The following is a 140,313-nucleotide window of genomic DNA, read 5'->3' as shown; positions in this document are numbered from 1 at the left end:
GGAAATTGTGAGGATTGAGTGATTTTGGTAGCTAAATGAATGAAAAATGGTTGGTAAGTGTTCATTATGGATTTTTGGTTGTTTTGAGTATGTTTAAGTTGGTATGATTTTGAAGTTTTGGGTAAATTAGAGAACTTGTAAAGTTTTGTAAAACCTTATTTTTAATGAATATTGGCGAGGTATAACTTGGCTTCCAAACTCTCGTTTTAGATGAAACTTGATTTAAATGAAAATTGGGTCCAAGAGCTTTAAGATGTTTGAAGAACGGATGAAAAATATTTTAAAACAAAAAAGTTATGCCCGTTTGAAGTTTGGTGTAAAAATATGAAATTCTGCAGCTTTAAAAAATTTCTAAGTTTGATAAGGCATGCGTACGCAGGCACTAGCATGCGTACGCGAGTATGTATTTTGAGGCATGCGTACGCGAAATTTTAACACTCGACGCGGGGATTCCCTTCGGGTTGGGACTTCGCGTACGCGAGGCAGGTGTCGCGTACGCGACCACCCATTTTTGCACCCTTGCGTACGCAGAAGGGGGCTTGCGTACGCGAGACTCCTATTTTGCTGAAAATTTGTTTTCTTTCCATTTCAACCGGTTCTCTAGCTTTCTACACTTTTTTAATCGTTGTTTAAGACTTATAACTAGTAATTAGATTTTGAGGCTAATACGGAAGAGTTAGGAGACTTAAGATTATATTTTTTGTTAGAGAATTTAGAAGAAGGAGGTTTAGATTTCTGAAGTACTGTGGATGGACTAGTTGGGTAAATTGGTGGAGTACTATATTGGTTACGAACTTGAGAATTTGGAAATTGATGATGGTTGAGATGAACTTGGAACTTGGATATAAATGCTTAAGATTGTTGGAGGTTGATGAACTAGGTATCAAAGAATTTGTGCTATGAGCAGTGATCATTGAGACTGAATTTTATGATATTTATGTATTGAGGTTGATCAGTAGCTATGCGCAGTGGTGAGTCCCACTTGTCGAGGTCGCGGCGTCGGTGTAAGGACGGTGGTTAATCTCGCTTACGTTGAGATGTGAAGGTTGGGGTTATATCCCGCTCGCATAACCTTCTATGCTGTAAGAGTGCGTCAAGCACTATATCCTTGGAATGAGCATGCAAGTACGCCAGACACTATATCCTTGGAGCGATAGTGCGCCAGACACTATATTCTCGGAACGATAGTGCGCGGAAAACTATATCTCTGACGTGACAGAAAGACTACATCTGAAAGGATGTGTCGGGTTCGCAGTTATGAACCAACAAGTGATATCACGAGCCAATAGGATAGGCATTAATCATGTGCATATTCTATCTGTTTGCTTGCTTTGTTTAACTTTTATTGTGCCTAAATGCATCACATGCCTACTTGCTATTTGTTCTATACTTGCTTTATATGTATATTACTTGTACGTTACTTGTATGCATTACCTGTATTTGCTGTTGGGATTGAGGAGGCTCGGTAGACGGTGGCGATAGGATCGCATGGAGGTTAGGCCGACGAAGGCTGTAGGACAACGGTGTTATGTTAGTTAGAAATCTCCTAAGTTAGAATACCCTATTTATGACTTACATTTTTATATTTCGTTAATCTTAAATATCTGTATCGATGTGAAGATCTAGAATTGCCTTTGGCGTCCCTAAATCTTATATCTTATATATTGGACATTGTTACCATACTGAGAACCTCCGGTTCTCATACCATATGTTGTTATTGTTTTTCAGATGCAGGTCGCAACCGACCTATGTGAGTTGCATGATTGGTGACAGAGCGGAGGATAGCTTTACTTTATTTTGTTTCTGTTTTACTTCTGTTGTAGTTATTCTCTCATCTTTTGTATAAGTATAACTTTATTGCCTTAGAGATTTTTTATTTAAAACTTCAAGAGATAGGAATAAGTCTTTTATAAAACTCTGTTGTATTTTTTGACTAGTCGGTTTAAACTCCACAGGCTATGACTAATTTCTTTTGTATATCATATATATTTTACTTTGTTTATTTATTAACTACTACCTTGTATTTTGGGGTTTTAATGCAAGCTTATATATTTATATGTTCTGTTCTTATCTTGTCTACGCATTTAGTTATTGTGTGTATGTGAACACTTCGCTTTTTATAATTTCGCTTTATGTAACTTTAAACTTTATTCCTTTATCGGACTTCTAGTATTATTATTCCCTTCTATATATATTATTGTTAGAACTGTCGTGACGTTTTGTTATCCTTTACTTTACGGCATGAGGTAAAATTTAGGGTAATAAAGTGTATGTTACACAACCCAAACAAATTTTTATATTCTTAGGCAATAATCACGACTGGCTCATCATCACAATCAAAAAACAAGAATAAGAGTTCAAAATTTTCTAACATATCCCTAAACAAGTACGAGAACAAAAATCTTGGAGCAAATCATGAGCAGCGAACGTTAGTGGGTTATGGTGTTATGGATTTGTAGGAATCTGATGATGAGAAAGAAAGTGATGGAACGGAATCTAATTAAGGTCAGATGCATGTGCAATTATATAAGATAGAACCAATCTCTGTCTCGGATTGTGTCTTCTGTCTGTTGAGTTTTCAAATCAAACCAATAACCAAATGCTATGATACATATATATTACATATGCCGCGTTTCAATTCTCTGTGTTACGTTGTAAATAATGATATTATTAGTCATATAGTTAGGTATACATTTGTGGTATGGGACTCGTACCTAGCTACTAGCCTACTACTACTGCCTTCTTACGATGTTTGGAAGAACCAAATAAATTAAAGTTCAAACGAAAAAAATAGATTGCTTTTAAAAGAAATTTACTTTTAATTTAAAAAACCAACTACTTTCGATATAATTAATTATATTCGTTAACATTGATCATGATGCAATGTTTTTAATTATAAGTAATTACTTATATGAAGTTTTTTTTATATAAAAATAATAGTTAAAAATTATTATATTTTTAAATAAATTATTATCTAACGATTTTTAATTTTTATTTTTATACAATGAAAATTTTGTGAGTGATCACCAATATTTTTTATTTGCTAATACATGTTGATATAAAATACACACACACACATATATATATATATATATATATATATACCGTTTTAGGGATTGGCGACTTACCCATTCAATTACTTTTGCACCGGACGTTCCTCAAATGGGTACTCTCGGGTCGGGTAAATTCCATAATAGACGCCTGTTGGCATTCCAACCTTCCTTCTCTTTTCAGGGCTATCCGAAAAGAAAGAGAATTCAGTACTTCTTGGTCGTGAATATCTGAATAGGACAAACCGCCCCGTGAATATCTTTGCTTCGGAACAAAACAATTAGAATTAGGCTCGGTCAACTGGAATGTGTATTATCAATATGTGTGGTCTTGGACTATAAATAATGATCTTTCTTTAGAATTTGGTTACTTGATCGATTCACTTACCCTTATTATGTTAATATTAATCACTACTGTTGGCATTTTGGTTCTTATTTATAGTGATAATTATATGTTTCACGATCAAGGATATTTGAGATTTTTTGCTTATATGAGTTTTTTTAATGCTTCAATGTTGGGATTAGTTACTAGTTCGAATTTGATCCAAATTTATATCTTTTGGGAATTAGTTGGAATGTGTTCTTATCTATTAATAGGTTTTTGGTTTACACGTCCTATTGCAGCAAATGCTTATCAAAAGGCATTTGTAACTAATCGTGTAGGGGATTTTGGTTTATTATTAGGTATTTTAGGTCTTTATTGGATAACGGGTAGTTTGGAATTTCGGGATTTGTTTCAAAAAACCTAATAACATTAACCAGGGGGAAAATATGGAATGAGCGTGAGGTAATAATTCCATATTAATTCGAACCAATCCATATGCGCCCATTTTTAATAAGATTCCGGCTAAAAGCATACAAGTGCTGTAATGTGCCTCTTCGTGGGTGTCCGGTAACCATGTATGTAAGGGTATAATCGACAATTTTACAGCAAAAGTAAAAAGAAATCCCATATAAAATATTATTTCGAGCACCCCAGGATACGATTGATTAGTTAATGTTTCAAAATTTAATGTCGGTTCATTAGAACTATATAAACCGATACCTAGAATTCCCAAGCCATAAAAACATAATTAGTTGTAAAGGCTTGGTTATTACTAAAGTATATATGAATTATATGATAATTTTTAAAAATATTATTTATATTAAAATTAATCATTAAAATTAGTTATTAATATAAAATATATATTAGAATACGAAATACATATTTGTAAATAATTAATTTTGGAAAAAGTCTAGAGGCCAGCAATTTTTGTGTTTTGTGGCCAACACTTAACCATCAAGAGAAAAGTGAATGATCTCCTACCATTGGATGTAATCTCACACCATTAAAAAGACTATTGATGGCCAATTGATGGTTACAAAACACAAAAATTACTAGCCCTAACACTCCTCTTAATTTTGATATACACTAGTATGATTATATATTATTTCTTCTTCGAAAAATTGAAACTATTCAATAGAAGTGTACAAATCACTTTACTATATCTTTTTTTAGTTGGGAGAGTAGCATTATTTGGTGTTTGACGCTCCCACAGTCCAACTCGGCCCCTTAACACAATAATGAAGTAAACAAAGGCTAATTAATTAATTAAGGAGTAAGAAGGCAAATGCTAAAGTTAGGTCCCACAAATTTCTGATGATGTTCTTTTTTGATATGTATTTCTCATGCACGTGCATGGCTACCTTTGTGGTTTGTGTACCACTACCTCTTTCTAATTAATCTCTTCAATCCTCATTGAATTGTATAGTAGATAGTTTTGTGTGGAAATGGCAGAGAGGACAAGTGAAGGCAGTGGTTAAGGCTGCAATGGTGGTGGCTTTCCAACCATAGTTTCGTAAAATGAAAGTGTTTTTGTAAGCTTTTTCGCATGAAAATGAGCAAAAAAGCACTAACATGTATACAACAGATAAGGAATTAGATTCCAACACCACCAACTTCATTCTCTGCCTTCCTTTAATTTAACCGTTATAAATAAAGTTATTACAATCAACACCACCAACTTCACGTTTAACATAACCAACATTAATAATTCTTTACATATATATGGGATATATGATATGTATGTACAAACATTAAAATTCAAAATAATACGTACGCCATATTTAAACTAGCTAGCCAGCTAGGCACATGGAGGATTCGGTTCATAGCAATTTAAATTACATACAGTAATACTAGAGAGGAAAAAAAAGGACTAAATTTGTTTTATTTAATATTTATTAATTATAATAATAATTAATAAATATTAAATAAAATAAATTTAGATTTTTTTTATTAATTTTTTTGTTATTAAACAATTTCGTTTAAATTATTCTGTTTAAGCTAATTAATAATAAGCGATGGAATTAAATATTTAGCGAATAAATTAAATAATTTTACTTGAAATGTGGCGAATTATGATTTTATTTTCCCATGAAACTAATACGAATTATATAAGGTCAATCCCATTTCGTCACCTTCAAATGAAAATGAGTATATTGTAAGAAAATAGGATTTGAGCGTGACAATTTATGTTCTTGGTATAGTATGTATATGTATATAGTGTGTAAATATATAAAGTAGGAATATACATATATATGTATGTGTTGAATTCCCGACCGAGAGCATCTGATGAGAAAATGATTGATGATTAATGTCGATTGGGTGATGCATGTGTGTGTGTGTGTGTGAGGATCATATTTATTAACATTCATGCTATCATGCATAGTCCTTCATGACCCTACCACCCTCCATTCCCATGCACAATGGCCGGGCTAAACCTAACCTAGCTACCTATAATATCTTCTTCAACTTCACTCCTTATTAGGACTATTTCCTCTCCATCCCTAAAGTTTTTTAAACATACATAAACTAATTAATAATAATCAAGTGTCATATAGTAGCATAAATAATGACGCTGAACCTATAGTTTCTAACTATTTTTTTTTCAGTTAATTTAAAGATACATACATGCATGCAACCTAATTATCAAAAATTGGTTATTTTTTAATGCTCTCTAGAATCTACTTAAGTAGTTAATCCATTCGCATATATACATATATATAGATTTTTTAAATTATTGTTAAATAGATGGAAATTATAACGTACGGGAAAAAAGGACACTTTTTAATTTGAATATGGAAGCAAATTAAAAGTAGTGTTGAACTCGGATATGAGGAATACAGGTGCTTGCTTCACAGCCATGTAGTGTTAGTAGAACAGAACTCGGACCATGCGAGTTTTCTATCAGTAAACGAACAGTCCGAATTGCGTTTTATATCCCATTTCATACAAAAATTGACAACAACAAACAACTTGGAGGATCCGTTTTCTAACTTCCGAAATTTATATTTGCCCAACCACTTCGATTTCTTAAGCAAAATTTAAAAATCAAATGGTCCGATTTGTGTACTTTGAGTTTTTTCAATTTTTTTAACACAAATCGGACCCTCCGAATTTTGTACTCTGAATTTTTTCAACTTTTTAAACACAAATCTCCGATTTGTGCACTCCCACAATTTAAAAAAACACAAAAAATTACCATGTTAAAGTATATTACTTATTTTACTTTCATATCAAAATTTTTTAGCCAAAAAAGGAATCAAGAGCGAAAAAGGAAACAAAATTATAATATATAGCCAACACAAACACTTTAATTAATTTGTGTTCATAAAATTGAAGTTTTCATTACTAAAGTATTAAAGTTTAGAGGGTACTGGAAGATTTTGTCTAGTTACTTAAAAGATATAGTGATTAATAAAGTAGCTAGCAGGATAAACTTAACATTTTATGCAGTGATGTCACAAGTGTTGGTGCTGCCCAAAAGGGATCTGAACACAACTTTTAAGCCACTAATTCACTGCTTACATACTTACATTAGCAACTAATAAAGTCATTAACTCTTGAATAAAGAGACAGAGAATATAGCTAACAGCACCAATTATATATATTCCCATATTTATTCTTTCTTTGATTTTACTTTTGAACTGCACAAACCTTAAAAATAATTGAAGCAAATTAAGAAAAAAAGGAAATGAATGATTTCAGGCTTCATATGTCTAAAGCTTTCAAGATAATAACAAGGTCTCAATAATTGAAAGACTTGCCAATTTGTATATGAAGTATATATACACATGATTAATAGCAAGACAGTGTAATTTAAAAAGGCTGTATGTATGACTAGACATACTTTAGATTTGTTAAATAACTTTTATATGCTTTTGATGGCATGCATCATGATATATATGTATTAATCGTTAAGGCTGCATAAATGTTTAATGAAGAATTATTTAGAGAAGGAGGAGTTAAAAAGAAGGTTATAAGTTAAGATATAGTGGCTGGGTATGTAGCTCCAATTAAAACCCTAAAAATACAATAAAACAAAAAGAGAAGAGATGAAAGGGAGCTTCATCATCATCATAATCTCTCTCTCTATCTTTTTCCTTTTCTCTCTCAGCTGCTATTCAATTCATTCCCCTTCATAATACTAGTACTAGTGATATATATTCTACTCACCCATCAAACTTTATATAAAAAGATAAAGAAAAAGAAAAAGGAATTCATCAACATACATACACCATGGTTTTCCCTTCAATCCCAGTGTATTTAGATCCTCCCAATTGGATTCACCAGGTAAGGGTTTTTACTTTTTATTAGTAGTTATTGATATGCCTTAATTGCATCATCTTCTTGAATATTCCTATTCTTTGTTCAACTTGCAGCAGCAGCAGCAGGTAAATGGCAATGGCAATGAGAGTTCAACTCAGGTGGTTCCGAGATCGGGATCAGAGGGAGGACTCAAGTGTCCTCGGTGTGAATCCAGCAACACAAAGTTCTGCTACTTCAACAACTACAGCCTGTCTCAGCCGCGACACTTCTGCAAGACGTGTAGGCGTTACTGGACAAGAGGCGGTGCTCTTAGGAACGTTCCGGTTGGTGGTGGTTTCCGGAGAAACAAGAAGACCAAGAGGAGTACTAGTAGCAGTAGCCGCCCAGGAGGAAACACTGAAAAGCAGTTAACATCAACATCATCACTTCCGTCAGGTTTTAACCCAGGTTTCATGGCTTCTCTTGAGAACATGACCCTCTATGGAGGAGGATTGCATCAGCATCAGCAGCAGTTTCCTAATTTCTTGAGTGGTTTTGATCCAACTACCACTTCTTCTTCGTTCCCTTTCCTGTTTGGAGAATCTAGGGTTAAATTGGAATCTGGAAACGGAGGGCTATTAAGTACTAGTTTGCCAGAGAACTATTCATGGACTGATCTTGCAGCTGCATCTTCTTCCGCTGCTCATCATCTCTTGTGACTTGCATGCAATGTTTTGTGGTTTGAGTGCATTTTTTTTCTTTATCTATTGTTGGTTGTGGTTCTTACCTTCCTTTAATTTTAATTTATTTTGTTTTGTTTTGTATAACATGAGTGCATTGCATGTTGTTTGGTGACTCCAACTAAGTTTCTTCTTCCATAACAGAAAGAGAGTGTTTTGAGGACTAGTCAAGATTATTTTGATTTCGAATGAAATGTCATATAGAGTGTTCTCTGTGACCTGACAACTGACACAACCCTCTATCTCTATAACCTTATTAATTCTAAGTCATTCAATTCAATTCTTTTTTCCTTCTTTTTTATCAAATTAGATTGATTCAATAAGATGGGACGTACATGCATGTTTGTTGGATTTTGGGACATTTTCTCAGAAGACGCCAAATCCCCACTCAAAATCATGCAATCTCTTATACTTCACCAAACTAGAACTTGTTCCGATGTCATAATTAATGCAAAAAATCCCTCCTTCCCTGGCACACTAATTAGTGTAACCTTTTTCTGCTTGTTATGTAATTATAACATTAGTCAAAATAATTAATGTTATAGGTATGATTACTCAATATTAATGAAACATACAGAAATGTGGCAGAGTTATTATTAATGAAAGTAAGTAAATATTGATGAGGGTAAGAAAAAGAGAAAAAGGAAAAGCAAGGGGGAGGAAGATAACTTTTGAAAGAACCAATGCTGAGGGGAATAAAGGAAGGGAGAGGAGCAGAGAGTCTTGGGACGTAGCAAACATGTCGGTGCTCTGGTGGGTCTCTATTCTCAAACGAGAAGGAGCCCAGGCTCAGAAATTCATGCAATCCAGGAACACTGCTTTAATTTCATTTGCATCTTTTCACATACATACATGCACACACCATCCATCATCATTTTACACAGTAAGCGGGATGCATGATAAGGGAATCCACACACACATATATATAGTTCATGTAACTAAATTCTAAGCAAACCAAATTAAATTGGACCTTTACAAAAGAAAAAAAAAAAAGATAAAGCATAGGGCAAAGAGATTTTTGACTTCTGTTTACTCCACAAAAATACGAGAATACGTGTCAACTACCAAAGATAAGGGTAAGAAACTAAGAATACCAAGTTTAAAATGAACATGATGAAACTTTATTCACATCTTTATACATTGATTAATGGTGTAGATTTTTCATTTTCAATGAGAGAGAATCCTTAAAAGATAGAGTAGTAAGATAACGTGATGCGTTTAAGTGTGTACCTACACTTGCACTGTTGCACAACAGCTAATAATGTAATTGGTAGTCTCCACTATTCTATTTGTGACCATGTACATGGAGGAATTTCAAGTCACATGCTTTGATGGGAATATATAAATAAGAACATCTCTCCATTAAAACCTGAGGATGATTACAAAAGTACATCATGTTACAATTACATTTTCCATGTCAGAACCCCATTCCTCTCCTTTCTTCTGCATTGCACCTTTCGTATAAATAATATCACACACAAAAAATTGAACAACTTAACGGAGTGACCAGGTGATCTTCCACCATTTTCCCTCCAAACAGTCGCTTCTTTTCAACAATTGGGAAAAAAAACAGAAAGAAACAAAAGTTAACATAAAATATCTCAGCTATCATCAAGGTTAGTAGTAGTAGTATTAATAGAAGGCAATAGTTCAGTTTGTGTTTGAAATTCCTCATCCTCATGTTGCTGCTCAAGGAACCTGCTCATACGCTCTAACAATTGTGCTGCCTTTCTTTTCCCTCTGTCTGTGCCATGTTGAGCCAATTCCAACAATGGACCCATCACACCTAACTCCTGTGCCTGAGCTATGTATTGTTGATCTCCATTGCAAAGGTGCACCAATACAGCAGCTGCATTCTCTTTGTTCCTTGGGGATCCATTCCCAATAACCTCAACCAATACAGGCACCGCCTCGGCAGCGCCAATGGCGGCCTTTCCGTCAGGATGGCTAGCTAATATTGCCAAAATGGCTAATGCTTCGTCCACCATTCCCCCGCCACGTTCTGTCAGCAGTCGCATAAGAGTGGGAACGACTCCAGCCCTTACTGCCTTTCCCTTGTTCCCTTGGTAAATGCACAAATTGAAGAGTGCTGTTGCAGCATCTTTCTTACCCCTTTGGGTACCCTCACTCAGCAGTGTAACTAATGGTGGAATGGCCCCTGAAGAACCGATTGTAACCTTATTTTCATCAATAACTGAAAGGCTGAAAAGTGTGGCTGCAGCGTTTTCCCGAGCTTCCATGCTTCCCTTCTTGAGCACATGAACTATCCCCGGTACTGCCCCTGAAGACACAATACTTCCTTTGTTGTTTTCACATATGGAAAGATTCAGAAGTGCAGTAACAGCATGCTCTTGAATGCGGGAATCAGGTGTACAGAGAAGACCAACAAGAAGAGGTATTGCACCAGCTTCCGCAATGGCCACGCGATTATCTGCATTGCGCTTTGCAAGAAGGCGAATCTCGCCAGCAGCCGATCTCTGGTCTTCAGGATTGCCAGATGTGAGCTTCCTAAGAAGATTTTCAATCTTGCTCCGCTCGGCCGGTGAGCAGGCAGAGGCTGATTTATCAGTTCGAGAACTGCTAGGTCTCTTTGGTGGCTCTACGCCATTGGCTTCACACCATTGTGCTATGAGGCTCCTTAAGACATAGTTTGGTGTGAGAACAGTACTAGATAAGGTCTGCTGTGTTTTCGGGCATGTACCATGTCCTGCTTCCAACCATTTCTCTATACAGGAACGCTCATAAGTCTGCAGCAATTAGACAAAATGATTTGTTTTCAGTGTATTCAACTTCAATGCGAGTTTACATCCAAGTAGTTAGATTCAGAAACATACCTGTCCTGTTGATACTATGACAGGATCCTGCATCAATTCGAGAGAAATTGGGCATCGAAAATCATCAGGGATTACAGGGGGCTGATGATTCTTTTCATTTGTCCCTTGTTTGCAGCAACTTGAAGAAAGGCTGTTTCCTCCTACATTATCATCCTTGTCTAGATTCTCTGTTAGTACAAAATCCTTTATTCTCTTCAGCAACATTGACATCTTCTCAATGCTTGCCCCTGGATCCCCATCACTCGCGATCACCATCTCGTGCAAAGCTAGCGACTCTTGTGTGAGATCAGCTATTCCAATCAGTTGCAATTTTTCGGCTAATCTCCGTAGAACAGCTTGATCTGTAGCTGCATCATTGCTCTTGTTGTAAAGGGACAAGAGATCCTCATGCAACTCGGCATCAGCTGGATCAACCCTTCCTTTGGCTCTTCTAAATTGTGCAAGAACAAGCTCAACCTGAAATGATGGAGAGAATTAACAAGAATTAGTCCATAGTGGAGATACAAAGAAGTTCCACACTGATGCAGAAAACGTGATCCTTAGTCAATCACTAAAATGATACAGATGGAGCTTACAATCAAAATAAGTTTATACCTGTTCCGTAACTTCATCTGAAATGTCAAGCTTATCATAGGAAATTCCAGCCAATGCTTGTTCCAACTGAGTAGTCACCTCGTGGAATTTATTAATAATTTGGTCCCTCTCAATGACCTGCAAACAGGAGTTAAAATAACGGAATCAACACGGAGGGTTGCAATTTCCATCTAATCAAAAACCACTTTCGTAATTTGCTAACCATACATACTATTCAATTTCAAAACAAGCATAATAACTTTAGAACAGAAACTGTAAGTAAACTAAGGTTCCCATATAGAAACATGACAGGAACATCCAAACTACCAAAACACTAAACCATCTCAGGATTCTGTTCACTGTGTGTTCGTCTTTGTGTGTTTGTACCTTTTTGCGATTTCCGGAAAAACAAAGAAATATAAATCAAATGGATCGAAAGGACCATCATTGACAAGCCACACCTGCAAGATACACCAAATAGGAAAGGAACACAAGATATTCTATGTAGCTTGAAGACCAAAATAAGAGAATAGAAATTTTGGTGGATTGACAAGACACACCACTTCAATTTGCATCCACTTTTTTTATCTCGATGTCAAACAGAGACTCACTAGCAGATTCCAAATTTCAATTATAACTTATATTAAGGAAAAAAAAGAGATACTTTGAATCACACAGCACTCTAGACCAGCAATTTCCAACTTTAATCATATAAAGGGGGCAAAAACAAAAAAGGACCATATCCTTAGCCCGCGCGTAATCTATTCACCATTGATCTATAGTAGCAGCCACAACTTCGGAAGATTTTTTTTTTCTTTTTTCTTTTCGGCTTGAAACACACACGCTAGCTTCCCCAATCATATATTCTATCAAAGGAATAATGCAATGCGCGTTGCAAGAAAATTAAAATGATAAAATAAAAATCTTATTGGAATTAATTAAAAACTAAAAATGTTTGCTGGATGAGCCTAAAAAATTGTCCCCAGAACAAGAGCAGATACATGAACAGGTCAATTAATTTATATTACTGCAGCTGGAAAATCGTTTTGCCACCAAAAAACGAAAAAATGAAAAAAAATAAATAAATAATGGTTTGTACGATTCCCCAATAGTTAATTGGCAAAGAAATAGCATAAACGAAAGTTAAGCATATCGTCATGAATCACTTTGAGTAGCAGTTGAATGGCATAGTCAATACTACACAATACCGAAAAGCAAACACTTGATGACGAAATCAATCAATCTATCAATCTGTCCTGAAAACACGGAGTTGCAGAGAATAAAAAGTAAGAAACAGAGAAATATATATTATACCATGTAAATCTTGCTGCCTTCACTACCGAATCTGAGGAGGTCCATGGCGGATTCCATGGCTTCCTTAAGCTGAAGCAAAGCATTTGAAGTTTGTTGAGGGAGAGGGTCCTTACTGTCCCTAATCTCTTCGAACAATGGTGTGAGGAGCTTGAGCCTCCTGGCCAAGTTGCAGTACTCCTTCTTGACCGTTGGCCTGTAATCGGAGATGGAAGATATTTGATTGACCAAATCGATGAGGCTCTCAGCTGTTCCCGCCTTATTGTCGTCCTCCATGGAATTCAGCAGATCTCGGCGAAAACGCAGCGTTTTGTTGAGCAGAGGGCGGAGAGAGAGAAAGAGAGAAGACGCGGAGCGGAGTGAGTAGTGGTTTTGTTTTGTGGCGCGGCTCCTAACTAACCATGGTTGAAAAGTAACCGCGGGTGTAGGTATGGGGCAGTATTATAATTGGTAGCTTAGCTGTGAGTGTGAGTTACACAGCGGAGTGGGGTTGGCGCCGCCTTGGAGCGTGGCTCCCACTCTCGGCTTTCGGGGTGAGAGACTGAGAGTTGGTTAATAATTCAGTTAAACAAACTGCTCCTGCTGCTACTATTACTAACTGCGGTAACTACTTAGTAACAGCGGCGTCTGTGTTGTGTTCAACAGACCACCAATCTCACTCACTCAATTTCTGACTTCTGACTTCTGAGTTCTGACTCTCCTTTCAATGATGTTTAGATAAAATTATATAATATAAAAATATTTTTTGTTTATTTATTATATTAAATATATTTTTTAAAAGTAAAATAAATGAGAATTATAATTATTTTTAGTTTTTTAATATTTTTTATTTTTATTTAAAAATTTTGTCAAATATACTAAATTTAAAAAATATTAAGCAAAATAAAATTTTTTTTTATTTTTTAATTGCATTTAAATATATACTAATAAAAATTTTAGGAAATAATTTTTCCCTCAATCATTGCTCATTTATTACCTTATAATTGATTGAAAGATATTAGTTTTCTAAGTTTAGTAAAGCCATATTTAAGAATATGCATTGACCAAACTCTTATTTTATTAAGGTTAATTGCTTTTTTTTTTCTTCTATGATTGGAATATGAAAAGGTTGAATATTTTTAATGAAAGATGTGAAAATAATTAGATTATTTGTGTATTATTAAAAGGTGAATTATATGGTAAAGATATAAATTTATAGATCTTTTTTTTTATGTGATGAAAGAGAGATTGAAAATACTAGGACCCACATTTTAAACATTAATAAAAGAGTGAATACCTCATCTGGCCCCTGATAATTACTTCAAAAAGACAACGAGGTTTCCAAGAAAAAAAACACCAAATTCAGTCCCTAATCTTTTTTTTTGGACTGATTAGTCTCTGTGCAAAAAAAAATAACATTGACTTTTTTTTTGCACAGGAGCCTCGTTGTCCTTTCGAGGTAACTGTCAGAGGCCGGATTGAATTTTTTTTTTGTCAAGAGCTTCGTTGTCTTTCGAGATAATTGTTAGGGGCTATTTTGCGTTTTTCTCTTAATTAAAATAATAAAAAATAACTATAAAAAGAATTTAATTCTCTCTCTATACAACCTCAATCTGTATAGTAAAGTGTCCCTTATTAAAATGATATATATTATATGATCTCTTATTAATGATAGGTGATCTGCTATACAATAAGAATTATAATTCCATTTTATTCACTTTAATGTCATTTTTTAATCTTAGTTTGTAACTAACGATCTTATTGATCATTAAATTAATGATTAATTAACAATCACAACATCAATGTCAATTACTACAATACAACTCATCAATCTATGACTATATAAGTTATCATATACCTTTTAACGTAACAAAAAACAAATCTCATCTCTAGTAACTTTACATGCTCTATAACTTGCATAATATCTCACATTACTGAGAATCTTTTATTAGTGTACACAATTTAACACTTATTAACTTGAGTGTAAAAATATTTTTTTTCTAAGACATTCCACTCTATTCTCAATTCAACTCTAACCCTAACTATGAAAAAGTTTTTGATAAAGAATTCACTAGTCAAAGTATATTATACTTAGAGTCATCATTTATACCCTGACTCAGAGTTCTTTGAAATTCAAAAAGTGATCATTTACAAAAAAGAAATCATGACACATACATTATGACAAATTTTACTGAGGTTTGAGTTTGATATATATTAAGAAAAAAAAAAACATAATGTTAAATTTTTTTTATCCTGGTCATAAACTAATAAATCAAAATAAAACTGACTATTTAAATGTTATAATTAATCAGACTAAGGCAATGTCATGTAATGTAAAAAAAAAAAAAAAAAAAAAAAAAGATCAGGCTAGGCCAATTTGAGAGACAATGTGGGACCAAAGTGTTGTCCTAACTCCTAACCCGCTAACCTTATGTTATGTCACAAAGAAGTCAAATTAGATGGCTCGAGCTTGCACGTGCTGGATAAATCGTAGCCGTACATTCACTTCAGTCATGGATCTACCTATCCGTTAGATAGGCCACAGGCTGGCTGAACCAGAAAGAAAGAGTGCCTGCTGAGTGTTGAGTGGAGAGGTGCCTTACCAATTCTTAGAATTAGTTAGTTATAAAGTGACACATTTTTTAATAAGTCAAAATTTTATCTGTATCTTAGTATCTAAGAAATTTGAGTGTCATGGTAGAATTCCTAATTAGATATTTTCTTTTTCTTTGTTGTGAACTTAATTAGATATTTTTATTACCACGTCCATCGGCTCATCATTAGCTTAAGGAAACTTAACATCTCAAAAGTCAAAACACCACTTAAAGGTTTGTAACTTTAGCTATTTTATTTTGTTTCTTTTATAATAAGAAGGTTTACATTTTTTCATATATAAACAGAATTTTTGGATTATTCTGAAATCTGAACAAATTTTTGCATGTTTTTTGGGGAAGAAAAAGAAATAAAAGCTAGTGAAAGATAGATTAATTTTATAGTTGATTAAAAAAGGAAAAAGAAAGGAGGAGTGGCATTTGGTACGCATATAAATGTAGGATCAGAAAAGTGTGGTGCACATGGTGGAGGTGCAGGGCAATGATGGGTATGGAGGGTGGTAAACCACCGCCACTAGCCCATCTTCCATTGGGCTCATTCACCATCCATCAAGCGGGTCCCATTCCTTCAGCTACTTGCAAGTTGCAACAATGTCGGATATACATGTTCATGTCTACATACGGGATCATATTAAATATTAGATTTTAATTTTAATATATTATCAGCTTAAAATAATTTGATAAATATATTTAATTATATAATATTATATAAATAAAAATAATTATTTTTATATTAGCGTGAATAATTATTTAAAAGAATAGATATTATTACAAAAAAATTAAAATTAAACTCTAAATATTAACCTAAAATATGATTTGGATCCAACTGGAATTTCGCGGCAAATCGGCTCTTAAACCCCCGAAATATGACCCGCCGGAACAGCACCAGCCGCTAATGCCATTTTGGTTTTCTGCAAGCAATTCTTCTATTTTATTTGTTACATACAATGTAGATCCATTTATGTGATTTTTACATTTCATAACAAAATTATTAATTTATTTTTTTTAATACAACGAGTCTCGCGCTATAGATTTCTTATATATGTCGGTGCCCATTACTTTATTCATAAGAATTTCATAGCATATATGTACTTGTAGTAGAATGTTGAGAGACACATCTTACTTTGTATGATTTAAATCAATGATATAGTTAGGGGTGTATATAAAATTTATATATTACTTAAGATTTATTTGATAAAATTTTTATTTTTAAAAATAATTTGTAAAATTTAATTATTAAAAAATAGTTTTTTAAAAATTGTATCATCTATATTTAATAAATTAAATTAAAAATAATTTTTAATAATCAAGTAATAATAATTGTGTTTACTAAGTTTTTAAAATTTTAAAATATTATAATTGATATAAATATAAAATTAAAAAAATTTAATTAATCTATAAAATTATATTAAATTTTTTAGTTTTGTTAAGCACATATAAACTTTAAAAAATTTTACCTTAAGCACTTTTAAAAAATACTCCCTATCTTTTAAAAACTACAAATATATAATTTTTTTAATTTACCAAATATAAAATAAAAAATTTGTACTTTTTGAAAAATACAAATATCTTTTTAAATATTTTTGGTCAGGAAATTTTTAAAAAATTTTACCTAACCAAATTACAGTATAAACGGATCAATTTGGTATTAAATCTAGGCCTAGACCCATACCCTTCTATATTTATTTTGTTGTGTTTTGCATTTTTATTTTTAACTATTGGGCCTCGCATTCATTGATGTCTTGCTTAGTAAAGCAAATCCTTGGGGTACATAATACTAAATTGAATAACCATGACATGGTTTTTTTTTTTAGACATATCATGAAATGGGTTTGAACTACTAGGTCAGCTTCTGTGTACCTGTCCATTGGGCTCTGAAACGTATACAAAACTTGGATTTGGTATCGCAAAAGGACAATGGCCCGAAACCATCCCGAATCATTCCAAGTCAATCACAAGGTCATTTAGAAAAGTATTTTTGAACACGTCCAAAAAAAAAAAAAAAAAGAAAAGTATTTTTGACTTTACGTCGTTGGTTTTGGGCATACCAAAGACTAAAGTTGCAATACTATCGAAAAAAAAAAGGACTAAAGTTGCAATGACAAAAAGAAAAAAGAAAGGAAAAACATCAGTTGCCTTCATTCCCTTAACTTGTTTTAGGTGCAGATATTTGTCATTTGGATTTAGTTTGCTTAAACAGTTTAATTAATTTTTTTTAAAAAAATTTAAACAATAAATACTTATATTAAAAATAATTTATAAATAAATTATTTTGTATTTAATTTTTAATCATAAAAGTATTTATTTTTAAAAAATAATAAAAAATTTTTTATTATAAAAAATCATTTTTTTACTTTTTTTATAAGTATTTAAATAGTTTTTAAAAAAATTATAATTTAATTTTAAAAATTACACCAAACATTATTGCTATAATTTTTTGTAAATTAAAAAAATTACTTATTTGGCCTTTAATCTTTAGAAATATTGTTGTTTCTAAGTCTAACAAGTAACTAAGTAAGAAAACTATGATGCATGGATACTGACACGGACACGGGACACACCAATACGCGAATTTTAAAATCTTATAAAACACGAGGACACGTATACATATAAAATATAAAGTATTTGTTTAGATAAATCGTAATGATATTTTGAAATTTTATTAATATTAAAATATAAATTAATTTTTTAATTATTTTTAATGTCTTATTTTAATTATATCAAATATTTAAAATATTTTTTTAATAAATAATAATATATACTATATTTAAATTTATTTTAAGAATATATGTTAAGAATAAGACTGAACATACTGACACGTGATGGTATTTAGGTATGTCCAAGTGTGTCTAGAAAATAATTTTTTATTTTTTATTAAGACACAGTTAGATACAACAGACATGTATATCATAGGAGTGTCGGTGAGTGTCATGTCCAAAATGTGTCCAACACACGGACACGACAAGACAACTCAGTGAAGTATCCGTAATTCATAGCAAAAAAATATTGAAGTCAAGAAAAAAAAATACATACAAGGCCGTGAGCACAAACTCAAGACCATGCAGCTCGAAAGAGTTGAGATTTTTCCTTTATTTGCCACCACACTTGAATCGAATATGGTGGCTAAGTCTACACTCGAGTTTGACCAATGGCCATCAATTTGAGTGTAGACTAGGAAATTATTAATCAATGATGTCAATTAATTAGTTTTTACTGTCTTTTATTTTCTTTTCTTTTTGTATTTGTGTGAATTATTTATTAGTTTTTCAATTTGTTAATGCACAACTATTTATTACTAGATTCTATTTTATCAATATTGATACTTGTTCTCCTTATCCTCCTAAAACTTTTTTTTTTCAACTCATTTTATTAATTTTAAAGCATTCTCCTTAATCTTAGCAAGAAAAAAAAGAGAGGAGAATTTACTGGGTCCAAAAGGGGGTGGTGCGTGCATTACCATTATTATATTTATTCCCGCTCCTACTAGTGGTCCAGCAGTAATTAGTGACAGTGACCAATGGTATATGATATTGGATCGTGATGAAGCACCCAAACAGAGTGAGCGTGACTCAATTTATTTTCTCCCCCTATTTTTTATCTTTGCTAGAGAGTGTCCGTATAAATATTAAATAGCTATAGATATATATATTCCTATTCCTATTCCTATGGTACAACAGTTCTGATTCTTTGGCCAAACCTATGTTATTGTAAAAATTCGAAGAAGCTTGGTGATCACAACAGAAACATGCGTAGATCTATCAGATATGCATATACAATATATGCGTATGAAACGATATTTATGTTATGAAAAAGTATAGGTAACAAACAATATTTTTGAACAATGTATGAATAATGTGAATTAATAAGGTTAAAAGAGTAAATTAATTTTAAATTTAATTAGTAGCATTAAATTAGGATGTAGTGTATTTTTATTTAATTGATGGTTATTCATGTTGTTCAAGATGATTATTGTTTACCTAGCACTCCCCGTTATGTTATTTGACTTCAAACTGAAGTACTGAACATCATAATTATTACAACACATTTTGTAAATCCTTGCTTGACTTATGATTTGCAACTTTAATTTGTTTTGTGATTTTTCTCATAAGAGAAAAGTGTATATAATCTTTTGATGACAACGTAGACATTTTTCATTTTCAGTAATTTTTTCCTCCTTAATCAACCAAACAAATTGATTGAAACGGTGTGAGTTTGGAGATTACTTGTCAAAGCTTGTTCCTTGATGAGGATATTTGGTTTCAACGGGGCTAATTCTTGAAGCAACTGCTTTCCTGTAATAGAAGAAAGGCCTAAACGAATAAAGTTAAAAGTTCATCCAAAGGTGAAAAAAATGTTAGTACCTATATATGTGCCAGTTTAATTATCATTAGACTCTAAGCAACCACAATTTCATCTTTTAAAGGCCTTTCAACTTAGCTTTACGCTTCGGAGCCAATGTAATATAAACAAAAACAAGATTAACAAGATTTGATGCCATTGCCATATGGGAATTTAAAATAAGCGTGCAGATATGGTTTTGTTAAAAAAATTAGTAATTAACTAATTATACTTAGAATATATGCTTGCTAAGACTAAGAGTATCAGCAGCTTTTGGAGAAACCTATTTTTATTATATATATATATATATAGCTCGCAGAATGACATGACCTTAAACACCTCTTAAGCTAAGACCAAGTCAGTCTAACCCTCAATATTTAGTAAGAAATCTAAGAATACAAGAGAAAGGAAATTTTGGTGAAAATAATATTTTATTACTCAAATGTTTGTTACAAATAACTCATACATACTCAAATTCTAACTCTCACCTCCTATAACCTCCTTAATAGATAGTTAGGATTAAATCTAATCAACGTTCCAGATTAATCATCCAGAACCTTCATTACAAATATTTATCCTACCACAACTTTTTATCTACTTCTAGATTATTCTATACTATCATTCATACTTCTATATATATTAAGACTCTTCTAAAATACTCTCTGATCTTTCAAAGTCTTCTAAAACATTTTAAGGTCTTTCGAGACCTTCTAAAATATTCTAAAACTATATAAAACATTTTCAAACATTCCAAAAAATTATAATCTAACTTTCTAAAATTTACCATAATACTCAACTTGAACTTTTATTTGAAAAACGGGGTAAGAAAATCAAACTTTTTCTAATAACCAGGCAACTTATATGTTATATCCCATCCATTTTTCGGTATTTCATGGGAGTCTAATATGTTGACTATGATAATATATTCATATATATTATGGCACACGACACCTTAACATGTTTCTATAGGAATGCAAATGCAAAGTATGTAAGAGGACCAATCAGGGCGATCCAAATTGGGAACACGTAGAAACTGACTTGGAAACTTAAATTTTAGTCATTGTGATCCTTTTTTACATGCTTACTCGTTAATAAAATATAATTACAGTCTATGATGTAGTATAATATGTAATTATATAATAGCACGGACTTTAGAACTAAATAAATGGATGACACACAGTTTAGCGTGTCTAAATAATGTAATCCACTTGAGAGACAGCACCTTAAATTAAATAATTAAGAAAAACACACATCATTTGTATTCACATGTAGGATTTATAACAATACAGTTTGAAAATGAAACATCAACAATGGCACCCAGAGCAGCATGCCGTATCAATTATTGGCAAGATTTATATGATTTTGTGACATAAACTAGATCGGATTCGGATGGCATGAGTTAACGTAGCAGCAACATTTAACTTGTTATTAGTCAAATCTAAGTTAGGCCGCATTCTCACTTTGAAGAGTTTTCGTTCCTCATTATATGGGGGGTGTATCAGTCTACCATACTATAACAACGTTTATCCGTACTAATTGACCTGTTTAACCATAAATGGTATGTTGCTACCCTTGGGTTAAGGTATATTGCCATTATTTATTTGACACATTATATCATTATTATTTTATTGTTTTTCTAATATTATTATTATTAAGTTTTTATAATATAATTAGATACAGATGAAAATTGGAACATAGGGTAACTCTCTTTCTTCCTATAGTTTTTTTATGAATGCTACGATGCTTTTGAAATTATGCCTAACTTACTAAAAAAGGCAAATAAATAATATTTAATAAATTTTAAATATTTTATTTTTTATTTTTAAAAATAAATTAGACAATTTAGGCACCATAATAAAAGGTACCATAGAACTCACATAATTTTTTTACTAACTAATTTTTGTTATATTATAAAATATTAAAATAAGAATAAAATGACAAATAAATTCTACAAATACCGACAAACTACTTTTAAATTAGTCCTTATAATTACTGTAAAAAAATTTAATTTGAATTAACTTGTTTAAGTTTATTATTTTAAAAAATTTTACTAGTAATTTTGTTAGAGAACAATTTATGAGAGAGTTTAAAAATAAAAAAGTGTTGTAGGGGATGAAAATTGGAAAGGTTTTGATTTGAGAGTAGTGTTGGATAGGTGTAACTGTTAAGTTGTGGAAGAGGAGGTAGATTGATTTGATTGGATTGGAGAGAGCGGTGAATATCGAATCTGATATTTGGTTGCAAGTGTCTTATAAAGGCAGGGGCAGGGGGTGTGCAGGGCAGCCTGGCTCTGGCTCTGGCTCAGCCTCAGCACACCATGGGTCAAGGCCTCAGCTGCAGAGCAGGCAACCACGAGCATGGCCTCTTCACTGCCGTCCACCACGGTCACCTTCTCACCGTCACCTCCCTCTTAGACCACGACCCTTCTCTCCTCCACCACACCACTGTATACGATCGCCACTCTCCTCTTCATATTGCCGCTGCCAAAGGCCACATCCACATTCTTTCCAACCTTCTCGATCGATCTCTTAATCCTGATCTTCTCAATCGCCAGAAGCAGACCCCGCTCATGCTCGCAGCAATGCACGGCAAGATCGACTGTGTCCAGAAGCTTCTTCAAGCTGGAGCTAATGTCTGTGAATCAATCTTTCCATTTTCAACTCTCCTCTGTTTCTATTTCTATTTCTATTTCTCACTCTTGCAATAATCTTCAGGTTTTGATGTTCGATTCTATTTACGGAAGAACATGCTTGCATTATTCAGCTTATTACGGCCATTCTTCTTGCCTTAAGGCAATTCTTTCTGCTGCTCAATCTAGTCCTGTCGCTGCTTCTTGGTTAGTTACTCCTCTTTCTCTTTCTCTTTCTCTTTCTCCTTCAAAATTAATTGGTCAATTTTGTTGCAGGGGATTTTCTCGGTTTGTAAATATCAGAGATGGCAAAGGTGCAACGCCATTACACTTGGCAGCTCGGCAAAGAAGGCCGGACTGCGTGCGTGTTCTGTTAGACAGTGGAGCTCTTGTTTGTGCTTCAACAGGTGGATATGGGTAACGAAAACTAATCTCTTCTCTTCTGTTCTGTTCTGTTCTGTTCTGTTCTGTTCTGTTCTGTTCTGTTTGATATTGTTATTTAGATAAATGAATGAACGAGTTGGTGGTGTATGTTTTCACTTTAATTCGCAGATGTCCAGGGAGCACTCCCCTACATGTTGCGGCCAGAGGTGGATCTCTGGATTGCATTCGCGAGCTCTTAGCTTGGGGCGCCGATCGTCTTCAGCGCGACGCATCCGGGTATTGTCTTGTTCTGTTTCAGTGCATTGAACCATTCACATATCCATGGATTTATGTTGATTGTTTATGCGTGCAGGAGAATACCGTATGTGGTAGCTATGAAGCACAAGCATGGGGCATGTGCATCACTGCTGAATCCCTCGTCTGCAGAGCCCCTTGTGTGGCCCTCTCCATTGAAGTTCATCAGCGAACTTAATCAAGAAGCCAAGGCCTTATTAGAGCAGGCCTTGAAGGATGCAAACAGAGAGAGGGAGAAAAATATATTATTGAAGCCAACCACCTACTCTCTCCCATCTCCATCTCATTCTGATGATGATAATATCTCTCAGGTTATTCAATTCAATTCAATTCAATTCAATTCGATTCGATTCCACCCACTCTGCATCTATCTCTCAAATTGGATTTAACAAGATATTATTTGTTTCAGGTTAGCGAGTCAGCATTATGCTGCATTTGCTTTGAGCAAGAATGCACAATTGAAGTCCAGAACTGTGGGCACCAGATGTGTGCACAATGCACATTAGCCCTATGTTGCCACAACAAACCAAACCCTGCCACGGCTGCCCTTACGCCGCCGGTTTGTCCCTTCTGTCGAAGCGCGATAGCCAGGCTGGTGGCCGTGAAGGTGGAAGCTCAGGAGGAAGTGGATCAAGACACCAATAATGGTTCCAAACTAAGCAAGTCATCAAGAAAAACAAGAAACACAAATGAGGGCGGCAGTAGCAGCTTCAAAGGCCTATCATTCGCCAAGTTGGGTAGCCGCAGCTCTGGAAGGATTGCTGCTGATGATGAATGGATTCACAAAGACTGAATGCAATGCTTCCATAATTGGCAACAAGAAAAGGTTACTAGCTATATATATGTGCTTCACCAGCAAGGCATGATCAAAGAATATTATGTAATTTTGGGAAATAAGCAAAGTCAGTGGAAGTAAGTGCAAGTGAAGTGAAGTTTGCGGTAGGTACCAAAAACAAGACCAGCATGTCATGTTGTTCTACTAGCTAGCTACGATTGTTGTTATAATTATTGTTACTTGAGATTGAAGAAGCATCACTTGGGTCGATGATTTTGAGAGTATAGTCCTCATTCAATCAAATTTTATTATACATTAAACAGGTAAAGTGGACGGGAATTGGATTTCTCTTCCAATAATAAATATTTTATTATGAAAACTGTGTATTTGGTATTTCTTTGTAACCATGTGAAATGAGCAATAAAATATGAATACGAAAGTGAAGTACTTACTCATCAGAGTGTCATGTGATCATGTCTCTACGTTCACATAATTTGTGCACTTATTAGATGATGTTACATAGTGTTGACACGTGGATTTTGGAATTGTATGTGATATAATAATGGTTGATAACTTGATATCATTGATTCAGAATGAGATAGAAGGACAGCAGGGACAAACAGGAACGATGATTGATTGATGAAATGCCAAGAGTTACAGTGTAGGTGTCACTTACTCAATTACGCCACACTGATGCAAACGCTGTGTTTGACTTGATGATGAACTTCCAACTTCCAAGTTCCAATCTCCAATCATAGTGAATAATATAAATAAAAAATAATAACGGTCCATCTTAATATTTTGTGGTTACACTTACAAAGTTTCAAAAGCAGAAGCAAGAAACTCATTAGAAAATAATGTGTATGCGTTGACATTATTATATGGTTTCTTTAATTCGTCATTTATATTTTTACAAGTTGAATTGCAGTAACTAATTTGCAAGATATGAGTATTATTGGTGTCTGCCGACAAGTTGGATGCAAAAATATCTGAAAGAATAGGTCATATTCAAGTACGTCACATGGGACTTAGTCCTTTTGTTTATACAAAATGGAAACAATTATGAAACTCGTAACCTTCGTTTTTGGATCCAGGCCAAGTGGCTGCAGATTCACATGAATCTGGATAACAACAATGACACATTTTTTAATTTTAATTTTTATATTCAGGACTCTATGCCACATATATAAACTTTTCTAATCGATTTGATTTCTAATGAGATGACTAATCGCAGACGTACCCTGTTTCACTTTTGTATTTTGTCCATTTTAGGTTGGGTTGGGCCAATAGATTATATATCCCAAGTTTTAAGTAATCACTAAGCATAATTAATTCAAGAATAAGAACCAGTGTAGGAAGAAAATGTCAACGGTTCTTACCTAACTTAATAATCTGATAGACATTACTATTATTATTATTATTATTATGATGAACAACGTAAGTGTAAAGTGTAAACTTGTAAACAAAAAATGGTAAATGTTAATTATTTAGTATTTACAACAAAAAAGTTTTCATCACGTAACAGAATCACGTGTAGAGAGAAACTTTCGTGATGAAATACTTAACTAACTGGGCAACAACCCAACAACCAATAAATAATTCCATGTCAATAATGTACATAAAAATGTGTAACCAAATTGGTATGTGGCAATGACCATTGACTCTTCACCACTAACGTACTGCATGTTTTAAGATATAATTCACTTTTGAGATATATTTTAAAAAAATTGTCAATCTAGAATATATATAACTGTAGATTGTTATTGACCCTCCAAGGTGTGTGATTTTCTCCCTAAGTAGGGGTCATTTTAGTTAATTAGTTGAACAATTCTGTCAAATATCTGTAGTGGTCCAATCCGGAGAAAACAACCAAGTGTCAATTATTTAAGTTCTACTTCATTATCCACTAACTCACCAAATAATTGATCCATGCTCAAGCTAGCCAAAATCGATTTTGCTTTCTTCTGATTCTTAATTGGTTCCTTTTTTGTTTCTTTCTGTGCAGATATGTATAAGAAATCAATGTTTAAATAAATTAATATCAGTTAAATTTGTTCTTCAATGTTAAAATTGCATTTTTAACTCTCATTTGTTTAAAAGCTTTAAAATCTAAGGTGTAAAACTTATTATTTAAGATTTATTTTTTTTTTTAAATTTGTTAAAAATTTTAAAAATATTCTTAAATTTTATTTTATTTTAATTTTGTCTCAGAAATTTTTTATTTGCATCAAATATAAGAATAATTCAGCAATAATGCATGACAACTATATTTACCTTGCTTTAATTGAAAGTTATTTTTGTGAAATTATTGTTGAATTGATCATAATTTTTTTTTTTAAATTTAGTCGTTAGGAATATATTTAATGAACTCAAAATTTTTTTAGACAAAATTAAAACTAAATAAAAATTAGAAATATTTTTTAAATTTTTACCAAAATATATTTTATCCATAAAAAAAATTGACCTAAATTAATCATTAAAAGTTAGTTTAATAGTTAGACTTATTAGACCTATATTCCTAAGATTTGACACGCACAATTATTTTATGATAAAAGAATTGAGGTAGTTAAAAGATAAGAGTTCTCGTTATTGAATTGAATTTTAATGCTTAATTAAGATTTGATCACCCATATATATAGGGTAAAAAAAATTAAAAAAAAAAACCTGCATATATTGGTTGATGGTAGAGTGAAGAGTTAGGCCAAGCTTGGGCCACAAACGCATGAAAAGAGCTCCAAAAGTGATGAACGAAGAAACCGTTTCTTCTTCTTCTTCTTCTTGTTATTGTTGGTCTGAGGTGGAGCAATAGTGCCATTAACAAATAATGAATTTGGCTCCGCAATATGAATGGTTTCAGCCAATGCAATCTCATCATCAGGTCCATAATAAATAATAGGCTTATTACTTGTTCTCTCCACAGCAAGATATTCACCAAGAGATGGACCATCATTATTTGAATTACTATTATTATTATTATTCTTAGTATTTCTTGTCCTTGATGATGAGCTTGGACACAATAACCGTGAGATCATGAAACTGAACCTGTTGTTGTTCTGCTTCTTGATCTTGTTCAAGCCTTGTTCTGTTTTATTATTATTAGGTGCTCTTCTAGAAAGCTCTGATATTGTGGACACACCCATAAGGCTCCCAAGTGTGGTACTATTGTCCACGTAAAACGACCCTGTTGACTGATTCATATATTTCAAGTTACATATTAAATTACTCTTCCACCTTAATCCATGATAATAATAAAAAAATCTCGTGATCCACAAATTCAGCTTAATAGAATACATAAATTCAATTACAATTTTAGTCTTTATTATCTTATCTTTAGTTGTTCTTATCTTATCTTTATTTGTTTTTATCTTTCATAGGACAATGCTCTCTATATATTTAGTTTTACCCTCATAATTTACAACACACTTCAGTTCAATTCAATCAATCAACAATCAATAAAAATTTTTTTCTTTACTTTTTCTATTCTATCACAATTTTATCAGTACACAAATTAAAATGCAAATTTAGTATTTGATATGCATTAATTAATTACTAAAAGTTGTATATAGGTAAAATATGAACGTATCATGGAGATTGCGCACCTAATTGGTACCTATAAGATCGTAGTTGATAAAGTTTCAATAGATCTGTGATATTGTAAGATCACCCAAACACAATCATTCACTAACTAATAAAGGAACAAAAAATAAAAATCTTACGTAGGAATGTCCAAATTTCATACAAAAGTGTAATAAACAACAGATGCTACAAATCAAAACTTAACAAACAATAAAACCCCTTTGGGAAAAAGAACAAGACTAATTAAGTGTACAAACGAACTGCGACAAATGAAATAACATGTAGTGTAGAGTGTAGTGTCCGAAGCTATACTCATGAATCGTAACAAACTTCCCAAATTAAGACTAAACCGGAAACTTGCATACCCATTTTCAAATTTCCATTTCTTTCACAAAAATACTTGGGAAAATTACTCTTAAAAGAATAATGGCGAGATTTAATTATTAAAAGAGATTCACTTTTATCAAAATTATTAAGAAGGATTAATTAATAAAATATTAAAAAACAAATTTTTTATTTAAAAACAAATATATTCTAAATTTTGTTATTTATTTCTCTCTTAAAAATTTATTTTTTTAATTGAATATTTTTTTTCATCCTCCTCATTCTTCTTTTTTAACTATGTCTTTATATGCATCAAATCAATTTTTGAGTCTTACTTTATTTTTTATTTAAATTTTATTATAAATAATTTTGTTATTTTACTTTATACCTTTATTTTAATACACTGTCAAATCCAACATGACAACAACACAATAAGAACTAAGAGAAGAAGAAAGAGAATATATATTTTTATTTTATTTTATTTTTAATATTTTTTATAAATTATGAAAAGAACTCAATTCAATTATAATACACTAATTTTGTAAAGTTTTTATATCGGTTGTCATTGTTAAATTTTATGATCAAATTCAATTTCATAAAGTTAATAATGAAGAGAAAATTCACATTATTTAACAACAATATTAAAATTAACTCCTTACAAAAAGAAACTACAAAATTAACTTGAAAATATGTATAAATAATTATAACAACGAAGAAAAAAAAAATAATAATAATAATAATAATAATAATAATAATAATAAAAAAGTGAGTTATGTTTACATATATGTGTTCTAAGTTTTTAAAAAATGAATAAAAACAAAAAATATTTTTTTCATTATTCTTATATTATTGCTATATTGGGTTTTGAGAGTGTAGTGAAATAATAAAGTTATTTACTAATAGTAAATTGGTAGATTACAGTAATAAATTTTTGTTATAAATAAAAGTGTATTAAATATTAATAAAGATTTGAATATAATAGATAATTAAAAAATATATTTATAAAAAAAATAAAAAACAATTTAAAGATATATTTATTTATTTTTTAAATTGATTTTTTTAAATATTATAAAAATTAATCTTCTTTAATAATTTTAATATTAAATTTTTTCCTTTGGAATTGTTAGAATAAATAAACCAAACCCAAGTAAATTAATTTGACTTGATTCTTCTTTGTTTTTGAAGTAACTCTCATCAACTAGCACTATTATGGTGTAAACTTTTAGGAGTGATTATTCATCAAGTTGCTCTCTGATCTAAAAAAATATACTTAATTTGTGCCTATTATCCTTATCTAAAAGATCTTGTTCTTTTGAACATAAAGAATAAATAAGCTATTACAAATGCCGAAAATACTAGGCCCACTAAAGGCACAAAAATGGAAGGTAAATTTATCATAGAATGGGTATCTCGATTTAATATTTGTACCTATTATATATAATTATTAATTATAGAATATTTAATTTATATATCGCATTTTTTTCTTATATTGTTATAAAGATAGTCTATAATCAATAGAATTTAAATATACTTAGTAGATATAATTATTAATTTTTCCAAAATACTTTTAGTAAATATCACCCCCTAGCAGTGCACTCGTGCTTCTTTTCTTAACTTGAACTCTATAAGTATAGACATTTCGGACTTATTTTTAAATACTTTTTATTTTTAATTGAATAGTTCTTAATTTTTTATTTATTGTATTATAAATCAATAATTTAAATTTAAAATTTATGATTTAGTGTTCTAAAATTTAAAGTTTAAAATTAACGTTTTTTTTGTTTTTCTTTTTTTAATAATAAATTATTTTTTAAAGTGTGTTTCACACTTTCACGCTTTACTTTTTCAAAGCGCATTACATCATCTACTTTTGCTGTTATCCATACTTTATTTTTTATATGACTATTATTTAAAAATTAAAAAGGAAGTTGTTAAAGAATATCTCTTAAAATGAAAAAAATATTGGTATATTTTTTAAAAATAAAATTATTTGGTGTAATTATAGATGAGTGAATTTTACAGGTAAAAAGTCATCACATAAAATATATATTGAACACGTGTCAATATTCTAGCTAACATACAAAATATATATTAAATATATTTTTTATACCTCTACAATATTATAATACACTTTAAATATTAATATTCGACTAAAATATTATCTTCATTTCTATATTAAAAATAATTTTTGCCAACTTGATTTAATTTGCTTATTTTCTAAGTTCTCAAGTTTTCCTCGAAGTTAGCCCTCCTCATCTCTTCGGTAATTAGGCACAGACATTTAAGTATGTAGCACAACTTTTTATTTGTCCAAAAAATGATGAATTTCAAGGCAATTCCAATTTCTACCATATAAAATAAGAGCAATGAGAGAAGCATGCAGGACAAATTAAAAGAAGACAAAAAATGGCACTATATTCTATTCTAGTCTCATCACTTTAGGCACATGCAGTAACTGAAACATGCTCATTGGAATTATCATCATTAACCCGAGATTAAAAATAAGATAAATTTGAGTGAGTAGTAGTGGTGACCTGAGTGTCCAAATCAGATGAAGAATTATTATCTGTAGAAGAAGAAGTGAGTAAAGTGTTGAATGATATTGACCCTGAATTGTTACCACTTCTTGCATTATTCAGTGGTTGCAATAACCCCAATGGCCACCCCTCAATATCCTACCATACAAACATCAAAATCAAATCAATTGTGTTCAGAGAAATAATTAATGTCCATTTTTGGTAGCAGACAATGGATAATGAAAACGAATCTCATCAATGCATATCAAATAAATAAATAAAATTGTAGACCCACATCCTCGGAAATCATTACAATATAATAGATAATGCATGAGGATAGTTCCAAAAACAAGAACAAGCTAATGGGTTATTAAATTTAAAATGTACCTGTTGATGAGCCATGTTTGCAGTGTTGTTGTTCAATATTTTGGGCGCAAAGGCCAAGCTCAGATGTTAGACAAGACTGAAGGATTCGTCATTGTTTCAGTTTGCTCTGTAACACTCTGATTATTTGAAATCTATAGCAAGAGGCAAGAGCTGTGAAAGAAAGAATGCTATGGTGAAATGAAATCTGTTTGATAAGAACAAGAGAGAGGCATAGCAACAAAGAAGAATAATGGGGTCAAAAAATGAGTGGCAGAATGTTGATCATTTGCAAGAACCCATTTTCTCTGCTTTTTCTTTTCCACTGTTGACCATAAATGGAACCATACTTATTGTGTCCGTATACTAAAGTGCACTTTTTAATCTAGATATGAAAAGTAGATATGAAAAGAAGAATGGTGTAGGACGCAGAGTGTATAGGTATTTTATGGATAAAAATTCAACCTTTCGATTTGTGTTTAAATAATTAAAAAAATTAGAATACAAAAATTGGACAGTCCGATTAGCTTAGCCAAAGTTCAAATTCTCCCTCTCACACAACTCGAATTGTCCGATTAGAGGATAAATTTTTTTTAACAAAGAATTCGGACTATCTAGTTTCTTTTTCCATTGTTTTAGAACAAATTGTCCTACATCCATATCTAGTATTCATGTTCTCCCACATCCATGTCTAGCACCTATATTCTTCACATCCATACACAACACACTCTCTCCTGCCATATCGAAAAAAATGAACCTACTAAAGTGTCCCTAGAATAAAGATAAAAATTAAAATTTTACTTCTAATCAAATTCTGAAAATTATTCTTTTATTATATATTCTTGCATGATAAATTTTAGACATTAAGAATAAGCTTTGTTACATATTTTATTCTATATTTGAATTAAACTCTGATAATTACCTTTATGTCATTGTTTCTACCCTTATAGAGTAGTATAAAGTTAGAGACATAATTTCATCATTTTAAAGTACATTTAATAGATGCTTTAAAAAGGTTATTTTTATCCTTATTTTATTAGAAATCAATAATTAATCCTAATCTTTTATACCATGATAAAAATTATTGAATACAAGTATATTTATTTATGAAAAATAATAATTTATCTCCATTTTTTATACTTAATAATAATAATAATTGAATATAAACAAATATCACACAGGTATTTTAATGAAATTGGAATTTATTTTGTATAAAATAACACCTATAGAAATGTTAATAGGACATGGAATTTATCCGGCTAAGTTAGCATCGAAACACACGCGAATCTTTCGCAATAACACATCACTCTGATCTTAGAAACACACAAGTTCAAGCTCAACTTAATGAGTCTTAGTCTTTTTTATTGCATTGACAATATCAATGTGACTATAAATTTTAGTTCTATCAGAAATTATTCCAACATTCTTAAATATGATTTGAATGTCTAAAACATATATAATAGATACAACTTTTTTAAAATATTCAGATTGATTAAATCTTTCAAGACTACACTGTCCATATTTTTTCCATTTGTCTATTCATAATTCCATATTCGATTCTACTCATATTAGACTTGACCAATAATGGTTTAATTCATCTTTCAATGTATCTATCTACGAGAATAAATCATAAAAATAATTAATAATTAATTTATTATATAACAAGATAGCTAAACATAAATAAAATCTAATTAATAGGACATGAAATATATCCGACTAAGTTAGCATCGAGACACACACGAATCTTCCGCAATAACACATCACTCTGATCTTGGAAGCACATAAGTTCGGGTTCAACTTAATGAGTCTTAGTCTTTTTTATTACATTGACAATGTCAATGCGACTATAAATTTTAGTTCTATCAGGAATTATTTTAACATTTTTGAATACGCTTTGAATCTCTAAAACATATGTAATAGATATAATCTTTCTAAAATATTCAAGTTGATTAAACCTTTTAAGACTACACGTTTTATGTTTTTTCCATTCGTCTATTCATAATTCTATATTTGTTTTTGTTTGTATTAAACTTGACCAATAATAGTTTAATTCATCTTTTAATGTATCTATCTACGAGAATAAATTATAAAAATAATTAACAATTAATTTATTATATAACAAGATAACTAAAAATAGATAAAGTATAATTAATTAACTCATCGAACTTGCCTTAAAATGATCCGCCGGCTTTTGAGCACAATATTTTTCTACCTTTAATCATTTTAAAGTACCCTCTATTTGATGTATAAGACTCTAATTATGCCAAATTAAAGGGGCCAAGGATGAAAAGGTCTATTAGCAATTATGAATGATGCAAATAGAGTGAGGAGTTGATGAGCAAGGATCATATAGAAGAAAGTGTTTGAGGCAAAAGGATAACATTATTTTGATTTTGTGTTAGAGGACAATCACAAGAATATAAATAAAAAAACATATCCATATAGAGGAGACACCTTTTTTTTTTAGAAAAAGCTTGGTTGATGGTCTCAAAGTCCGGTAGGTGTTTCACAAATCAATACACACTTTATTCAATTTGCAGAGAATCTTAATTATTTTCTCCAGTTTATCGAATTGCCTATTCAGCCAATATTACTCATAGTGTTCCCTTTTGCTTCCTTATGCATGTCAATATACATATTTATTCATATTTTTATTTATTTATTCAGACAAAAGTGCAAATAATAGTCAATTAGTTATCTTTCTTCGCTGGAAAATAATATTGTGGAGTCATGTCAATTAGATACTCCATCAAAGCACGTATATTTCAAAAGACAACCATGCAACAACAACTATGATTTTTCTCATTGTTAAGTATATTAGCTTTTTATTATTTATTTATTTATGAATTACTTTATTAATGATTGCATATTTTTACTTATCTTATAATTCAAAAACCATTATAATTATTTCAATATGAGTAAAAAAATGAAAGTAAATAAAGAATGAAAGAGCATTACATAAATTTACAAATATATATTTGGTACTAAAAAATTATTGCATAATTAAGTTTTGTGTGTGTATGCAGTGTGTGTGTATGTGTTATAAAGGCTTGGACAAAAATGAAGGCCCAAAATCCAAGTAGTTCATACCCAAACTTATTTATGGCCCAAACTTATTTATGGGCTTTGATCTTTCTTAATTTTTATTACAAATGCATGTTGTGCTTCGAGATAAGCCTCGATATTTTGGGTTCAAGATAACTTGATAAGCATGTATTCGCCCTCTTTTTTTGTTTAATTTCATGTGTGGTTATGAGCCTCATTTCCTCTTTGGTCATCACATAAGATTCAATTATACATATCTAGTTTCACAAGACAAAAAAAAAGAAACCTCCGACGTGTTGTGTATATACATATGATTCATGAATGTATGGCTTTGTTGATGCAAAGTAAAGTAATAAATGTGAGCATGCACAAAGTGAGAAAATAAGAGGGTTCAAATTGAGGGATATTACTTGAACCCATAAAATCAATTACTTACATGGTGTAATGAGTTATAAGATTTCGAAAGAATTATGATACCCATTGTGATGATATAGTTGAAACTCTTATAAATCTCTCTTTAATTTCAAGTGTTGACGTGGGATTCTTTTTAATATTGGGTTCCACCAACTCATAATATGACACTTCTTTAAGACAGTGTTTGGAAGAGAAATAGACACTGAGAGACAAAGATTGAAATAAGTCTCAGTATTGTGTTTGTTGAGAGATAAAGATTGAAATAGAATAAAATTCTAATTTAATTTGTATAAAGAGTAAAATTGAAATTAATTAAATAAAATTAAGGTATGTTAAGAATAAAATGTTATTAAAATTTTAGTTTTTGTCTCTAAAAATTTCAATCATTTGTGTCTCCCTGTTTTTGAAAATACTGAAATACTTAAATTTTAAAAATAGAGACTGAAATTTTAATATCAGTCTTTGAGCCAACAAACATGATACTAATTCTCAATCTTCTAATCTCTATTCCAGTATCTCAAAATAAACGCTGACTAAAACTAAATGTTTTAACGATTCTACTGTGGAGTATTTTTTTAGTGGCACTTATTCGATTTTCTGTCCGTTAGAGTTCTGTTTGATGAACTCTAATGAAAACACAAATTTAATGAATATAAAACCTTGAACAATCACTACCATAAAAACTAAAAACTAGCTATTATATGATAAGGGAATCCAAAATCTTACAAGACTTTAGGTGTTAGCTCCCAATGTAAAACTCTTTTTCAAGAATTAGTCCCACAAAACTCATGACCCACATGCTTCATGCGAATTAGAAGTGTTGTAGCGTAATCAAGTAACATGGTTCTTGGGCCTGGCTAGGACTTGTTTGTTACATTGCAATATTTTAAAGTATGGTAAATACCTATGTTCAGGACGCAGTGCACCCGGTTTTAAAATTTGACGAGGTCAATCAGTGAATGGAACTCTTAAGTGTTGTGTGTGTGAGTGTGGTAATTCATCTGAACAAAAAAAAGGAGAAAGTAGCAATGCAGATTGTGGCTGAATCGGATGCATGCGATTTTTCATCAACCATGCATGTAGAGAAGGAAGGAAGGAATTAATCCCATTCCATTTTCTATATTATTTCAACACATTATTCAGTTCACACTTTGAATTTCATATAAATACACATACATGCATCAAAGAAGCGTCAATAAATAGAATTACATAATTAATTAAGAAATGTTAGATGACGAATATTAATTAGTTATTGACTTATTGAGCGGTGCTTAATTTGAGTCTCTTGTTATCGGCAGCAGGGAACAAGGATTCCAAATGTCGGCATAGATGAGAGTGCGCCACTATTTTTTGCTCTTCATCTTCACTGCAACTTTTTCGTTTCTTGGCTTTCGCCTTCTTGGGTGCCCCGGGGCATTCCCGGTACCTTCTTCTCGGAGGAGGCGGAGGAGTCTTCACTTCTTCGCATTCCTCCGACAAGAAAGTGCTAGCTGGAGTATCATTACTCTGCTCTTCTTCTTCCTCTTTCTCTTCCTGCTTGTTCAATTCCATGGACAAGGACGGCCTTATCAATACTCCAACACTTTCTTTCTGATCCATCTTCCTCTTCTTCACATCCATATCTGCTTTCTCACACACAAACACTCCAGAAGAATTCGACGACGACGAGGAAGACATCATTTTTATTCTTAGATGAAAATGGACAGAAGGATACAAGAAACAGTAGTAGAAGATGGATAGGATAAGAACATAAATTAAACAAACGAATTCGTATATTATAGAAGATAGATCTTCCGAAACTTGCTTTGGAGAGAGAGAAGCTTTGAATCCGGTTGGATCGGCGAAGGATCCAATGCATACAACAACAAATATTACACACTCTCACAACTCTATCTTCTTCTCTTTCTCTTATATATATATATAACACTTTAAAGGATGGACTTTTTTTACTCGTTATATTATAAAAATAAAAAATGTTAGGGTAGCTAGCTAAGTAGCTTTTGTAATCCTGACTTTGATGCATCTAGGCACGTGGTGTTAACGTGCATTGCATGCTACTTTCCCCTACTAAATATTCTCACCACTCATTTCTCTAGATACCTTTGTTTTCACTTTTGACGTTACCTACATACATATATATAAGAGGAAAAGTTTCTAAGTGTACCGAAAATATGGGTATTTTAATTATTTTAGTGGTTGATTTTAATTAATATATATTATATATATTTTTTATAATTTAGATTAATGATTAAAATAATTGGAATATTAGTATTTTTTAAAAATATATAGTAGTGGTATATGTATATATTAATTAATTGATTTAATTTTGACCTCATCATATATATTAGAATTCAAAAAAATTATTATGTATATTTTATATTTTAATATATATTTATTTTATTCTAATAATTAATTTTAGTGTATTTTTAATACGATGGATTTAAATTTGGCAAAGCGTAACTAACAAATTAAACACAAATTCTGTTTGTTGCGTGCTGGAGGCAGAGGCAACACTCAGCAGGAGATCATTGATGTTTTTCAATCTATTTATTGATGAGTGGTATAGTATAAGTAACTGTCTGCCATGTTTTCAAAACAAAGTTCCATATATATCTCCAACAATATTATTGCACTTAGATTTGATTGTGTTTTGGACTAACTGATCACAGCTTAATTAATTAAATAATATCTTTAATTATTTTTACTTCTTTAAAATCTAACAATCATGGGCTAATAAATATGCATTATATATATCCTCATATTAGAAATAAAATATTAAATGACTAATATTATTTTAAATTATTTTATTTTGCACTTAATTCAATATTAATTATTAACCAACTATTTATTTTTTCACTAAAGCATTCACGGATAATAATATTAAGATTTTGCTAACCGGAGACAAAACTTTATAATGGAGTAAATTATGCAATTTTAATAAATTTATGGAAACCCGAATTTGTGAGCCTTTAAAATAGAGGCATTTCGGTACACATTCAAATGTAATATGAAAACAGTAATAATAAAAATATATTAATCCAAGATTATTTTATTTTATTTAATATTTATAATTTTATATATCTAACATCTATAATTATATATACACTTATTATTATATACAATATTATCTAATTATTTTAGTAGATATTAATAAATGCAAACTAATATAATTTTGAGCTAATTTTTTATTAGTTTTCAAATATTTTAATATGAAAAATCCATTTATAAAAATTTCATAAAATTTGTATACAATATATAGCTCTTTCGTGGCACTGCTGACATTACTAATTTAAATTGTAGAAAGCAAATATATCATAGTAGCATGGTGGTTGTTAAATTAAAAAAAAAGACTCAATGATAATCCACTTCCGAGCATTTCAAATGTAAGCATGCTTTGACTACTGTACATTGCAATTAAATTAACAGGTAGGATTAATTAATATTATGGTATAATGCCGGCCATCACTTCTCATGTTTCCGATAATTGGGAAGTGACTATGGCCTATGGACTATATGGAGAGTATATGATTAATCATAGACCTTTCTTGTTTGATGTGATGATGAGGTTCCCAAACTTTTATATTGAAATAAATCCAAAGGGATGTTAGAGATTAGGTCAGTTTTGTTTTAGGGTGGATTAATGCCCATAAATATCAAATAAATAGAGGGAGAAAAGAAGAGTTACTCCTACTACTTCCTAGTTCCGAATCCCATTGAATTGGAAATACTTCTTTCGTACTTTGTATTTTATTTATTTATTTATTTATATCCATGTTTATAGCATTAAAAAGGCATCTTCTTGGCCAAATGAAAATGAACGTGGAGAGAAGATGGAGAGGACCCCATAATAATATGCAAATTAGCTAGGGCACATACCTGCCACTTTATTTCTAGCATATATATATATATATATATATATATATATATATATATATATATAGTTTAGTTTTAATAGTTTAATTTTAATGCACTGACAAAATAAAACGTTTTATACAATTGTGTAATTATATCTATTTTTTAAATAATTATTTATATAATTAATATAAAAAATAATTATTTTTACTGATATGACATTATATAAGTAGTTTTATGTGTAAAATTATTGTGTTAAAATTAAATTTTATATATATACGAGTATTGTGAGACTATTAGACTAATACCTAAAAAAATTTTACAAAGCTTTTAAACATTTTTTACCATAATAATTTGTTTTTGTAGTGATGATTCTCCTAAACTAAAGAAAGACTACCTATAGAGAATTCTAACTAATAATGGAGGGTTCTAATTGCCACCAAAATTAACTAATTAAAGGTGGGATAAATAATTTAATTAAACTCTTTTAAAAAAATAGTTTAAAATATATGAATTTAAATTAAAAGTAGTTTATAAATAGGGATAAGTATTGTTTTTGTTCCTAATGTTTAGGGCTAGAATCAAAACCGTTCCTAACGTAATTTTTTATTTAGAATCAACATTAACGGTTTTTTCATATTAAAATTATTTTTTTAATAAATTTTTTTTGTTTTATTACTAAATTACTCCTATTCTAATAAAAAATTATAAAAAAAGGACGCGAGGGGGAGGGAAAAAAGGGAGAGGGGGAAGGGGGGAAGGGGGGAAGGGGAAGGGGGGAGCCCCGGCATCCCAGTGTCGTCGTCGTGAGTTCCAGTGTCGTCGCCGCCACCTTTGAGTCTTTTGCCACCGCACACGAGAGAGGAGATCCGAGAAAGAGAGAGAGAGCGCCGGTGGAGGGGAGGAGGCCGCTGCCGCCACTATCGCGACACTTGTGTCGTCGCCGGTCCACCCACAAGCCGCCGCCAGAACCGCGAACAGAGGAAGACGTCGCCGTTGTTAACAACAAGAGACACGCCGAATAGCTGCGATTTTTTTAGGGAAACCGCCACAAAACGAAATTCCAGTGGTTCCACAAGCGTCACCTGTTAGGGGGTGGAGATTTGATTTTGCGGCGGTTGCAAAACCGCCGCTATTTTGGTTAGTCGATTTAAAAAAATCTGCAGCAGTTTTACAACCGCCGCAATTTTATGTGGGTCTTTTAAAAAAATTGCGACGATTTTGAACCGCCGCAATTTCATGCATGAGCTTTAAAAAAACTGACCAACTACGATAGTTTATACCATTTTTCTTTACTATAACCTATTTTCTTTACATCATATTTATTAAACTTTAAATATTAACATAGAAAAACACAAAATAAACAATATCATGATTAATAAAGCGTAAGGTTAATCAATTTGAGAAGTGAAATAGCACAAAAAATTTTTAAGTAGAAAATCTTTGTTAACAGATGAGCATCAGCCAATTGCATGAGATGTTTTTGCAAGCAAGTAATTAACTAGACAAAAAGTTAAAAAAGAACATGTTGAGCCTTATCTTGCAACTGTACTGCACTCTACAGTGAAGGATACAGAGAACTATATATTAAAACCCAAAAAAAAATATTCATGTGATTCTGAATTTCCTCACATCACAACAAATTTCACTAAGATTTTTGCAGGGAGTACAATACCTTTTCATATCTCTTTGATGCTCTTTCATATTTGTCAGCCTTGAACAATACATTCCCTTCTTCCTTCTTCTTTCCAGTTGCCTCTATCTTCTCTAGTGTATTCAGATCCTACGATTTCTTTTCCTGCATTCCATTTTTATTAAATTAGTGTTGTTTTTAATATTGTCAGAACCATAAAACATTAGGAACATAAGACAATTCTCTCTCACCTTTACAAAGGAAACCAGCTCAACTTCATAGTACACGTTGGAGTTGGCAGGAACGGTGGCCAATTCCTGAGTTGACCCAGATGAGCCAAAAGCATACTCAGGATGTATGGTCACCAATGCAACTTCCCCTTTCTTCATGTTCATCACAGTTTTATCAAGTCCATCAATTACTTGCTCCTCGTCAATTTTAAACTCAAATGGCTGCTCATCATCATGACCCTTCTTCACGAAAACAGTCCCATCTTGCAGCTTACCAATATGTTTCACTGCAACAATAAAAATAACAAATTCAATAACAACAGCCAATGAAATAGTAAATGGAACAAAGAGAAGCATAATGCAGATCAAAAGCTTTACCTTGAACCACAGCTCCATCATTGGGACGTTCATACCCCTCTTCCTCCTTCAAGGTCTTCTTGAGAACCTTCTTATCCTTAGTTATGTCAGATACAACCTTTCAAGATATCAACTCAAGATCAATTTGGAGCGAAGCATTCAGAGGTACAGCACCTTCATCACCTGATGCAGCCTTCTATTCTCACCAAACGCATCTGCAAAACTATATATGTCAATGAACTTGCACATGATAATTCATTGGTGAGTATAAGCAGTGGTCACAATCAACTCCCAAGTTTCATATATTATATATATATGAAGGCCTCCACACTTTTTAGAAACCAAGCCATTGATTCTGGGGGAAATGCAGCTAGCTAGCTCTATTCATAATAATAATAGTAATAATAATCATAATATATTGAGCATAGAAATAAAGAGGAGATGCAAGAAACAAAGATAAACGATTTTTTAGGAGATGGTGTCACTCTCAGGCCAAGAGGAGACTAGTGAAGAACATAAATAAAAATTGTGGTAAAATTAAAGTACATGCTAACAACTTGAATACAAAATACAAGTTGCAAAACTAGTTTTATCCCATTAACTCTACCTACTTATTGGTACGATTTAGATGTGTTGAAGGTTAATATGTTCAAAAAATTTACTTAAAGGCAAAGCAAAGAACTAAGTCAAAACCGAGTACTTGGAAACTCATTAGAATAATTGAAGTAATTTTGTGTAAAAATAAATAAAAAAAATAAATATTACAAAGATAAAATATTTGTTAATACAGAGAATTGAGGATACAAATTCAATGCAGTTTGTAAATGCACGTGGACCTAAGGGGGAAGGGTTACCTTTATGCTAAGAAAATAGTGGGCAATTAAACAAGAAAACGAATTAGCATGTTTGACACCCACCTTAGATTGCTTTCTCAAAAGATCAAACCTATTTTGGAGATCTTCATGAGCCTTTTTTAAGTTCAGCATCTTCTATCTTGACATGTTTCTAAAATAACATGTCATATTTTTAGTAGTACGGATTAAAAGGTATAATAGAATACAGAGACAAAAATGATATCTACAGAAGGTTTAGAGATAATTAGCTGTGCAGAAATTAGAAGAAACCCTTGCAACTTCATCCAAAAAAAAAAAGAGAACAAGATGCAACCATGTGTACAAAACAGAATTGTAAGAAAATAAGTGTTTTAATTTACTAATAGAACACTTGTAGCAGGTTGCCTTTATAATATGTGATGCCTAATGCCTACTAAGCAAAAATTTTATTATCAAAGATGCCCCCATATAAATTCTGCATGAACATACCAGCAATGACAAAAGCTTCAAACTTAATGGTATACATTCTTCAACTAGGACAAAGGACTGGTCCATTTTCTCTTCGCTCCCATTTCGCTTTTATTTTCATTTTCTAATAGTGAAATTAATGTATGATAGAACTACTCAACCAAAATCTCAGATCAAGAAGAGATCATTTCAACCTGTAAACAATTTTCACAATAAAAGTTTGCAATAAATATTGTCACTCTCAATAGTTGTAGCTTTTAACACTCAGAAAGCAAAACTTTAAACATAATATCAAATCTAGCGTTTTCACAGTAAAAATATCATTAACTTATATGAACTCTAGATTGTTTTCTAGTAACCCTCACTATTAATTACAGGTTACATGATAAATGACAATTCACACCCTTGCTGTGAATTCGGCAGATAATTTTTTATTTTTTTTTACCAATATGTATGTTTTAATAAGATTTTGCTTTATTAAGATTTGTATATTAAGACAAAACTGTATCTTGGGTTGAGTCAAAAGTTTATATCCATGAGATATGTTTATAGGTATAAATTAAAATTTATCTAATGCACAAAATAATGGACAATGACTGAATGAGAAATTGAGGATTACTCAACACTCAAGTGCAAACACCTTATCTTTTATATTTAATTATGAAAAGTAGATTAATCAGAAGAAAAAAATTAAATACATATATATTTGGATAAGACAAGCATCCATAATTGATAGTTAAGCTGCAAAAGTTATGAACAATTTAGATTTTTACATAAATCCCAATAAGTATTTTCAAACAAGAACAGTAACAATTTAACATTAAATTATAATAACTTCAATTTATCACAAGACATAATAAACGTTAAAACAGATATTTACCAAGAGAAGCCAGTTGCTGTTTCTTCCCAGACCCTGTGGGGCGACCTCTACCCCGTTTCTGGCCTTATTGTGTCATGGTTCCTGGATGAGCAGTTGGTGTTGGAGTCAATGCCAGTGAAACGGTTCCATCCGACCCATACTTCCTAGGTCCATCCGAACATTAAATTTACACACATGTCTACATCAAGAAATGATTAATACAAATGTTCTATCTCTTTACTTAGGATTGCAAAGAAGTTAATTTTCAGAAGCTTAGACCATGCTGTTACATGGTAAATCTAAGCATTATCTTCAGTAGCCTAGTTTATTAGTTGCTAAAATTGTTATGAGTAATGCTAGGGACCAACCATTTTAAAATTAATTTTATCTTAAATTGTAAATCTTAAATCATAAACCCTTAACTCTAATTTCTGAATTATAAATTTAAATTCTAAAATTGGCTAATATTAACTAACTAAAACTTGGTTCTCTATACTTTCTCATAATGCAAATTGTGTTAACTATCATCGTTGTTGGATGCATGTGAAAGAGTAGTGCTACATGGTACCAATTAAGAGCCAAAACTTCAGGGATTCAATGCCTACGTTATCCTTGAGGATCGTTCGTCACATGCTTTTGACACCAAAAATTCACATGGAAAATATAGATTTCTGCTGAATGATAGTCAAAACTTTTAGTTTTTATAGTTTTGATAGGTTTCCTTGGGCAACTACAAGCTTCTTAAAATAGTTTATTCGGCTTGAATTTTGATTAAAGTCACCGGTGTTTCAACATCTGTTGATTTCGTTCATTAAAAATTATGATTGCTTCGGATTTTTATATGATTCTAAAAGCAATAACTAAGTAATTAAGACTCAGGGATTCAGAAATTGGGAAAAAATTAAATCAGAATGTTAAATTGGGAAAGGAAAATTTGGGCAAAGTAAATCGATCAACTTTATTCGAACCAAAATTCAGAAGGAACATAGATGAAATTGATGCAAAATTAATTTATCAACAGCCAGGTTATTTGCTGCGGGTTGGGACCGTAAACAGCAACCAAATCCGATCAATTGGAGCGGAGCTTGATTACGCAATAAGAATCGCACCAATTCAGTGGATTTACGGCGTTTTGAAAAAACGCCGGCAATTTTCTGGTGCTAAGTCCCATTTTTCTTGTAGTTGTTCATGCATGCTTTTGCCGCCGTGGAGTGCGTTGCAGGGAAGGAGAGCCCGACGCGAGGAGGGCGACGCGCGAAGGAGAGAGAGAGGGATCCGAGGTTGAGCTGGTTTCCTAACACCACCAATCTGCCCAGTCGCCGTCACACGAGTTTGGTCGCCGCTGCCGTTTAAGATGGCTGTCGGGGCTGCCGGATGCATCTGCTTCTTCTTCTGCTTCTGCGTGCGTCTGTGTCTGTTTTTGCTTCTGCTTTGTTTCTGCTTCTGATTCTTCTTCCGATTCTGATTTTGATTTATTATTTTTTGATTGATTTTGTTGTTGAATTTGATGTTGTTGTTTCTGAATTTGAATAATGTGTTATTGTTGGTATTTTTGAATTTGATTATTAGTATTTAATAGGAGTAAGGGAGGTGATAGTGGTGGAGTAAGGGAGGTGGTAGTGGTAGTAAAGGTGTTGGTGCTGGTGGAGAGTATTTTTGTCCTTAAAAAGTTAAAAAGACGATTTTAATACAAAAAAAAAACGTTAAGAATGATTCTAAATTAAAAATTACGTTAGAGACGGTTTCAATTATGATTTTAAACGTTAAGGACCAAAATAATATTTAATTATCTCTTATAAATAAATTATTTGTATTTAATTTTTTAGTCTTAAAAATATTTATTTTAAGAAAAAAATGATAAAAAAGATTTTATTATAAGAAAAATTATTTTTTGTAATTTTTTCATAAATACTTAAATAATTTTTTAAAAAATTACAAGTTAATTTTAAAAATTATATCAAATATTTAAAACTTTTCCTAAGTTAAAAATTATTTATAGATCTATTAAAGCTATCAGGACGCTACTCTTAAAAGAAAATGTTGAATTATGAGTCTTATGACACTATTTCTTCTTTGTTTTAATTTCATCGTCTTCGATGTCCATTTTTCTCAATCTGCTTCCATGAAACTTTCAGCATCCTTCGTGTTTCTTTAACAGGTTAATAACTTATAACAAGAGCAAATAAGATAAAAGGATACGAGAGCTTACACGTGGAGCCACTGTACGAAAAGCAAAATGAGTATATATAGTAGTACAATTATTTCTGTCTTGTTAAATTTGACAACTTGGGGAAATTATTGCTGAAAACATGGTGCATATCATTATATCAAAGCAGTGTAGTTTTAATTTAATCTATAAAGAATTAAAAACATATATATTAGTAATAGAACATAGCAATATAATCAAGAAAAAGAGAACGCATGATAATGTGGGGTACGAGTAGGGGTTTAATATTTTATAGGCATTAGTTTTAGAATTAATTTTGTATGTAGTATAAAATAATTTTATATATCTATTTAATTATATAATATTATATTTATAAAAATTATTTTTTTATATTAACAATATAAATGATCATCTAAAAAAATAAAAATAATTAAACAATTATATAAAATATTTATATTGTTGTCGTACATTAAAATTAAACTCTTAGTTATATATATTTTTTACATCTTTTATTTTAAATATTAAAAATAATTAATAAAAAATATTATTTTTTATAATATAAAAAATTGTATAATAGAGTTTATACAAAAGGTGATATCAACATTATTTTTTGAACATTAATAAAGAGAGCACAACTAATTTAACAATTAACAATTTAACACAGACTCTGATGGAGGGGGCATAATTGCATAATGCGTCCCATCTTCATGCTTAATCATTCTGCTTCTTCCCATCTCAATTATGGAAACATCTTTAAATGTGGGCCTAGAACAATTACATCGATTTCTGATGGGCCCTTTGATCTCATTTGTTTTAGCATTTGATTTTCCAAAACCTTGAATTTATCTAGACAAGTTGTTGCGATACCACACCTTCTTTCTTCTTTTGTCGTACCATTTGTTTTCATATACTGTAATTGAGATTGAAATACCATTCAGTATTATATTTGGTAGTTAGAATTTTGAGACGCACAATTTTATTTTTATTTAAAAAAAAATATTAAGAGTTATAGTTATCAATTAGTCATTATTAATATTTTTAATAGTATAAGATTATTCATTTTTTTTATGGTTAAGTACTAGTCAAATTTTAATAAAAATACTAATCTTCTAGACTTTCTTTTTGAGAAATAGGATCAAAAAGACTAAAATTGATGACTAAATTTTAATAATATTTTTTTAATAATTAAAAATATTTTAATAAATATTAATATTTTATATTTATATTTATCTTAAACTAAATAAAATATTAAAACAAATAAATAATCATGTACACTTTATATTAAATATATATAATACAAAAACTTAATTTAATACTAATTTTTTAATTTCAGCCTCTTAATCTATATCTATCTACCTCACACTCTCTTTCACATACAACATAATCAGCTTATGAATATAAATACCTTTTGTACGAAATCTTAACAATAATCCTCCAATAATCATCTAACTCAAAAGCAGCCTTTGAAATTGATTTAAGTGTTGGTTATTAATATTAATTAAACACATTTAGAAGAGTGATAATAAAAGTAACAAGCTTACAGTTATGGAGAACGAGGCTTGCTCATTTCTTTGCTTATGTTATTTTTATTTATAAAATACTGACATCCTTATTTATGCAATGGAACATATATATAAAGTTGTATAATGTGTAAAAAAATAGCTACTATTATCACTTAATTCATAAATCAATGTATATATTAAATATAAATGAATTAATATTTATCATTTTCAACTGCTCATTTGAATGCTTGATGGACAAATAAAGTTAGAAATTAAATGATCTCTATCTGCTTAGCTGCAAGTTGTGTATAACATCCCCAAATATAAATATAAATAAAAAAAATTTTGGTTGGCTATGTTATTACGAAGCTATATTATCTAATCCTAATTCTCACATTATGATGTAATATAATAATTGTGTGTATCTAAATTGGTGGCTCATTGATGACAATATCAAAAAAGAATGATTAATTTAAATGTATTTAGATGTTTAGGTGTGATAGTGATAATTTTAATTAATTTTATGCGATGTAGTAACAAACGAAAAATTTATCGACATGAGCGTTGAAATTTCTTACAAATACTTTTATTACTAATTTATTAGATTATCATCTAAAAGTTTACTATCTTTCTTCTCCTACCAAATAATCCAACTTAAAAATTTAAGTTAATATATATATACCAGTTATTCTAATATATCTATGTTATGGTGGTTTTGGTGATTATAATAGTTTAAAAAATAATACTAAAATTAAAATAATATTTTTTATTACTTAGCAATAATTTTTAAAAAATATCACTAAAAAAATATTACTAATATATATATATATATATATATATATATATATATATATATATATATATATATATATAAAGTAATTTTAATTTTAGTAACATTTCCCAGTTATTATAGCCACTATAAATATAAACATACTATAATTCAAATGTGTATATATTAAATGAAATGAAGTTGGTGTGAGGAGAAGAATTCAATGCACGATACTTGATGTTGTGAAGCCAGAATGCGGGTCACGTTTGAGTTTGAAGTAGAGAAACTGTGATTAGTTAGTAACTTTATGTTTTCCAAATTGTCAATTTTTTATGTGTAATTAGCTTTTCAATCTTGGAATTGTAAATGTTATGTATGTCAAAGCATGGCATTGTCAAGTCAACAAACTCAACATATCTATGGTCACACCAACTAGGACCAGTGCTCGTGTTGAACTTTGATTTTCCAATTCTTGTAATTGTTTATTGCTAGCAGAAATTTCACAGATAAAACAGTTCTACACTTCTAATTTCAACAATTAGAAATTTCACAAAATTTTTATTAATTCTTGAATTGGGTTCTTCAAAGCCTTTAATTAATATATGGGCTTTCTACTAGGCTCTCTCAATTACTTCTACATTGGGCCGATCATTTCTCTATTGGGCCTTCTTCGTCCCTTGATGGACCAATTCAAAGTTCGAATGGTTCATGACAAAAAAAAAAAAAAAACGTTCGAACGGTTGACGCGGTCAAATTGTGCCTTGTTCCCCACGGAATGCCCTATTTTTGAAGGTTGATTAAATCCACTTAAGCTTTGAATAAATATTATAGCCTTAGTAAATAACAAACAATAAATAACAAATACCAAGAGTCTATTTATATCATACGATTAATTAATATATGGAGGATTCATTTTCATGCCCTGCCATTGGACCAATCAAGTGGAAAACATTAAGTATACCAACTGCATTTCAGGGTATATTAGGGGTATAAATATGATATATAGTTGAATTATTCTCCATGGATTTATTGCTTATCCCTTTCACGGTGGTCACTATTCTGGGGGTTGTGAAACTCTCTTTCTTTTACACAACTTGTATAATATAATCATTAATAAGGATATATTTTTTTGGCATGACAAGTCTGAATTCTGAAATATAATTTATACTCAGCTTATCTATAAAACTTCATTTTTAAATATTGTTTGTCAACTTTCTTCTAGTTATGAAATTAATAACATTTTAGAAAGGATGGTAACTGTACTATATATTATGTATGGGATTGTGAAAACTTGGTTGAAAGAGTCACAACAAAGCAAGTAGTTAATTAGCGTATCTACTATGATTTGCCTTTACATAACAGAAACACACACTAATTGACTATTGACTACATCTTTGATTGTACATTCCCTAATTAATTATTATCAGTAAATAAATAAAAATACCCACACTGATCCGACACTGTATCGCTTGACACATCACACACATTACACACAGTGTATCGCAGTCTTAGGCTCTTAGCTTCAGTACTATGTTAGTACAAAATACACGCATGACGCAATCAGACTGTATTTACAGTTTACACGTTTTGATTTTGAATGAAAAAGAAGGAAAGGAAACAATAATTTGAAATATATTGTTAAGAGTTCTGCTAGGGAGTCAATGGTTTATTTATACAATAGATTATATGAGTTACAAAATAAACATCATTCATAATATTCAGAATAATCATTCGAGTAGTAAAAATAATAAACATCTCATGTCATAAAACCACTCATTCCAAAAATTTAAGCTGATTTTAGGATTCACCAAGGATCGAGAATATAGAATTTTAATACTATGTCAAATATCACTCATCCCAAAAATTTACACTGATAAAAAAAATAACACTAATAATTATATCTTTAATACTCCTTAAACCTCCATTTCCATTAGCTCCCATACTTTCTCTATTTTATAAGAGTCACATAATTGCTTATAAATGTGATATTAGTAGTCAAAAAATATTTAATGGATTATCATATGCACACAAATGAGTAGATAATAATCAAAACATGAATGGAAGATTATGATTGGTATTGATTAGTAGTAATATGTAGCATTATTAAATAAAGAAGAATCTCGTTTTACCTTGAATGTAATTTAGAGCTGCGATAAATTAATTTTTTATTTATCGGAATAAAAAGTACCCTAAAAAAAATCTATAAAATAAAATTGAGAATAGTAGTAAATTTTGGCGGTCGTTGCTTGAGTTTATTAGTTTGGTTGTCGTAATCACTGGTCAGAGAGAGAGAGAGAGAGAGAGAGAGAGAGAGATTCTTCATGTTCAGCTTCTTCAATTGGCGTCTGCTTTGTTTCTCTCTCTAAATCTAGAAGCTTGACTTGAAAGACTTTCCTTCCAATAAAAACCTCGTCTTTTTCCTCTCTCTGCCTCATCAACCGCTACTTCAATTCATTCAGGTTAGACTTCCATCTTTTTTTTTTTTTTTGCATTCAATTCTCTCTCAACTCCTATGCATGAACCTACCTTCTGTTTTTTTAATTACTTTTCTCCCGTTACCAATCTCTATATTAATCAATCAGCTGCATGTTTCTGTTAGTTTATTTCGATTGTTATGATCGCATCTATCTTCAGTTAGTCTCGTGTGGCTTTAATCTTTTTTCATATAATATATATAACAATAATAATATTATAATATAATATAATATATGAATACATGAATATTCGCTTACTGTTATTGAATTTTTTTTATAAGTCTAAGTTATAATTAATTTCCATTATATGGACGGTTTTTAAGTTTCTTGTTGTTACCATCCGTCTGTTGTTCACAGTTTTGGCAAACACCACACAGAAGATTTTTTAGCCAACCATACATCTATCTTTCTTTCAGACGAAGATTGAAGAAAATTAAAGGTTAGAGGACCTCTTCTCTTATATGAATGATTATTAAGAAAACTGGAAAAACAATCTAATAAACATGCATGCTCCAATTTCTGTTCAATTCTGCTCTCTTTTTCTTTTACATGTCCTTTTTTTCTTTATTATTTTATTTTTTTAATGTTTGATTGCGGTGGTTTTGCAGTTTTAGAGAATTGAGATAAAGCGTGTTAGATATGGTAAAGCAATTGGTTTCAACAGAGAATTCCAGCCTTGAATTTAATCAGGATAAGAATAATCAAGGTTGCATGTGGGGTTTCTTTCATATTCTGGATTATCATCATTGGCATGTGAGAAAGGTGTTTGCTAACAAAAGGAAAAGACATGCCAGATGTAAGCACTTTTGCAACTCATCAATGCCTATATTTTTTGGTTTTAGATTGAAATTGAAATCATTGCAGCTGCCTTTACAATATAGAATGAGCTTTCCAGCTGTATTTATCATGAAAGGAATAATCTTCAATCATCAAAAGGTCAACATCATATTAAAGAAATATATATAACTAGGCAATTCAGTTATGTGTTAAATACAAACTATGGGTTAATCTTGATTAAATAAAGCAAATGCTTGAAAAATGAAAGCACATATGAAGATTGGGATTTGCATTGGAAATTCTGGTTCTGCATATCACATGAGATTCTTTTAACCTCTTCAATCTTCATGACCATAATGTGTTGACCTATCTGCAGGTAAGAGGAACACCATTTTGCAAAACCAAGGTGAAGAATATGTCCCAGAAGCAGAAACACTCCTAGTAAGCTTAAAACCTCATGCTCATGTTTTATAGTTTGCAGAACAACTCAATTATCTCATTGTTAACATGGATATACATATTCAGGTTGTGAAAGGTGGCGAAAAAGGCAAAAGATACCACAAACATGAGAGAAAAGAACAAGACACAGAAAACAGGCTTAAAGAAGGAAACTACAAAGGTGAATATGCACTTCATGTGGAGAAAGATGGCAAGAAAACAAAAGCTTCCCTTAACCATGAGAGTATACAAAAAAGGGCAAACAAATCTGATACAGACACTGCCAATGTGTTTAAGAATCATAGAGATGTTTTGGGGGTAGTTAAAGTGGAGAAGGATTTACTGCTTAAATTTCTAAGAGAATTAGATGCTGAAGGGAAAAACCTTCATCAAGCTTCTGACACCAAAGCAAGATTGACAAAATCAGGGTCATTTCCTTTAAGCTCATCTTCACAAATGAGAAGCATTACTCCTACTAGTACCTTGCAACACAAGAAAACCGAAGTGTGGGCCACTCCCAAAGAAGAAAGGTTGCTTGATAGTACTCAAACAACAAAACCAGTGCCTTTAGTGAGTGATCATGGCGTGCTTAGTGCCGGAGAACAAAAAACAGGCAATTCTCTGCTGCCATCTCATGGATTGAATCATAAAGGTTGGAACCAAGTTGTCATTCATCGTTTCAGAGTTATAAAGCATAAGATAAAACATACTCTTTTGGAGTTCAGAAAAAATGGTCACCACAGAGATTCATCTCAATATAGCAGCATCACTAATGATGAGAAAGAGGTGCAAAGCTTAGATGAAGGTGTGGTTCGAGAGTACATAAGGAGCAAAAGCTTAAAGGAGACTAAATCTTCTGATTATGCTTCCAACAGACAGGAAGCACAACGAGTTGTAAGAAGAACATCGTCTCTGAACGAATCGATGGATAAATATACTCAGTTGTTTGAGAAAAGCTTCAACTCAGATGTCAAGTGGCACAGTTCAAAGTCCAAAAGCTTAAGATTGACAAATGAGGATAAGAATACAAGTGACCATGCTTCTAGATTTTCCAGAAGCAATTTTTCACTGCCTAATATTGAGGCTTTAGGCTTCATTGTACACGAGGCACTTCTTGATATGAATGATAAAACAGATACTGAGGAGCCTGATAATAATGCTGACAGAAAACTGGTGGGACTTCCTTCAAAGAAAGATAAATCAATTGATCATGTTGAAGAGACTGAAATCACAGAAACAGCTAAAGCTGGCAGTGGAGATATGAATCCAAGTCCCTTATCTAATGATCAGGTTGAAGACAAAATTGATGCAGCAGTTACCAGTGAGAAAGTGGAAGATAAATATGAACATGAGTCAGCTAGGGGAGATGGAATTTTTCCTCAAGAAAAAGAAGAAATAGGTATGGCTATCCATGAAACTAAAAGTGAAGCAGATGCAACCCACCATACAGAAGGTAATAAATTCATTTCAGCATGCATGAGATTAACATAGTATATCATCTGTTCAAATTAAACAACTTTCAATGTTGCATGCAATTTTGTTTCCTATCTTGATGCATGCCTTTTGCTTTCAAGTTTCAACTGCAACAATGATGACTGAGGCTTTTTTTTTCTTCTTCTTTTGGCCAAATATTTCCAGGTAAAGAATTGGATATTCAAGGATCTAGCATGGATGGATTGAAGACTGATGAGTTACCAATTAAAGAAAGTATATATTCTTCCCCGAGCTCGTTATCAAATGCAAATGATAATACAGAAAATGTCACAAACAAGAGCCCTGAGAAGATTTTCCTTGACACAGGCAATGATTCCAATTTCAGATACGTGAAGGCCATTCTCCAATTTTCAGGTTTAATGGAAAATGAACATAGTCTAACGAGGCATACTATAGACCAGCGACTAAAGCCTTCTTTGATCATGGAAATGGAATCCTCTGTAGAGGAGAATACCAAAGCCTATGATCAACAGCTTCTTTTCAACCTAGTTGATGAGGTACTTATTGATATATATGAGAGGTCATCGAATCACTTCCCAAGGCCCTTCGCCTTCAACTACCTCCTCCATCCTGTGCCGAAAGGAGACTATCTTCTTAATGAAGTATGGTCCAGTGTTAAATCATACCTGAGCTTGAGGCCAGAGCTAGATCAGACATTAGACGATGTTGTGAGACGTGACTTGGCAAGAAGAAGTAGCTGGATGAACCTCCAGCAAGAAGAGGAGCAAGTTGCAATTGAACTAGAGGACATGATTATGGATGATTTATTAGATGAACTCGTCTTCTCATGAAGTTTTCTTAGACTATAGAATATAGATAGATAGATACATTGTCAATTTTTACAAAAGTCATGCTGCTTGGTTAACTAGATCATGGTTTTGTCACTGTCACCAAGCTTGTTCCCTGATTTCTTCAAGCCTATAGGTAGACCAAGCACACATGCATGTAGTCATGCACTATTCTTATGGTTACCTTGTAGAGTCCTTTCATTCAGAATAGGACTCTATTCTTTCTTTCATATGTACATGAATTGGCTTTGTAAATAGGATTGCCTGCTAGATGTCATGTAGAGTTTGATGGCTGCATGCTGTGATTCATATTCTTGTACATGAGACTTATGGCTATAGTAAAGTGTAAAACACAATGTTATTAATGAAAACAGTGAACTATTAGTATCTTGCAAACAACTAATTGACATAAGTGATCAAAACACAGGTTTAGCAGAAATCCAAATGGGTCCATCAACATTACCATGTAAACCAATATAGATCCTAACAGTAAAAAACCAGTGAGATATACATTTTGGTTCATTCAGGTAAGGTAATTGATGAACTCTGCAGCAGTAGCAACTGCTGCACCCGTAATGGCATCCATGGCAACTCTATCTTTCTTATTGTTGTTGGCTGCGGAAACAATAGCCCCAGTTACTGCACCCCCAACCATTGCATTCTTCTGCATTGCATCCAAGTCCATCAAAAAAAGAAAAAAATTCAGATTCTCAATTGCTAAATAATATCTAATGAACCAACAAAATGCACATCCAAAGTATAAATCAAAACCAAACTAGTAACCACAACTTCAGTCTACAACAACCAACAGCATTATTCCACCATGTAGAATTGGCTATGTAAATAATTTGTACTTAGACTTTACACCATATATCATCTCTGAAACCAACACCCAAAAATGTGTAAAAAGTAATAACTATCATGGAAATGCTGATTGAAGAGAATTACCCAGTCTCTCTTGCCACGGATCCTCTCCACCCCATATTCTGTTCCAACGTATAATCCAGCTACAGTTCCTGTAAACACCAAAATTGAACCAATACAGTGCATTATTATTTGATAAATGTAACATATGTATAATGCAAGACCAGCATTAATTCTTACCCCAATATGCACCCTCTTTACACATCTTCTTCAGCTGCAATAAACCAAAAAGTCAAAAACCCTATCTCTCATGAGCAAGAGCAAGGAATGTGTATTGAACTCAATGAATAAGGCATGGACTCACTTACCATTTTCTCAAAATCTCGAGTTGAAATATTTCCTGGAACATCCATGTTCAAGATGATGTTGGTGTTAGTCTCTGACAAAGACAATTTACAAACGAAAACAGAAACAACAGATAACACTAACACCGACCATGTAAATATATTTTATCAGATTTAAGAATGCAACATAGCATAGCCACACAAATATATGAGCCCCTTATGAATTGAATGATGAAGTATCATGTCACATCAATAAGATTATAATAATAAGAAAGAGATAATGGATGGTGAGAAGTAATACCGACCCTTACCCTTTTGGAGGATATGATAGGTATCCTCAGCAGCTGCCCGGGTAGCTGCCACCTGAAAAAGAAGAACATCCTGGGATGAATTTGTTTAATTAAGGAAAGAAAATGATCGAAAGAAGAGAAGAGAAGAGAAGGAATCATATACGGCTCCGATCTTCAAGAAACCATCGACGGTAAGATTAAGGAATGGATTGCCCATGTCAATAACCACGTCGACCTTGGGCGAAGTTAGGGACCCTGAAAACCTGCTGTAAGGCATCTCTCTCTCTCTCTCTCTCGCTTCAGTTCCTTGGTTTGTTATGATTATGAATGTAGTTTCACTCACTCATTAACTCACTCACACAATCACATGACATGGGGAATGGGGAAAGTGAAGTGAAGAGATTGGGTTGGGTGTGGAGAAGATCCATGTGTCAGTTTATTGCTTCGTACGCTTGGATTTGTCTACATACTAATTTTGTCTCTAACGATTCTTATAACATTATTGCTGTTAAGATCCGAATTGAATGGACGTACCTTGTTAATTGTTATGTAAATGTATGAAGTACTGCTCAAGAAATGATACATACCTTGTATTTCGCAAAGGGGAGTGCTAGGTAAGCAATGATCATCTTGAACAATATGAACAACTACCAATCAAATAAAAATATACTACATCCTAATTTAATATTATTAATTAAATTTAAGATTAATTTATTTTTTTAACTCTATTAATTTAGGTTGTTCATACATTATTCAAAAATATTGTTAGTCAGCTATACTTTTCCTTTCTGAAAATTCTGAAATTCACACTATTATATTTATATCAGGGGATGGTGCCGTCTCTGGCGGCCCTTTATGGCCACTGGTTATGTTGGCTAAAAGCTAGAGATCAATCAAATCGTGACAGGTGGAAGATGGAATTACAGCTTACTAAGGATTTGATTTGGTTAAAGATAGGATAAATTTTCTAATGAAGTACGGTAAATGAGTTAGGGAAGAGTTAATTTTTTTTTTTGACAAGGGAGGAGTCAATTTTTTTTTTTTATATTATACGAGCTAAAGCCCCAAAAAAAAAAACTAAGAACATACTACACGGGGTAATTACCAACCGATCTTTTAATATTGTGTTTTTTTTGGAATAAATCAATCTGTCAGAAGGCCCAAAATCTACACTAAACTCAAAAAATTAAAACCCAAATAAAACTAATCTATTATCATATTCAGCCTCTTCCTCCAAAAAAATAAGTCAAGAAGGTTGGCATTTGGCACTGGCCACGAGAAGATTGGCTATGGAAGGTAACAAAGGAACAATACAATTACCTTTTTAGCCTTTGGTCATTCATAATTTTTTGTGGTGAAAATATTTTATTTACCTGCCTTGGATTAGTAATAATTTTTTATAATCAACGCGACAAAAAATTCAAAGACACTATGTTCTATGTAGAAACTATTCTAGAAAAGGAGATGTCCATGGCATCAGAAAGAAAATAAGATGAAATACAAGAAAGTAAATTATAAAAAAAATGACAACCAAATTTCAGAGAATGTTCATTAGATGCTAAACTATCGGCACATCAATTTGCTTCTCGAAATTTATGGTGAAACTCTCAACTTTAAAATTTGTTAAACCTGTTTTTAATAGTCACGATAAGCATACAATCTTCATAGAGATCGATAGTATCATTCAGACACAGCAAAACTGCAACTCTTTATCAACCTCAATAACAAAATTAGCAATACCCAAATAAATAGTTAATTTCGTACTAAGAAGTATACCTCACAATTCAGTCATAGTAACAGGACAAACACTTAGATTAACACTAAAACAAGTTAAGAATTGTCCTTCACAGGGACGGATCTATGCGTTTGGTTGTGGGGGCAACCGCCCCCACTGTAATTTGAAATTTTTTTGAGTAGTATATGATAATAATATTTATTTGCTCCAACTAAATTATTAAATTTGACTCCACAATAATTTTTTATTCAATTTTTGATATTTCATAATCAATTTAAAAATTTCATATTAGATATTATTAGAATGATCAATTATCAATTTAAATGAAATTTATGTTTTTTTTTTAGAAATCGACTTAAAAGAGTATTGATACGTTACCTGTATCCTCGGTCGCCCGAAATACTCGGCACACAAATATCTCAGGCTGACGTCACGTTAAATAAGCTCGGAACAAAAGCAGATAAGCTCGGCCTCACCCATTCAAATAAAAAGACACGTGCATCATAAAGCTCGGTCCCGTATCAGCCGTCCGAAAATCTCGGCACGTGATCAGGACCGAAACAGCATCACTCAACTGAAAATAGGAAACGTGCTCAACTAGTTTATAGCACCAAAACAGAATATCTCAACTAACCTATAAACTAGGACTTATCCACTAAACGGGCAAAAGACAACTTCTATAAAACCTGGCCAATATGCTTGGCTAGGTCTCAGGTTCTATCACTCTCATTCTTCTACTTTTTACTCTTAACTCACTAAGAATCATTACTGACTTGAGCGTCGGAGTATCTTGTGCAGGTATTCCCGCCGCGGTGTTTGACTTCCGGCCGACGTCAAGCTCTTCCTCCTCGGTGTCAACTCACTCGGAAGCGCTTAAGCTCGGCCTCCCTAGTGTTCGGACGAACCACTTGGCGCCCACCATGGGGCCGGAGTACATCTAACCCCACTGTTTCCTTCGTTTAGTCTTTTACCTTATTTTGCAGGATCCCCGATCCTCGGACATGGCTGACAAGGAAAATCCACAACTTTCACAGGATGACCTCCTGGCTCAGATCGCTGAGCTTCAGGCGGAGGTACGAAGGATAGCCGAGTTCTCAACACAAAATAATGGAGAGAACTCCAAAGGCTCGGCTCAAAGTACGGCGGACCCTTTAAACATCGTCCCGCCAAAGGAAAAGCTCACCCTCGACAACCCCTTCTCCGAGGAGATCACGAATTACCAGATGCCAAAAAACTTTACGCTGCCCACCGCGCTGGAGCCGTACAAGGGGTTCGGCGACCCCCGAGCCCATGTGAAGAAGTTCCAATCGATGATGTTCTTCAACGGCCCGAACAATGAGCCCGTCCTCTATCGAGCATTTCCCACCTACCTAGATGGTGCAGCGTTACTCTGGTTTTTTAAACTTTCTGCAGGTTCGATCTCCTCCTTTGAAGACCTCGCCAGATCATTTATTGATTACTTCGCTGCATCAAGAATATATGTACATGGCTCAGACTTTCTCGGCACCATCAAACAAGGTCAGCACGAGAGTCTGAAAGACTACATGACCAGATTCGCGGACGCCACTATGGAGATCCAAGACTTGGACCCGGCCGTTCACCTGCACGCCCTCAAGGCCGGCCTCAGACCTGGCAAATTTCGGGAAACCATTGCCATAACAAAACCAAAGACGCTAGAGGAATTCCGAGAAAGGGCGGCTGGGCAAATGGAGATCGAAGAACTCCGAGAAGCCCAGAAATCAGACAAACAGCCACATCAGAGAGATGAGGAAAGGACTTTCAGATCGCCAGGCAACAGGGACACAAAGAAACCTCCTAAGCCCGCGTCAAAGTACAACACATACACCAGATTTAACACCAGAAGAGAGAACATCATCAGAGAGATCCTCAACGCCAGAATCATAAAACCACCAGCCCGAGCAGGGAACTACCAGGATCAACGATTCGTGGACAAGACAAAACATTGTGCCTTCCACCGAAAGTTCGGTCATACCACAGATGACTGCATCGTCGCGAAGGACCTCCTGGAAAGACTAGCACACATAACAGCAGAAAAAGTGCGATCCTTTATATGGAAAAATATCATATGCAGATACGGTATCCCACGAGAGATAATCTCGGACAACGGGAGACAATTTACAGATCATAAGCTCGCCACTTTTCTGACAAATTTTAACATCAAACATCACTTCAGCTCAGTAGAGCACCCGCAAACTAACGGACAAGTTGAATCAGCTAACAGAATTATCTTGCAGGGATTAAAGAAAAAACTTGGCGAAGCTAAAGGGGAGTGGGCCGGCCTCATTCCAGAAATCCTATGGAGTTACAACACCAGCATCCAATCTGCCACAGGGGAAACTCCCTTCAAATTGGTATATGGCGCAGAAGCGCTCATTCCAGTAGAGGTCAGCGTCCCAACGTTAAGGACCGAGCTCTATAACCAACCAAACAATCAACAAGCTCGGTCAGCTGAACTGGACCTCGTAGAAGAAGACAGAGACATCTCCACCATAAAGCAGCAAGCCAGAAAACGATACCTAGAGCAAAGACACCACAAAAGAGTAGTCCACAGGTCTTTCAACAATGGAGACCTTGTACTCAGACGAACAGAGGATGCACGGAAACCACCAGCACATGGCAAATTAGCGGCAAATTGGGAAGGTCCCTTCCGAGTTCTCCAAAACCTCGGAAAGGGAGCTTACAAATTAGAGACCCTTAGAGGAGAGCAACTCTCGGGAACATGGAACATCTCCTCTCTAAGGGAATATCAATCGTGACATAGCCTGTGTAATAAGCGAATGATGGTACTCTTTTTCCCTCTGATGGTTTTCTCCCAAAACACAAGGGTTTTACTCGGAAAGGGTTTTAACGAGGCCGGACGCAACAAATCATTGTATCCATACAACTTAATGTTCTCATTTGGATAGTTAGCATACATTTCAGTTAGAAAACACTTCAAACTATCCGAGCATAAGCCTCGGAACCCTAAACATCACGAGCCGAGCATATTCCTCGGAAAATTACCAGCATAAGAATAAGTCAAAGTTTATCTAATTAAACTGATCCGAGCTTCATACTCGGAATACAACATGCGCATGCCGAGCATACTGCTCGGAGGAAGTACAAACAAACAACATCACCAAGTCACTTAAACAAAACCTAACGCGCTTCTATTCAAAAATACAAGTTCTACATTAGAACATCTACTCTCATTTCCAACAAGTTCACTTAAATAGAGAATGGCTTTGGCCATCTTCGATACATACGATTACTTCCAACACACAATCATGAGTTTATCCAAAAAATCAAATTTTATAAGATAAGTCATCACCAAGCCGAGCTATAGGCTCGGAAAACAAAAAGTATCACAACCAAGTTATACACTTGGTACCCAAAACATTACCGCCAAATATTCAAAAACAAAGTTCAAGATAGACAGCCACAAAGTTCAAAAGAGGCTACAAATGTACAAAATAATCAAATACTAAAGGCCTAGTCTGCCTTATCGCCAATACTAGACTCTCCGCTATGATCTGAAGCAGCAGCACCATCATCCACAAGCTGCCCGTTCACAACCACTTTAGTTGCATCAAGCATGTCCGCATCTGATCCAGGAAACAACACCCGCACTTGAGAAACAGCGCACTCAAAGCCTTGCGCATACGACTCATAAACCTCAGTCTGCAACTCCTTCACCCTTGACCCCAAGCGATCATTGTCAGCCTGAACAGTCTTCATCTCCTCTGCACAAGAGAGGTGAAGACGTTTTTCCTCAGCAAGCTCGGACTCTTTCAACTTTAATGAGGAGGACAATTCCGTAATAGCTTTCTCCTTCTTCTCCAAAGCTGAAGACAGCTCAACAACATCCAGAGCAGACTTGTGTTCTCTCTCAAAAACCAGCTCTTGAGCACGACCAACAGCTACCATACGTGCACCAATCACCTAGAAACAAAAACAAAGAACATCAAACACAATATAACAAACACACACCAAGACAAAATACAACCCTCACCTGCATAAAACGGCTCACCCTACATGGCCGACATCCTCGATCATCTTCATATCATCCGGGAAGCAACAAAGCTCATCAGCCATAACAGAAAAAGGATACAATTTTTCCCATAATGAACGACAATGAACATTTTCCGAATAGCCATGCAGTCTTTTTTGAGACTCATAAGCAGACTCCACTCGCTGAAGATCCACAGAAGACTCCCCTTCCTTCAGGAAAGCCTCAGCAATTTTTTCTTTTGCAAAACCCCTCTTTCGTTTAGACTTAAGAGCAGCCTCGGACTGAATCACAGGGCCTTTATCAGCATTAGTAGCCGAGCTCTCCTTCTCAGCCTTCTTCCGCTGATTGAAGAATGATTTCAAGCCAGCAGTAGTAATTGTAGGCACCTTCTCACCTGCACCAAAAAGCCAACAAGGTAAGAACAGACAAGGACAAAACAACAAACTAAGCAAAAAACAACTAATTTACCTAGATATCTCAGAACCGCCTCTCTATCAGAATCCCATTCTAACAATTCAGACACAGATAGCAACCCCTTTGGGCCCAACTCCTCAAACAGAAACTCCATCACAAGTTGATCATCAACCGACCTATCATCCACGTCTAAAGCTTGCACAGGCTCGGAACACCAAGACAAAGGGAACTTCTCAACAAGAAACTCAGTTAAATAAAAAGGAAACTCCTCGGGTACACTCCTCACTTTAACATACATGGTTTTAAAATCCTTAAAAGAAGACTTGTAGAGGCCAAAAATAGCGCGACGGGGGTAACTACTTAGATTAACCCAGAGACCTCGGTTAACCCCTTTAGCTTGAAACAAGGAGAAAAACAACCGAAGAGAGGGCGGCTGCTCAAGGAATTCCATCAACACCTCAAAAGCCCTAACGAACCCCCAGGAGTTTGGGTGAAGTTGACTCGGAGCACAATTCAACCAATAAAGCACGCCACATTCAAAATCAGTAAAAGGGACTCTAACTCCCAATTCAGTAAAAAGGCAGCTGTACATATAAAAGTAAGCCCAATCATCACGAGAATGAAAAACCCGGTCATCAACACCACAGGGAAGTATCTCTATCCTTATATCACTACCACTCCTAACCCAAACATTCGAACCCAGCATATCAACAGACTCTTTATCACTGAACTGAGACACATACTCCTTAACCCTAGAATCAACCCAACTATATAAACCCCCCTCACCCTCATTAGACATTTTAACTTCCATAAGAATAGGGAGCAGAAAATCAAAAGTAAGAGAAGAATAGAGAAGCAGCAAGAAGATGAATCAACACTCACCTTTCTTACTCATTTTCTCCGAAAACGCAGAAGCACCCAGCACAAAAAGGAAAAATATTAGGGAAGGGGAGCACGTTTATTACATAGTGGAAAGGAAGTTACATATGAAACGTTTCCCTCTGATCTACACCCTTAGAAAGCCCACGATCAACGCTCAGCAGATCAAACGGTCAGGGACTCCTCGAAACTTACAATGCAATCAAATCAATCATTCATTACCACACGAAGAACAACGCAGGCAATAAATGCCACAAACCATTTCAAAACACCAATGCGCCAAAACTAAGACAAGCTCGGGGGCTGTAAGGAGCACACATAATAAACCAAGCGACCGAGGATTTTGCCATCCGAAGTATACAAAGCTCGCCTTAGTCTTGTCCAAACCAAGGCAAGCTTGGGGGCTATGATACGTTACCTGTATCCTCGGTCGCCCGAAATACTCGGCACACAAATATCTCAGGCTGACGTCACGTTAAACAACCTCGGAACAAAAGCAGATAAGCTCGGCCTCACCCATTCAAATAAAAAGACACGTGCATCATAAAGCTCGGTCCCGTATCAGCCGTCCGAAAATCTCGGCACGTGATCAGGACCGAAACAGCATCACTCAACTGAAAATAGGAACGTGCTCAACTAGTTTATAGCACCAAAACAGAATATCTCAACTAACCTATAAACTAGGACTTATCCACTAAACGGGCAAAAGACAACTTCTATAAAACTTGGCCAATATGCTTGGCTAGGTCTCAGGTTCTATCACTCTCATTCTTCTACTTTTTACTCTTAACTCACTAAGAATCATTACTGACTTGAGCGTCGGAGTATCTTGTGCAGGTATTCCCGCCGCGGTGTTTGACTTCCGGCCGACGTCAAGCTCTTCCTCCTCGGTGTCAACTCACTCGGAAGCGCTTAAGCTCGGCCTCCCTAGTGTTCGGACGAACCAAGTATTATTTATCTTTTTTTATATTAGTTTTAATTTTTTTTTTTGTAACAACCGCACTAATTGAAAGAACTTTTTTAACTATGAATCTCAATAAGAGTTGGCTTCTAATTGTATGAGAAGTAAATTTCTAAATAAGCATATATATATATATATATATAAGAGTAATACTACACATTCAAATCTTTTTATGAACTACGTCTAATCAAGTTAAATAATAAGACTTAGAATAATGCTAGTCATAATTGATTTTTGTTATCTTAGATTAATTTGGTTGGACTTATTTAACAAAAAAATACTTGAATGTGTAGTATTATTTTATATAAAAAGAGAGATATTTCGATTGTATTGTTAAGAAAAAAATTGCTCAATTTTTTTAAAATATAAAACCTAAATAATAAAATTCTAAATTATGTGTTATTATTTAAATTATTATTTTAATATTTTAATTTATAAATTAAATATTTTAAAGATTAATCATATTATATGTAAATAGAAAATAAATACCTATATATATATATAGAAATAAAAAAATACATTAAAAATAAATTAAATAATACATATGTATTTATATATAAATATATAATGATTAATGAATATTTTGATAGTTGATTTTTATGTATATATAATATTTTTATTATAAAAATTATTATTATATTATATATATTTTGCCCTCATTGTCAAAATTTTCTGGATTCGTCACTGGTCCTTCATGATCCTGCAAAATGAAGATTAACTTCATAACTACAAACTTAATCACTTTTAAAATTTGACAAGTGTCATTTTATTATTGACAAGTTAATACCTAATTATCTTTAGGCACCACTAATCAAGCCATGAGAGACATTCATCACTATATATCATTCTTGTTATAAAATGATTATTAGGGATGTGATATTATAGAGTATTAGCATACGTAATAGAGTATGGAGCATTATTATATATAATTGAGTATAAAATATTATTAATTAATGAGATATAAATTTTCATAATATAATTTTATTAATTAATAAATGAGTTAGATAAATAATATCTTATTGTCTTTTTTTTTTTTACCAACTTTTTACTTTAATCGAATGTTTACATATTGCATTTTTTCCCCCATTAAACCAAACGGTTCAGTTAAAACTAGAGAACTTAAACCATGGGGCTGCCCAAGGATTTAAGCCCTTTGTTATTAGATGACAAACTAAAACAAGTAAAATTTTTTATTCTTTCATTACTTTTTTCTTCTCTGGAGTTTGCTGCACCATGGATTGTGGTTGTCGTTGATTAATTATGTGTCACAACTTTTGAGAGAGAGCTAAGATACTGTGATTTAATTTTCGTGCAAAATTGATAGTACAGTAGCTTTAATTTGGATCTTTTTTTTTTATATATATATCCATATCGTCAATATTAAAGTTTAGTGTTTTATGTGGTAGTAAGATACACATACATATTGATAAAAGTATCTATTTATGTGTTGGAGAAAATCGAAGCACTTGTCCACAATTATTATTTGGGTGGCCGTCCCAATAATTTGTGACACTGCTGTCAACTTTGCTCTTCATGTTATGCTGATTGTGATTTTATTAATGTTCATTTCTTTTTTTTTTTTTTTTTTGGAATAAAACAAACAGTTTGCAATGGCCACAAAGTTATTGGTAGGTGAATCTATGGATGCCGATGAACACGGATTGCTTATGTCTTTTGCACCTAGAAATACCCTATTTAACCACTGCAAAGCATTGAGATCGAGAAGCCAACCAAATAGAAGGTAGAAATAGGAAACGGGTGTGGCCATAATAATTCTATTGAAGTAAGCATCAAATTAAAAATTTTATTTACTTGCCTTTTAAATTTTAAGGAAAAGAAAAAACCACTTTAGTATGATCTATACATTCTTTTTCCTTTTTTGTTTACCCTTTCTCCAAATATATTCATCTCACTAATATTAATAAAGAGAAGTGTTAGAATCAGCAAAATTTGTGATGTGTAGTCATTAATTAGTCATCATCAATATTTTTAATGATATGAAATTATATCTAATAATATAGGATTATTCATTTTTCTTAAGTACTGACCCCTTAGACTTTCGTGTCTCTACACTATTAACATTTTTATTGATAATATTTACCATCTTAATCATTAAAAATGTAAGAAAAAAAAAGCTAATTTCAGGTGAAGTTTACCTATAATTTGAAATTATATACCATTTATTTTGGTGTCTTTGAAATTATATACAACGATTACTATGAAAATAATATGTACAGAAAACCATCCTTTATATTAGTTAATATTATTTAATTTTTTTAATTAATTTTTTTTTCAAATTTTCATCATGATTTAAAATTTAAAAGTATGATTTAAAATAAGAATAATATTACATATCTAAATTTTTTTATGAATTAAATTCAACTAAATTAAATAATAAAACTTAAAATAATATTAATTATAACTAATTTTTATTATATTAAACCTACTTAATTAGACTTAATTAATAAAAAAATTTTGATGTGTAACATAATAACATTATTCTTAACATAGGATACAATGTTAATAAGGGGTAGCTAACAGCAGTAGTAGTGGATGACCGGTGAGAAGACATAAAATTGAGGTGGTGTTAACGATAATGTTAAAAGAAAGAAAAAAAGAAAGTAAAAAAATTAGTTAAGATTACTAAAAAATTTTGGTTCCTTAATTAAATCTTTTGTTAAAAGTGTAAAATCATAAAAGGTAACTATTATATTGCTCCATAATTGGCAACTTTTGTACTTTTATTTATTTAAGAAGGTATTTATTTATTGGAAAAAATTGGAAAAAATGCGAAAAGCATATTCGGCTTATCTGCACTATAAAGTGTGATAAGGTAGTGAGTGTTAACGATACAGTCACTTGTGAGAGTTCTGGTTTTCTGATAGAATAAGGGTTTCTCGCTCTTTCACTTGCTCGTTACAATCGAAGCTAAAACCACACAACAACCCTAACACATGGCAAGAAAGTTCTTCGTCGGTGGCAACTGGAAATGCGTATGTTCCTCTCCTCCTCTTTCATTAATTTCACAGTTTCTCTTTCATTGGAATGATCTATTTGAATCTCTATGGATGGAATTTTCGATTGTGCTCTGAAACAATCATAACAACCCTAGATCGTTTTATGCTACTAGTTACTGGATCAGATTAGTTCATTTCTGTGTGAAATTATGTTCGATCATTTAACTTTTGATTCCCTTTTTATTTTCCTGATCTATTAATTGTGTCATGATAGTGCACTCTGTGAGTAAGATCCTTAAGGGCATGCACAACAAGGATGTGTTTTCTTTGGAATGTTTGTGATGATCTCGAGTAAAATGGATCATGTTGTGTTGATGTGATGCCATTTTTTATTTTTTATTTATTTTTTTTTAATTTTTTTTGTCATGGATCTGTTTTGTATTGCTTAGTAACTGATTATTTGAAGTGATTCTGATGCAGAATGGGACCACTGAAGAGGTCAAGAAGATAGTTACTACCTTGAACGAAGCTAAAGTCCCTGGCGAAGATGTTGTGGGTGAGTCTTAGCAAGAGCTACGATTTCACTATTAGGGTTGGTTTTAGGACTCAAGCCCTTGAGTTGTTATAACGATTTGAATTGAGTTGTTTATGCAACTGGACTTTTTAAACCAAAGAATAAATGTCATTTGATTATCGGTATAATATATGCATTATGTGTATTGCTTTTCAGTTTGACCTTTCTCAATTTAGTCCAACCAATTTTGATTATTATCCTTTATCATGTTGTTGTCATTGATGTTTTGCTAATAGATATGTCTCTTTCTAACAGAGGTTGTTGTGAGCCCTCCCTTTGTATTCCTTCCCGTTGTAAAAAGTTTGCTGCGGCCTGACTTCCATGTTGCAGCACAAAACTGCTGGGTTCGCAAAGGTGGTGCATATACGGGAGAGGTTAGGTATGTCATTTGTTGGTTCTTCGGTTTGTTTGCTTGGATTGATTTGCTATTTTATTCATGAAGTTAAAATTTCCATTTATGAATTTTGGATTTTTATGTTTCGATGTTCCAGTGAACCATGTAAAATTAATGTCTTTGCTTTCAATACACTACTGATTGTTTTGATTTATGTTGCATTAACAGTGCTGAAATGCTCGTCAATCTGTCAATTCCATGGGTCATTATTGGTCACTCTGAACGTAGGCAACTTTTAAATGAATCAAATGAGGTACATAGTGCTCCATATTGTCCTACATATTGGTTGTGTAATCAGTCTAACAGAATTACTTTTCGTTGGAAAAATTTCAGCATTTTACTATCTCTATTTGTGCACTTCTGCGCTGACTTGTGCTTTACAGTTTGTGGCAGATAAAGTTGCATATGCACTTTCACAAGGTCTGAAAGTTATTGCCTGCATTGGGGAGACTCTTGAACAGCGTGAAGCTGGTATCACAATGGCTGTTGTTGCTGATCAAACAAAAGCAATTGCAGGTACTTTTTTAATTTCCCTGGCAAATGACTTTCTTCTTCGTCATCATTTCCTGCTGTTGCTCACTTTAGTTCTATTTGCAGCTAAGATTCCAAGCTGGAATAATGTCGTTTTGGCCTACGAGCCAGTTTGGGCCATTGGAACTGGAAAGGTTGCTACTCCTGCTCAGGCTCAAGAGGTAGTTATTCCAATTCATTTTTTCGACGCTTTTTTTAACCTTGTTGCAGTTGTTTTTTGCTATTGTTCATAGCTCTCTTTAAAAAGTTATCTAATTCCCATTCTTGTAATCTGTTGAACTAGGTCCATGCTGATTTGCGGAAATGGATTCATAGCAATGTCAGTGCTGAAGTTGCTTCATCCGTAAGAATCATCTATGGAGGTACTCCCTGTTGCACCTTTAACCTGTTTTGTATTTACTTTTGCAACTGAAATGTAACAAATACATGTTCCGAGGTTTATTTAAATGCCACATGTAAACTGCAGGTTCTGTAAACGGTGGAAACTGCAAAGAATTAGCAGCACAGCCTGATGTTGATGGATTTTTGGTTGGTGGTGCTTCCTTGAAGGTAATTTTACACCCCATTATTTTGGTTGTGCTGGTTGGTTTATTCATTTCCTGCGTTGTATTTACGTCACTAACTTGTTTTAAACTTGTGTGTTACTAGCCCGAGTTCATTGACATCATCAACTCTGCCACTGTGAAGAACTGAGTTTCGTAGTTGAGGAACTGATATGCTGCCGTTCAAGCCTTTGCTTTGTAAACTGTTGAGTTTTGGTTTTTATGCTCTATGGGCCTATGCTTGAAACCTGTGTTTAATATTGAATAAATATAATTTCCTTTTAACTTACCACCACTCGTCAGTAAGAGTGATCAATTGGATTTTGTTTAAGTTTGGACATTTGCGGATAGTTATAAGTTGTAACTGCCATGACATTTGGTGGGTAAATAATGTTGAACACCCAGTTTTAGTTTACTACTCTATTTCTATGCCCATTTTCTGCACTTTTAATAATGTTTAGTTGTTACGCCTAATCAAGCGAGTATTTTAAGGAATGACCTAGAAATATTAGATTGTTTTTAATAGTAATGATAGTTGTAATATTTCTGTATTGTAGTATGTAGATTGGGTTGACTAATATCCCCATCACAGATGGTTTGATGCACGATGTAAAGCCTAATTTAGTTGGTATGAGATTATTCCTGTTGTCTGTGTAAGATGGACTACGTTAAGATAGACATGCCTACTTCAGTAATCTCCAACCTCGCGGATAGTAATGGAGTTTTTTTTTTTTTTTTTTTTCCAGAGGAGTTGGACACTTTATAACTTTAGGCATTAAAATGACACAAATTTGCTTATATCATAAACTTTCACTTAAGGGTTTCTAATCTACTATTTGGTCTCAATCAAGATTTGAATCCCAATGTGGTTCTATACGAGGCAAATAAATTGCAACTATGCCAAATTCTCCAGGATAATCTCTTAGTTTGTTTTTGTTTTTGGGCCTCTGGCCTCCTCGGTATCAAAAAAAGAAAATAGCCAAAATTAAGGCATTTTTCTCATGTTTCTTCAATTAGTCAAATCGATGGATATTGGAGAATGGATACTCTCTATTTTATCTTTAGAAGCAAATACTAATGCATTGCCAAAATTAAGGCAGTTTCCTCATGTTTTTTCAATTAGTCAAATCAAAACTTGTAGTAGGAATCTTATAGCGATAGATCATTAGACTAAAAGCAACTGACCCGTAAAACAAACATTAATCGGAACAATTAATGAGGAAAGAACAAAATAGAAAAATTCTTGTAGCCTGTGTTACAAGAATATGCATAATCAATTTTTTTTATTTATAATATTTAAATTATTACTTCATATTGAAAATTATTTTTCATTTAATTATGCACATAAAAAAAAATTAAAGAAACAAGTGCTATATTAAGTGTTTTGTACAAAATTTCTCTTATGAGATAATCTCTAATTATATAGTTTCTCTTATATGAAAAACAAATTAATTGCTGTTTATTTTTTTTAATAAATAATTGTTTTTAGATAATAAAACTTAGAGCTCGAAATTGGATAGTTATTTTTCAAGTCATACAAAAACCATAATATCATCGTTGTACCGTGTTAGATATACCTAAAAAAAACTAATTATTAAATTAATTATTTTATAAATTATATGTTAAAATATAAAATATATATTAAAAATAATTTTTAGCATGTACATAATATTATATATATATATATATATATATATATATATATATATATATATATATATATTACATCATTTACAACAGAAACAGAAAAAATTTTCTTGATTTAATAGGATTTTGGCCTTTCGGCGTCATTGAAAACAAAACATAGTTTCCAATCGTGCTGGCCTCTGGGCCCTTGGCTCGTCTCTGCTTAAATGGGTGTGATAATGGCTTGGTCCCATTCGTGTGGCCCCACTCACCCATTGGACCCCACTTTTTGACTTCCCTCCTTTCTACGGCTCCACATGTGACAGCTCTACAGCAGGCAGCAGCTAACATTCATTCACTCATTCACCCATTCAACTAAAAAAAAAAAAAGAAAAAGATATTTTATATATTTTAGTTAAAAATTGTCAATTTCTAAGAAGTTACATATGTATTTAAGTTTTTGTTTTCTATCCAAAAAAGATGAATTAAAGTTTTAATCAGCACATATCTTGTTGCTAATATTCATACATAACGATTATTAATTTCAATTCCGCTAAAAAATTAAAAGGATATAGAGCCCGTTTGGGAAGTAGCAGAAGCTACTTTTTTTTTATTTTTGGATTATGAAAAGTCATAATCTATGTGTTTGGCACTATTTTTAAAAAAGCTTCTAACTTCCCGAAAAGTTAATTTGGAACTTTTTGAAGAAGTAGAAATATATGACTTCTTGCTTCTCGAGAAGTCATTCTACCACTTACTTAAAAAAATTAATTTTAAAACAAAAAAATTTACTTTCCTTCTTGATTCTATGAAAAATACTGACTCTTCATCACCATTTTCACACAAGGTCTGCTAGAAGCACTGGCCTTCCACTATCATTCTCACGCAATGTTCCAAGTCTCACCATTTTTACATAATGAAACATCTGATGGAAGTATTGATCCTCCACCACATTTTCAGACAATATTACATCTGAACAACTTACTGCATATATTCCTTCTAAATATTTTTTTATTATTTTATCACTATTTTTTATTATTAAATTTGTATTCAAGTGTGGTATAAAATTTCAGTTTTAATTTTATTTTTTTCATATGTAATTTTATAGCTTATTATTATTTTCATAGTTAATTATAACAAGTTCTTGACCTCAATAAAGGAGAAGAGAGTTCTAATAGGAATAAAAATAAAAAATAAAAAACAGCAATAAAATATACATTGACACACATTTTATTTTTATTTTTTATTTTCACCTACCATATCATACACAATATTAGTGATTAGGTTATGTAAAATCAACATTCAATATTAAAAAGTATTTGTTATCATCGTTATTTTAATATTCATTCTCTTTTGTAAAAAAAATTTATCTTTTGAGTTATTTATCCAAACGCTACAACTTTAAAATAAGTACTTTTATAACTAAAAATCCAAACACAAAATAACTTATTTATAAGCTGCTATTAATAAAAGTCCTTATGTTTTAAGCTCCTTTTCCAAAAGAACTTATTTAAGTTATTTACCCAAACTGGGTCATAGCCAACAACAAGCTAATAAGCATATTTAAATTATATTTTATACTAATTAATTGTTATTAATTTTTTTTATTTTAATTTATTTTTTATTATTTATTATGTAAACCTTAATTTTTCTTTAAAAAAAACATTCAAATTTCAAAAAAATCAAAATATAAGATAACAAATTATCTAAATTCTAAAAAAAAAAAACATACAAAATATAGAAAAAAAAGTATCCAAAACTAAGAAAAAGAATCATTCGAAATTTAAGAAAAAGAAACATAAAAAACTAGTTAAAATGGTCATTTAAAACTAAATAGAAGAGGAGAAGAAGAAGAGTCCTAGGGTGACAGGTGATGACATCTTAAACGGTGTTGCATGTATGGTGGGAGACTCGTAGTGGCGCGTCGCGAGGAGGAAGCCACAGAGACTGCGCATCGCGAGTGGAAGAGTCGCCATGGAATTGCGCGTTGCAAATGGGAGACCGATGGTGGCTGGGTCGCAACGGATGGAGCCGTGGTGGTGCAGATGTATCGAAACGGTGGACAACGGCGTCAACAAAAAAAAGGGTGACAGAACGCATGGAAGAGGCCGCACAGCGCGACGAAAAGTGCGATGGTAGGCGACAACATCGAAAATGCGTGGAGACAGCAGATGTGAGGAGAGATTGATTTTACTGTTTCCAAATGAATAAAAAAAGATTAGATTTTTTATAAATTATTTTTATTGTGTATTATAAATATGATGGTAATAAATGTAAAAAAAATCTTTTTTAAATTTTAAATTTTAATTTTTAAATTATTATTTATTCATAAAATTTAAATTATAATAGAATTAACTTATTTTAGCTTGAAAGAAAGTTATTTCCTATACTTTTTTTTAATATTATCTTATTTTTCAATGTCATGCAGTAAATGATGGTTGGATCTAAGGAAGATTGGTCACGCAATAGCAACACAATGTCTCACTCTCACTCCCCACCTACTACTTCACCCATTTACACATCATTCCCATCTGCGCCTCTTCACTTTTACTTGTACTTTCTACTTACATCTCACTTTTTAATTTATCTTTTTTTTGGTAAATACTAAATACTATCATGAAAAATTTTATAATTATTAAATATGTATCTTTTTTTATTATTAAATAATGAATTAGAGAATTTAATTTGATATGTTATAATTTTTCTTTTTTAATGTAATCAAACAAACAAAACACATTTTTTACATAAAATTACTCTTTATAAAAAAATATTTTTAACATCTTCATTTAAATAGATATTTTTTCTTTTTTTTAAAAGCAGGCCGACAAGCTGAAATTTTTGGATAATTTCAAATTTCAACCACATATATTCAGCTAATTTTTGTAGATATTAACCAAATTTTAGTGTAATAATTAACTATTATATTTTATGATGTTTTTTAAAATTTTAGAAGTAAGACAATTCGCAGGAAGTGTATTGTCAATGCACGGAGCATATTATCCCGTTTCAGAATTTAAAAGAAAATTTCATAAAATCTAATAATTGTGTTACACTAAAGTTTGGTCACTATCTAACAAAATATATGTATATATTCATGCATGCATGCATATAATAAGTCAGAAACTATAATTACAAGTTGTTACTATATTCATGCACATATTACCCTCCTTTTTCATTCTTTACATCTCAATTACTTCTTTTGCCTTGATATCATAAAGGTATCATCATCATGTGAATGTTTGAAATAAATTAGCTAAAATTTGATAACAATTTAGGAAGGAGCAGAGGGTCAATTTCTGTCATAATTCGTCAAAAATGTTACTTTCATTGTTATTTTTGTGTGGCTAAAATTCTTACCGAGGATAATAATGTCACACAAAATTAGAGACTCACACAGATATTAAGTAATTTACCATAAAAGACCAAGGTTTTAGGGTCCTTGTATTGGTCCCACTAGTAGTGATGTTACTCATTGAATCCAAATTAAACACCAAACATGATTCATGAATCAATCCAACTTGTATCTTGTGGTTGGCTTTTCTTTATGAATGTGCACGTGATGAAATAATCTCGGGTTATTTATCATGATTATGAAAGCATGTATAATTGAATTATATTCAATCTGTTATTCCAGCTAGGTTGAACTTAGTCTTGCTTAAATATCTTCAAATATAAAATGATATATATATGCGAAATCATTATATAAAAGATCTAGCCCCTTATCAACAAGAAATGGGTTGGTGTGTTATGTGAATCATAGACAAGTTTATATAATAAGTAATAGAAGAATAGTAGGATTCAACCTAACTTTTTTATTTTTATTAAAAAGAAATCAATTTAGTCAAGAACCATTGCTCCCTTGATTACAACATGATCAAGAATCCATCTAAGTGACATGTATCTTATCATATCTCAAGGATTTAGCAGCACAATCTTTGAATTCTAATTTGGGAGATTATGACTTTAGGATTGGAAGAACTAAGAGGAAAACCTTGGCGACTGTTGTTCTTGTTATATCCAAAGTCCAAGTGGTAAAAGCATTAAGGGCCCTGACAAGACATGGAATAAGACATGCACCTTGCACCCCCCAAAAGTTAGGTTTTTTTTTTTATATTTAAAATAATAATAATATATTTTTTTTCTAAAATAAAAAAGAAGCAGATACAGAAGAGACAAGAATATTAATAGGGTGGCAGAAATGAATAAAATGGAAATGACATGGTAAGGAAGACAGTGACAGAATTGGAGTGCAGTGAGAAAAAAGAAGAACAAGGAAGATTGATATTATTTTCAAGATCTAAAGTTGAATGTAAATTGTACACTCAATAATCAATATGATTCAATAATGGAAACAATTGTTTAAATATTAAAGTAAGAAATTAAATAAAAAAAAGAAGTACCATAAGGTTGGTAGCTAGCCAGCTAATGAGTGAATAACAAGGCAAAGAAGCAAGCAAAGCAAAGCAAGACAAGTAAGCTTAGCAAAAGCATAAAACCTATGCATTTATTTATATTCATTTACTATGTATATGTGCACCTACAATTTTCTAAGCATAAGAAGAGAGTGATACAATACAAGAATTTGATGATGCTTGTAAATTGCAGTGGCATTGTAGCTTGTAGGCATTAATTAACATTGAAGGGAAGGGGGTCCATAAAGGTTGAAGTTAAAAGGAAAACAGAACTGGGTCCATTCCATGAATGAATGCACAGCTCATGTCCCTTTCAACTCTCTCCACCCTTACCCTCCATCACACACCCCACTCATATTCATATATAACCCTTCTCTCTCTCTCTCTCTCTCTAAATCTCACTTTGGACTTTGGAGTCAGGTTTTGTAGCTTCACTTCAAACTGTTTCACAGGTTCTTGGCCTTTTCCTTCTCTTCTCTTTTGGCCTCAGATCTTTTCTTGTTTCTTATTCTGTATTTAGTCCACCTTTCATGGTTGTTTGTTTGTTTGTTTGTTTGTTTATGCAGTTGTGCTGGACCTTAACTTGAGTTCTCAGCTTTTCTGATTGTAATCTTCACACAACAAACAAGGATTCAGTAATTGAGGAACCTGTTTCTAGCATGGGAGTTTGTCTGAGTGCCCAAGTTAAAGCTGAGAGCCCCTACAACACTGGTATTCCTTCCTTAATTCTCTTCTTCTTGGCTATGACCCTTTTAAGTGGAAATGCCTTTTACAATAATTGAGTTTGGATATTTGTGCTTGCATGTATATCATCCAGTTTGTCCCTTTCTTCTCTCTCAATGCTTTTGAAGGAACCAAGGCAGAATTTTGATTAGCTAAAAAAGATGGATTTAAGCATTCTTTTCTTCCTCTTTCACTTGTTTAATATATTTGATTTGTTAATTGAATTTACTCTCTCTTAAACTGGTTATGTCTTCTAATTTCTCAATTTAGTATACAAAATGTCTCTTTACACTATTTTGATGCTTATGAATCTCTTGCCAATAATTGGAGCTCCACTCAGAACCAAGTGATCCAATTTGATCTATGACATTGTAATTAGATATGAAGATCCAGTGTGATTGCTCAGAGAATTTTACATTGGATTAAGACATGATATTGGTGAAGGTTTAACTGTAATTGATATAGTAGTTCCATTTGGCAGGGGTGAACTCAAAGAATGTGAGCACAGATGGGAATGATCTCAGTAATATAAACAGTAAAGTTTCGTCTACCTCGATGCCACCGACTCCACGGAGTGAGGGAGAGATCTTGCAGTGTTCTAATTTAAAGAGCTTTAGTTTATCAGAACTTAAGACAGCCACGAGAAATTTCCGGCCGGACAGTGTGTTAGGAGAAGGTGGTTTTGGTTCTGTTTTTAAGGGTTGGATTGATGAGAATTATTTGGTGGCTTCCAAACCTGGCACTGGCATTGTTATTGCTGTGAAGAGACTTAATCAAGATGGCTTACAGGGTCACAGGGAGTGGTTGGTGAGTTTAAGTCCCTTGCTTATGTTAGTTCCAAGCATGGTGAATAATTCAAGAAGCAAGTCTCAAGTTGCATTATCTCATCCATGATCTTCTTCTAAGTTAAATTGAATCAGTTTGCATAACTAAGAGGAGTTTGTTTTCAATTTTTAGGCTGAAGTAAACTATCTTGGACAATTTTCTCATCCTCATCTAGTGAGATTGATTGGATATTGCCTTGAAGATGAACACCGCCTTCTCGTCTACGAGTTTATGCCTCGTGGCAGCTTGGAGAATCATTTGTTCAGGAGTTAGTGCTCTCTGCCCATCATTGCACACAATCTTAAAGTTTCAACTTAGGACTAATTTTAACATTTGGATGTGTTATTGTAACAGGAGGCTCATACTTTCAACCTCTATCATGGAGTCTCCGTTTAAAGGTTGCTCTTGATGCAGCCAAAGGGCTTGCATTCCTTCACAGTGCCGAAACACAAGTGATTTACCGTGACTTTAAGACTTCCAATGTCTTGCTTGACTCGGTATGTGACTATGTGTGCTTGCAATATATCATAGGTTCATGGCAGAGTTTGTTTTGGTAATTTGATTAAAAGCAGGGGACATTATTTGGATTTTGGACATCATAACTGAATATATTTCTTGATTTGATTACAGAATTACAATGCAAAACTTTCGGATTTCGGGCTAGCGAAAGATGGACCAACAGGTGACAAAAGTCATGTGTCAACAAGGGTGATTGGAACCTACGGATATGCAGCTCCTGAATATCTAGCTACTGGTATGGTTTGTTTCAAGTTGCTGAACAATTTTTGCTCCCAATTTATGTTAATTCATGATTAGTATCTTTTTGGTTAGCTGGCTTAACACAATGTTAGTGCAGGTCATCTTACTGCAAAGAGTGATGTCTATAGTTTTGGAGTAGTCCTACTTGAAATGTTATCCGGTAAGAGGTCGGTTGACAAGAATCGACCAACCGGACAACACAGTCTGGTGGAGTGGGCTAAACCATACCTGGCTAATAAACGCAAGGTCTTTCGAGTTTTGGACACGCGCCTCGAAGGACAGTATTCGGTTGAAGATGCCTATAAGGTAGCCACACTCACCTTGAGATGCATATCTAGAGAATCCAAGTTCAGGCCAAACATGGATGAAGTTGTTACATTACTGGAGCAGCTGCAGGCTCCTAATGCAGATGCAGGCAACCGAAATCCTTCTTGTAACGCGTCTCGCCCTCGTAGAAGAAGCGCTGATGATGTTAGCCATAGGAGGGCCACCCCTACAGCTTACCCTAGGCCCTCTGCTTCAACTCTATATACTTGAAATTGCAAACACACACAACCTTGAAACTTAAGAAATCCTAATAATATATTGCTCTGATGCAGGGGAAAAAACATGATGCATGAACTCAGGCACTTCTGTAACTAATAGATTGTACATATGATATAATTCAGCTAATGTTGCAATTATGTAGGTACTTCTTTTTAATATTAGGATATTTTTGGGGTGGTGTAGTTTCCTAGTTTTGTTATGTTAACACTTGATTGCAAACACAAGAGATATATTTAAATGCTGATACACTACGACCTACTTTTGTTCTCATACACAATGAATGTGATGGCTTTCTTGTGGATAATAAGGACATAGTTGTTTGTTTACTATTGTAGATTGCTAGTGAGGTAGGTGAAATCCTCCTCAATTATCTTGTTAGCAATTTCAAGAAATAAGTTCGTGTCATTTTAGGCAAAATCATTCTGGCTAGAACTAGAGTGGACCAAGAGCCAAGTATATGGACAAAACACTCATCAAGGACACAGTTCTTACTTGAATGCACATTGCTGCATGTTATAGTAAGTTCCACATATGGTTTCCAACCTGTATTTATCTATATAATTTAAGATTACAGCTCATAACTAACAACTAATAATGTTGAATACACAACTTTTCTGATAAATAGCATCACCAAACGGTTTTCTTGTCTTAATAACATTGATCATCATATAGAATATAGATTTCTGAGAAGTGATAAGTGATGTTGGATTGGATTGCACTGCAATATTACTTTCCCTTACTTATATTTGACAAGTATACTTACAAATATGTTTGGCTACAGTTAACTTAAAGAATGTGCGAGATTAAAACTGTCTCTTTCAACATTCATGGTCCTTGTCATATTTAAGTTATTTCATGTGTTAAAAATATGTAAAGTTTCCCATAAAAAAAATACCAAAGTAATTGTTTTTGGTTAATAGCGCGTGAGAGTGTCATATGTCATATGTCAAGGTTGATTGTATTTAATTACAAGATGAATAGATAATATATATTTTAAGAAACATTTCAAGTGCACCGGGGAATACCGGTGCACCAGTTGTTTTAACCGTTGATTTCAATTAATATATATTATATATATTTTTTATAATTCAGATTAACAGTTAAAATAATTGGAGCACCGGTACTCCTGGTGCACCTGAAATGTTTCCTATATTTTAAGCTGCAATTAAGGAAGATTAGAAGAATTAGGGTGAGAAGGGAGGGAGTGTAGAGGTAGATTGATTGCATTGTTAGGACGTGGCATTGCATTATCAAAGATTAAAGAATGGTGTGATTGTGTGAATGTGAATGTGAATGTAAATGTGAATTTGATGCACTCACTAGTCACCACTTTTATTTTCGTACACTGTCCTTCCAGATCCCCTCTCATTCTCATCTCTCTTTTTTTTTTTTTTTTTTTTTTAAACAAAGAGAAAATTGGGACCACTGAGTACCGGTGCTCTGCAGCCACACAGTAACCTCTTCTCTTTTGTTTGACCATATAACAGAATTCAGTTTTTTAAAGCCTAATGATAGAGAGACAAAAAATATAGATAGAAGTTGTCTTATTTAGCATTCATTAATTGTCGCAACAATTAATAAATGTTAAATAAGACAAGAACAATTAATGAATGTTAAATAAGACAAATTTTGACTGTTTTTGTCTAATTTTTTTTAGTTACAAAACATTTTCGAATAGAATATTAGTCTGGAAGAACAAATCATGACCATATTCATTAGAGCAAAGCTTCTAGAACCAAGACTTATTTCACGCGCAAAGAAATTGAGTTTATATATGTATCACTCATCAGCCATTAGTATGGATATTCACGTTCAATTCTACGATGATAGTGAAATAATAAGCTCGCTCATAGTGACTAAAAACATGAATAAAAGTAGCGAAAATATTTGGTAACAAAAGAAAATCAGCCAAAAATAGTCATAACTTATCTTATTTAGCATTCATTAATTGTTGCGACAATTAATGAATGCTAAATAAGATAAGTTCTGGTCGTTTTTTTTGTCTCCCTAGCATTGCCAAAAAATACTTGGTTACAATAACCAAACGCGTGAAAAAATTTACATTATTATTTATAAAAATGATTTTGTTTTACAAGAAAGCGAAAAATGAATGACTAAAAAAGAAATTGAAAGAGCAAAGTAGAGAAGGAATTAAATGATGTTTGTTAACCCTAGGTAGGTAGGTAGGTAGTAGGCTAGAGGAGCATCTATAAATGGTTGCAGTGGAGTGATACTTTTGTGAGTAGAGTTGTAGACCCAAGATGATAGTCTCTGATAGAAAGATATACAAGATAGTACAGAAGTACTCCTACGTGTCAGCCTTGGGACGTGGACTCATACCAGATTCTCCACTCTTTTCCATCAGCTTTAACACCTCTTCACACCTCATTCATAACCATACGCATGCATATGCCTAAGCCAGTAACTAAACCATTTCCTCGTTCATTTCCAACTAGAAAGCCTACGTCACTCCCTAAACCCTAACTAAATCTTTCACGTACTAGTTAATAAATCAACTCCATCATTTCATATTTCACACATATATAAAATAATAACAGCTATTTTTTGTACATAAATTCATCGCCTTCAAAGTCACTCGTTAAATCAAAGAAATGGTAACAATATAGAGTATTATAAGGAAGGGCAATTAAATATATTAATTAATTAATGATAATAACGGAGAAGATGAACATGATGATTACCAAGTGGGAAGTGCATATATTCCTTGTTTGGTTAATGAAAGTGCATGGGGGTTGACGTACTGAGAACTAAGCTTGTTGTTAACGTTGATGGTGTTGCGCAGTGGTGGGGTCACGAACCTGAAAGAAGGAACGGTTCTTGAGAACGATGTCGTACAAGTGGAAATTCTTCAACTTGGAGAACCTCTTGGGGAGTGAGATGAGGTGTGTGGATGAGTCAGATCGGTGGAACTGGATGAGCTCAGGGTTTTCCGAGTTAGGGTAGCGAGTCCAACCGAGTTCGGCGAGTCGCTCTTCCAGCTCATCGTAGGAACGAATCACCTGGTTGCTTGGCAGGTACACCAGCACTCTGGGTCTGGCACCGGGAGCGGTGGCTGTTCCCGCCGCATGCGGTGGATCCCTCTGCTCGAAGGATTCCCTTGTCGGGTTTGTTATGAGCCTCGTCACTCCGTTCTTGCCGAAAACCCAGACCCCAGACATTGCTGCACCTGCACGTGAATCGCTTTCGATGACCACTATTCTGTGAGTGGTGAGTGAAAATGGTCAATCCATTATCACACTTATATAGTTATATACCACGCTTCATCAATTTCGCTTATTATAACATTTATCTAATTTCATAAACCCTATTAATAACACATCTTTCTTCAGCCATATTTAACGTTAACATATATCACCAATGCGTCCAACTTAGTTTATACTGGTTATCCATAATTCTAGCTAGCTAGCTACAAAGATATAACATATAAGCCTTCAAGTAGACGTGAAATTATAAAAACTTTAGGAGCCCAAGGTAATATTATGGGATATAATCTTTGGGAATGGGTAAATTAAAATTTAACTTTTTTTTTTTTATCGAAGATAGGAAGAATAGAACTCGCGAACTCTTAAGTAAGTATAGAAAGATTATACTATTTGAGTTATAATTTATTAATAATTAAAATTTAACTTGTGTGAGAGATGCTTACACATTAGTATGCTATTTTTTGTTCTAATTATTCACGTAAAAAATATTAAAAATATAATATTCTTTTCAAAAAATATACCGTTAAAAATCTAATTAAATTTTTCATTGTAAATATCTTCTATTTGTAAAAAAAAATCATTAACTCTAACTTTTTATACTAGCACATTATAAAATTTGGTATAAAAAATTAATTACAAAAAATACAAAGATATAATTACAAATTTAATAAAATTATAGAGGTTAATAGAATAAAATTATTTTTTTTTCATGATCAAAATTCGTTGTCTAATATGGTGATCGAGTTTTTTTTTTTTCTAATTCATAAGTATTTCAATGGATATGATACAGTTTAATATTTTTATAAATAAAAATTGAATTCTCAACATTTAGTTAAAAGAAATTCATTCCGCTTAATTATACTTTTCTAGTTCTTTTTTAGTTTTTTTACACCAAAAGTATACTTAGTTTTTTAGGGTCATTAATATTTTGTTGTGGGTTTCAATGTGATTAAAGTTATTTCTTTTTTAACCATATGAGATGGGCCTTAGGCCCAAACAACGAGAAATTACCGCCCAAAAAAATAGCTTTTTACTCTTATGATGATGCCATGATTATGAATAATTGAATATATACATGTTTAACGTAAAAAGGAAATTAAAAAAAAAAAAAAAAAACCTTGATGTTTCCCCGCTACAACTAAAATTCTTCCTACAAGTTCGTTGATTATTGCTTGGGAACCCCCTCTCTAAGTTGCACTAGAATCAACACAATGATTGGTCTATAGGGATTTCATGGTGGTAATTCTTGTATCCACATCAAAAGGTCTTTATTTCAATTGTGAATTTATTATCATTTACCATTACGATTATAAGATAAGATGGGATCCTAAAAGAAGAAAGGTGTTTGAAAATTGCTAATATTTTCATTTTTTTCAACCAATGGAATTGCTGGAATTTTCACCAAAATTACTAGAAATTATCTTTTAACATAAAAATAGAATTATGGGGAAAAAAGAAAAAAAAGGGAAAACGGAAGGACGCATGACATGCACATTGCACCGAGTGCAACGAACCCGGTCTCTCACTCTCACTCTCACTCTCACTCTCTGAATTGAATGAAATTTCAAATTTGAAAAGAAACCCTTAAACCCAGCCTTCCAGCAAGCAGCCACCAGCGTCCACCGCACTCCAGCCGAACCATTCTCCTCGCCGTCGTCGCTTGTGGCGGGTTCTTCTCATCGTTCCTCTTCTCTCGACGTCAAGGTCGAGCTCAAAGCCTCAAACTCACCGCCGAAAGCCCGAAACCCTTCTCGCCGTCGCACGAAGGTCGAGCTCGTGCCATTGCCGTCGCCGTTAAGGCTTGCTGGTCGTCGTCTCTTCGAGATCTCTCTCTCTCTCTCTGCCGAGCTCAACGTTCCTGCTTCGAGCACTCTCTCTCTGTCGAGGTCAACAGCCCTGCTTGGAGCTCTCGCCGCCGGTAAGCTCTCTATCTTCAATTTATTTTTGCTTGTTTAATTCTGAGTTGGAGTCGGGTTCAATTGTGAGTTGCTGGGATTAACTCTGAGTTGTTGAGTTAATAGTACTGATTTTGTTGATGTACGTTTATTCTGAATTGTTGATTTTCTGAAATGATGATGATATTGTTGCTGATATGTTGTTGGCTTGTTGCTGATTTTCTGATGATTACTGATTAGGTGATGATTAGTGCCTTTGTTTAATTCCAAGTTGGAGTTGGGTTTAATTGTGAGTTGCTGGGTTTAATTCTGAGTTGCTGAGTTAATAATACTGATTTTGTTGATGTTTGCTCATTCTGAATTGCTGATTTTCTGAAATGATGATGATGATGATGTTGCTGGCTTGTTGCTGATTTTCTGATGATTACTGATTAGCGCCTTTGCTGCTCATTTAACAGTTGTTAATCCCCAATTTTAGAAACTGAGTTGCTTTCTTCTTGTTGAAACTTGTTTAAATTTCTGCTTTGGTTGGAAACTGCGGGTGAGTTAGTGAACGGATACAGACAAATGAAATTAAACGTTGTTCTTGATCTTGTATAGTATGCATGAGATGATTTGGCATAATATTTGAAAATCTGATTTCAGTTCACATTGGCAGATGTCCAAAGTGTCAGAACGTATGACTGAGTCTGAGTTGAAAGATTATGAGTATAGTTACTACAAGGACTTGAAGAAAGAGTCTATTGTAGTGAAAATATCCAGTTCAACGTATAGGTGCCCCTTTTGCCCTGGCAAACAGGATTGCAGTTTGAGTGAGCTTTCCAAGCATGCATCACGATATGCCTCCAGTTCGATGAGCAGGGGCCAAAAAGATAAAGCAAAGCACTCTGCTCTTGACAACTATATCGTTAGATATCTTGATGTTAAGAGGAGGAGGACATCAGAACCTGCAGAACCTGTTGAAAAGGATGATGTTAAGAGGAGGAGGACATCAGAACCTGCAGAACAGAGGAGGAGGACATCAGAACCTGCAGAACCTGTTGAAAAGGATGATGTTAAGAGGAGGAGGACATCAGAACCTGCAGAACAGAGTAGGAGGACATCAGAACCTGCAGAACCTGTTGAAAAGGATGATGTTAAGAGGAGGAGGACATCAGAACCTGCAGAATCTGTTGAAAAGGATCAGATGTTTGTCTGGCCTTGGATTGGTATCTTGGCAAACATTGCTAGGGAACTGAAGGGTGATAAGTACACGGCAGGAAGTGGCAGCAAACTGAGGGATGAGTTGACACGAGATGGATTTCGTCCCTTGAGAGTTACTCCGTTATGGAACTGGCGTGGGCATTCCGGTTTTGCTGTTGTTGAGTTCAACTCAGACTGGGAAGGTTTCATAGATTCAATGAACTTCGAGAGGAGCTTTGAATCTAAACGCTGTGGTAAGAAGGACTACTACAGTGTGAGAGACCGAGGTAATAAAATTTATGGATGGGTAGCCCGTGAAGATGACTACCACTTTAAGGGTATAGTCGGTGAACATCTCCGTAAAACTGGGGATTTGAAAACTGTTTCTGGAAAAGAAGCAGAGGACAAAAGGAAAACAACTAAGCTTGTTTCAGGGCTGGCTAATACTTTGAAAATGAAGAATATAGAATTGGAACAGGTGACAAGCAAATATGATGAAATTAATGTGTCTCTGAAGAGAGTGATGGAGCAGAAAGAGGAGATGATTAAATCATTTAATGATGGTATGTCAAATCTTTTAATGAATTCCTAATTGTTTATAGTTTAATAAATTGGTCTATTACTTTTATTCTTTACTTTTATGATAAGTTTGTTTTGTTTCTCCAAATGGGATGGTGAAATATATGGTTTTATATGGTTCTCTCTCTTTTTGTTTCTTATGGTAGCTTACAGGTTAAATTGGAAGATATAAATAGTTATGTACTTATGTTAATTCTGGAACGTTGCTTACTCCTTTCTTTATCTTCTATCATTAGAAATAAATAAGATGCAGCAGATTGATCGGGATTATCTGGAGAAAATTTGCAAGGATCATGAAAGAGACAGAGCACATTTAGAGAAACAGAAGAAAGAACTTGAGCTCATTGAGAGGGATCTGAAGAAGAGGGAGGTGCAGAATGAAAATGAGAGAAGGAAGCTATTTCTTAAGAAGAAAAATGTAATTTATTTTCCTGTTTGAGTTCAGAAAAACCATATCTTTTGTGTAAAATTTGGAGGACCACTCCCAATTGTTTTAATTGTTATTATACTGGCATTTGCAGAATGAAATGGCTATAATGGAGCAAAACAAAGCTGATGAGAAAATGATGCGTAAGGCTGAACAACAGAAGGTATAAATTCCCTTTCTCATTTTAGATACATTTGGATGTCTACTATTGTTAATCCAGTTACTTGTGTCCAAGTTATTCACTGTGCCATCTGGGGGGTTGAATATTACAGAGGGAAAAGGAAAAGCTGGATAGAAGAATTCATGAACTACAAAGACAACTTGATGAAAAACAAGCATTGGAGTTGGAAATTGTGCGTCTGAGAGGGGCTGTTGAAGTAATGAAACACATGGAGGAGGATGAAGGAGAGGAGAAGAAGAAACTGGAAGCAATCAAACTGGATCTGCAGGAAAAAGAGGAGGAAATGGAAGCAGTTGAAGGACTTCAGCAAACTCTTGTTATCAGGGAGCGTAAAACCAATGATGAGTTGCAGGATGCTCGCAAGGAATTAGTAAAAGTAAGTACGTTGTCCATGCATAAATGTTAATGTCAATAAGTCTTTTTTGCCTTTCAGCTCTTTCAGTGGTCTGAAAATTCAACTTCAGAAAGTCTTTGATTAATTGTTTCTAGCAATAATAAGCTTGCTTGCATTTTTAAACAAACTTAAAATTCACAGGAAACATGAGAAAAATTATAGGCATATTAATGTAGACAAAACAGCTTCCATTATCCATATTACTGCTGGCAGGATGCTTCATGTTTAGTAGTCTATACTAGATGATATTTTGATTTTCTTAAATTCAAAAAAAATGATAAAATCAGATTCAGGACAATGAGAAAGGTGATTTGCTGTGATAACATGTAGCTCTCTGTTTGGCCATGTATTTTGTGTGATATTATCCTGCTATTTGGGAATCAATGTGGTTGCTAACTTCTGCTTTGTCAGTTCGTTACAGAGTTATCAGGTGAGTCAGTTCTAAATTTCTAACTCAGCATGTTTATCATCTTAAATAAAAAATGGTAGAATCATGCTATGTCTGCAAAAGCCCAGATGTGGTTTATATTTTGCCATCTTGTACTAGTTTGTTGCATTTCGCGTGACCTGTGACTTAACCTTCTAGCTAAGTAATATCTATATTTTCAACTGGTTAGTTGTTGATAGCGTCACTTGGTTGGTTTTGTTGTTTCATTTTTGGTGAAGTAATCTGATATATATGTATTTTTTTTTTTCTTTAACACAGTTTATGAAAGAGAAGTCAGCTCGTGCTTTCATTCATGTGAAAAGAATGGGAGAACTAGATAGCAAACTGTTTGTGAATTTAGTTAAGAGAAAATTTGATGGTTTAGAAGACGATGAGGTGCAGATAAAAACAGTGGAGTTGTGCTCTCAATGGGAGGATTATCTTAGAGATGCAAATTGGCATCCTTTTAAAGTTGTAACAGATAAAGCAGGAAATGCCAAGGTACAATGACTTCAAGAATTGCATGCCTCTTAAAGTATATATATATATTCCCATGAACTGTTAATTTATCCATTTAATTGTGGACATTACCCCGTACCTTACTGGCTATACTAGTTAACAATCAAATAGACCAATGTATCATTTCATTATTGGCACCTTTTTCCTCTTACTCTTTCTTGTATGCAATGCAGCATGATGTAAACTATGTTGGTTATACTTTGTAGGAAATTTTAGATGAAAATGATGAAAAATTGCGGACTTTGAAGGATGAATTTGGTGAGGAGGTCTTTGAAGTGGTGACTAGAGCTTTGTTAGAGTTGCATGAGTACAATCCTAGTGGTAGATACCCAATACCAGAAGTCTGGAATTTCAAGGAAGGAAGAAAGGCATCTTTGGAGGAGGGTATTTTAGATCTGATTAAGCAATGGAAAGTGTCAAGGCGAAAGAGAAATTGACGCTTTTCTTTCGGTGGTTCTACTAGAATTGAGATAATTTTTTGGGTAAGCTGGAGGCCAAAAGCCCAAAGTTATCAGAATTGAGATTGATGTACAGAACTGACAAATGCTTTGATTCAGCAAAATTGGATTTACTTGTCTGGCCCCGCTGGGCTTTCTAAATCCTTTCAAGACGATTCAAACATGCATACAAAACAAATTTCAAACAAGAAATAAAACTACACTTAGTGTTTCGTGTTTATAATTAGCTTTCTTTTTCCATGGGAGGTGCTACTGGAAATTTTTTTTTTGCAGTATTCATTGCCCGAACAAAAATTAAAGTTGCTGATGTGGCTGTTACATCCCGCATTGCTCTCTTAATTACGCGGATACTATGATGTGATGTCACCTGATTGGATGTTAATTGTATTATTTTATTTTATCTAAAGATTAGCCTAACAACATTTGTTAAAAGAGATAATAAGAAACTTTTGTTCTTTTAGTATATTTTATCCACGAGACTTAAAATATTTATATTTCTAATAAACCTTTTTACCTGTATTATTTTGACAAATGTCCCAAGATATTTTACATCTAGTACCAAGTCCATGATTATTAAATTACATTGTAATGCGAATGAATGATGTACGAGTTCTGAGCTGTACAGTACTGTATTTCATAATTCATAGAGCTTTGTGTTTGTTTTCCTTGTTCTTACTCTCCCATGTGATTTTTGTTCTCCTGAGATGAATACCCGAAGTTGGGAGTTGCGCCTTCATTCATGGGTCATTTGTACAGGCGAATAAGTGTATTTGTCAAGAATAGTGGGTCACACATTTGAGTTTGACCACAAAACATTCAGTCCCAACGAATTGCATGTAACGTGGAAAACAGCAGATTGTTCAGTCAGCTTTGGAATATTACATGACTAGGTCCAAATCTTATTTGCCAACACCATATGCATTTATAAAATTTTGCTTTCTCATTGGCTCAAATAACTGGATGGGATTCGAACCTCGCCGCTTCAGATCTCTATAAACTTCTCTTTTACAGTCATTGGTGTAGTCTTATGAATTATTGTCAGGTATTATATTGATCAAATAACTTTAAGGACTTATATTAGCACTACACTAACAAATATTTAGTTATTTTAAAAAGTTAATGACTAAGTTTATGTCATATATCAAAATAAACATTACTTCAAAGATCATCTATCATTTGTGGGGTAGTAGTTTTGCACTAACTGCAATTTAAATCATTACACATCCCTACCAAAAGAAAACAACATAATTGCATGTAGTAGAATGAATGAAACACAAACCAACAAAATACATTTTTCTGATTCGAGCGTATACAAGTTAACCACAACACATGCCCTTAGATACATAATGACATAACAACATAACACCATCCCATTTCTAATTTTGCCGCGGGCTACTACTTTGCTTAGCCGCTTCAGCATTCCTTACTCCTCTTCCGTTCCCTCCTCTTCACTCTAAAATCTAACACACAAACTGATAAAAGAGTACAAACTCATGCACGCACCCCAAATTAAAATTATATAGCAATATCATATCAAACCCACCCACCCAAAAAGGACACAAAAGTCAACAAGTCACAACCTGCTGTCACTCACTCACTCCCCCTTTCACAGTCTCCAAAACATTCAGTCAAAAATAAAATCCAGCATTCTAATCGCTATCAAAATGGGCGCCAGAAGGGGGGTAAAAAAAATATAATAAAAAACTGACATTAGACAATTGGTTGGAAGCCAAAAAAAATAATAGCCTTGTCCATTTCATATAATCATGAGCATAATCATAATCATAGTGATAATGATGGGGTAAAAAAAATATAACACTATATAATTATGATTGGGTGTGAGTGATTAGCGACTTAATAAGGTTAAACCCGGAAATTCTTTCCGGTAAAAGTTTGACCGAACTGCCAGTTGGAGGGAGCAATGTTCCAAGAGGTGGAGGTGCGACGGTCACTGGCGGTGACACGGAAGGACAAGGCTTGACCCACTAAGACCGCGTTTGACTGCCAGTTCTGGCCCCAGTTCCTGCTCATTGGCATCCACCCGGTTCTTGAACCCTTCACGTACGTCCTCACTATATCCCCTGCACCCGCGACGTTGCTGATCAATACCAAATTGAAGTAACGGAATCCGTTAATTGTGAACCTGATCCCACCGTGCTTTCTACATGGCACCCTGCGCAATTACCAATTCATCACTATTACTAATCACGTTGGGGAAAAAATCATGTGCATTTGTTTTGACGTAAAATTGATAGTTGTGATTAACTTCAAATTTATCAAATTATATAAGTTTTCACCTACAGAAAATAAATAAAAAAAAAAGCAATAAATAGGGTCCACTTCACCCCCACCAAATCTGCTACTAAAAGTCAAAAAGACCTTACACACACAGTGCCGAGATTCCTCCTTTTTTTCATGAACACCCGGTCTCGTGCCTATGCTTTACTTTTATCTACTTTTATTAAGACCTACCTATGACTAGTGTTATTTTATTTTCGCTCATTTTAATTAGTAAAATGTTAATGTTGGAAAGGAAAATGCAGTAGCAAATAGCCTTTATCTTTCACTGCATAGTTTTAAAAAATGTGGAAGCTAAGCTTAACGTGAAGTTAATAGTTGAAAATCGTTAGTCAAAGCTATCAAATCATTTAACTGAGTCTAAATTATTAACTTTACCAGAAGTTATTTGCACATGAGGTTTCAGTTTTAAAGAAATATAGAAGTAATGGTACCGGCGATAGGCAACGGGGACGATGCCGGCACGGTACTCAGCGATCTTGAGGAACATTGGCATGGCAAGATCGAAGTGAGGTCTGGGAGGGTTGCACCAACCGCCATTGTCACTTGGGAGTGCGTAGTTTGGGGGGCAGAAGTTTGTTGCGGTTATGAATATGGAAGGGCTGCCGGAGTGGCACCACTGCCTGTCGTTGGCACACTTGATCTCAAAGCAGGCACCGCAGCTTAGACCGCTATTGAAGAGCGCCGTGCTCAGCGCCGCCGTGTTCACTCCATATCCTTGGCTATACAGGTTTCCGTACCCACATGCTCCCCCTACACACCCACACATACATACACTTATAAACTATCAAACTCAAAATTAAGTAGAGAATAATGTTACATACCCATGGCCAATAAGTAATAGCTCAAACGGCATAATCTCCCACTACTCAATTAAAAGGTTGCGGGTTCGAGTCTCCTATCTTTAATAAAAAAAAAAAGTTACATACCCATGGTTCCCGAAGCGTCAGATCCTCCGTAGAATGTGGCGTGAGCAGTTTGCCAAGCACCACCGGAGTACACTCCTGGGATTCTAGCCTCCACCATCCACATTAGAGAGATGATGAGAGATCCAATAATGTTGACCACATTGCTGGCCATACCCCCTATTTTTCTTGTTTACAATGTTATTAACTTATTATTATGTTTGATACCGAGAGGTGGATGGAGAAAAATGTGGGAGCAGTGTGTGAAATACTTATGGTAACGGATTGGGGGGTTTGGGGTTAGTTATAGTTACACACTTAAACACACTCTACAGTGATACAGGGGCACCATCTGGAATTTTCACATTACACTTTCCAATTGTGTTTCATTTCACACCCTACTCCGTTTCATTGTGGGCTCCACAAATATATTACATTTCTGATTTCTCTCTCTAATTATTTTGATTTTTGTCGTTGAGATAGTGAGGGACACCATTCTCCCATCAACTGAATACGTGGCCACAATAACAGATAATGTGAAAAGGACGTACAGTTTGCGACGAATTCAATTCAATATCCAATTAAGTCCATGGACATAAGAGCCCACAGAATCGAACTAATATAAATTACGAGGTTATAGTTACCGTAACCAAACCAAAGTACTATTATTAGCGTATATAACTTCAACTTGAGACTTTAGACACTATAATATTCACTAATGAGTAATTTGTCACACTAACTTTAGTTTATTATAAGTAGGCTCTTGGAATGCGAAATGTTGAAGTAGCTAGAAATTGTTATTGTTATTATAATTATAATTGTGAAGAACATATATGATTATAGTGTCAAAGGAGGCGAGATTAGGGTAAGACTTTAACTTGGCGTGATGTGCGGTGTGATTGGAATACAAGTAGCCAAGTAGAGAATGACTAATGAGAGTACTAAACACATAAGACGAAAAATTAAATTAAAACGGTGGGTCCTGCCCCTTAATCACCGTAATCTTCGTTCAATTATATTCCTGCTTCTCTTTCTCCAATTTCTCATCCATTCTTCAAGCTTCAAATCACACATTTCTATTTATAATTAGACAACTAATTAACTATTAGTAGTTGTAAGAGTCAATCAAAGACTATTGCATAAATAGTAAGCACTTTAGTCTTGTGTCATTTCTAAGAAATAAAACTATCCGCTAATTATTTGCGTTTAAATAAAAAAAAAATAGAGGTTAATAATAAGTTGGTAGCATTGGATGCCTTGGATTCAAAAGAGGACTGATGATTACTAGCTATGTTCCTGTTAATCTCTTAAATTTTGTTAGTTGTTCATCATTGGATTCCTCCTTTTGGAAAATTTCTCATTTTCATTTTTTAAACAAATCTCACTTGGAAGGGAGGGAATTTTCGCTATCATTTGAGTCGGTGCAAATTGCATTATTCCATGGGCGATTCATCATGCCCCCAACAAATAGCGTTATTAAATTCAATTTATTTCTGAAAATGTGAAACCAACAACACAAAATGAACCACATACAATTTATCATCCTGAAAAAATGTTAATTAATCATTCTAGAGTTATATCATTCACACATGGTAGATCGGATCGGTACACAAATAATCAATGCTTACCCAAAAACATGAAGGAATTTGAATGGTGGAAACGTTTTCTCCACAATCTTATTTTATTGTAACAAAATGTGAACCATATGCTTTATTAAGAACATATATATATATATATATATATATATATATATATATATATATATATTTATTTATTTATTTATTTATTGAATCCCAAACCTTTTTACATGGATTACATGAAGGAAAAAAACATATTAGGATCTGAATTGTTGTTTACTTTTCAAATTTTGTAGGTGCAGATAATAATCAGATTTAATTGTTCATGTGGAAATATGATTACGAGTTAATTAATTATGGGTGGGAAAAAGAAAAAGAAAAGGAAAAGGAAAACAGTGAGATTTGCGTGATGCTGACTAAGGTGGTGAGATTGTCTAACTTTGGCTCTCCAGTTAAAGTCCAAACCTTATAAAGTACTCCATATTAATACACACTCAATTTCAATAAATACAAATTTAATATAATCGTAATAATAATAGTTTAGATTTTGGGTATTTAAACCCTGTTGGCCAGTATAGGATTTGGTACATGTGGGACCAACCAGACAGTGATCTGTGCTTCATTCATCAACACTATCCAATGCATTCATTTTGTTGTGTTTTTACTTTTTAATTTTTATGAACCCTCCAAACAGCAAGCCCGAATATCCAACCCCACAATGAAATTGAAAGCCTAAACTTTTGCTGTAGTAACTTGTAAAATAAAAAGGGCAATACTCACATACAAAATAAATATATACATAGCATATAAAGTGTTGTTATATTTGATGATAAAATTATTATTTTAAGAAATGCTATTTGTACACCAAAATCAGCCACTAATATATTTGTGTATAAATACATGTGTGGTTTAATTTATTTTCAATGTGTATTTATATTTTAACATGTATTTTATACTGTTGGCTGACTTTAGTGGTTGATTTTAGTGTACACATAGCATAACCCTATTATTTTATATAATGAATGGTTTGATCTTATTTTCTCTTCTTTGATCTAAAACAGAACTCTTAGTCTTGTTTCCTGATTTTATAATTCTACTTTAGATTAAAAAAAACTAAAATAATAAAAAATAAAAAGTAGACAATGAGAATATTAAACAATCTGAACAATGGATATGTTAGATGTTTAATTTAATAGGTATGCATATGATTATGTTCATTATTTTTAATTAGATGATTATTTCTTTTGATTCAGTTTACTCATACACAATTAACAATAGGTGAATGTTCAACTCATTAAGTGTGCGGATGATTATCCTAATATTAAGATTTAAGAAATAATTTGAGAATAAAATATTTTTTTACTTTATTAGGCTCATTTTAGAACCCATTATTTATATTATTTACAAAAGTCATTATTTACCTGATAAAACCCAAAAGAAACTGGTGCACAGGTTAATGACTAATGACCACTCCAATGTAGTGTCCATATGAATCAAACAAATTAGTACTACATACATGCATCGACCATCGTTGACCTCATCGTTATTCCATTCTTTTTTGTTTGTATTAATTTTGTCAATATTATTACAACTCCATATGTATATATTTTAGTGATCAATGGGAACTGCTTTGCTTTGACTAAAATTAAATAGCTACGCTTCTCGAATGTTTCTTAATGGACGTTAGTACTATGAGTTGCTTTATCAATGTAAATTACTTTGATCCATGTCCATTTGTTTTTACTTGTTTTAACTTATGACTTCAACATGCATATAATTACGCAAGACTTCTTATTTTTAAAACATAAAGTTTGACCTAGCTTCGCTAATTCCTATCCTGCATGGAAACGCACACATATGAGGACAAAAACTTTTAAATACTTTTTTTTTTAAATTGCAAGACAATCTAATCTGCGTAGCATGGTAAAAGAACACACATTGACCAACACTAGAAGACAATATTATTAGTTAAACCATGTTGAAAAATGATTAAAGAAACATAGGCATCTAGCTAAACAGCATACCAATCTAAAAAGTTAACTCCAAATATCCTTAGTGTTATAGTATTAAACTATTAATAAATAAACAAGTATATCGAAGACTAAAATCAAATTGGATTACTATGTATCACTAGCATATATTTAAACCATATTGGATTAGTATGGTGATTAGTTCACTAATAATTTACTTAACTAAGTATTGGAAGTTTGAATTTCGTCTTTTGCATACAGCAACTTATTAGCCAGTAATAAATCTTTAAATAGAGCTTTGGTCCACGACAAATTAGTCTTAAAAAAGTATAGGTAAACAATGAAAATATTGTTACAATGTAAACAATAGATATATCGGATGTTCATTTTACTAGTGTACGGATGATTATTTTAATATTAAAATTTAGAATGTTAAATTGGAGGTGTAGTGTGTTTTTATTTTATTAGTGGTTGTTCATATTGTTCAACAAAGTCATTGTCCCCTTAACATTCCCCATTAGTCTTTGACCTATCAGATTCGGAAATACCGTGGAAAACTAAAAAATTATAGTCAATTTAGGTTGGTCTAGTAGTTAATTCACTAGTATGTTTAAGTGTTGAAATTTCAAATCTTATCTTGTGCATTCAGCAACTCATTAATCAATGACAAACCTTTAAATATAGGTCAGATCTTCGACGGATTAGTTTTTTACATGATGGGCTAGAGAATAATAAGATTAATTATTATTATTGTCGAAAAAGAATTAAGGGATTAATGAGGCGTTGATCACTTGAATGCGTGAGGGCTCTTCTTAACTGATAGGACGACTTATTAGTTAATTAGGTAGGACATTATTATTAATTATATGTTAGCAACTGTTATTCACTTCACTTTGATGAGACTTTGAATTAATGGGGGGTATTTTTCATATGTTTGGTGACTCTCTTTATCCTTCCACAACCACCATAATTCTCACACGGTACTATATACAATACGGGCAGAGACTTTAGAAAGACGAGTGTATTAAATTTGGTACCACATATTTAGCCTTGATTATTGGAAGACATATAATTAATAATATGAAGCCATTCAACCGTATGCTTTGATATATATAGAGTATGTAATCATTGATGACCAAATGCATATTCCAATTTCCACAATGGTGTGCTTTCCCTTTTTGTTGTTATATCAATTAAATCAAAGCTCTTTTGCCTATTTCAATCTCTCTAGCTAAAATAAAATGTGACTTAAAATATGTTAAAGTCACAACTCATAAATATTAATTTGGACCCTAAGGTCACGTAATTGAACTCCCTTTATTTCTCTGTCGATATAGTGTGAATGAGGCTCTATAGCACATGGTTCCTTTGTCAAAAATGAAAGACAATGTCAAGAGTCTAAAGATGGTAGAATCAGCAATGGCATGTGCCTCAGATTTCATACGTTGAATCCTTATCTATGATCGTTCTCTTTAATTTGATGAACAATAAAAACAAGGATATGATATGATGAATGAATGTGTCTCATTTGTCAAAATATGAGGCGGGGTTTATGACAAAGAATAATGTTACCATTTAGACAAAGAAAGAAAGAGATGGATTTTACATAAATAAAATCAATACTATACTATTAGATAGCGTTTGGTGGAGAGACAGAAATGGAAAGACTGAGATTGAGAGACAGAGACTAAGAGACAGGGATTGAAATAAATCTCAATATTCTATTTGGTGCAAAATGGGAGACAGGAATTGAAACAAAAATGAAATTTTAATTTAATTTGCACAAAGGGTAAAATTGGAATTAATTAATTGAAATGAAAGTATTTTAGGTATAAAATATTATTAAAATTTCAGTTTCTATCTCTAAAAATTTCAATCCCCTGTGTCCCTACTTTTTGGAGGTATTGAAATACTGAAATTTTAGAGACAGAGACAGAAATTTTAATACCAATCTCTGAACTAACAAACACTGAATAAAGATAAAATAGAAATTGGCTTTTTGGTTGGAGAGATGGCTGAGTGGTTGATAGCCCCGGTCTTGAAAACCGGTATAGTTCACAACACGAACTATCGAGGGTTCGAATCTACAACGCACTAGAACGACCTTGTTGACGATCCTTTACTCCGACAGCATCTAGGGTTCCCCGAACAATGTGATATCTCACACCGGGTGTCCCCTCCAGTCAAGAATTAGGGCCTCACAATGAATAGCCAATATGCTTTTATCTCATGCATTTCTTCGTTCATGGTTCGATATTCTGGTGTCCTAGGCGTAGAGAAACCACACCAATCTATCCCGAACTTGGTGGTTAAACTCTACTGCGATGACAATATTGTAGGAGAGTCCCATTGGCGTGCATCCAGTAGGAAATGAACCTACGAATTCGCCAATTATGAGTTGGGCGCTTTAACCATTCAGCCATGGATGCTTAGCGGGCATCGGCGCCTGACCCTGAGATGTGGATCATCCAAGGCACATTAGCATGGCGTACTTCTCCTGTTCGAACCGGGGTTTGAAACCAAACTTCTCCTCAGGAGGATAGATGGGGCGATTCAGGTGAGATCCAATGTAGATCTAACTTTCTATTCACTTGTGGGATCTGGACGGTCCGGGGGGACCATCTCCGATGTACTAGTATTAGCAATAGCAAGTGCATCTTTGATGCAGTCATCAATTCTCCCGAGAGGCTACATTTGCCGCGAGCAAACATATTAATGACGAGGAAGGCATTTTTGCTATGCTACAAATACTTTACTTGTTCTACTATTCTGCACAAGCCTGGCTGAGGAAGAATTACGAAGGGTAAAAATATGCGGATTAAAAGCTTCGTTTTCCCCCTTTTCTTGCTAGGATTGGAAATCCTGTATTTTACATATCCATACGATTGAGTCTCAGTCTCTCAGTCTCTATCTCAGTACCTCAAAACAAACGCTACCTTAGGGCTGGGTAGGGTAGGGTAGGGTAGGGTTTGGACTCTATCCTAACCCTACCCGCAGGTTGAAAATTTTATTAAAACTTTACCTTATCCGACTCGTGGGTTGAGAATCTCTCAACCCGAACCCTACCCGCACCATAAAGTTCTAAACCCTATCCTATCCTACCATACCCGCAGAAATATCAAATCTTTTCAAAGCAAATATAAAATTCAATCATTTCAAATTTTATACATATTAATAACATAAAAAAATAAAAAACTAATGCTCTAAATTACTAAATTAACTAACTAGTTTAGTATTTGTTCACTTATTGTAAATCATTATATACGAGAGGTTGTGGGTTTAACTCTCACTTCCTTCACTATATACCTATTTTTTAATAAAACATGTGTTATATATGAGGTGCGGATAGAATATGGTAGGGTACACCCTAAACCTGTACCCTACTCTACCCGCAGGCATACCCGAACCGTACCCTACCCTACCCGCAGCGGATTGGGTACCCGCGAGTAGGGTATGAATTGCCAGCCCTATATATATATTATTATTGGCCGAGTGGTTTTCCCAACAATTTCGATTAGGTAATGTCATATCATTAAAAATAACTACTTTTTACATTGGCCGCGTGAATGGTTATCCAAAAGAACAGATGTGCTTGTACGACTATGTAAAACGCTTTACACTGTCAGTGTATCAAAATTAAATTAAACTCTTAATAAAAAAGGGATAAGATTGCATTTAATAAGGATTTTGTTAAAGATAAGGGAAGGTTTGCGGTGTGGAATACAAGTATAGAACATTACATTATGGGTTTGTTTTGGCGTTGGGTGGCTAGACCCTACGTGAGAGACTAATATTCCTCTGAACTTTGGAAATGGATGAACACTTGAATTGGAATTCCGAGTAGGGGACAACCTTGTCAGTCAAATGGACAAGCTCATTCATCATGTTTATTTCAATTGTTGACCATTGTATTGAAGGTGGAAAACAATAATCATCATAATAAGGTTTAATGACTATGTTATTGTTAATTGTAAATATGAATACCAATTAGTGAGTTACATATACTCAGTCCCTTGTAACAGTTTGTGCCTAAAATAATCATAATGGTTTCAAGCATTATTACAGGACCATATTACTGTTATGAGCATGGCATGCCGACAAATCAAGAGACAACTTCATTGGAAGGGAAGCTATGTTTTATTTGTTAAGCAAGCAAACTATCATCATATCCTCAAACTCAAAGCATTCCTTTTTTTTTAAGCCACAGAATCAAACTGTCCCATGGCCATTTTTACCCTTTTCCCTTTTCCTCTGTGTCTTAATTGGGGTCCCTTGAAATTATGTAGCAAGCAACTAACTTCTTTATTAGTCTTTTCCATATTCCTAACTGCCAATAGGACCTATCAAGTATCAACAACTGCAACAACAGATTTAACTGCTTCTGTTGTTATACAACTAACACCAAAGAGGGGCCACGAGAATCTGAAATGTACAGCAAAAGAGTATTCATAACATTAGGAAATTCTTCTATGCTCCTAATAATAAAGCTCTTACCTTTACTATTGGTTTTTGTTAACTGAGCATAACCCTTTAATTAAATGGCCATTGGAGTTTCTAATTCAAATATTTTGTAGTCCAATTTTGATAGAAATTATAATTGAACTTAACTAGTAGCTGAATAACTAGGTTGCCATACTACATTGAAAAAATGTTTAAAGGAGCAAATGTTCAGATAATTCATGTTCAACAAATTGGATTACATGCAAGATTCTAAATAATGAACTTCAGGAGATATCTTAAATTTAATAATACAAAGTTAGATGCAAGTACTTATGTACATAATAAGTGGTGTTTAATAAGGAGCAACCCATAACAAGATATTTAAAACTCTACATCAATGCATTTTTATCTATCGCTATATATCCTTCAAGGAGCATTTACTTGCTGCTTTAAACAATTAAGACTCCCAGTGATTTCATCTGTTGTTACAAAAGACAGAATAATAATAGTACACCTAAGCGATGGAAACAACATTGATCAAGAATATATTCATAGCAGCAACCATGCTCTCCAATCCAGAAGTAAGAATTTCTATGCAGTTAGTTACTACAGTGAAAAATATGCACAAGAAGTTGAATACCATTGCATCATCTAGACATGTTGGAGGTGTGTCATCACTCATCACCGGCAAAGTTGGGAACATAACTCTAAAGGACTGGGAAAACCGACATTTGGCATATCAACAAGCTCACTTCTCCCATTGCTTAAGCATGTTATGTTGAGTCTGTTTCCTATTTGAGATGTCTGCATCATTCAGCCAAAAATTGTTAGTATCAAAACTTGGACAAGAGAATAACAATCTTGTTAAATGAACGAAATATGAAATTTTTTCAGGCAATAAATCATCCATAGATTTGGAAACTAAAATCTGTTCTAATTTTTTGCCGCTCTGTTGGCCACGAAAGAATTCAATAAGCTTCCAGTAATGGGTGGTTGCATAGAAGGAAAATACACAGGAAATAATACAGCATCACTCACCTCACAGTATACTTGTTTTGCATCGCATCTCCACAATGACGTAGGGACACAACTTAAATAACGACACCACGAGCAATGGTCATTCAAGTTAACACCTCGAAGGAGAAAAATCAAGCCTATAATGTACCTGCCAACATTTTACAACTTTCAGATTTTGGGGCCCTAGAGTGATAATGCAAAGCACCCAACCAAGGTAGAATGGGAAATGTGACAGCATACATCACATAACACATAAGTAATGCCTAACAAGCCTCAACACAATGAATATATCATTGTAGCTTTTAGGGCAGATTCACAAATCTTGCCATACAAAAGAAACGCAAGCAGTATAATATCCAGTGATGAAGGATAGACAAAGAACTAACAAAGAAAATCATTTGAGTACACTGCAAACTTTTGAATATATGTAAATAAAATAGAGCAGAATTAAGACAGAAAGAAAACACAGGCGAATTTCTCTAATCTTAAACCATGGAAAATGGTTTAGAAAATGTCAAATCTCTAATGTGAATAATCTCAAAGAAAGTAATATTAAGAAAAGAAAGCAATAAAACAAAGGAGATCTTACCCAGAAGTCAGTAGTAGGAAAGAGATGATCCACAGGATATATTGATAAGGTTTGTGCCTATTCTTCAAAGAAGAAGGTGCAGAAGGAGAATTTCTTTGGACAATCCACTTAAACTGGGGTCGAATAAGGAAAACGAAACCCAGGAAGAAACCCGAGAGAAATCCTCCAATATGAGCAAAATTGTCCACATGTGGAAGGATTCCAACAGCTAAATTGATTAGAGTGATAACTATAAGAGTCAGCAATGCAGCAACCTGCAAACGAAAGAAAATTAGAAATGAAATCATAAAAATGGCTGCGACGAAACGACAATGTGGATTATTTATTAGGAAGCAGTTTTTAATTCAATACACTATTGGTTTGGCTCACACACCTTATTGGCATATATGGTCCAATTCATTAAGATCTCTGATAGCATGCCTCCTAATAAGCCAAACAACGCCCCAGAAGCACCAACAGAGATACCTGATTGAATGAATAGAGCAGACAGCAAGCTCCCTCCAAAACCAGATATCACATACAGAAATCCAATTCGAACTGCAATAGCACATCGAAGGTAGAAATTATGATTCGAGACTACAAATCTATTGAATTTCTTCCAGAACAATCTAAATATGCAAGAATAATTACCAGAGCCATACCAAATCCAAATTCTTGCTCAAGCCGAATTCCAATAAAAACAAGACTCAGCATGTTGGCAAGTATATGGACAACTCCACCATGCAACCACATACAAGATAATAGGCGCCAAGCCTCGCCATGAATAACTCTATCTACTACTAGAGCACCCATCTTCTCTAATCTGAAGGAAACAAATAAAAAACATGTGAGTACTACATCAAGAGTAGCTATTGTATCTACCTCTAATATCCACAATCCAAAAACCTTCCATAGTATAAACATTGGTTAGTATACCTTCCACTAGCTATTGTATTGGAGCAACTTGGGATCAGTTTAAGTTTAAAGCTCACCAATTATACAGATTTCAGAAACATGTGAAAAAGAATATGAATTGTTTCAAAATATACATAATGTGAATCAAATCACTAATACATGATAAGAATCATCGGAAAATAGAACTCACGTGTATGAAGAAGGGCCAAGGAGAGGGTTTTCCTTAAGGGGCTGAAAAGAGAACCTGCCGAGAAAGCTTGCAACACACGAACCGCGAAACAAATGTTTCGGACAATCATTAACGTACATTGTGATGATGAACAAGACAACGTTAGCCACCACAAAGCACGGTACCAGCCACGGGATCCACCGCCTGAACAAACTAAACTCACGGTCGTCGCGGTTGCGCGGGGAAGCATTTGAGGATGAGGAGGAGAAACCCGCCGGCGAGGTTCTCTGGATGTGGCGCGGAGGAATTGGGGGGCTCGACCCCTGCCCATGATGGACGGCGGCGTCATCGCGGCTCGGATGAATCTTAACCTCAAGAGTGGCAGAAGATGGGTCCCTCCCCATGAAGAAATTTGACCAAAGATTTCAACTTTTTTTTTTCTTTCTTTCTCTCTTTTTTTTTTTCCTTTTGGTTTCTTCTAAGGCATAATTGGCGGATATGGAAAGAAAAATTTAAAAATTTTGGGGAATGTAGGTTACAGAATCCAACAAAGCCCAGAGAATTTAGGGTTTGTTGTTTGATAGTAACGTTATTGCAATGTTTCGTTTTGATTATTCATTTAGATTTGGATGAGAAATTAGCTCTACAGCAGCAATGTTTGTTAATGGTTCGGTAATTTGGTATGTAATTAGTGTTCTTCGCGATCGTTTGTTTGTTTCTGAGTTACGTGTTGTGTACTTTGCCGCTGGGATTTGAATATCGATAACATCATCTTCAAAATTAAGTTAAGATCATTTTCATATAACGAACAGGAAGTACCCGTGTTATTACTTGTAATTATTTATTTATGAGAAAAAATCTTAGACATCCTGACTATTATTTTAAAAGATAAAGAGGTTTTCAATAAAAAAAAATAGAGTAAAGGATAAATTCGTCTCTAACATTTTAAATCGTGGATTTTTAACTCTTTTAAGATTGAAAAATACAAAACGACCCCTCACAAATCAAAACGCCGTACAAACCGGTCTTTTCGTTCAATTTGGTGTCCAACACGTAACAGATTCTGTTTACCTGGCGCCTATGTGGCGTGGATATGCGCACGTGTCTTCAGGATGCTGGTAACGGGGCTGATGTGGTGCTAGTGGAGAAAGTAATGGGACATTGTAGTCCTTGGGCACTCGCACGACGTCGTTTCTGGTTAATGTTTTGCAGTGGTGAGTGTGACTTATGAAATATGCCAGTGCTGCCCATATCAGTGAGAAAGAATTACAAGCCGTCCTAGCACTACTAAACTTTTCCCTCCAAAAAATACAACGCTTCGTCTCCGCATTGTCGTCGTTGCAGTTCCGTGGAGGAGTTCCATATTGAAGCTCCGTGGTTATACCTGCGTCTGCCGTAGAGAGTGGTAAGTACATTGATGTTCAATCGTTCTGCTTATGGCCGTTATTTGCTATCAATGTTGTAGGATGAGACTAAGGGATTGTAACTCATTGTCATAGGTGATTAGTTGTGGGGTTAGTCATTTGCCATGTGTTGTTTAGAGAGATTTTGGAGATTTAGATAATAAGGGGTGGTTTTGTATTTTGTTGTGGATTGAAAAATTTTGCAGATGGTTGATGTCTTTGGTGTTCCCGTGTTCCATCATGGGGGTAACTTTTCACGGAGGGCTAGCGGTGAGTTGGTGTATCTTAATGGTCAAGTTGAAAAGTTTTCTCCGATGGACTTGGATTTTGTCAATTTCGGCGATCTGGTCATGATGTTCAAAGGACTGGGATATCAATCCTATAAGGAGGCTTACTAGTATGATCCAAAAAGTAAAGATATGGAGTCAGGGTTGCATGTACTGAGGGGGGACGCAGGGATCAACCAAATGCGACAGGCTAAGTTGAGGAACAAAGATACTGAAGAGTTTTACATTTTTTTGACTATCCTATTGACGAACATGAGATCGCAGATGATGATTTTGAGAAAAATGCTGAGGTTGAGGAAGAAGTCGATCCAAATGACTTGGAGAAGTCGGATGGCTCGTCTACCGACGATGATAGCACTTACAGTGATGAAGATGAGCCGTATAAACCACCACCAGCTGGTTATGAAAGTGGGAGTGATACTGGTGAAGATGATGAGGGCAGAAGGGTTAGAGCTGCCAAAGGAAAGAGGAAACATGTGTCTCCATCGTCGCGGAAAGGGGTTGATCCCAATGAGAAGCTAAAAAAACAAGCAACACATGAGTTTAAAAGGCAGAGATTTAAAGCAAGAAGGGTGGGCTCAGCTGGTGAAAGTTCCTCAAGGTCTACTGGGCCTGCTAAACAGCCCAGCACTAGTAGGCCTGGAAATCAGCCCAACATATCTAGGCTTGCTAGGGAGCCCAGCATGAGGCCAGCCGTTGCAGATTATGTCAGTGATGTAGACACTGATAATGAAGACATTGTGTTTGAGTACGAGTCTGAAGAGCTGCATACCCCTGTCTCATTAGAGGATGAAGGGAACAAACCACACTGGCATGAGTTTGATGAACACTATGACTTTGGAGAAGGCAGATTTGAGCTAGGCACAATATTTGCTACAATAAAGAGGTTCAAGGAAGTTGTGAAGGATTCGTTTATTGCTGAGGGGAGGGAGTTGGTCTGGATTAAAAATGATAAGGAAAGGGTTAGAGTTGGCTGCAAGAATGAGAATTGTCCCTGGATTGCTCATCTATCATACAATAAACAGCTGCAGTGTTTCCAAGTGAAAACCTATAGGAGTGAACATACATGCGCAAGAGATCTGGGAAGCAATGCGGCTGACCAACACTGGATCAGCAAAAAAGTGGAGAAAAGGATGACCACCCATCCCTATATGAACACACATGAGGCCATTGATTTTTTAAAAGAAGAGTTTGATCTAGTACTACACCCTAAAATGGTTTACAGAGCTGTGAGGGAAGCCAAAGACAGGATCATGGGAAACGAGGTAGAAGAGTATGGGAAGCTTAGAGACTATCTAATGGAGATACATAGAAGCAATCCAAGGTCTACTGCCTTGTTGGACGTTATTCCCCAGCCACAAGCACCCCCAACATTCGACAAAATGTATATATGTTTCGATGCCTGCAATAGGGGATTTAAGAGTGGATGCATGCCGTTGATTCACTTGGATGGAGCATTCCTCAAGACCTATCATGGGGGCCAATTGTTATCTGCTGTGGCACGGGACGCTAATAACCAGTTTTATGTCATTGCATTTGCTGTGGCAAGGTCTGAATCGAAAGAGTCATGGAAGTGGTTTCTGACCCTATTACAAGAGGACATTGGAGATGTGCAACAACATGGTTGGAATTTTATGTCTGACATGCAAAAGGTTAGTAAGTCAGTTTCTCTACTTAATTTAAGTACATATGATGCAAAATGATGAAAGTCCTTCCTGAACCATTCTGTTTCAGGGACTGATGACTGCATTGAAAGAGATAATGCTGAATGCACATGTGCGCAATTGTGTCATGCACATGTGGAAGAATTTCATCAACCGTTTCAAGGACTTATATATCATGAAAATTGTGTGGGACTGTGCAAAATGCACAACTGTGGCTGAGTTCAAGACAAGAATGGAGAGGCTAAAGGAAGTTAATCAGGATGCCTGGTCATACCTGATGAAATTTGAACCTGCAACATGGGTAAGGGCCTACTTCAGTCATGGTCCAAAAGTGGACAACCTGACTAACAATATGTGCGAGTCTTTCAACTCCAAGATCACAAAGTACAGATGCAAGCCTATACTCACAATGTGCGAAGAAGTGCGCTGCTACCTCATGAGGCGTATGGTTCAGCACAAGAGACTGATAGATTGCCATCATGGAAAGCTTGCACCGGTTCAGGAAAAAAGGCTGAAGAGGCTTGTTAAGCCAAGTAACAAATGGACTGCGGAGTTGATTGGTGATAACAAGCGCAAGCGATTTGAGGTCACATACAAGGGATCTAAGTTGGATGTGGACCTGATTAAACATACATGTACATGTAACAGATGGCAATTAATTGGTCAGTGTGTAATTTTATTTCTCTAAATGTTTCTTGTTGGATTTGCCTGCCTGCTGTTGCTGTAATTTTACTTATGACATTGTTTCTTGTTGGATTTGCCTGCCTGCTACTACTGTAATTATATTTCTGTAATTGTTTCTTGTTGGATTTGCCTGCGTGCTGCTGCTGTTTCCTTACTTGCATATGTCCAATTGTTATCCTTAATTTGTATATGTCTAATTGTTATCCTTAACTTGTTGGATTTGCTGGGAAAGGGATGCCGTGCACTCATGCAGTTGCAGCAATCAGAAAAAGACATGACAACATGGAAGATTATGTGCATCCATGGTTATGCATGGAATCACTGAAGAAGACTTACGAGCACTTCATTCAACATGTTACAAGTGAAGAGTTCTGGATACGGTCTGATCAGACTAGGCCTGCTGCACCTGTCATTAAGCGGCCAATTGGTCATCCAAAGGTACATAACAGGCAGAAGGACCCAGCAGAAACTGTTATCGAAGGTGAAAAACTGAGGAAAAGTTTCTATGTGACCTGCAGCAAGTGTGGTCAAATAGGGCACAACTATAAGACTTGCAAGGGTGCGCCATCCAACCCAAATTGAAAACCTAAGACCAGAAAACCAAAGAAGAAGACCCAAGACAACCTTTCTCTTGTGGTTATACCACTGTCACAATCAGCACCTGAGGCAGATGTACTTGACTGGACTAAGGATCTTTATGTCCCCCCGATAACATGTTTAAGAATTTAGTTGTCCATTTTAAAAGTGTTACAGGACTTGTTTGTATTTTTTGAATTTGCCTCATGGCTTTATTGCTTTCTTTATCTCAGGGTGAGGAGCATGACTCAGCTACTCTAACCAACCAGAACCATTCTACCACTTCCACAACTCTAGATGTGGCCCAGCAACAACCTGCTCCACAAGTTGCATCTGTGACCACTACTGCAACCCCTGCAAGACAAGGTCAGGTTCCATTCAAACTTCCAGCTAGAGTTCCAGCAAGGCCATCCAACAAAACATTCAGACTGAAACAACCAATTAGAAGGAAGGGTGATGGCAAACAACAGGTTCAGAAATCACAGCAGCCAAGTGTGGAAGCAGTTGAAGGACCATCTGATGAGACTCTGGTTGCAGCAAGCAGTGGAACTAAAAGGGTGTTTCAGTTCATCCCCATCCTAGGAGTCAACAATTCCAAAAAATGATGTTGATATTTTATGAGTATGATGTAAAATTTGGATCAAACTTATTTTCATTTGTTATACATTGTGGTATCTTTTTGGCAAAACTATGATGCTAAGGTTGTGAGCTGTTTCAGACTGCATATCATGTTTTGTTAGGATTGTAATCCTTCAAACTTAAACTTTGGTTCAATGTTAAATGATCCAAACTATTTAATGTCTTTTTCATTCTAATCCCATCAACATCATATTACATATACCCACCCAACTCCAACATGTTACAGCAACAGCATATCATCATTCATCAAAGTATAATTTAATATAACACTTGTGTTTCAAAGGCATAATTTAAACCGCTTTTCCACTTTTCAGCTAAGTTTGGCAACAACAGAACTCAAAATTACACTAACAACAACAACAATAAGCAAATACAAATTAACATTCTTCTTCCTCTCTAGATGCAACAGCTTCTTCTCCAAATCAGTGAGTCTCTGTTCCACTACCTTCTTCCCAAGATACAGTTTCAGATCATCAACCTCGTTCTCAGTCATAAACTTGTCTAAAACTCTTACTGTTGAAACATGGTCATCTAGCCATAAGAAGAACTTGCAATGACTGAGATTTTTCAGCTGCATGTTCATCATGGCAAAACAAAAAATCACCAACTTATAATAAAAATAACTTCTTCTTACGCTCGTATAATCAAAATCAATCAAATAAAACCACCAACTTACCTTTAAGAATTGGGGTTTGTCGTCGTCCTCGATTTGTACAATATGGCGTACACTCCACATCTACACCTCGGAGCAATGTCGTCTTTCTCCTCTGCAGCTTCTACGCATTTCACGGTCGACGGTAGTGGAACGCGTCTTGCGCTGGATGAAGCTCCATTGCTGGCCATTTACCACTCCGCAGTACCACCACCCCCAACCTCTCACACAAATCACAACGGCTATGGCGACAGGGTTCCATTTGAAGAAATAGGGCACACACCAAAAACGACGTCGTGCGAGTGCCCAAGGACTACAATGTTCTATTACTTTCTCCACTAGCACCACGTCAGTCCCGTTACTACCATCCTGAAGACACGTGCGCATATCCACGCCACATAGGCGTCAGGTAAAAAGAATCCGTTACGTGTTGGACACCAAATTGAATGGGAGGACCGGTTTGTATGGCGTTTTGATTTGTGAGGGGTCGTTTTGTATTTTCCAATCTTGAGGGAGTTAAAAGTCCACGATTTAAAAGGTCAAGGACGAATTTGTCCTTTACCCAAAAAAAATATTATTTTTGGTTATAGATTTTTAATTTTATGAAATTGATTAATTTTGTTATTAATATTTTTTTTGTACAGAATAAATTTATGTGACATATTAAACTATTGATTTATCCGTTAAAAGCTCATTAGGGTTCATAAATTTTTTTTAGGAGTTTGTTGTTTTTTGAGTAATTATTATGGTGGTTTAGTTTTTTTTATTTTTTTTGTTATTTCTTTAAAATATGTTGACTAAATTTGTTGTATAAAACTAAAAATATTAATAATTTTTAAATTATTTTTATTTATAAAAATTGAAGGAAGGATATATTAGGAATTAACATATTACATAAATATGTTTTAGAGAGATTATTAACAATGAGAGCGTCTTCTCTATCTCACCTTCCTTCATGTGCCTCTGATCTTGTTCTTCTTCACGATTTATTGCATATGAGAGAAGGGAGAAGTCCAACAACACAGAAGCGACAGCCGGTGGGAGAGGACTTAGAAAAGAAAGGAAAAAGACAGGGCATAAAATTCCAACGGTGAGAGAATTGTAGTGTCTATTCGATTAAGAGATTCTATGTTGAGAAATTGCTCCTGCTGCGAGTTAGCTATAAGAATTAGGAGAAGAAAAAAAGATTTCGTAAAAGATGGAGAAACATTAACACCAACACATTAAACCTTCTCAATATTTAAAAGGATGTCACTTTAATTGTATTTGGGGTCAGAAAAAAATGATGATATTTATAAATATAGAATTTTTGTCTAATTACGTAATTAATTTGTTGCCCAAAAATATTTTAAAGACGATCGTTCTTAAATTCAAGGATAAATTTAAAGCAATTTTAAGTTTAAAGACAAATTCAAAACTCAATTATAAGTTTATAGACGACTTTAAAATTTAATTCAAATTTTATCGAATATAAAACATATAAATGTGCTTTAGGATGAATTTTTTTTATACTCTTCTTATTTTTTTTATTCTGGGTGTGTGCATGCATTGATGCACGAGCACGAGAGCACTTGATAAGAGTAAACTTTTGAATATTTATGGTGTTCGATACAATAATAAATGTATACATTTTTTTAGAATAGTTTATCTATCATGTATTTTAATAGATACGATAAGATTATAAATAAAATTTTTTTTTATTGAAAATACACAAAATTTAAGTTATCAATGTATTTATTCTATATCTATTAAATATTTAAATGAAATAAGTTAAAACTTTTCATTAATAATAAACTTATTATATGTCTTAAAAACATATATTAATTAAATTCATAATTTATTTATGATAATCTTTTTATAATTTTATATATTTATTTATTTAATTATTATCGAGTTAATTAATTAAAATAGTAACTAAGTATTTTAATTAGGATTAATTACTTGTTTGGTTTTGATAATTATAAGTGTTAGGTTAAATTAGCCATATTAATATAAAAAAAATTGGTAAACTTAGCCTCCTGAATCCTAATTACAGTATCATTCTATCGTAGAAACAACTCCTCGAGCATTAGGGATGAGTTTTAGTCTTTTAGATATGCTAAATCTTTGTTTGTCAAGTAAAAACTCATTTACAATTTTTTCATATGTTGACAATTGCAGATCAATTTTTAACTTATAATTAATATCTTAAAAACTATCAAAAAGCGTTTGTAGTCCAACGGTTAGGATAATTGCCTTCCAAGCAATAGACCCGGGTTCGACTCCCGGCAAATGCATTTTTTTCCTTTACATCTTTCTTCTTTTCATTTCAATCAATGTTGTTTGACTTGTTTCTATCGAAAACGCGAGCACCAATGAGGGAGGTTAATTACTTAGTAGAGTAATCCGTATTCCGTGCCGCCACAAAACACATAATTAGGCGCCAAACCAAACAATCACTTAAATGAGGACGAAAACGAAATCAGGGGCAGTATCGTACATTCCCAACTACCCGCCGTGTCAGTTAGTTGTCCGTCACTCTTCCTATCCATTTTCGAAAGCGTAACAAAATTCATAACTGCAGCGGCGTCATGGCGGGCACCAGCACCTCCTTCGCCGCCAACGCCGTCCGATCCACCGCCGTGGAACTTTCCAGAACCACAAGGTGCAACAGCCGCCGTTCTCTGCTCTCCCTTGCTGGAATCTCCTCCTCCAAAAGCCGCGGCGGTTCCGTCTCCGCCATCACCTGCGACGAGCATCCCCGTGGACCTTACTGCATATACGTTGGCCCTATTGACACCGCCAGCAAAGAAACCCTCGAAGCTCTTTACTCCCAAGTACAGACTCAAAATCACTACTTGTATTCAAAATTTGAGCCTTTTTTTTTTTAAATATTAAATGTTGATTCTGGAATTGTACTTTTTTTTCCTGTTTGTTGTTATAGGCACGAGATGCATATTACAGTGGTGAGCCTTTGATTATTGATGACATGTTTGATAGAGTAGAGGTATGTTGTATTATACTATTCTGCTTCAGTTTTAGATTAATAGACACCATTTATGGACACTGAATTTGGTTTAGTTTATGGAAACAATGCAGTTGAAGCTTAGGTGGTATGGTTCCAAGTCAGTTGTCAAGTATCCTCGATGCAGTATCAGGAGGCAATCAACTTATTCTGATGCTGAGGTCATTTCATTCTTTTCTCCACAGAGTTCAGATTATTTCAAAGCACTTCCCAAATTATCTCATGCTCTTGATGTAGCTGAAAATGTTGATGTTTATGTCTGATATGATTCAGTATTTCTATTCAAATGTCTGTGGTGTTATACATGTTTGTTATCTCTCTTTTAGGGTTTTCTTCATTTGAATATAGAGTGATGTGGATGTATCATGTATGTAGGGCAGGAAGATCTGTCTATGGTTTTTGCATTGGCCTCAACATGGGCTCTGATCCTTGCATTTGGCTGCTCAGCATGTATCGGGTCAATATGGTACACGGTCAGCATGGCTTATCAAAGTGCATTCAATCCAGGATCATCCTATGGTAGCAAGGCATCAGGACTAGAGTTTCTCTTCACCTTGAATGGCTTTATCTTAATGGCACTGGGTTTTGCCATTGGATATCCTATTGCTTCAGCTTCAGGTATATTACTTTTGCTGTTGCTGCCTGAAAAAGGTCCTAGTTTTCGAACTTGTGCTCCAATCAATAGCTCAAGTGACAAGCCCTTTCATATGGTTTAATTCAACGAATTCCTTGATGGCTGAGCAAAGACCAACTCAAAATCTCACAGCTTTTATGTGTTTTAACGGATGCTTTCTCAGTTAAGGCGCTTCAGAGCCTGTGGAGGAATGGCTTGGTGGCACTAAAGGGTACTTGTCCAAATTGTGGAGAAGAGGTCAGTCATTCTGTATGTGTTCTATACTAAACATATTTAATGCTTTAATTTAATTGTGCTACCTGAGTTGGATTAATTTTCTTTCAGGTATTTGCCTTTGTGACAGTGGACAAGGCTAATGACTTACCCCATAGATCAAATTGCCATGTGTGTGAATGCTTGTTAGAATTTCTCACCAAAGTTGAGGTAATAAACTAGTAATAATTCTTTTGCCTTCTTTTTCCATTACTCCTTGCAAAGGGTGTTCATAATTCTAGACTGGTATTTTAAAGATTGGAAAGCAAGAGAAGCAGGTATCCGTATTATGCTCTTTGCATGACAGATGGTGGTATCATTTTGCAGAAATCAAGTTCAAGATTTGGTGGACAATGGGTTCATGGCCGCATCTACCTTGTTCGCAGATCACGACGCCGACGGGAACTATAAATTTTCTTCCGGTTATATATGAATGTGTATAGTTAAGGAAGGAATTGCCATGTTAATTATTGGGAACTTAATTTCATTAGATTTGGTTGTGTTAGTGTTAACATCTTTCTGGGTCTATCTAATATAGCTTGAGTCTTGATTTCTTTAATCATATCGCTGGTACAAATTGCTGTGAGGAAGTAAAGCTGCGACTTAAAATTTGAACGAGATTCTATACCCCAAAATAAATAAATTGAATCCTATTTTGATTTAGCAAACTTAACTACTAAGTGTGTGTTTGAATTGAAGTTTGTAAAGAGAAATGCTATATTGGTCACAAACATATTTCTCTAAGCATTACACGTCAAAAAGAGGATAACTTCATAGTATCCTTCCGAATTTGCCCTTGAATCATGTTTCTTTCATGGATGAATAAACATAATTTTGATGTTAAATTCTGCAATTCGTAATTTGTTACAACACTTCGAGGTGAATTGAAGCGTCTATTTAACATGGAGAGCAGAAGCAATTTGCTAATGCTCCGCAAAACCAGAACATTCTTTTACACAGAAGGTATAGCACAACTATGGTCCAACAATTTTTATCATTGGTTTCAAGCTAACTATGGTCCAACAAAGAATCAAGTAAAATCTAATAACATGTCACTGATGGTTGGACATATTATCGGAACTTACTATGCCCATCAAAACAGAACTCAAAAGTGTGCCAAACTGTAAACTAGAGTCCATGAAAGCTGCATAGATGGGGAAAAGAGAGATCAGATGAAAGGTTAGTTAAAGGCCTTAATTAATCTTGTCTTTCGGGAACAAAAAGGAAAAAACCTCACTTTCTGCAATACACAGTAAAGACCAAGATAGTATACTACCAGGAAGAGTGTTGTAGATGCAAAAAGCCCTTCCAAAAGGAGGGCTCCGTGGCCGCCAAACTCTTCTTCATCGACCTTCAATACTAATGAATAGTAACCATATATAATCCCGGAGGACATCGCTAAAAAACTGCAAGGTAAAAGGATAAATGAGGGCGTAAGAAACCATCGATATCATCATATCAAACTTCTAAAAAATGTTAATCTGAGTATTGGATTGTTCACATCATACTGAAGATGCCCTACAGGCTACAAGTGCAATGTGACCTTTAAATCAAGCCTTATAAATTACAATAAAGAAACTACCAGGAAAAGAAACACAGCGAAAGCCATGGGGAAATTTTATAGCTACTAAAGTCTCAGCAATCAAAATAATACATGATGGTGCAAAAGGGATCAATTTATGCAACACAAGTTCCCTTGATCAATGTAGCTTAACATCATGAATCGGTTCTGTCAATAGGTTCACTAGATATCTTCCCAAAAATGAAAAGAGAACATAAAACACAACTTGAATATGAAATTAAGGAATGGATCATAAAACAAATACTCACAGGATAAACCAAATTCCCCCAACCAATGGGAAGACACCCCAAAGTAATCCACATACAAGACCGAGCACTTGTCGAATCCAATGCAGCACCTCTCCCATTTGATCCTACTTGGATTGGGACAGAACACAGAATATTACAGATAAGCGAGGTTAGCATAATAGGAAAAAAATTCAGCTATTCCTCTTTCACAAAATATGTACATTGAAAGGATATATTCACTATGATTACTTCTTAGTTGCCGCATCATACAGCTGACAGCACTTAATCCAACACTATTAAGCACACTACCAACAATTTAACCTCTCTTTTTTTTTTATATCGAATCAATGGAGCAAAGGGCAATAATTGAACACAGTGAGCGTAAAGATAATGACTTAGACTATTAGCACGCTGAAAAGAGCTCGCATGGATGGGGAGGAGAAGAAAAATGTAACCTTGTCCCAGGAAGCTTCGGGGTCAAGCAATTTGGCGAATTTGGAAGGAGAGAGATGAGCGTTCTGGAGCAGCTGTTGGTGGTTGACTTTAGCAGATTTAGCTTCTTTCATTCTGAGAAGACGACGACGACGACGGAGGAATGTTGGAAAAGGAGCTAGAATGCAAAGTTGCAATTGAGAAGTGAGGGAATTAGGGTTCGGTTGGTTGAATTTCTTCTCTGTGTATAAGGAATCTGAAGAAAGAGGGAAGTAACAGTGAAGTGAATGAGTGAGGGAATTTTAAAATTTGCAGTATATAAGCAATGCAGAATTTAATTCTCTATCATTATAAACTGTTCTATTCTATTCTCCCAGCTTAGCAATGATATTATTAATAGAAATTAAATAATTTCACTTTATCCAAACTATATTAAAGGCTTGTTTGAGCGAATCTTTAAAAAAAAAAATTTTTGAGTTATCTTATTTTAAATATCTTATGAAAAAGTAAAAATAATTTTATATTTAAATATTTTATGTAAAAAATTTTTTTTATATATTAATTATGTTTGAATATAATAATATAAAAATATTTTTTTGTTTATTTATTATATAAAAAATATTTTTTTTTAAAAAAAAGATGTAGATAGTAATTTTTCAAAAAAATTATTTTTTTATTTTTCTAATACTTTTACTTTTATTACTAAAAGTTTATCAAACACGTTAAAAAATAAAAAAGATATTTTTTTATCAAAAAATATTTTTTTTATCAAAATAATGATGTCCAAATAAACACTAAACATTTCAAACTAAAAATTTCAGAGAATATTACACTTTTTACTATTATATTTTATAAAGTAAAATATGAATATACTCTCAATTAATATTTTCTTTTAAATTAAAGTAATTATTTTTTCAAACTTTTAAGTGAAATTATAATCATTCTACATATACAAAAAAACAGTTACTAAATTAATACAAAACAAAAATACGTGAAATAACAGATATTATATATATAATATTTTTGTGAAATTAAGAATATTTTTTTTCTAATGAAGTTTGATCCTATAAATAATATATAAAAATTTAGTTTTAACTAATCTTTATAATTATCTTTTAAAATTTAAAATAAAAATATTTTAATTTTTTATTTTTAATATTTTTAAAAAAATATATTTAAATTTTCTATTTAAATATTAAGAATATAATTAAAAGGTTACATAATTTAGTGTTGTGATAATTACTTAAATAATATTAGAGTACTTTTTGATATTCTAAAAACAGTAGGAAGCTATCTATATATCTGAATCTCATAAGCGAAAAAAGGAATGCTATGAAATGAGTTTGCCTTATGAGACCGTTTATGAGGCGAGATGACAAAAAGTCAAACACATGAAATGAAATGCTATAAAAGCGGGCGTAAAAATCGATCCATGCTCCATCACTCCTAAGCACTCGCGCCATAAACGTAGCGTGCTTGCGTGTCTCTCATTTCTTCCATTAACACTTCAATCTCATTCTCATTCTCATGGCTCTCTCCATTCCATTCACCCACATTTTCATTTCAACGCACATTACATTATTTCCAAAAGTTTCAAAATTTCACCCTCATCTTACCAATTAAGCTAAGCTAATTAGGGTAAGGTTGAATACAGAGATGAGTAACCTCCCGGTTACTGACCCGCCTGAGACCAAATCTACGGGCTTTTTCGCTTCCATGTCCTCCATGTTCGGCAGCGCCAGGTAATTGTTTTTTGTTCGAATATTCATAATCGTTTTATTGCATTTTCTCTTGTTACGATCATCATTGTCACTCAAATTGGTCGCAACTTTATAGCGTAGATATCACATTCTATTTCCTCTGATACTCAAACCTTGATTATAAAACAATTTCATAAATATTCAAATTATTATTATTATTGATTTGGATAATATAAATAATTGAATTTTGTAGGCGGGAATCGAGTAGATCGCACTCACCGGAACGCCTCAAGTAAGTGCTCTTCTCGCCCAAGTCAAAGCGTATTGTTTACTTTGTATTTGGGATAATTCCACTAATATATCGTTAGTTGAATAATTGATTTTGATTGACTACATTTATCACAATTATTGGTTTAAATGATTGCTTTTGTTGATTCTTATTCAAATCTCTATAACAATGATGAGTTAGGCGTAATCAATTGTATTATGGTAGCAGAGCATATCTTGCGTTTGTCGATTATGTATTACTTGAAGCTCGATATGATCATGACTCCTAATATTAGTTGGAAGGATGTGGTTTTAAGTGCAATGTAAGCTTATTATGTGTGTTTCTCCTATCATTCTAGTTTGGAAGGATTAGAAGTCATAAATCCCGAGGGAGGAAAAGATGATGCAGCAGAGGAAGCTAAAAAAGGAAGATTTAAACCGGAGGTGATTATTTCTTTCTTTATTTTTTCATTTTTCATTATAGCATTGTTTCTTATGACCTGCTCAAGCATTAAAAATATTCAACCCCACAGTACGATCTTCATAGTCCTTCGTCATTTAATCTTTATATTATTTTTATGTTGTGTTGTTTTCAGATTTTGTTGATTGTTGCATATTAGTGTGCTGCCTATTATAATTTCTTTTTTTGGTTTTATTTTATTTTCTTTTGTCTTTTCTTTAGAACATGCCTCATACATAGTAGGTTCGGATAGCATTTTTCTCTATTTTCCTTGACTTGGCTCTCTTTACACAGGAAAGAGATAGTTTCTTCAAAATGATGAAAAATTACATTGGGGCAGATGTGACATCACTGGTAACGCTACCAGTTACTATCTTTGAACCTATGACTATGCTTCAGAAAATGGCCGAGGTTTGTGAAGCTTCAATTTTTACCATCATTCAATTGCTTCTTTTTCTTTTTCTTTTCTTTTTTGCTGCTTGATTGAACTTCAAAGTGTTTGGACTAGTTGATGGAGTACTCCCACTTGCTTGATAAAGCAGATGAGTGTGAGGATCCATACATGCGGCTTGTGTATGCATGTGAGTGTTTTCTCTCCTTTTAATCCTTCTATACAAGAATTTTATTTTATTTGGAGATAGTGGAGGAATAGTTAAAGATTTAGGTGAATGAAATCAAGAACCTCTATGTAGCATTTTAACTAGTGTTGACATGTGATCAATCAACAATGTAAATCATTTGAGCTTAAACATTTTATTGATATGACTTATGCATGTGTTTTACGACTATTTCTTTACCTTTTGTAATTCATTAATCATCACAGCATCATGGGCTGTATCTGTGTACTATGCATACCAAAGAACATGGAAGCCTTTTAATCCAATCCTTGGAGAGACCTATGAAATGGTTAACCATGGTGGAATCACTTTTCTTTCAGAACAGGTATCTTTTCTAATTTCAATTATATGTTCTTCATGGGAGCCTCCACCTCCCCCCCCCCCCCCCCCCCAAAAAAAAAAAACTTTTCTCTATCCCCCTCACTTTCACTTTCAGATCAGATTTCTTTGTTATGTATGTTAGCATTTGGAAGAACTGCCTGTATTCTTCTCGCGGATGCTTTCTTTTTATTTCCTTTATATTGGATATCTTCAAACGATGCCTTTTTTCCCCTTTTAAATTTCAGGTTAGTCATCATCCCCCAATGAGTGCTGGGCATGCTGAGAATGAGCATTTCACATATGATATCACTTCGAAGTTGAAAACCAAATTCTTGGGAAATTCTCTGGATGTTTATCCTCTTGGAAGGTGATCATGTGTTGCATTTGTTCAACGAATTGCGTTATTTATCATGAATATGGATTATGCGATATGATACCTCTAATTTGATGTTTTAAGCAATCAACTTGTTCTTTTTTTTTTTTTTAAATACATCCTAGTTTGCTTGGTGGTGAAAGTGTTTTATGTTTGTGAATGATTGCTTGCAGGACACGTGTAACTCTCAAGAGGGATGGTGTAATCTTAGATTTGGTGCCACCTCCTACAAAGGTTAATAACCTGATATTTGGACGGACATGGATTGAGTCACCTGGGGAAATGATAATGACAAATTTGACAACTGGGGAAAAAGTTGTACTTTACTTTCAACCATGTGGATGGTTTGGGTAAGAAACTTAGTGTTGTGCTATTCATATTTCTATATTTTACTTTAACTTGTCATTCACTCCTCCGCTATTATCAATCAATATCAATATTATCTTGCAGGGCTGGTCGCTATGAGGTAGATGGGTATGTTTATAATGCTGCAGAGGAGCCTGAAATTTTGATAACTGGGAAATGGAATGAGTCAATGCAATATCAACCTTGTGATTTGGAAGGAGAGCCTCGTCCAGGTACAGAATTGAAAGAGGTCAGTGAGTTTGATTTCATACATTATGCTTTTTATTTTGCTGATAAGTTAAATGGTGAAAGCTCAAATTCTCCAAGCTAAGCATGCTGACTGCACAGGTGTGGCATGTTGCTGATGTTCCAGAGGATGACAAATTTGATTATACATATTTTGCGCACAAATTAAACAGTTTCGACACAGCTCCAAGAAAACTCTTGCCATCGGACTCCCGTTTACGCCCAGATAGATATGCACTTGAGATGGGTAACATAACCAAATCTGGTGCTGAAAAGAGCAGGTCCCTTACCATTTCTTTCACTCTCCTTGTATTCTGTTTCAGAAATATAGTAAACCATCACCATCCTACAACCAATACTCAATATTGACTGATATATAGTTTTGCATGCAGTAATTGTACCGAAACAAGACCGAAAATTTATGTTATCTTGATCTGTGATCTGTGATCTGTGATCTGTTCCCCACTGAGGCTATACAAGACCATAAAAACATGTTTTGAGTTTCACCTTACGTTGCATGTGTAATAAGGTTGTGTCTGTTACCTTACAGGTTGGAGGAGAGGCAGCGTGCTGAAAAGAAAATAAGGGAGGCCAAAGGGGAAACCTTCAAAACAAAGTGGTTTGATATAACTGAAGAAGTGGCAACCACTCCTTGGGGTGACTTGGAAATCTGTAAATACAATGGTAAATACACTCAGCATAGGGCTGCTATAGATAGCTCAGCCACTGATGAGGTTGATAATAAATCCGTTGAATTCAACCCATGGCAGTATCCACCACCATCATAATTTTGTCCTCGGTACTTTGTTTTCTCTCTTTTGGAAAGCCTGAGATAGTGGAAAATATCTGTCCTTTTCTGGTTGTTGACTTGTGTACATGGTATGGTAACTACAGTTCATTATTCTGTCTTAATTGATCTATAATTGTGATGTAGAATGCTATTAGTTTCTGTAAAAAGAGTGGAACATGTTTTATTATGTATATTATTGTATGGTAATTATCATAATCATCATAAACATATGCTTTTAATTTATTATCTAGTTTGCTGGTGGTATAAGAATTTGAATGAAGGTGGAATATATATATTTTCTTTTCCTTTTCAGTTCAATCTATATAGATAACGTTTGGTTAATGTCTTGAGATAGAGAAATTAATAGACATCAGAAAGTTGACAGAAACAAAAGTATATATGTTTAGAAAAAGGAAAAAAAAAATCGTGTTTTAATCTATCACCAAACAATTCCTTTCGTTAATAGCTAGTATTATCTAAATAATCATTGAATGAATAGAGGGAACAGATTTTAAACGAATAATAAATTTAATTTTTATGTTTACATAAATAACAATTTATATAAACAAAAGTAATTAATTTTCAAACTCTACCTAATGATTGAGTTACGTCACCTTCAATCTCAGGAAATGGATTCTTTCCAGTTTTTTTAACGGAAATTGATTCTTTCCAGTTTTTTTAACACTTAAAGAAATATAGTGTGATCTTTTACTATTAATTTTATAAGTGGGGTCAAAATTAAATATGAGAAAGAAAATAATAAAAAATAAAAAATCACAATTGATACTGACCAAATTTTTTTCATTGAAAATGATCTACTCCCTCAACTTCATAATTCATTCTTCCCCGTTCCGACTATTAATATAGCTTTTGTAAACTAAAATATTGAAGAATGGAATGCAGAAATTTATTATTACAGCTTACACACAAGTCACGCATGGCAATTCATAGTATAAAATTTGAGAAGAAATCATAGCATTTATAAATGGCATCAGTCTTGATGAATTGAACTTGCGCGTACAATTATCTTTCAATATAAAGTATTTAAGATATTTTTTATTTTAATAATTAGTAATATATATTATTTTTAAATTTATTTTAAAGATATATGATAAGAATAAAATTAGACATATTTAAAATTTTAAAGTAATAAATTTATGAGTCTCTCATTTTATAAATTTCTTATTCTTTTTTATTTTTTTTTATGTAGGACTAATTTCATATGATCCTCACTCTTACAATATTAACAATAGTATTTAGATGTGTCTGAATATATTTAAAATTTTTTTTATTAAAATACGATTGAATACAATAAATATAAGTATCAAATAAATATCAATAAATATTATATCCAAAATATACTTAATATATAGATACGAGAATTAACCAAGTATGCGTATTTGATATGTTTTGAATAAATGAATGATGTTTTATCTTTTGAGTGTATGGGTGTATAATCATCAACTAGCCTGCATTATTATTGCTTTATAAGTTGTGACGCATCTAAAAGTATGAAAATTTGTTTTATGTTATGAAAGTATTAACAGAATATTTTTGTTCGCACCATTCATTTTACTATGTCCGAGTGTATGGGTCATTGCGAAGATAGTCACTTTTTAATTTAGATATGGAAGAAGAAGTGGTGTAGAACGTAGTTACGGAGTGTATGAATGTTTTACGTAGTTGTGGTGTCAAGAACAAATCGAATTCTCTGATTTGTGTATAAAAAATTATAAAGATTTGCAGTATATAAATAGGACAGTCCGATTTGTGTTTTAGACAACTAAAAAAATTTTAATATTAAAATCGGATCATCCGATTTTTGTTTACAAAATAAAAAAAATAAAAATACAAATCAGACTCTCCGATTTTTTCTCCCACACAAATCGAACCATCCGATTTGTATTCTTAATTTTTTTTAATAAAGAAATTAGACACTCCGTTTTCTTCGCTTCATAGTTCAAAAAAAACTGTTCTCATATTCATATCTAATACTATCTACTTTCATAACCATGCACAACACACAGAATTTATATATCCAAAAAATTGAGCCGAAGATAGTTTCTATTTTATTATTTTTTAATTTAAATAAGTAATAGACATATAACACTAAAATTAATCAAATACACAAGTTCTTTTCCACTTATGAACCAAATTTCGAACCCATTTCTTCTCCAACTAGACTTTGCTATTAGACTAGAAATAGAAGACTAATATAGGCTAAAAATTACAAAGCAACTACACTTTTTGAGTGATGATATATTAATTGATTATAAAATTATATGATAAAAATAAATAAATATTAAAAAATTATTTTTCAAGTACTTGTCATTGTTGTCAATCCACAACCGACTCTTGGCCACTGGAATTTAAAAGCCGTAATATTCTACGCGATGTTATCCAATTCACGAAACATGCTATTTTTTTATTTTTTATTTTATTTTTATATTCAAAAGGACATCATCAAAACTCTAATCAAAATAAAAAATAAGAAATAAAATTGAAAAAAAAATAAAAATAAAAATGAAATGTGAGCGAGCGTTTTTCACGATCGAGCGGATCAGAAGGAGGCAGAGGAAGTAATGAAGCAACACGTGTCGGCATCAGAAAGCGCATTCCACTCCCACTGGAAGTGGGTCACAGGGTCATCCAATTGCGTGGAACTGGTCTTTGATGTGTTTCACCATTAACCTGCTATATCCGGTTCCCCAACCCACACATCACCGATACATCCGGTAACACGTGGTCAATGCTATAAAATGCTGGGGTTTAAGCAAAAACACTTTAATGGGTTTCAGAAATTCAGAGGGTTTTGGGTGATCCATATTACACAACACAGAGATCAGATTGAGATTGAGATTGAGATTGAGATTGAGATGAGAACACCAATCACACATCATCAACAAAACCCAACCATTTTCAAAATGCCTTCCGTCTAAAATCAACTTCTTCTTCTTCTTAATAATGGAAACCTAGTACTGTATGTATTCTGTTTCTCCATTTTGTGAAAGCTTTGAAAATTCTCTGATAATTCTTTCCCGATCTCACATTTGCCTCCAAATTCCAAAAATTTGCCGAAATTTCGATTCTGCGGTGCCTCATAGTGTTGATCTTTGGGCAACAGGTGATCATCATGTTTGAGCTTTTAGCGGGTTTTGTCTGAGAGACACAACATCTTTTTCTTTCTTGAGGATTTTGAGCTGCAAGGTTTATCCTTTGGGGGTTGGGATGACGTTGCTTGATGATGAAGTTGTGTGATTTTGTTTAGTGGTTCTGATTCATGAAATTTTCAGCTCGTGAACAAAGCTTTCCTCTGATATATCTACTTTTTCTCATAATCCACGTGTTGTTTCATTTCGTGTTTTGCCTCTCTGTTTTTGCTTTTGTTTGATCTTCATCTATTCGTGAATTCGGGTTTGTGTGCTTTGATCTGTGGTTTTGCGGGTAATTTAACGTCCTGGTGTTATTTTTGGCGGGTGAATTGGTTGTTTTCTTAGATCCGTCTTCTTCCGAGAATTTATATCGCTTTTGTGATGTTGGTCGGAATTCTTCTGTTAAGTTCTCTTGTCGTGAACGTGTCTTGAATCTGGTCGCGTTTGGAAGCCCCTTCTTTCACTGATAATTTCATTTTCTCTTTAGTCCGTACACACAACACACACACACACACTGTCTCCGCAAAGAAGTAAAAACTATATGTTGCTCCGAGCTGAGTTATTTTGTGTCTTCGTCATAATCATTTTACTTTGTTTACTCATTTGTGCAAAGGGGTTATGTTTTAGTGTTTTGCACTTATCTTCCATTTGATGAGATTTTTATGAATACTTTATTTGTTAACCTTTTATCATAAAGTTTGGAGAGACACACTTGGATTATTGTTGCACAACAAATTTTATTATGTGAAAGATGTTCTTTGAAATTGGAGTTTGATCTGATCCTTTGTTTTAGCCAATCTAGTTTTTCACCTTGTTGGGATGCACCCACCAGATACCCTGACATCCAATCCAAGCATTGGTGTAGGGGAAGATTAGTATCTGAGTCGTCACATATGAAAGTTTACTTTGACAGGCTTTTCAGTTGAGGCTGGTGTGGTCAAGATCAAGCAACACACAAAGATTGCGTTTGTTTGACAATGGATATTTGGTTGCTGAGATTTTGCATTTGATAGATACATATTTGGCATGGTTCCTTAGATATGGTGTTAGAGAGGAGGCTAGACTATGATTTTAATGGCCACCAAGTGCAAGTCAAGCGGCGAGCTCGTTCAGCTAGGGTAAATAAGTTATGCTTCTTATTTTGGGCTGATTACTTTAGTCACAGATTGTGAAAACAATCCATATAATTTTCCTTTTTAAATTTTTCCTAGAGGAGGGCTAAATTTCAAAGAAGGGTGGAAGATAATCAAATGTGTGCTTTTGACTTATTGGCAACTGTAGCTGGCAAGTTGTTCTTGCAAGAGAAAGAGCATCCACTCACATCTGGGGATAAATCTTCGGAAAAGATTCAGCAAGGGTTTGTTAAAGAAGAGTGCCGGGATGCAAGTGAACCATTCGAAGCTGAGCTTTCCAACGAGGGTTGTCACAGAAGATGTGAGCATGGATTTGTTAAAGATGATTCCAAGAATGCAGATAAGCCATTCAAAGCCGAGCTTTATGTTGAAGGAAGTAGTGACATAAAATGCTTGTCAAATACAGAAGTACAAAGTGAAAATTGCCATTTTAAGGAACTCTCACATCCTAAAATTGATGGCAATTCACATGTTGCTTCAATGGTGGCCAATTCCAGTTGCTTGGAGAGGCTTGGTGCTGAGAGATTGGCGGATGAAAAAAACCATAATGAAGTGGAAAATCTTATTAGCAAAGTTGAATTAGGTCTTAGTAGCAAAGTTGAATTAGGTTCTTCTGGAAGTCCAGATACTATTGGATGCAACTTAGGTGGTGATGTAAGTAAAGTAAAGGATGAGCTGCATAAGTTTGCTAAGGCACCAGTTGTTACTTCAACTGAGATGCGCTGCTTGGACGATCCCGTGGGCGAAAAGTCTCCTGTACAGTTAAGTTCAGGTGGCAATGCCAAGTTGTCTGGGTGTGTTGACAACATGCCTTATAGCACATTGTCTGAAGGTTATGACAATGTGCCTGTAGTTAGTAGAGATGATGACGAAAACTTTTCAGGGTGTGATAACCCTTCTTTCGAAACAAAGTCCTTTAGGCCAATTAGTCATATAGGTGATCAGAGTATAAGGAAAACATTGGCAGCTAAATACTGTAAAGTGGCCCAACAGTCAAAACATGATACACTTTCTAATAGTGGTGAGTTCATGCTTATTTATGTAATTACTTGCTTTCTTGTATCTCATGCTGTTTGTTCTTGTTCACTAATCTGTTTTTCAATTGGAAACATATTAGTTGAGGTTATGAATGGAAATTTGAACGAAACTTACACCAGTAGGAAGAACTTTTATAAACGCCAAAGATCTGAAATGAATATTCCTTTCAAAAAGAGGAAAATTTTCAACTGTGGCTCTTTCTCAAATTCCAATGAACTTGTCAGAAGTGGTGGCACTTATGACAAGAAAAATGGTGCTTCTAGTACATCTCATGGGACGCACAAAGGTTTTGTTCTGTCTTCCAACTATTCAAATTTAATGCACAAAGTATTTTGCTAAATGAATTCCAACTCTTGATGCAGACACTGGAATGTCTTCCCTAGGAACACATCAGTACTCTTCATTAGGATCTAAAGATTCTCATGGTAGGGGGAAGATTGAGAGAGTGTTTCTTTATGTGCTCTTTGACTTGACTGGTGTCTTCAAAGGGGTTCTTACATAAAGATGTCTTTCTTTTAATCAGTGAACCTTAGGATCAAATCGTTTAGAGTGCCCGAGCTTTTCATTGAGATACCGGAAACTGCAACCATTGAGTCCTTGAAGGTATTTAAAAAAATTACATTGTGCCCTAAAAATATATCATCCTATCCCGTATTCAATCTTAATGATGGATGACATTTGTTTATAATTATGTGTATTCTTCTCGTGCTTCTCCATTACATGGCATCATCAATATTGCATCTGTCCACATCAATAAATTAGTCTGCAGCTCTTTAACATGTTGGTCTGCAGAGGTCAGTGATGGAGGCAGTGACTGCTGTACTTGGAGGTGGATTGCGTGTCGGTGTGATTCTCCATGGGAAAAAGGTTAGGGATGATAGTAAAACTCTACTTCAAGCAGGAATTTCTCATGATAAACAGCTGGATGCTTTGGGCTTTACCCTGGAGCCTATTTCTTCTCAAAGCCCAACACCTCTATGTGCTGCAGATTCTCGCCATGTTCCTACTGTAGACAAGCCTCAGCCGTTACCAAGGTAGTGCATAACTTCCCATCAGATGCATTCCTGATTACTAGAACTAGAATCCTTTGCCTCTACAATTTTGTTGAGATTTCATTGTTTCTTGGAGTTGTTTTCATATAGGGGATTACTGTCTTTTCTAGTGACCATTTCAGTTTATTTTCAATCATTGATATTCAGGTTTTTTTCCTAAAAGGATTATCATTATTCAGGTACCCTTCTAGTGCAGCAATTCATCAAAGAAATCAGAGCTGTTCTGATGTGTTACCCGAGCATCGGGTAACCAGTTTAGGTAACCTTGTTGAAAGTGATCAAGATTCAGCACTTTCTCCTGTCAACACAGCAGTTTACAAAAGACTAGCAGATTCAAGAGCTTTGGTTACTGTTCCAGAGATGGGCGTGCAAGCACTATCTCTGCTACCTGTGCCGCAGAAGTCAAAAAGACCCGAGACTGTGCAGCGCCGAATTCGTAGACCTTTTTCTGTTGCTGAGGTGGAAGCTCTGGTTCAAGCAGTTGAGAAACTGGGAACTGGAAGGTAAGATTTACATTGAAGCGTTTGTTCAGTTGTGTACATGCTCAACTACTTTGCAAGTAACTAACTATTAGGAGAGATTTAAGCTCTGTCAAATCTCCTATTTTCATTTAAATTTATTTTTCAAATCAGGTGGCGTGATGTTAAACTTAGAGCTTTTGATAATGCAAAACACCGGACATATGTCGATTTGAAGGTAAAATCTTGTGTAATTATTCATGCATAGCAAGAGCTGCATTGCGAATTTTATTAGTCCACAAAGATTATTTAATAGGAAAAACTACCAAAAGTACCCATGAAGTTTACGAACGCTGACAAAAGTACCCATAAACTAAGGAAATTAACGTTGTACCCATGAAAGATGGGTTCCGTATGACAAAAGTATCCAAATCCTAATTTTTTGTTGATTTTTTAATAAAATTTCTAAACTACCCCCACCCTAATCCCATTCTATCGTCACTCCTTCTCTTCTCTTCTTCCTCTCTCCTCACTTATCCCTCAAAAACCCTCCCAGAGTCACAGAAATTCTCCTCCTACTTCCTCATTACCGTCCGCCACCCACCTACTCTATTACCGCCAATCTCTTCCCCTCTCACTGCTTCTCCCTCTCACTATTAAGGTGACTACAACACCTTCATCGCACACCTGTGACCCAACCTGAGGAGAATGCTGCCGTGGCGCGCCTGTTGCAGCCGAGGAGAACGTCATAGTGGCGCGTCTGACCCAGCCGAGGAGAACACCGTCGTCGCACACCTGAGAAGAGAGAGGGGTCGTGGTACTCTTGCATGCAGAAAGCGGGTTCAGTAAAGAGAAATCAGAGAAGAAAGGGAGGCGGTATTGTGGATGGAGGTTCTGCCATTAACGATATTACAGTCGGCCGGCGAAGAAAAATGTATTTCTTTTTTTAAAAACTTTTTTATTTTATTTTTCTTCTTTTCAGAAATTGATTTAGTTACTACTAAAATGATACTGTTCTATTTTTTTAAATCTGCTTCTATTTTTTATGAAGGCTGAGATTGATTTACAGAAGATTCAGTTGATGACTACTTCTACTTCTGATTTTTGCTGAAATAAATTTCAAATTGGATGAATGGATTTGTTGATTTTTTATGGTTGATGGCTTTTTCTATTTCTAGTTTTGCTAAAGTGAATTGAAATTGGATGAATGGATTTGAAAATTTTTATGTTTTGAGTATTTTTTGGTGTTTGATTAATTTGGTTTGGGTATGGATTATAAACTTATGAGTGAATCGGTTGAGGTCCGATCTTCTACCGCCACCACCACTACCATTGATTTCGGTCTGGTTTGTTGTAGGAGTAGTTTTAGATTCCATGACAAGAGTTGGTGCAAATTGAGTTATGAAAGGTTGAAAAAATGAGTTGAGGTTGAGTGTAGGGTAGTTTAGGAATTTTATTAAAAAATCAACAAAAAATTAAGATTTGGATACTTTTGTCATACGGAACCCATCTTTCATGGGTACAACGTTAATTTCTTTAGTTTATGGGTACTTTTATCAGCGTTCGTAAACTTCATGGGTACTTTTGGTAGTTTTTCCTATTTAATATTTATTGCGTATTCGGTATTGTTGAAGAGAACGTGGGTGTCACACTTCAGCTTTTATTTGAAAAAACAATCTAGTTGTTGTGTCAATAATGGCAAGTAGTTTCTTGTATACTAGGTTAGCTATTGCTTCATTAGTGCTCTCTTGCTTTAACCAGACATGCATTTCATGTACATAAATGGTCATTGCCTAATTCTCCTATTTTGTAAACAAAATGTTACAATGATGGTGATTGGATCCTAAGAACAAAGAGCAGCATCACCTTCATTAGTAATTTAGTATGGTTTTGGCATTTCCCCATGTGGAATTTATAGAGAAAGCTCAAAAGTGTTGGCGTGTGACATTTTCTATGGGGTAAGTGCAGGACAAATGGAAAACCCTGGTACACACGGCAAGAATATCCCCTCAGCAAAGAAGGGGAGAGCCTGTTCCACAAGAACTTTTGGATAGGGTCCTAACTGCTCATGCTTTTTGGTCCCAGCACCAAACTAAACAACAGCTCAACAAGCAGCACCAACAACAACAACATCAGCAGCAACCACAAACTTGCCTTCTCCTTCAATAAATATACATAGGAGGTTGACACTTACTCTACAGACAGCACCATGTGGCTTTTGTAAATGGGGGTGGGGTGTTTAGACTTTCTGACCCTTTTGTTATTGTTAGAGTACCCATAACTTTTTTATATGTATTATGATGACATATCTGTTTGTCACTTTATCATGTAAAAAAAATTATATATATGATAACATGGAAGAAAGTGAAGCCGAGAGAGAATATGTGTTTACATTCTCTTCTGTTTACACCTTGGTTCTTTCCCTTTAGGGAGAGGTTGCTTCTTGTAAATGGGTGATGCAATAAAGATCTTGCTGATGCAATTCTTTTGATGTAAATGTTCCTAATATATTTTTCTTTTACCATTTTTACTATATTCATGTCTTTAAGGTTGTAGTATTTAGTTTTCTTTCTGTCTGTCTATACTTCTTGATTAATATATGTATAGTCCCCATTTACGTTGTGTATAGCTAAATACATGTCCATAACGTAGTTATAATTATAAAATTGCAGTATCCCTTTAATTTACAAAATTTTCTTTTCAATCTAAATAGGATAACTGCTCTATTTGATAGTTAGCAATGTCCTAATTCAACCGGATCAATAATGGGATTGAGTTTCCTAATCCTAGATAATCATACTCTTATTTCCAATTCCAAACGTTGCAGTAGGCAACAAAGCTTCCAGCTCACCAAGCAAGTTAATACAACCACTCGATTGAGAGAGTTATTTATTAATTAAAATACGTCATTTGTAAGGTCATTAGTCATTGGTCATTAATAAATGTTAGCCTAATTAGCTCAAAGTTGGAGGGACATGGTCTTTCCCTTCACCTTCAAATCTTGGTATGAAGTAACTAATATTGAGAGAGAGTTATTACGAAGAGAAATGATGTTTGCACTATTTTTTATGTATCTTATTTTTTATGGTATGAAATATAAATTTTATATATATTTTTTTAGGGCAAAAAACCCTAATAAGCCAACGTTGGAATTGTGTAACGTAAATACGCCAAACTGAAAATCGTTTCAGCAATAAGCCAGAAGCTATTTTTATGTAATTCGAACCAGGTTGGTTCGAACTATAAACGTTAGTAATTCGAACCAGGGTGGTTCGAATTAGTAGGAGAGTAGCTTTGCATGTAATTCGAACCAATGTGGTTCGAACTCCAACCAAAATTTTTTTCATAAATCGAACCAAGTTGGTTCGAACCTTGGCTGCACATAGTTCGAACCAGGGAGGTTCGAATTATAGAGAGAGATCCTGAGTAAGCGGTTCGAATTACACAAACCATAATTCGAACCGGGCCGGTTCGAATTAGTGGGAGATCGACCTCTATATAACCGTTCTAAGCGTGAGTTGGTCTCATTAGACCAGTAAGATGGCTAGTGAGGAGAGTTTTGTTGTTCTGGTTCACCACAGAGGATCCATTAAGAGGAAAACTCGTTCCGGAGTGAAGTTCACAGATAAGGATCCTCTCTGTATTGTCGTGAATCCAACGACAAGCTATGATGACCTTGTTAGATCTGTGCTGATGAAACTTGGCCTGGAAGGTGCGAAGCGAGTTAAGAAGTTTTTCTATCGCATTCCAGTCACGATCCTGCACGATACGGTGAAGTATGATTGTCTCACGATTGGTAGTGATGAGGACCTGCAAGTCATGTTTCTTTGTCGGAGGCAGTTTCCGGAGGTGAGGACACCAGAGTTGCTCGCAAAGCTGATTGATGTGGTATCCAGCTCAGGGGGTTCCAACCGGAATACCACCAATGTAGCCACGGCAGCTGGCTCCAGTTCCAGGGCTGCCGTGGCTTCTTCCTCCGTCCCAGTGTACGAGCCAGCGGTCCAACTTGTCGCCTCCCCGTCTTTTGCTGTTGATCTGAATGACGGGGTAGGCGACGAGGCAAGATCCTTTGATATTATGCCGAACGCTTTAGAGGGCGTTCCACCGGTTGGCGTCGGAGACGGAGTCTTGGGTGATGCAGATGAGGACGACGTCGAGCCGGATACGATTGAGGATGACAGCGGCGACGAGGTTGGAGCGACTGGTCCTGCATTGGCGGGCGGTGGTTCTAGCTCTGGCACACAGCAGTATCCACCACATTTTTCCTCATTGGACTTGGACGCCATGAGGCATGAGGGGGTTTTAGGGCACGCTGTTGGATTCGGAGCTAGAGATGCGGAAGGGACTGCTGGTCTGACAGAGTTCCAGGTTGGTCAGCAATTCCAGGATAAAGACGAGGCCCTGCTAAGTGTGAAGAGTTACAGCATCCGGCGAGGGGTACAGTACAAGGTGCTGGAGTCCGATCACCGCAGGTATGTGGGCAAGTGTTCCGAGTTTGGGAATGGGTGCACATGGTTGATTCGACTGAGTCTCCGGAAGCGCAAGGGTCTTTGGGAGGTCAAACGGTACAACGGACCTCACACTTGCCTGGCCACATCCATCTCTAGCGACCACAGGAGTTTGGATTATCATGTGATTTCGTCGTTCATTATGCCAATGGTTAGGGCTGACGCATCCATGAGCATAAAGGTGCTCCTAAACGCCACGGCAGCGCACTTTGGTTTTAGGCCGACTTACAGGAGGGTATGGATGGCAAAGCAGAAGGCTATTGCCCTCATCTACGGTGACTGGGATGAGTCATACAACGACATCCCTAGGCGGGTGTTGGGTGTCCAGCTGACGATGCCTGGAAGTGTTGCGGTCCTTAGAACGAGCCCGGTTCGAGTTGGAGGACAGGTGGACGAGTCTCAAGCATATTTCCACAGACTTTTCTGGACTTTCCCTCCGTGCATCGAGGCATTCCGTCATTGCAAGCCGCTAGTCAGCATTGACGGCACACATCTGTATGGGAAGTATGGGGGAACGTTGCTCATCGCGATTGCACAGGACGGGAACTCCAACATTCTACCAGTCGCATTCGCCCTGGTGGAGGGTGAGAATGCAGAGTCCTGGACATTCTTTCTCTCGCACCTTCGAGAGCACGTGACCCCGCAGCCCGGTCTGCTGGTTATATCGGACAGGCACAACGGCATCAAGGCTGCGCTTGAGGCCCCTGACGGAGGTTGGTTACCGCCATCTGCGTACCGTGCATTCTGCATACGACACGTAGCGGCTAATTTTGCCCTTACCTTCAAGGGCAAAGATGCTAGGAGGCTACTAGTCAATGCGGCGTATGCGAAGACCGAGGTTGAATTTGATTACTGGTTTGATATTCTTCGGTCTGAAGACCCGGCGATGTGTGACTGGGCGAACCGGATTGACTACTCCTTGTGGACTCAGCATCGTGATGAGGGTCGGAGATTCGGTCACATGACGACGAACATCTCCGAGTGTGTGAATTCAATCCTCAAGGGGGTCAGAAATCTCCCTGTAGCATCCCTGGTGAAGGCAACATATTGTAGGCTTGCGGAACTCTTTGTTCGCAAGGGGAGAGAGGATGAGGCGCAGATGGGAACCGGTCAACAATTCAGTCAGCATTTGGTGAAGGCGATTGAGGCCAACTTGAAGACGGCCAGGTGCTTTACGGTGACGTTGTATGACCGGGATAACTCCGAGTTCACCGTAGCAGAGACCACTCCGACTGGTTCTTTCTCGTTGGGAACCTACAGAGTATCGCTTGCATCGCAGACATGTGACTGCGGGTACTTCCAGGCGCTTCATTTCCCGTGTCAGCACGCACTTGCATGCTGTGCCTACTCACGGCTCACCTGGACCTCTTACGTCCACAGCGTCTATCAGATTAGCTCGGTGTTCAGTGTGTATCGGATGGGATTCACACCTCCGATCCCGGAGGGCTTCTGGCCACCTTACGACGGGCCCACGGTGATTCCGGACCCTGACAGGAGGCGTGCGAGAGAGGGTCGTCCTAGATCCACCAGGATACGGACGAATATGGACGAGGCAGATCCGAATCGACCAAAGAGGTGTGGCCTATGTCGCCAACCCGGACACACACGACGTTGTTGCCCACAGGTTGGAGGATCGTCTCAGGCAGGACGCCATTAGTGGGCATGTAGTTTGTGTTAGTTTTATTTACATTTTAGTTTTCCTGTTAGATGCAATGTCTTAGCACGTATGTAACTGTTTGATCTTTATACATTGTACTTTGATTGTTGTGAGTAGTAATGAATATGTTGTCTTTCATTATGAATACTGCTACAAGTTCCGTCGATGCAAATTTTAATATGCAAAGGTAAACACTAAACTACTTCATGATTCGATGATTATAAATAGTCAATGTCCCACAACACAAACAACAAATAACATAGGTAAATAAACTACAACATAACAAGGAAAGTACATATCATTATCATACATGATTGAACCATAGGAATAAAATACAAGAAACGTGCATCATCTAAACAGATGCGATCCAGTACCACAGCGACGGGCTACCCGTGCCCTCTGACCTCGGCGGATAAACGGCTCCTCATCCTCGATGTCATCCCCATCCTCCTGCGGGGCAGGCTGTGCAGGTGGCGCAACATGCAGGGGTGCCGCAGGCACCCCTACGACAGACTGTGATGCAGCGGTGAAGGTGGATGGAGGGGTACCTCCGAGACAGAACTGCTGACCACCGGATGACGATGGAGGCTCGTTCAGATCAACATCTAACGGGGCCTGTGTGCCTGAGCTCTGGCCACCAGTGCGGGGAGTGACGTCCCCCTGCATGATGGCGCTGATCTCCTCTAGGAAGCGTGGACTCCCGAAATCCCCAACAAGCGTCTCGGACCCAATAAAGTCTGACCACTGTGATCCCGGGATAACCCAAGGTGTACCCCCCTGCTCAGGCTGGTCATCGGCTGGCACACCAATGAAGTAATGTCCAAGAGGGCCCGATCCAAGTCCAGCGTCACCCGTGTCAGCCCCGTCACCCATCCCTGTACCATACCACTCACCCCCATGACCGCCATCGTGTGTACTAGTACCCGCAGCTGCAACAGCCCCTGAACCACCCCCGCCAACGGGCCCATGCTGATGATCGACGTCGTCCCCACGGTCAGCATGCCCCCTCGCCCTACCTCCCTGGGCTCGTCGTCCGCCTCTAACTGGACCGGCGTCGTGATCATCGTCCATACCATGATCAGGCCACCTAAACTCACGCTGGCTCCGCCGTGTCCCCACACCCATCCTCCTCTCAACCCTACGCCTGTCTGGCACGTCCTCAGGACGATCCATGTCAGGAACTCGCCCCGGACCTCGCTGTGACGCCTCAACTGGAACCGGAACTGATCTAGGATCCCCCAGCTGCGTGTCCGGAGACAAGAACCTCTTCCCATGCTGACTCCACCAATCAAGGAACTCATGCGACGGTCCGGGGTCGGCAACAACGTCGAACCTCAGCACACTCTCCTGACGAGAGTCCCAGTAGAGATGCCACTTCTCCAAATAAGACGGGAACCACCGATCGCCACCTCTACCGTCCTTGGACATCAGAAAGTCGATGTTCAGGGCGGGAAGCGGAAGGGGCTGAACCCCTCCAAACTACGGAAGAACACGATCTATCTGATGCCACTCTATGACAGCAAAGTAGATCAGCGCGGTCACAGAGCGCCACAACGCCATATGCCGAGGCTCCAAAACCTCCGGATGCAAAACCTGAAGTACGTCGGGGCTACTGTACGGCATCCATATGAACTGCACAACACAAGGAAGCCATTCTTGTCAGGGAAACTGTTGGAACCAAATAGAAAAGCTTGATTATAAAAGGACACTTGTTAACTTGCATACTCACCTCCCTGTCCTGTAACCGGTCTATCCTGAGCCTCCACATCGCCACTCTAGGACCCTTCTCGCTCCCGGAAGGGTTGTAACCTGACCATCTGCAAGATACACATGTGTTACATCAACTGAAATATGTGTTTAGAGTATGCAATAGACTATTAATGAAATGCAGTGATGTGTGTAAAATTGAAACAGATAAGGCCGTTTCTAGTACCTCGAGGCCAATGGCCAGCTGAACGTCTCATATCCTGCAGGCCTAAACTGAGGAAAGCGCCAAAAGATCCAAGACTGAAGTAGCTGAAGCGGGCCGGCTAACTTGACGACATGTCTGTTCGCGACTCGGCACATGCAACGGTACAACCAAGCCAGTGCTGCAGAACCCCAGCTGTAGGTACCCAGCTCCTCCAGCCTCGCTACATACGGAAGCCATCTGATGTGAATCCGGTTCCCGGACTTGTCCGCGAACAGCTGCGTGCCCAACAACATCATGATGTACGCACGGGCATATCGGCGCACAGTCTCCTCATCTGCATCTTCCGGGCACTCGCCAAAAGTCTCCTGAAACCAGCTGCAGTTCACGGCGTACTTCTGAACCTGACTAGGAGGAGGTATAACTCTGAGCAACTCCTGGAACCAGACCCAGGCTGGACGGCCACCCTCGATGTATATATGGAACTCTGACAGGCACCCGCTCACGTAATGGCCGTCCACTGGCAAACCCAGCTGGTATGCCACATCCTGGAGTGTGATAGTGCACTCTCCGAACGGCATATGAAACGTGTGCGTCTCGGGACGCCATCGCTCCACGAATGCACTGACAAGGGCCTCGTCTAGCCGGAACCATCGGTCGTTCAACCTTGCAAGATGGTATAGACCTGCCATCTGCAAGTACGGAACGTATCTATCATCAAGTCGCATGCCCTGCTGCCGCCGCATGCTCCTAATGCATCGCTGGGGCTGCGAGTAGTAATGAACCGCATAGTTAAAACCAGCTTAAAAACCAACCACAACCGTAAGCAACGCGATAAATCATCAACAAACCTTTCTGCTAAATAAAACCGCATAACATTCAATGAAAGATAAGCAACTGGAAAACAAACCCATATACCGCACAACTAAGCCGTTAACATAAACCGGCTTAACGAGATCCACTAACAAGAAAAACCTTAACTAAACCGATTTACATAAAACATCTAGCGTAAAACAACTACAATCAAACAAGTCAAACAAATCACCAACATAAAACCACTAACGAAAACCACCTACCATAAACCACTCAAATAAACCGCTTGCATAAACCACTCACAAAAACCGATAACATAAACCACCAAAATAAACCACTAACTTAAACCACTAACTTAAACCACTAACTTAAACCACTAACATAAACCACTACCCTAAACCACCAACCTAAACCACTAACATAAACCACTAACTTAAACCGCTAACTTAAACCACTAACATAAACCACCTACATAAACCACTAACATATACCACCATCTAACCCACATGCAAAACTACTAAGTCACAAAAACCGCTATGATCAAAAATATTTCCGTACTAACCTCGTCGTTGATGACCCCGGCTATATGAGCGACTCCGTCCAAGCGATATAACCGTGCCGGATCGTCCCCCATCAGCAGAGTATTCCGTTCAGGTCTTCCTTGGAGAGAATCTGGGTCGTTTTCTCTGAGATTTCGTGGGGTAGGGGGAAGGAATAATAGTTCGAATGAGGGTGATTCGAACTCCTTATATAGCCGAATCACCACTAATTCGAACCAGTTTGGTTCGATTTATGAAGGACCATGCCAAGGGTAATTCGAACCAGCCTGGTTCGAATTACATACGTTGCACAATTGGCTATAGTTCGAACTAGATGAGTTCGAATTAGTTGGGTTAGTAGTTCGAACCACATTGGTTCAAATTACACACAAAGCTCCTCTTCACCTAATTCGAACCACCCTGGTTCGAATTACTAAGGTTTGTAATTCGAACCATCCTGGTTCGAATTACATAAAATTCACGTTTGGCTTATTGCTGAAACGATTTTCACTTTGGCGTATTTAGGTTACACATTTCTTGCCTTGGCTTATTCTAGTTTTTTGCCTTTTTTTTTTAATTTTTATCCATCACTTTTAATGCAAAATATAAAAGGTGTATGAGAATGATGTATACAAGAGTAATACATATATCATTCCTATTTTATGACTAGAGACAATTTTGTTTGAACATTTTCGATACCAATTATCTCTACTATCAAAATCACTTACGCACGAATATTTTGCTAAGTTATTGTGTTTACATATTGAACACATTTTGAACATGATATTCGTTTGATGTGTGTGCAGGGACGGATGTATGTACAAGAGTGTGGGGCAATCGCCCCTACTACGATTTAAAATTTTTTTGAGTAGTATATAATAATAATATTTATTTGCCCCCACTAAATTATTAAATTTGACCCCATAATAATTTTTTACTTAACTTTTGGTACTTTATAATCAATTTAAAAATTTTATAGATGTCATTAGAATGATCAATTCTCAATTTAAATGAAATTTGTGTTTTTTTTTAGAAATCAACTCAAAAGAATGTTATTTATCTTGTTTTATATTAGTTTTAATTTTTTATGTAACTACATTAATTGAAAGAACTTTTTTAGTTATGAATCTCAGTAAGAATTGATTTCTAATTATATAAGAAGTAAATTTTTAAATAAGTATTTACTTATATATATATATAAATAAGAAATACTACACATCCAAATCTTTTTATGAATTAAGTCTAACTAAATTAAACAATAAAATTTAAAATAATATTAGTCATAACTGATTTTTATTGTCTTTGACAAATTTGATTGGACTTGGTTAACAAAAAAATATGAATATATAGCATTATCCTATATAAAAAGACAGATATTTATAAGGGTAAAGTATATTTTTTGTCCCCGAAGTTTGGCAAAAGTTTTAAAAATACCCCTAAGTTTTATTTTGTTTCAATTTTGTCCCAAAAGTTTTCGATTTGCATCAAATATACCCTCGGAGGCTAAATTTTCAAAAAATTTAAGACCAATATCACAATAATGCATGAAAATTATGTTTGATTTGCTTGTGTTGAGGGGTTGTTCTTATGAAATTGTTGTTGAATCGATCTTAAATTTTTTGAAAAATTAGCCATCAGAGGTATATTTGATGCAAATCGAAAACTTATGGGACAAAATTGAAACAAAATAAAACTTAGGATATTTTTAAAACTTTTGTCAAACTTTAAGGACAAAAAATATACTTTACCCTATTTATAAATGATTATTTTAGTGTTTTAATTTGTAAAATTAGATATTATAAAAACTAATCATGTTATATTTACATCGAAAATAATTACCTGTGTATATATATTGAAATAAAAAATACACATTAAAAATAAATTAAACAATACATATATTTATATACAAATACATAATGATTAATAAATAATCTGATAACTAATTTTTATGTACACATAATATTTTTATTATAAAAATTATTATTATTATTATTATTATTATTATTATTATTATTATTATTATTATTATTATTATTATTATTATATATATATATTTTTTTTTTCCACACTATCAAAATTTTCTGGATCCGTCACTGTGTGTGTCTTTTGTATCCAATCGTGTTTTACAACAACAACAACAATAATAAAGCCTTGTCTTATTAGGTGGGGTTGGTTACATGAATCAAACGTCATTGAGCTCTATCATGTCTACAAAAATACCGTTTACGTGTAGATCTCATTTGACCATAGATGGTCTTCTTAGGTCTTCTTTTGCCTTTCATTTCTTGTCTATTTTCCATCTTCCATTTCTGTCACAGTTAACTTATGTTCCTGCTGTCCTTTGGCTACCCAACATTCTGTACCAAAAAGTATAGCCGGTCTGATAGCAGTGCAATAGAATTTACCTTTAAGTTTTAAAGTAATTTTTTTGTCACATATAAAACCAGACATACTCCGCTATTTTGAGCAACCTGCTTGGATTCTATAGTTTACATAATGTTCAATCTCTCCATTATCATGTATAATGTACCTAAAATACTTAAAACTTTAATTTTTCGTAGGATGTTTTCTCCAATCTTCACCTCTGTATTAGGGTTTTCCCTTCAGTGGCCGAACTTATATTCCATATATTTTGTCTTGTTACAGCTTATGGGCAGACCATACACTTCTAAAACTTCTTTCCATAAATCCAACTTCTTATTTAGGTATTTTCTTGACTCTCCCATAAGGACGATATTATCGACAAAAAACATCCACCATGACATATACTCTTGGATATGCTTTGTGAGTACTTCCAAGACTAAAGTAAAAAGGTATGGACTTAAGGATGATCACTGGTTAATTCTATACCAATAGAAAATTCATCTGTCATACCACCTTGAGTCTTCACACTAGTGGTAGCCCTATCATACATGTATTTAATTGCACAAATATATGCGATCCGTACTCTCTTTCTTTTCAAAACCTTTCATAAGACCTCCCTTAGTACCATATCGTATGTTTTTTTTCAAATCAATAAATACCATATGTAGATCTCATATATTATTATGATACTTCTCCATAATCATTCTTAACATATATGTAGCTTCAGTAGTGGATCTGTCTGTCATAAAACTAGATTAGTTCTCTGGTACTTCTATCTCTTGTCTCAACCTCCGTTGTATCACCCTTTTCCATAACTTCATGATATGGTTCATGAGTTTGATCATTCTATAATTTCTGTAACTTTGTATATTCCCTTTATTCTTTTAGATAAGTATCAAGGTGTTATTTCTCCACTCATCTAGCGTCTTCTTTGACCTTAAAATCTCATTAAAAAACTTGGTTAACCAACTGATGTCTTTCTCTCCAAGACCCTTCCAAACTTCAATAGAAATATTATTGGATCCTACTGTCCTGCAATTTTTCATCCGCTTTAGAACATCGTTTACCTCAAAGTCTCAAATCCTTCGATAGTAGTTAAAATTTTGATCTTCTTCCCTCGTGCATAACCGACCAAGACTCAGAAGAGTCTTCTATCCTTCATTAAATAACTTGTAGAAGTTACTCTTCCACCTTTCATTGATCTTCTGAGTCAAAATCTCTCCGTTTTTATCTTTTATGCACTTAACCTGATCCAAGTCTCTTGTTCTTCTTTCACGACTCTTTGCAATTCAATATATACCTTTTTCTCCTTCCTTTGTACCTAAAGACTGGTAGAGATCCTCATATGCTCTTATTCTTTTTTCACTTACAGCTAATTTTGTCTCTTTCTTAGTCACCTTATATTTTTTTCAATTATCTACATTGCGGCACAAAAACTACTCTTTAAAGCACTCTCTTTTTGTCTTTATCTTTTCTTGTATACCCGTATTCCACCACCAAGACTCCTTGTTTCTTGGTCATATTTCTCTAAATTCACTAAGACTTTCTTTTTCATTCATCTAGTAACTTCTGCCATCTCCCTTCATATCTTCTTCGTGCTTCCATTCCCTATTCACTTTGCCTCTTTTCCTATCTGTCTTATGAAACTTCTTTGTTCTTTACCTTTCATTTGCCACCACCTCGTCCTTGAGTTCTTCGTATAATGTATTTTCCTCAACTTTTGCTCAACATAAAAATCCATGACAAGTATCCTATGTTGTGTTGTTAAACTCTCTTGCGAAATAATTTTACAATTAATGCAAACTTTTCGGTCGACTCTCCTCAACAAGAAGAGGTTGATTTGAGAGTTTGTCATGCCACTCCTATAAGTTATAAGATATTTGTCTCTCTTTTTAAAACATGTATTTACGATGAGAATGTTAAAGGTTGAGGAAAAGTCCAAAATAGTTTTACCCTCGGTATTGACCACCCCGAAAACCATGGCCTCCGTGAATACTTTCATATCCAATCAATTCTCTTCCAACATGATCATTTAAGTCTATTGCTAAGAAAATTTTATCTCTCGAAAGTATGTCTTGGACCAAACTCTCTAGATCCTCCCAAAATCTTATCTTGTGTTGTTCGTCCGAACCCACTTGCGGTGTATAGTCGCTAATCACATGAAAAGTACCTTCTTCCACCATAAATTTGATAGAGATCATCCGATCACCTACCCTTTTGACATCCACTATGTTATTCTTCCACTGCTTATCCACGATAATACCTACCACATTCCTATTCTTCACCTTTTCTATATACCAAAGTTTGAACCCGAAGATATCCAACTCTCTAACCTTTGCGCCGACCCATTTTATTTCTTGTAGGCACATGATGTTAATCTTCTTCCTTGTCATGGTATCTACCACCTCTATGAATTTTTCTGTTAGAGTGCCTATGTTCCATGTTCCAAATCTTAACTTTCTGTCGCTCCGACCTTTACTTTTACCTTTTTCTTTGTGAACTAGCTTATTTACGCTCGTTCTTTCATGAAATCGCGGAAAGTCTTACTTATTTAACACTACACCCAGACACCGATGCAGCGGCTCTTGCTCATTTGACACTGTACGCGAACCATACAGCTTGTTGCTTCTGGACAACGACCTAACTTTAGTGCAATAACGTTTTTGATCCATGTCATGAAAATTCGACTAAGTTTTTATGTTGGCTGTCGAAGGCCAACACAAGCCTCCCTCTTTATCTGAATTTGGGACTGACTATGTACCGTATGTATAACATAGGCGGAGTTTGTATCTGTATTTTAATAAAAATTAAAAATTATTCTTCGAACACGTTTGAACACACCTAAATACTATCATATATATATATTAGCGTGTTTAACTTTATTCTTAATATATATTTTTAAAATAAATTTAAAATTAGTATATATTAATATTTATTAAAATAAAAATATTTTATACAATTAAAAAAATCAAAAAACAATTAAAAATTAATTTATATTTTAATATTAATAAAATATAAAAATATAATTATAATTTATCTAAAAAATAATTTATATTATATTATATATATATGCTTATTTTATAAGAATTTAAAATTTATTTGTCTTCGTATCTTAGTGTCTGTACGTCATGACCTATTAAGGACTAATTCAGCGGGACGTGTATAGGCCGTCTCTTGGAATTTTTAATAATTCATTTGTATATATAAAAAAAAATTATATTTTTTTAAAATTTAATATAATTAATTTTTTGCGGCATTATGAATTTTCTGAATTTGTTACTGAAACGGTGAAACCTGCTGCAAATCTCAGTATATAACCTCTAAGACAGGCCTTTTCATGGGCTCTCTGCGAGGCCCAACTTATGTTGCAATGGGCCAAGTTATGATCGTTTGAATTTTTTAAGAGTGCTCCATGCACGTATCTGAGGCAGGAAGAAAATGGAAGAATTTTGCACGTTTCTTAATTCTTATCTTATGCGAGAGAGAGAGAGAGAGAGAGAGAGAGAGAGAGAGAGAGAGGAGAGGAGAGAGAGAGAGAGAGAGAGAGTACGTTTCTGGAACCTAGCTAAGTAGCTATGATGGCGGTGGCCGGTGAGTGTTGTAGATACTACGATGATGAATGAAATGAACACATCAGCTTCCATCGTCGTCCAAAGACACAGTTCCAAGCGTTGAATTCAACCCTAACCAGGTGGCAAGTGGCCGGCACCTCTACCTGGTCGGTGATGACCACTACATTGCCGCGCCTTAGCTTGTTTCCTCGTAAAATAAATATCTTCCAATCTCGCTCTCAAACTTAATGCCTTTCATAATTCATACTCACTCCACTCCACTTCAATCCAATCCAATCCAATATATATGTCAATTACTTTTGCAGTTTGCATCACAGAATATCTTTCCATTTATGGCGCATATATGTGCCGAGGAAGGAAGGTATGTGTATATATGTTACATTACTTTGAATGTTTGCTTCCAATTATAGGGTTTAGATGCATTGGATAACATAACGAAACGCACATACATGCTTTCCATTTTCCATCTCATTAACCTTATAAGCATTTTGACACGTGAAAATTCTTCAACAAAAGATCAGAGGGAGCATTATCTCTGTTGTTGTTGAGAATTTGAACACAAAAGGAGCCGTTTTTCGTTTCTAGAAACATACATGAAAATCAAGTCTACGTCCTATGATGTGTATAGTGGTTCACCATCTCCTTGAAAGCGATTGCCTCAGAGACATGTTATAAAGTCTACTTTCCTATGCATGCAATCCAGAACCATTTATTGCTACTACCATAGTATAGCATGCAACACTGCTATAACTAACTTCAGGTACCTAACACAAATCCTTGTTACTTAAATATACTTCAGGAAAATTTCTTTTCTTGTGTGCTCTTAGAGAAAATAAATGTTCTTACTCTGCGCTATTTATGTTGCCATTTAGAAGTTAAATTCTATGTTATTAGTATTTTAGAAAAAATAATAATAGACTTATAATGTTTATGTGAAAGGCAATTATTATTTCATAATAATAAAAACACTGATTTGCTCTTAGCACAACTAAGAATTTCTCTATATTTCATGACCTATTTATTTCGGCAGATGAGTTCATAGCTTAGTGGTTAAATTTCCTGCTGCTTCTCATTTGAGTCTGAGGCCGCGTGCTAGATGGCTGATCCAAGCCATGGTGGAAATCCGGCCACCGATTTCACAACTAATAGGGATGAAAATCCAGCTCCCTTTGATGAGAGTGATTTCTCTGCTGCAGCCCTAAAGTACATAGATGAAATGCTTATGGAAGAAGACATTGATGAAGAGTACAACATGTTCCAACATTCCTCGGCTCTCCTAACAGCTGAGAAATCACTTTATGATGCCATTGGCCAGAGGTATCCTTCTTCTGCCTCTACTTTGTCGTCTTCAACTTCTTCTTCTATCCAGCATCATAATTACTACCCCAATGTGGAGAGCCCTGGGGATAGTTATAGCAGTATTAGTTCTGGCAGCACTTGTGGCACCACCAATACTAGCAGCTCT

The 140,313-nt window shown here is 34.4% G+C and overlaps 18 protein-coding genes, 1 non-coding gene and 1 pseudogene across 29 annotated transcripts in view; 11 read left to right on the top strand and 9 right to left on the bottom strand.

The window, feature by feature from the left end:
* The first annotated feature begins 7,049 nt into the window (after positions 1–7,049).
* On the top strand, positions 7,050–8,592 carry LOC112772499 (dof zinc finger protein PBF). 2 transcript variants are annotated; one of them, XM_025817462.3, is made up of 2 exons: positions 7,050–7,662; positions 7,752–8,592. In XM_025817462.3, exons 1-2 carry the CDS (start codon positions 7,609–7,611, stop codon positions 8,334–8,336), a joined length of 639 nt encoding a protein of 212 aa, XP_025673247.1. In that variant the 5' UTR covers positions 7,050–7,608; the 3' UTR covers positions 8,337–8,592. The 2 variants fall into 2 exon arrangements, with proteins under 2 accessions (XP_025673247.1, XP_025673248.1); XM_025817463.3 differs by having other exon boundaries at positions 7,184–7,662; positions 7,755–8,592.
* A 1,092-nt stretch (positions 8,593–9,684) lies between these two features.
* On the bottom strand, positions 9,685–13,761 carry LOC112770701 (U-box domain-containing protein 13). Its single transcript, XM_025815062.3, has 4 exons — positions 13,079–13,761; positions 11,786–11,902; positions 11,192–11,647; positions 9,685–11,104 (listed from the first exon to the last, which is right to left on the bottom strand). The coding sequence occupies exons 1-4, from the start codon at positions 13,349–13,351 to the stop codon at positions 9,959–9,961; spliced, it is 1,992 nt and encodes a 663-aa protein (XP_025670847.1). The 5' UTR covers positions 13,352–13,761; the 3' UTR covers positions 9,685–9,958.
* An 8,296-nt stretch (positions 13,762–22,057) lies between these two features.
* LOC112769014 (putative E3 ubiquitin-protein ligase XBAT31) lies at positions 22,058–24,544 on the top strand. The gene is made up of 6 exons (XM_025813406.3): positions 22,058–22,636; positions 22,719–22,840; positions 22,910–23,050; positions 23,186–23,293; positions 23,370–23,622; positions 23,721–24,544. Exons 1-6 carry the CDS (start codon positions 22,322–22,324, stop codon positions 24,102–24,104), a joined length of 1,323 nt encoding a protein of 440 aa, XP_025669191.1. The 5' UTR covers positions 22,058–22,321; the 3' UTR covers positions 24,105–24,544.
* Positions 24,545–25,542: 998 nt separating this feature from the next.
* Positions 25,543–31,189, bottom strand: LOC112771607 (uncharacterized). Its single transcript, XM_025816394.3, has 3 exons — positions 30,890–31,189; positions 30,521–30,661; positions 25,543–27,274 (listed from the first exon to the last, which is right to left on the bottom strand). Exons 1-3 carry the CDS (start codon positions 30,902–30,904, stop codon positions 26,783–26,785), a joined length of 648 nt encoding a protein of 215 aa, XP_025672179.1. The 5' UTR covers positions 30,905–31,189; the 3' UTR covers positions 25,543–26,782.
* A 7,907-nt stretch (positions 31,190–39,096) lies between these two features.
* On the bottom strand, positions 39,097–41,784 carry LOC112772682 (peptidyl-prolyl cis-trans isomerase FKBP65-like; annotated as a pseudogene).
* Positions 41,785–49,227: 7,443 nt separating this feature from the next.
* On the top strand, positions 49,228–53,364 carry LOC112772681 (protein TRM32). Of its 2 annotated transcripts, XM_025817650.3 has the most exons (7): positions 49,228–49,453; positions 49,826–49,907; positions 50,077–50,264; positions 50,622–50,686; positions 50,771–52,136; positions 52,322–52,390; positions 52,484–53,364. In XM_025817650.3, exons 3-7 carry the CDS (start codon positions 50,108–50,110, stop codon positions 52,966–52,968), a joined length of 2,142 nt encoding a protein of 713 aa, XP_025673435.1. In that variant the 5' UTR covers positions 49,228–49,453; positions 49,826–49,907; positions 50,077–50,107; the 3' UTR covers positions 52,969–53,364. The 2 variants fall into 2 exon arrangements, with proteins under 2 accessions (XP_025673435.1, XP_029151008.1); XM_029295175.2 differs by having other exon boundaries at positions 52,322–53,364.
* LOC112771606 (outer envelope pore protein 16, chloroplastic) lies at positions 53,300–55,253 on the bottom strand. 2 transcript variants are annotated; one of them, XM_025816392.3, is made up of 6 exons: positions 54,627–55,253; positions 54,479–54,536; positions 54,198–54,229; positions 54,070–54,103; positions 53,914–53,981; positions 53,300–53,629 (listed from the first exon to the last, which is right to left on the bottom strand). In XM_025816392.3, exons 1-6 carry the CDS (start codon positions 54,738–54,740, stop codon positions 53,489–53,491), a joined length of 447 nt encoding a protein of 148 aa, XP_025672177.1. In that variant the 5' UTR covers positions 54,741–55,253; the 3' UTR covers positions 53,300–53,488. The 2 variants fall into 2 exon arrangements, with proteins under 2 accessions (XP_025672177.1, XP_025672178.1); XM_025816393.3 differs by having other exon boundaries at positions 54,485–54,536.
* Positions 55,254–64,192: 8,939 nt separating this feature from the next.
* LOC112771605 (triosephosphate isomerase, cytosolic) lies at positions 64,193–67,877 on the top strand. The gene is made up of 9 exons (XM_025816391.3): positions 64,193–65,457; positions 65,902–65,977; positions 66,251–66,374; positions 66,558–66,642; positions 66,773–66,905; positions 66,987–67,081; positions 67,204–67,282; positions 67,387–67,469; positions 67,569–67,877. The coding sequence occupies exons 1-9, from the start codon at positions 65,419–65,421 to the stop codon at positions 67,611–67,613; spliced, it is 759 nt and encodes a 252-aa protein (XP_025672176.1). The 5' UTR covers positions 64,193–65,418; the 3' UTR covers positions 67,614–67,877.
* A 5,646-nt stretch (positions 67,878–73,523) lies between these two features.
* Positions 73,524–76,679, top strand: LOC112771431 (probable serine/threonine-protein kinase PBL9). Its single transcript, XM_025816185.3, has 7 exons — positions 73,524–73,952; positions 74,067–74,211; positions 74,705–75,030; positions 75,181–75,316; positions 75,403–75,545; positions 75,679–75,802; positions 75,905–76,679. Exons 2-7 carry the CDS (start codon positions 74,160–74,162, stop codon positions 76,342–76,344), a joined length of 1,221 nt encoding a protein of 406 aa, XP_025671970.1. The 5' UTR covers positions 73,524–73,952; positions 74,067–74,159; the 3' UTR covers positions 76,345–76,679.
* Positions 76,680–79,133: 2,454 nt separating this feature from the next.
* LOC112771432 (flowering-promoting factor 1-like) lies at positions 79,134–79,532 on the bottom strand. The gene has a single exon (XM_025816186.2). The coding sequence runs from the start codon at positions 79,530–79,532 to the stop codon at positions 79,134–79,136; it is 399 nt and encodes a 132-aa protein (XP_025671971.1).
* A 1,509-nt stretch (positions 79,533–81,041) lies between these two features.
* Positions 81,042–85,862, top strand: LOC112772110 (factor of DNA methylation 4). 2 transcript variants are annotated; one of them, XM_025816992.3, is made up of 7 exons: positions 81,042–81,495; positions 82,131–83,217; positions 83,470–83,651; positions 83,755–83,823; positions 83,933–84,217; positions 84,942–85,163; positions 85,388–85,862. In XM_025816992.3, the coding sequence occupies exons 2-7, from the start codon at positions 82,131–82,133 to the stop codon at positions 85,616–85,618; spliced, it is 2,076 nt and encodes a 691-aa protein (XP_025672777.1). In that variant the 5' UTR covers positions 81,042–81,495; the 3' UTR covers positions 85,619–85,862. The 2 variants fall into 2 exon arrangements, with proteins under 2 accessions (XP_025672777.1, XP_025672778.1); XM_025816993.3 differs by having other exon boundaries at positions 81,094–81,495; positions 82,118–83,217.
* A 1,044-nt stretch (positions 85,863–86,906) lies between these two features.
* LOC112771149 (expansin-A4) lies at positions 86,907–89,172 on the bottom strand. Its single transcript, XM_025815783.3, has 3 exons — positions 88,867–89,172; positions 88,372–88,690; positions 86,907–87,812 (listed from the first exon to the last, which is right to left on the bottom strand). The coding sequence occupies exons 1-3, from the start codon at positions 89,015–89,017 to the stop codon at positions 87,503–87,505; spliced, it is 780 nt and encodes a 259-aa protein (XP_025671568.1). The 5' UTR covers positions 89,018–89,172; the 3' UTR covers positions 86,907–87,502.
* A 7,151-nt stretch (positions 89,173–96,323) lies between these two features.
* Positions 96,324–100,268, bottom strand: LOC112772552 (RHOMBOID-like protein 1). Of its 2 annotated transcripts, XM_025817521.3 has the most exons (7): positions 99,520–100,268; positions 99,077–99,237; positions 98,809–98,972; positions 98,436–98,689; positions 97,868–97,994; positions 97,470–97,633; positions 96,324–96,811 (listed from the first exon to the last, which is right to left on the bottom strand). In XM_025817521.3, exons 1-6 carry the CDS (start codon positions 99,900–99,902, stop codon positions 97,511–97,513), a joined length of 1,212 nt encoding a protein of 403 aa, XP_025673306.1. In that variant the 5' UTR covers positions 99,903–100,268; the 3' UTR covers positions 96,324–96,811; positions 97,470–97,510. The 2 variants fall into 2 exon arrangements, with proteins under 2 accessions (XP_025673306.1, XP_025673305.1); XM_025817520.3 differs by lacking the exon at positions 96,324–96,811 and having other exon boundaries at positions 97,098–97,633.
* A 7,339-nt stretch (positions 100,269–107,607) lies between these two features.
* TRNAG-UCC (transfer RNA glycine (anticodon UCC)) lies at positions 107,608–107,679 on the top strand. Its single transcript has one exon. It is a non-coding gene; the product is annotated as a tRNA-Gly (tRNA).
* Positions 107,680–107,838: 159 nt separating this feature from the next.
* Positions 107,839–109,852, top strand: LOC112772794 (uncharacterized). Of its 2 annotated transcripts, none has more exons than XM_025817801.3 (7): positions 107,839–108,219; positions 108,327–108,389; positions 108,482–108,568; positions 108,788–109,025; positions 109,205–109,278; positions 109,366–109,464; positions 109,621–109,852. In XM_025817801.3, exons 1-7 carry the CDS (start codon positions 107,974–107,976, stop codon positions 109,702–109,704), a joined length of 891 nt encoding a protein of 296 aa, XP_025673586.1. In that variant the 5' UTR covers positions 107,839–107,973; the 3' UTR covers positions 109,705–109,852. The 2 variants fall into 2 exon arrangements, with proteins under 2 accessions (XP_025673586.1, XP_025673584.1); XM_025817799.3 differs by having other exon boundaries at positions 108,464–108,568.
* A 202-nt stretch (positions 109,853–110,054) lies between these two features.
* On the bottom strand, positions 110,055–111,821 carry LOC112772795 (uncharacterized). The gene is made up of 4 exons (XM_025817803.3): positions 111,558–111,821; positions 111,124–111,227; positions 110,570–110,699; positions 110,055–110,437 (listed from the first exon to the last, which is right to left on the bottom strand). Exons 1-4 carry the CDS (start codon positions 111,666–111,668, stop codon positions 110,399–110,401), a joined length of 384 nt encoding a protein of 127 aa, XP_025673588.1. The 5' UTR covers positions 111,669–111,821; the 3' UTR covers positions 110,055–110,398.
* A 1,066-nt stretch (positions 111,822–112,887) lies between these two features.
* On the top strand, positions 112,888–116,896 carry LOC112773109 (oxysterol-binding protein-related protein 3C). The gene is made up of 11 exons (XM_025818148.3): positions 112,888–113,276; positions 113,488–113,526; positions 113,861–113,945; positions 114,256–114,372; positions 114,470–114,542; positions 114,785–114,903; positions 115,145–115,266; positions 115,446–115,622; positions 115,723–115,867; positions 115,966–116,144; positions 116,414–116,896. Exons 1-11 carry the CDS (start codon positions 113,191–113,193, stop codon positions 116,649–116,651), a joined length of 1,380 nt encoding a protein of 459 aa, XP_025673933.1. The 5' UTR covers positions 112,888–113,190; the 3' UTR covers positions 116,652–116,896.
* Positions 116,897–119,435: 2,539 nt separating this feature from the next.
* On the top strand, positions 119,436–125,977 carry LOC112772963 (telomere repeat-binding protein 5). 4 transcript variants are annotated; one of them, XM_025817992.3, is made up of 10 exons: positions 119,436–119,777; positions 120,719–120,923; positions 121,017–121,959; positions 122,056–122,262; positions 122,339–122,401; positions 122,500–122,579; positions 122,769–123,010; positions 123,208–123,531; positions 123,661–123,724; positions 125,455–125,977. In XM_025817992.3, the coding sequence occupies exons 2-10, from the start codon at positions 120,846–120,848 to the stop codon at positions 125,653–125,655; spliced, it is 2,202 nt and encodes a 733-aa protein (XP_025673777.1). In that variant the 5' UTR covers positions 119,436–119,777; positions 120,719–120,845; the 3' UTR covers positions 125,656–125,977. The 4 variants fall into 4 exon arrangements, with proteins under 4 accessions (XP_025673777.1, XP_025673775.1, XP_072082196.1 ...); XM_025817990.3 differs by having other exon boundaries at positions 119,440–119,777; positions 121,017–122,262; XM_072226095.1 differs by having other exon boundaries at positions 119,440–120,923.
* A 5,153-nt stretch (positions 125,978–131,130) lies between these two features.
* On the bottom strand, positions 131,131–132,306 carry LOC112772675 (protein MAIN-LIKE 1-like). The gene is made up of 3 exons (XM_025817644.1): positions 131,585–132,306; positions 131,381–131,468; positions 131,131–131,283 (listed from the first exon to the last, which is right to left on the bottom strand). Exons 1-3 carry the CDS (start codon positions 132,304–132,306, stop codon positions 131,131–131,133), a joined length of 963 nt encoding a protein of 320 aa, XP_025673429.1.
* Positions 132,307–138,706: 6,400 nt separating this feature from the next.
* LOC112772674 (scarecrow-like protein 14) overlaps positions 138,707–140,313 on the top strand; it is a 3,376-nt gene continuing 1,769 nt past the window's right edge. Inside the window, exons 1-3 of one of the 2 annotated variants that reach the window (XM_072225703.1) lie at positions 138,707–139,038; positions 139,154–139,608; positions 139,879–140,313. The exon at positions 139,879–140,313 is cut by the window's right edge and continues 1,769 nt beyond it. In XM_072225703.1, the coding sequence (XP_072081804.1) occupies positions 139,945–140,313 (369 nt within the window). In that variant the 5' untranslated portion in view covers positions 138,707–139,038; positions 139,154–139,608; positions 139,879–139,944. Of the gene's footprint in view, positions 139,609–139,878 lie in introns of both variants that reach the window. The other variant, XM_029295339.2, reaches the window with a different exon arrangement.

Source organism: Arachis hypogaea, chromosome 18, assembly GCF_003086295.3.
Source record: "Arachis hypogaea cultivar Tifrunner chromosome 18, arahy.Tifrunner.gnm2.J5K5, whole genome shotgun sequence".
Lineage (NCBI taxonomy): Eukaryota > Viridiplantae > Streptophyta > Magnoliopsida > Fabales > Fabaceae > Arachis > Arachis hypogaea.
The sequence above is the reverse complement of the archived record's forward strand: the minus strand, read 5'-3'. Positions and strand labels throughout refer to the sequence as shown.

Excerpts from the sequence above, each read along its gene's own strand:
- LOC112772499 (XM_025817462.3), top strand. The coding sequence starts at position 7,609 with ATGGTTTTCCCTTCAATCCCAGTGTATTTAGATCCTCCCAATTGGATT. Across the intron at positions 7,663-7,751 it reads CTCCCAATTGGATTCACCAG|CAGCAGCAGCAGGTAAATGG; the intron begins GTAAGGGTTTTT and ends TTCAACTTGCAG.
- LOC112770701 (XM_025815062.3), bottom strand. The coding sequence starts at position 13,351 with ATGGAGGACGACAATAAGGCGGGAACAGCTGAGAGCCTCATCGATTTG. Across the intron at positions 11,903-13,078 it reads AAGGCAGCAAGATTTACATG|GTCATTGAGAGGGACCAAAT; the intron begins GTATAATATATA and ends TCCTGTTTGCAG. Across the intron at positions 11,105-11,191 it reads TCATAGTATCAACAGGACAG|ACTTATGAGCGTTCCTGTAT; the intron begins GTATGTTTCTGA and ends TAATTGCTGCAG.
- LOC112769014 (XM_025813406.3), top strand. The coding sequence starts at position 22,322 with ATGGGTCAAGGCCTCAGCTGCAGAGCAGGCAACCACGAGCATGGCCTC. Across the intron at positions 22,637-22,718 it reads TTCTTCAAGCTGGAGCTAAT|GTTTTGATGTTCGATTCTAT; the intron begins GTCTGTGAATCA and ends AATAATCTTCAG. Across the intron at positions 23,623-23,720 it reads ATGATGATAATATCTCTCAG|GTTAGCGAGTCAGCATTATG; the intron begins GTTATTCAATTC and ends TATTTGTTTCAG.
- LOC112771607 (XM_025816394.3), bottom strand. Across the intron at positions 27,275-30,520 it reads CATCTGATTTGGACACTCAG|TCAACAGGGTCGTTTTACGT; the intron begins GTCACCACTACT and ends TATATGAATCAG.
- LOC112772681 (XM_029295175.2), top strand. The coding sequence starts at position 50,108 with ATGGTAAAGCAATTGGTTTCAACAGAGAATTCCAGCCTTGAATTTAAT. Across the intron at positions 50,687-50,770 it reads CAGAAGCAGAAACACTCCTA|GTTGTGAAAGGTGGCGAAAA; the intron begins GTAAGCTTAAAA and ends ATACATATTCAG. Across the intron at positions 52,137-52,321 it reads TGCAACCCACCATACAGAAG|GTAAAGAATTGGATATTCAA; the intron begins GTAATAAATTCA and ends AAATATTTCCAG.
- LOC112771606 (XM_025816392.3), bottom strand. The coding sequence starts at position 54,740 with ATGCCTTACAGCAGGTTTTCAGGGTCCCTAACTTCGCCCAAGGTCGAC. Across the intron at positions 53,982-54,069 it reads TAAAGAGGGTGCATATTGGG|GAACTGTAGCTGGATTATAC; the intron begins GTAAGAATTAAT and ends TGGTGTTTACAG. Across the intron at positions 53,630-53,913 it reads TCCGTGGCAAGAGAGACTGG|AAGAATGCAATGGTTGGGGG; the intron begins GTAATTCTCTTC and ends GATGCAATGCAG.
- LOC112771605 (XM_025816391.3), top strand. The coding sequence starts at position 65,419 with ATGGCAAGAAAGTTCTTCGTCGGTGGCAACTGGAAATGC. Across the intron at positions 66,906-66,986 it reads TCAAACAAAAGCAATTGCAG|CTAAGATTCCAAGCTGGAAT; the intron begins GTACTTTTTTAA and ends TTCTATTTGCAG. Across the intron at positions 67,470-67,568 it reads TTGGTGGTGCTTCCTTGAAG|CCCGAGTTCATTGACATCAT; the intron begins GTAATTTTACAC and ends GTGTGTTACTAG.
- LOC112771431 (XM_025816185.3), top strand. The coding sequence starts at position 74,160 with ATGGGAGTTTGTCTGAGTGCCCAAGTTAAAGCTGAGAGCCCCTACAAC. Across the intron at positions 75,317-75,402 it reads GGAGAATCATTTGTTCAGGA|GAGGCTCATACTTTCAACCT; the intron begins GTTAGTGCTCTC and ends TTATTGTAACAG. Across the intron at positions 75,803-75,904 it reads TCCTGAATATCTAGCTACTG|GTCATCTTACTGCAAAGAGT; the intron begins GTATGGTTTGTT and ends ATGTTAGTGCAG.
- LOC112771432 (XM_025816186.2), bottom strand. The coding sequence starts at position 79,532 with ATGTCTGGGGTCTGGGTTTTCGGCAAGAACGGAGTGACGAGGCTCATA.
- LOC112772110 (XM_025816992.3), top strand. The coding sequence starts at position 82,131 with ATGTCCAAAGTGTCAGAACGTATGACTGAGTCTGAGTTGAAAGATTAT. Across the intron at positions 83,218-83,469 it reads GATTAAATCATTTAATGATG|AAATAAATAAGATGCAGCAG; the intron begins GTATGTCAAATC and ends TTCTATCATTAG. Across the intron at positions 85,164-85,387 it reads ATAAAGCAGGAAATGCCAAG|GAAATTTTAGATGAAAATGA; the intron begins GTACAATGACTT and ends TATACTTTGTAG.
- LOC112771149 (XM_025815783.3), bottom strand. The coding sequence starts at position 89,017 with ATGGCCAGCAATGTGGTCAACATTATTGGATCTCTCATCATCTCTCTA. Across the intron at positions 88,691-88,866 it reads TGACGCTTCGGGAACCATGG|GGGGAGCATGTGGGTACGGA; the intron begins GTATGTAACTTT and ends GTGGGTGTGTAG. Across the intron at positions 87,813-88,371 it reads GTCCCCGTTGCCTATCGCCG|GGTGCCATGTAGAAAGCACG; the intron begins GTACCATTACTT and ends GTAATTGCGCAG.
- LOC112772552 (XM_025817521.3), bottom strand. The coding sequence starts at position 99,902 with ATGGGGAGGGACCCATCTTCTGCCACTCTTGAGGTTAAGATTCATCCG. Across the intron at positions 98,690-98,808 it reads GGACCATATATGCCAATAAG|GTTGCTGCATTGCTGACTCT; the intron begins GTGTGTGAGCCA and ends TTTCGTTTGCAG. Across the intron at positions 97,634-97,867 it reads CAAAACAAGTATACTGTGAG|ACATCTCAAATAGGAAACAG; the intron begins GTGAGTGATGCT and ends TGAATGATGCAG.
- LOC112772794 (XM_025817799.3), top strand. The coding sequence starts at position 107,974 with ATGGCGGGCACCAGCACCTCCTTCGCCGCCAACGCCGTCCGATCCACC. Across the intron at positions 108,220-108,326 it reads TCGAAGCTCTTTACTCCCAA|GCACGAGATGCATATTACAG; the intron begins GTACAGACTCAA and ends TTGTTGTTATAG. Across the intron at positions 109,279-109,365 it reads GTCCAAATTGTGGAGAAGAG|GTATTTGCCTTTGTGACAGT; the intron begins GTCAGTCATTCT and ends ATTTTCTTTCAG.
- LOC112772795 (XM_025817803.3), bottom strand. The coding sequence starts at position 111,668 with ATGAAAGAAGCTAAATCTGCTAAAGTCAACCACCAACAGCTGCTCCAG. Across the intron at positions 111,228-111,557 it reads CCGAAGCTTCCTGGGACAAG|GATCAAATGGGAGAGGTGCT; the intron begins GTTACATTTTTC and ends CAATCCAAGTAG. Across the intron at positions 110,438-110,569 it reads CATCTACAACACTCTTCCTG|CTTTCATGGACTCTAGTTTA; the intron begins GTAGTATACTAT and ends CCATCTATGCAG.
- LOC112773109 (XM_025818148.3), top strand. The coding sequence starts at position 113,191 with ATGAGTAACCTCCCGGTTACTGACCCGCCTGAGACCAAATCTACGGGC. Across the intron at positions 113,277-113,487 it reads TCCATGTTCGGCAGCGCCAG|GCGGGAATCGAGTAGATCGC; the intron begins GTAATTGTTTTT and ends TGAATTTTGTAG. Across the intron at positions 113,946-114,255 it reads AAGGAAGATTTAAACCGGAG|GAAAGAGATAGTTTCTTCAA; the intron begins GTGATTATTTCT and ends CTCTTTACACAG.
- LOC112772963 (XM_025817990.3), top strand. The coding sequence starts at position 120,846 with ATGGTGTTAGAGAGGAGGCTAGACTATGATTTTAATGGCCACCAAGTG. Across the intron at positions 122,402-122,499 it reads AGGATCTAAAGATTCTCATG|TGAACCTTAGGATCAAATCG; the intron begins GTAGGGGGAAGA and ends TCTTTTAATCAG. Across the intron at positions 122,580-122,768 it reads CAACCATTGAGTCCTTGAAG|AGGTCAGTGATGGAGGCAGT; the intron begins GTATTTAAAAAA and ends GTTGGTCTGCAG.
- LOC112772675 (XM_025817644.1), bottom strand. The coding sequence starts at position 132,306 with ATGCGGCGGCAGCAGGGCATGCGACTTGATGATAGATACGTTCCGTAC. Across the intron at positions 131,469-131,584 it reads AGCTGGCCATTGGCCTCGAG|ATGGTCAGGTTACAACCCTT; the intron begins GTACTAGAAACG and ends TGTATCTTGCAG. Across the intron at positions 131,284-131,380 it reads ACCGGTTACAGGACAGGGAG|TTCATATGGATGCCGTACAG; the intron begins GTGAGTATGCAA and ends TGTGTTGTGCAG.